A 144,179-nucleotide genomic window follows, 5' to 3' on the forward strand; every position below is an offset into this window, starting at 1 on the left:
GGCAGGAGAATGGTGTAAACTCCGGAGGCGGAGCTTGCAGTGAGCTGAGATCCGGCCACTGCACTCCAGCCCGGGCGACAGAGCGAGACTCCGTCTCAAAAAAAAAAAAAAAAAAAAAAAAATTTTACTAGAAGATGACAAACTTTTTCCTAAATGATCATCCTGTTTTACATTCCCAGAGTTCTAGTAGGTCCACATCCTTATCATTTGCTGTTGTCAGTCTATAATTTTAGCCATTGTGTGTGTAGTGGTATCTTCTGGTTTTAATTTGCTCTCCCTGACAATGAATAGTACTTTTTCATAAGCTTACTAGCCATTTGGATATCTTTAGTAAAGTTGAAGTGTCTGTTTCTTCTCTTATTCAGGATGATTTGCCATTCATTTATTTGTTTTTGTTTCTTATTTGCTGAAGAAATAAGATTAACCTGTAGGTTTCCATAATCTGAATTTGGCTGATTGCCTTTGTGTGATGTTTATCAACTGCTTTTCTATTGGCTTTGGTCTTAACTAATCTGCAGGAGTACTTTGTTCCTATAGTGAGCTTTAAATACCTTTTCCCCCCCAGGTTGTCCTCTTTGTTTGCTCATCATGGCAGAAGCTATTTTTACATGACTGAATTCTTAAATCTCCCCTTTTATAGTTTCAAGGTTTTATGTCAACGTTAGGAACATCTCAGTGAAATGGTTCTGAAAGCACTTGGGGATAAAGCATGAAGGTGTATAACCAAGGTAGACTCTAGAATATGGATAGACTCATTGAAGGTCACAAGGATCACCAAGGTAGTTTAAGAATCTTAATTTGAAGCCCACAGGCAAAACTTAACAAGTTTATTCAAAGACTGTGATTTGAAAACATACCTGGTTGCGGCCAGACTCGGTGGCTCACTCCTGTAATCCCAGCACTTTGGGAGGCCGAGGTGGGTGAATTACCTGAGACCAGGAGTCGGAGACTAGCCTGGCCAACATGGTGAAACCCCGTCTGTACTAAAAAATACCAAAATTAGCCGGGTGTGGTAGTGCATGCCTATAATCCCAGCTACTTGGGAGGCTGAGGCAGGAGAATTGCTTGAACCAGGGAGGCAGAGGTTGCAGTGAGCCGGGATCACGCCACTGCACTCCAGACTGGATGACAGCAAGACAAAAATAAACTGCGGAATACAAGCAATGTTATGCTAGAAGAACGTAGTATTTGTGATAGATGTTGTAATTGAATATGAATGACCCTTTACTTTTTCTTAACTTTACCTTCCACCAGCACACTCCATAATGATACTTTTGTGCCATAAAGCAGCATCCAGAATGCTAAGTCATTACTGCTTTCTGGAGACTTGTACAGCTTTTTCACTCTACTTGCCCTTGCCCTCTGGAAGCCTGAGTTACCTCTTCTTTACCATGCTTAATTATTAAGTCTTAGGGATCTGATATCCTCAGCGATGCTTACAACCACTTGCTTGTTCTTTTTTTTTTTTTTTTTTAAAGACAGGGTCTCACTCTGTCGCCCAGGTTGGAGTGCAGTGGTACAATAATCTTGGCTCACTGCAACCTCCGCCTCTTGGGTTCAAGCGATTCTCCTGCCTCAGCCTCCCGAGTAGCTGGGATTACAGGCATGCACCACCACACCAAGCCAATTTTTGTACTTTTAGTAGAGATGGGGTTTCACTACATTGACTGGTTTTGAACTCCTGGCCTCAAGTGATCTGCCTGCCTCGGCCTACCAAAGTACTGGGATTACAGGTGTGAGCCACTGTGCCTGGCCTACTGGTTCTATTTTTAAATTAATTCTACATTTCAAGATAATTCACTGACTAAAGTTTGTGCCACTTATTCTAGGTGTAGAAATTATGCTTGTCAGATACGTGGTTTCTGATTTGGTATATTGACTGACATGCTTACAACAATCTTTATACCATAGTAGTGTGTTAACATCAAAATTAACCTGTTCTCGGCCGGGTGCGGTGGCTCACGCCTGTAATCCCAGCACTTTGGGAGGCCGAGGCGGGTGGATCATGAGGTCAGGAGATCAAGATCATCCTGGCTAACACGGTGAAACCCCGTCTCTTCTAAAAATACAAAAAATTTGCCGGGTGTGGTGGCGGGCACCTGTAGTCCCAGCTACTAGGAGGCTGAGGTAGGAGAATGGCGTGAACCTGGGAGGCGGAGCTTACAGTGAGCCGAGATCATGCCACTGCACTCCAGCCTGGGCGACAGAGTGAGACTCCATCTCAAAAAAAAAAAAAAATAAATAAATAAATAAATAAATAAATAAATAAATAATTAACCTGTTCTTAGCATGGGAGACCTCAGTCATCGATGATAGTTCCCAAACCAGCTATTATCTAAGAATTATTAAGATTTGACTTGGTATAACATTTTGGGTAATACATTAGGCTAAGTTAATTTGAAAGAAGTTTTGCTGTAAATCAAAACAGGACCATTAAACTACTGAAATATAATTATTTAAAAAGGGCCCTCATTTTTTGGTGAACAAAACTGAAATGAGGCTGTAATGGAGAGCCTTCTTTCACATAATGGTTAAATCTCCTTTAAGAGTTTCATTATATGTTTTTATAACTTGACTTACAAATAGTGAATGAACTAAAGACTTTCTCATAGTTTCTATCTGCTTATCAACCTTGCAAAACTTGGAGTCTATTTGGAAATAAATAAGAACTGAAACTGCATTTAGGGATGAGTTCAGTCAGGTTCTATTGGGTTAGACTTTGAGTATGAAAGCACGATTTTTTAATATATAAACTTTATTTTAGAGTAGTTTTCGGTCACTGGTTGTGGTGGCTCATGCCTGTAATCCCAGCACTTCTGGAGGCCGAGTCTGGTGGATCATGGGGTCAGGAGTTCGAGACCACCCTGACCAACATGGTGACACCCCATCTCTGCTAAAAATACAAAAAATTAGCCAGGCATGGTGGTGCGTGCCTGTAATCCCAGCTACTAAGGAGGCTGAGGCAGGAGAATTGCTTGAACCCAGGAGGCAGAGGTTGCAGTGAGCTGAGATCGCGCCATTGCACTTCACCCTGGGCGACAGAGTGATACTCCATCTCAAAAAAAAAAAAAAAAAAAAGTTTTAGATATACAGAGACATTGCAAAAACAGTACAGAGTCCCTGTATACACCTCACCCACCTGTATACCTATTGTTAGTATCCTGCATTACTACAGGATATTTGTCACAACTAAGCAACCAACTTTGATACTTTACTGTTAACTAAATCGCACAGTTCAGATCTTTAGTTTTTTTCCAAATATTCTTTTCATTCCAGGATCCCACAATTACATTCATTTAACCACCTCAGATAGTTTTGTTTTTAATGACTTCAGATTCCCAACCTTTTTTTTTTCACATCAGATGGGGAATGTCCTGATGTAACAAGGCGTGAAGGAGGCACATCTAACACAGAAGTGTGAAAGCCCAGTCATGATGCTTATGAACTACAGAAGGATCTCAGACTTGGTTTTGATGACCATGACAGCGTTAAGGAGTACTAGTTGGTTTTGTAGAATGTCTGTGAAGTTTTCTGATTGTTTTCCTTCTGGTCTTAGGAGGAAGACCAAAAAGGGGCATTTTCATCACATCAAGGGTACCTGTTATTAATAGGGCTTATCACTCATGATATTAATACAAATGTTGATCATCTGGCCAAGATAGTGTTTGCCAGGTTACTATACAATTTTTTTTTCCTCTTTACATATTGTACTCAAAGCAAGTGACTAAGCACAATCCGTACTCGAAAGGTGGGGAGTTAAGCTCCATCTCCTTGAAGTGGGGGAGGCGGTATCTACATAATTATTTGGGCTTTTTCTGTATAGGAGAGATGCTACTGCTCCTTCATCAGGTCATTTATATCAATATGGACTCATGGGTACTTACTTTATCCTTTGGGTTATAATCCTAAGCTGCATTATTTACTTTGTTGCTGAGATTTGTTTCATCTTTGGCCCTTGGGCATTCTATCAGTTGGCTCCTGTGCCCCTTTCACATACCTGCATCCTTGTTTGTGGAACACTTCTTTACTTTCTGGCACTACAAGATACCCTCGACGGAGAATCAGCCATTTCTCTAGGGAGCCCTGATGCCTTTTCTTGGAGAACGGTATTAGAAAACAAGATTTGGGCATTGGATGTACCCGTTGCTGCTGGCATGTCTGCTGCTAGGCCCTCTCAGTGAACAGAGATATATGCATGTGTAGTAACTGAAATATACACACATAATTGTAATTACTTTCTGAATTCTTCTGGGAAGCAGTTTTTTAAAAAACTAGTAAAATATACATAAAACCTGCTGTTTTAACCATTTTTAAGCGTACATTTATGTGGCATTAAGTGCATTCACATTGCTGTGCAACCATTACCACCATCTGTCACCAGAATTTTTCATCTTCCTCCAACACAAACTGTACCTATTAAACACTGACTCCCCATTCTGCTCTTCCTTAAGCCCCTGGGAACCATCATTTTACTTTCTTTATGCTTTTGACTATTCTAGGTACTTAGTGTAAGTGGAGTCATACAATATTTGTCCTACGTATGACTGGCTTCACTTATCATGTCCTTAAGGTTCATCTATATCGTAGCATGTGTCAGAATTTGTTCTTAAAGTTGAATAATATTCAATCGTATGCATATACTAAATTTTGTTTACCCATTCATCCATTGATGGACACCTGGGTTGTCTCTACCTTTTGGCTATTTTGAATAATAGGGCTGTAAACACAGGTGTACAAGTATCTATAGAAGTTCCTGCTTTGAATTCTTTGGGGTGTATACCCAGAAATGGGTTTGCTGGATTATATATGGCAATTGTTTTTTTTTCTTTTTTCAGAAATCACCATACTGCTGTACCATTTTACATTCCCACCAACTGTGTACCTGAGTTCCAGTTTCTCTATGTCCTTGTCAACACTTGTTCTACTTTTTTGATAATAGCCACCTTAATAGGTTTATAAAGTGGTATCTCATTGTGGTTTTGATTTGTACACTTCCCCAGTGATTACTGATGTTGAGCTTTTCATGAACTTATTGGACATTTCTACATGTTTTTGCAAGAAGTGTCTATTCCAGTACTTTGCTCATTTTTTCAGGCTTTTTATTGTTGCAGGATTTCTTATTTACAAATGTTTTCTCCCATTCCTTGGGTTGCCTTTTCATTCTGCTGATAGTGTCCCTTGATGCACAAATTTTTAATTTTGCTGAAGTCCAATCTATTTTTCCTTTTGTTGGCTGTGCTTTTGATCATACCCAATAAATTACTGCTAAATCCAATGTCATGAAGCTTTTCCTTTATTTATTTTTTTTCTTTTTTAGACAGGGTCTTGCTCTGTCGCTTAGGCTGGAGTACAATAGCACAGTCTCAGTTCACTACAACTTCTACCTCCCAGGTTCACGCAATTCTCCTGCCTCAGCTGCTTGAGTAGCTGGGATTACAGGTGCCCACCACCACACCTGGCTAATGTTCATATTTTTAGTAGAGATGGGATTTCACCCTATTGGCCAGGCTGGTCTCCAACTCCTGACCTCAGGTGATACACCTGCCTCGACCTCCCTAAGTGCTGGGATTACAGGCGTGCACCACCACGCCGGGCCAATAATTCTTTTTCTTCTTTTTAAGAATTTAATAATTCTAGCTCTATTTTTCTTCCAACCTTAGTGGATGGAGCTAGTTCTTGATGCATTTTAAGTTAATATTTGCATATGGTGTAAGGGTCCAACTTTTGTTGTTGTTTTTTGGTATGTAGCTATCCAATCTTCCCAACACCATTTGTTGAAAAGACCATATTTTCTCCACTGAATGGCCTTGGCACCCTTGTCAAAAATCATCTGACCATATGTGTAAAGATTTACTTCTAGGCTCTTTTTCTATTCCATTGGTTTATATGCTAATTTTTATGCCAGTACCATACTGTTGGTTACTGTAGTTTTGTGTTAAACTTTGAGATCAGGAAGTATAAGACCTCCAACTTTGTTCTTTTTCAAGATTATTTTGAGTATTTGGGGGGGGGTCTCTTGACATTCTCTATGAATTCTAGGATAGATTTTTCTATATCTGCAGAAATGTTGGGATTTTCATAGGGACTATTGAATTTGTAGATTACTTTGGGTAGTATTGACATTTTAACAATATTAAGTCTTTGTCTCCATGAAAATATACATTTTTTTTTTCTTGGCCTCCCAAAGTGCTGGGATTACAGGTGTGGGCCACTGTGCCCTGCCAAATGTGATACTTCTATGTCTTAATTTTGTATGGCAACATTTTGAAGTTTTCAATGTACAAGTCTTGGCCTCTTTGGTTCAGTTTATACTATTGTAAATGATGGAAAGCACAATTTTAAAGGAAGATAGGCATACCATTAAGTCATGGTATTCATGACTTGGTCTCCTTGCTTTTATGGGAGGCTGCACTAATAACTAAAGATCTTTGGGACACTGTATACATTTTTTTTTTTTGAGATGGAATCTTGCTCTGTTGCCCAGGCTGAAGTGCAGTGGCGTGATCTCAGCTCACTGTAACCTCTGCCTCCCGGGTTCAAACGATTCTCCTGCCTCAGCCTCCCCAGTAGCTGGGATTACAGGCGCACGCCACCACGCCTGGCTAACTTCTGTATTTATTTATTTATTTAATTTATTTTAGTTGAGACGGGGCTTCACCACGTTGGCCAGGTTGGTCTCGAACTCCTGACCTCAAGTGATCCGCCTGCCTTGACCTCCCAAAGTGCTGGGATTACAAGTGTGAGCCACCGTGCCCAGCCTAAAAAAATTTTTTTAAAGGCTAGTATTTATGTGTAATTCTAAGTAAAGTCTCAAGTGACTATTCCTCCTTATATTGTGTGTTACAAATATCTTTTCAGATTAATTTAAAATTAATTATAAAATAACTTTTGCTAATTTAGGGCAACACTCCTTTAGTCCATTTTGTTCTCCACATTATGTATAGCACCTGTAAGTGTGCTGGCTCATGTAGGTGGCCAAAAAATAAAGACTCAAAACACAAATGTTATTTAGGGTAAAAAAAAGACAATCAACAAACTAGGCTAGAATTATCAGATTTTATTTTTCCCCAGAACTGTTAAACTTCAGCTTCACCAAGTAACAGGCTGACTTTTGGAATAACAACTCTTTCCCAAGCTGTTAACTCTTTCCAAGAGACAGAATTTATTAAAAAACATGGTTCCAGGATATTTCCTCCCCAGAATTCTAAACCAGTCACAGAAAGAATCATTACCTTCTTAGGTCTTGATTAGAATGAAACAATCTATAGACACATGTAACAGAATCAAAATAGTATATAATGTTTCTTGCCTTCTCTTGCTCAACACACTTCTCTCTTTTCCCCCAAAGAGTTTGTTACTCAAAGATGTGTAAGTACAGTCAGCCGTCCATATCCATGGGTTCTGCATCCATGGATTCAACCAACTGCCAATCAAAAATATTCAGAAGAAAAAAATTCCACAAAGTTCCAAAAAAGCAAAACTTGAATTTGCCGAACACCCAGCACTATGTTGAATCCATGCAAATGAAGTGATGTGTAGGTATTTTATTAGGTATAAGTAATCTTCAGATGATTTAAAGTACACAGAAAGATGTATGTAGGTTATATGCAAATACCATATAACCCATTCTATATAATGGGACTTGAGCACCCATGGATTCTGATATCCAGTTGGGTTCCTGGAACCAAACCCCCATGGATACCAAGGGTTGACTGTATTGCCCTTTCCAAGAAAGCATCTATCACCTTTCATTCATGACTCAGAATAAGGAACTCCTTATTCAAACGTTAAGTATTCCGAGCTAACTGTTCTCAGCCATCAACAAATTAAACTTGGCCAGGTGTGGTGGCTCATGCCTGTAATCTCAGCACTGTGGAAGTGAAGGTGGAGGACTGCTTAAGCCCAGGAGTTTGAAACCAGGCTGAGCAACCAATGAGACCCCACTAAAAAAAAAAAAAGAAAAAAAGAAAAAGAAAAAAAAAAAAAAAAAGCCAGTCCCAGCTACTTGGGAGGCTAAGGTGGGAGGATTGCTTGAGGCCCAGGAGAACAGGGATTCAGTGAGCTGTGATTGCACTACTGCACTCCAGCTTGGGCAACAGAACAAGACCCTGTCTCAAGAAAACAAACTTATTTTACTCTATATTTGACTTTGCTTTAATCAATATCTTCTATTTGCAAAAGCCAAACCCTATTTTGAAAACTCCTTACAATTTCCATTATGACTTGGAGAGGAAGATGGAGGGAACTGGGAAGAGTTGGCTTATTTTGTGGAAGGAGATTCTGAAAAGGGCAGTTATTTACTTTGAAGTCATTAAGTAGAAAAACAAATATTCTTTTTTTTGATAATGAAAACCCTTGTAGGTAAAGACCAGAAAATTCTAGTCCTGAAATTATAATATATTACAATATTGTTTTCAGTACATTCAGAATTTATATTACTTTTTAATTTCTTTTCCCTGAGATTGGGTTCACAGTTTGGTAGAAATACTTTAAAGAGGTAGTTAGTAGGGGTGAAGAGGAAACAATGTTTATGCTAACAGCACCTGGAAAAATAAGTAACATCTGTCATTTTGATCTCAGCATCTGTCTCTCCCCCTTGAATCTGCAAATGTAACAGAAGGAGATGATCATTTTCCTTTTTATTCTTATCTGCCTGGACTCTCTCCTATTACATCCACCCCAGTATCACTAATCATAAAAATGAGTTGCCCTTCCAAAGATATGCTATAAAGCAAACCCTCAATGTCAGGTTGTTTAGATTTAGAAGAGAAAGGCTCAAGTGAGTTCACTTTTATTCATACAGTCATTAGGGAAAATGAGCAAAATTTCCAGTAACCCCAACCACTGCCTTTTCTCCCTGGACCAGTTAATTCCTATCAACTCTTTAGTTGACTCTAAGAACTGGACTCTATGAGATCCTGACAGCTAAAACACTGGTACAGAAGAGCCAGCATAAACGTTTTGGTCCAGGTCTTGGCCTTCAGTCTTATGATGGGCTGGTGGAATATTGCTTCATCAGATGCTTGTGACAGGGATTGCAAACTCGCTCAGGCTTGATACTTGAAGGAAGAGGCAGTTCATTTGTTGAACAGGCATCACAGAAGGTTCCTCTGCAGTTCTTACACACATTCTATGAGGAGAAGAGGAGGTTAGGCGGGGAATAGAAGAGGTGTAAGGCATAAGGATTCATGGGATATAAAAAGCCAAATGTGGCAAATGTTCCATGCCTAATCAAATAATGACTGGATGTTTACTATGTGCCAGATAGTATCTGAACACAGGCACAATCTACAAAAAAGTTCACAGTCTAGTTTTTAGATTTAAATGAAAAGAAGCAGTGCCGTAGAGTTAAAAATAAAAACAGGTAACATAAAAATCACTTGTATTTAGAATATACTTCACACATCTGTTCCCCATACTCACTTTGAGGTAGGTTAGTTTTAAAATTAGTTTGCAAGTACCTGTGCATACACCAAATAAGGCAGTGAAAGAGCAATGGATTGAGTGAACAGGCTAGGATTAAAAAATGTGCTGAGTACGAACTGAAAGTATAATTCCTAATACACTGATGTGCTTAATGCTTTCCTGTGATCTCTGGTGCTCTAAGCACATCCACTGGGTTATAAGTGCAGCAGGAGCACAGCTTCCTGCATCTTGTTCATAGGAAATTGTTTGGTTTTCCTAAACGTTTTGCATCTTTAATGGTCAAGCACTGAGAGAGCAAGAAGTCACTATAGCAATGTCAGCAGTAAGGCTGTGATAGGGTGGTACGCACAAAGCTCCAAGCGTCCTATATAAAAAGCTGTGAAGAATAATTTCTCCCATGAAGTGCTACCTTCATGTCAAATAATTCATGTTCCTGAGGGTGAGAGGAGTAGGGGGTTGCTTTCATTTGAAAGCCTGAGAATTTTTGTCTGACACATAGAAGTTAAAGTTGCATGGCTTAGAAGAGGAAAGCCAGAATGAACAGTTTCTTCTATTTTGTAACATGTTTCTATAATTATAACTTCCAGTTCTATGAGGGCAGTTTATCTGTTCTCTGACTCTGTGAATTTAAGAGTAGGTCATACTATAATTTCATTTGTTAAAATTTGGCACGATCACAGATGCTGCTATGCAGGTCGTGATCCAGAATTTGAGCCTGTTTCCTGTATCTCTTCCAAGCACGTGTTTCACACGTTCATTTGTACATAACTTTTCTTGAGCATCTCCTATGGATTGGATACCATATTAGATGCTGGGGGATTCTGTGAACAAGACACAGGTCCAGCTATCAAGGGCACTCGTTCTTTCTGAATACTTCCCTAACTCTGCCTACCCTAGAATAACAAACTGGGAAGGTGCTCAGGCAGACACCCTTGAGGATTGGGTGGAAAACAAGTGGTCTAGCGGGGAGAGCTCATATTCTGTTCTGAGCAGGATAAAGTGCTGAAAGGACTGTGGACTTTGGAGCTAAAGCTAGGTTGGAACCTGGGCTTCATCACTTATGACTTAACTTTGGGAAATATAGTTAGCATTAGATGTTCAACGTTCTCCATTTATAAAATGACAGCTATGAAGGACATAAGCTTGAAAAGAACAGAGACTTGGTCTACTTTGTTCATTACTTTTTCTCCAGCACATTCTACACAGCAGGCACTCAATATTTACTTATACATTTCTATCTGCTTATTTGCTTTAAATTACATACTTTTTTGTTTATTTATTTTTAGACAGGTTGCTCTGTTGCCCAGGTTGGAGTACAATGGCGCAATCTCGGCTCACTGCAACCTCCGCCTCCCAGGTTCAAGCGATTCTCCTGTCTCAGCCTCCTGAGTAGCTGGGATTACAGGCGCCCGCCACCACGCCTAGCTTTTTTTTTTGTTTTTTGTATTTTTAGTAGAGATGTGGTTTCACCATGTTGGTCAGGCTGGTTTTGAACTCCTGACCTCGTGACCCACCCGCCTCAGCCCCCCAAAGTGCTGGGATTACAGGCATGAGTCACTGCGCCTGGCTGCTATTTATGTTTATTTTAACGGAAATTTACTGACATGAATTATTATGACTGAAAAAATAACAGGTACCCAGTAAATGCTTGCCCCTTTTGCTTTTCACCCCACCCCCAGCACTGTGAGCATGCACTCTGCACTCCATGCGGCAAAGTCCCTGTTACTCCTGGGGAGGGACTGGGGGGGGGTGCTGTAGACATTCCTATGAAAAACCTGTCCGTTTCTCACCACAGTTACCTTTGTTAGGCTGCCATCTTCCTGACATAGCTGACACACCTGTGGCTTTCCAGAGAGCAGCAGCTGATCCTAAACCACACAGTGAGCGGTTAGTTTTTCTTAGTGCCAGAAATATTAGTACTTTCAGAATATGCCTTTTTTACCTACAGTATTAATATAATCACACTATAGACTATCTGGAAACTAAATAAACCAATTACGAATAGGTAGTCCTACCACCATAATACCACTCGGAGAATCCCATCATTATGCTTCCAGCTCTTAGTTTTTATAATAACGTGATTTTACTTCTAAAAAGAAAATCCAACACATGCAAGTATAGAGTAAAAAGTTTTAACACCATCCCATTCCTCTTGCTTCACTCTACCATCAAGAATGGAAAGCACTGGGGGCTGGGCCTGGTGGCTCACACCTGTAATCCCAGCACTTTGGGAGGCCAAGGTGGGTGGATCACGAGGTCAGGAGTTCAAGACCAGCCTGGCTGACATGGCGAAACTCCATCTCTACTAAAAATACAAAAAAAAAAAAAAAAAAGCAAAGCTGGACATGGTGATGGGCGCCTGTAATCCCAGCTACTCAGGAGGCTGAGGCAGGGGAATCACTTGAACCTGGGACGTGGAGATTGCAGTGAGCTGAGATTGTGCCACAACACTCCACACTGGGTGACAGAGTGAAACTCTGTCTCAAAAAAAAAAAAAAAAAAAAAAAAGAATGGCAAGCATTGGGCATGGAAGCTCACACCTGTAATCCTAGCACTTCGGGAGGCCAAGGTGGGAAGATCACTTGAGCCCAGCCTGGGCAACATGATGAAACCTTATCTCTGTAGTCCTAGCTACTCGGGAGGCAGAAGTGGGAGGACTGCCTAAGCTCAGGAAGTCGAGGCTGCAGTGAGTTGAGATCGTCCACTGCACCCCAGCTTGGGCAATACGAGTGAGACCTTATCTCCATTTAGAAAAAAAAAAAAAAAGGATAGCAGTAGGATTTATTTTATTTTATAACCTGAGAGGTAAATGACAGGGTGACTCAGACATAGTAGCATTCACTGTCTTTCTCATGGGCTTGTCATAAACTATTAGATTCACAAAGTGTTTTATAATCATTTATGTTAGCTTATTTCTAAGTGATCAAAGCATCTTTTTTCTCTCCATTTTATGTAAAAGAAAACTAGAGGAAAGGATGTAAAGTGAACTCTCCTAGGTCTTATGTCAGGGATAATTTAAAATGTGAGAATGGATGTTTACTTAGTAAACTGTTCAGAGCTGTGCTACTTCCTGTGCGAGCTTCAGGCAATACGTATTTGTTCAGGGTATTGTTAGAAGGATGGTACACTGTATTCACGCATCTTCCGCCCATGCTACCTTATTTGCTGGCTAGGCACGGTTCAACCAACTTCATAATTTATACAAGATGTTTTGAAACAGGAGGCTGTGTTACCTGTTCATCCGTAGGGTGGGGTTGCAGCCTACAATGGAGAAGTAAAAAATCGTGACAAATAGGAACTTTATATTTCCATTTCTATCATTTCAATAAAAAGCTCAGAATACAAACATTTTTTCAAACAAGAAATACTGTAGGTCTTTTATATTACTAAGAACAACATAATTATTAATTTTGACCTCCAAGGAGAGGAAATTTTGCTTCTTAAAATGAATCACTAGAATCTGACCATTGACTTATTATATTAGGGTTCCCATTTAAAAACAGATGAAGTTATATTTTACATTCCTTTTTGCTATCAAAATATTCCCAATGTGTAAAACTCCAATGTGTAAAACTTCCCAATGTGTAAAACTCCAATGGTTCACTGGCCATATATTTTAGTAGCTTTTTTTCTATTTGATATTATGGAAATCTATACATTATCCATTATCACATGTTATATATTAGTCCTAAATATTCTTAAGATGTGAGCTTTAGCAAATTAATCCAAGAAGGGGAAATGAATGAGACTGTCACCAGAAAATCCATTCAGGTTGAAATATTTCTTCATGAGACTAAGCTGAGCTAACTCTGATGTTCCCAGCACGGACTAGAGCCTAAATGAGAGGCGAAGCAAAGCCCGCTCTCGGTTACAGGGAAAATGCACTACAGATTGCAATGGTTCCTATTCTTTTCACTTGAGTGGCAGTGTGACCACCAGACATACACCATGGGGTGACCAGATTTTCTGATGTTCCTTGCCATCATAATCCCAGGAAGCCTGGTATGTCTAACGATTGCAGCTATGACCAGAATAAGTCCTGGAAGTTGCTAATAGGTAGTGCAGAGCCAAAGCACTTAAAAACAGTAGACATGATAAACAGAAGCAACTTGGGTAAGTCATTCAGCCTCTCTGTGCGTCTCAGTTTTCTCATCTGTAAAGTTGCATTAGACAGTTTTGTAAGGAATATTAAATCATAAGGAGATAATGAATGTAAAACAAATTCTAAGTTGCAGAGCACAATTCAATTCAGATAAAAGGAAGCACTATTCTATATTCTCAGGACCTAAATCAGAAGTTGGCATTTAATACACACTCCTGATTGCTCAAGTAAATGACTTGATGTTAGTTTGGAACTAGGCTGACCCTGAAAGGCACCTGGAAGCCCAGGTTAATTTTATGGCCCTTCTAGTTCCCTTCTCTTTGCTTATGCCGATCTGTAATGTGAGATGGGTGACAGTTTAAGGTTAGCTCTGGATCAAACCATGCTCTTTGGGAGCAAAATTAAAGACTTTGGAATCATTCTGGCCTTTAAGGCAAGAAATGGGCATTTAGGCCAAGCACCTGCAAACTGGACTGTGTAATTTCTCTTCTCCAGCAGCTACTTTTGCTCCAGATGACACACTACCTCATTCTTTTTGGTTTTTTTTTTTTTGAGATGGAGTCTTGCTCATTGCCCAGGCTGGAGTGCAGTGGCGCGATCTCGGCTCACTGCAAGTTCCACCTCCCAGGTTCATGCCATTCTCCTGTCTCAGCCTCCCAAGTAGCTGGGACTACAGGCGCCACCCCCCCATGCTCGGCTAATTTTTTGTATTTTTAGCAGAGATGGGGTTTCACCGTGTTAGCCAGGATGGTCTCGATCTCCTGACCTCGTGATCCGCCCGCCTCGGCCTCCCAAAGTGCTGGGATTACAAGCGTGAGCCACCGCGCCTGGCCACTACCTCATTCTTAAGGTGACACAGCCTGGCTAGGGACAGCTGTATAGTTCTCTCAAAACCCTACTATGGTATCCTTCCTCATCACTAACTGCTTCCTCCACCTTTTAAAGTAGACCTTTATGTTTAGAGCAGTTAGATTCACAGCCAAATTGAGTAGAAGGTACAGAGACTTCCCACATGCCTCCTGCCCCATCCCTGGTCTCTTTATCAACATGCTGCACCAGAGTGGTACATTTGTTACAACTGATGAACCTACACTGACACGACATCATCACCCAGAGTCTACAGTTCACATTAAGGTTCACCCTTGGTGGTGTCTATAGTCTATGGTGTGGTCAAATGTATAATGACATGTACCCACCGTCACAGTGTCATACAGAGTAGTCCACTGCCCTAAATATCCTCTGTGCTCCACCTGTTCATTCCTCCCTTCCCTTACCACTGGCAACCACTGATTTTTTTTTTAATTGTCTCCATAGTTTTGTCTTTTCCAGAATGTCATATAACTGGACCTCCTTCACTTTTTAATGCAGTGGCACTATGTAATATTTAATTATATTTCTAACCTGGTAAAATAACTACAAAAAGTCAGCTTCCTTGAAACTATCCTATGCTCTTCATCGTGAGCAAATCAGATAGAGTTAGGAAAAAGGAATAGAGTTAAGCTGTTTGAGATTCTCAAGAGAAAGAAAAAATGAGAGATGAGAGATAAGAGAAATCAGAGTACTTATTTATTTATTTTTTTTATGTTTTTGAGACGGAGTCTCACTCTATTGCCCAGGCTGGAGTGCAGTGGCGCTATCTTGGCTCACTGCAACCTCTGCCTCCTGGGTTCAAGTAATTCTCCTGCCTCGGCCTCCCAAGTAGTTGGGATTACAGGCAGGTACCACCAGACCCGACTAATTTTGTATCTTTAGTAGAGACGGGGTTTCACCATGTTGGCCAGGCTGGTCTTGAACTTCTGATCTCAGGTGATCCACCTGTCTCGGCCTCCCAAAGTGCTGGGATTATGGGCATGAGCCACTGCGCCCAGCCACTTATTTGAAATTTAGCACATAGGTAGAAACAAGTCATACTCAAATATATTTAAGAAGCTAAGAAATGCTATGTATGACTTATACTTTATTCTCCTGGGAAACCAATTCAGTAAAGGTGGGAAATAACCTCTTAAGTGATCATCTGAGCTTGGGAATTAATCAGGGAAGAGAGAGAGGACAGCTTGATCATCCTTTCCTCTGAAATGGCCTAATGGGTTTGGTTTAATACATGTTATATGGTTTATTATTTACTAACTTCCACTTCGAATGTCTTCCTGGCATATTAATATTGTAAGTCAGTGTCTGGTCGGTGTCAATGCCAATGTATATAAAAAACTCCCCCCTTCCCACCACCCCAGAATAACTTTACATCTTAGTTAATACTTGATTAACAAACACCTGTGGCTTTCTTCCAGGGGCTTTTTTAGTTTAACATTTTCCTCTTGCATGTTGTGCTTCCCATCCTGCCAAAAGAAAACAGCCCAATTTATTAATTATTCAGAATGCTAAACAACGATGATATTGCACATATTTTCTTCTGCAATGCCTTAGTTTGGGTATAAAGCTAAGTAACTTTTTTTTTTTTTTTTTATCAGGGAAGGGATCTAACTTTCAAGCTATGTTTCCTCATTCTTTGCTCTAAGTAGTTTCTTAACTATTCTGATAGTTTGTGACAAATGATTTTCAAAGTAGATATTTTAATTCTTGAGATTCAAATAAAATTCAGAATGTATTCTATTTACTTGCAAAGTTGGCTCAAGATATCAGTTACTCCTTAGAGGAAGTATAATTTTTTTTTTCTTTCCCCCAGACTGAGCTCTGAAAAACTGGTAAAACCAAGGATGGCCATATCCATCAGACTATAATCCTCTGGATGTTCAATCAAGTTGATGCCCCAGGGCCACAACTTTTTTTTTTTCCGAGACAGGATCTCGCTCTTGTCACCCAGGCTGGAGTACAGTGGTGCCATCTCGTCTCACTGCAACCTCTGCCTCCCAGGTTCAAGTGATTCTTGTGCCTCAGCCTCCTGAATAGCTGGGATTATAGGTGTGCACCACCATGCCTAGCTAATTTTTGTATTTTTAGTAAAGACGAGGTTTCACCATGTTGGCCAGGCTGGTCTCGAACTCTTCACCTCAAGTGATCCGCCCAGGTTCAAATGATTCTTGTGCCTCAGCCTCCCGAGTAGCTGGGATTACAGGCAGGCGCCACCATGCCCAGCTAATTTTTGTATTTTTAGTAGAGATGGGGTTTCACCATGTTGGCCAGGCTGGTCTCAAAGTCCTGACCTCAAGTGATCCATCTGTCTTGGCCTCACAAAGTGTTGGGATTACAGGCATGAACCACCCAGTGCCACCATCGCTATAGCCTGTTCAACTCAAGCAGTTTTCTACTTGGCAGGACAGATGTAAAGTTTCAAACTGCATTTCTTTCTTTCTTTTTTTGTTTTTGAGACGGAGTCTTGCTCTGTCGCCCAGGCTGGAGTGCAGTGGTGTGATCTCGGCTCACGCGATTCTCCTGCCTCAGCACCTGAGTAGCTGGGATTATAGGCGCCCACCACCACCCCTGGCGAATTTTTGTATTTTAATAGAGACGGGGTTTCACCATGTTGGTCAGGATGGTCTTGAACTCCCAATCCAGGTAGTCCGCCCGCCTTGGCTTCCCAAAGTGCTGGGATTACAGGCGTGAGCCACTGCACCCAGCCTCAAACTGTTTTTCTACCAATACTCTTAGGCTCTGCCTGGGCAACTTTTGTTTGTTTTGGAGACGGAGTCTCAGTCTGGCACCCAGGCTGGAGTGCTGTGGTGTGATCTTGGCTCACTGCAACCTCTTCCTCCTGGTTTCAAGCGATTCTCTGGCCTCAGCATCAGGAGTAGCTGGGATTACAGGTACAGCTGCCAGGCCCAAATACTTTTTTGTATTTTAGTAGAGATGGGGTTTCACCATGTTGTCCAGGCTGGTCTCAAACTCCTGAGCTCAGGCAATCCACCCACCTTGGCCTCACAAAGTGCTGGGATTACAGGCGTAAGCCACAGAGCCTGGCCAGGTGCTGGGCAGTTTTTAGGGCTATATTTTTTTCTGTGGCACACACACCCACTGCTGCTTGCCTTCAACTGTTGCCTATGTGCATCCAAAAGTGGAATGTGTATTCTTTTTGTTTGTTTTTTGAGACAAGGTCTCATGCTGTTGCCCAGGCTGGAGTGCAGTGGCATGATCACAGCTCACTGCAGCCTCGACCTCCTGGGCTCAAGTGATCCTTCCACCTCAGCCTCCTGAGCAACTAGGACTATAGGCACGAGCCGCCACACCTGGATAATTTTTAAATTTTTCTGTAGAGATGAGGTCTCCCTATGTTGCCCAGGCTAGTCTCTTACTCCTGGGATCAAGCAATCTTCATGCCAACGGCCTCCCAAAGTGCTAGGATTACAGGTGTGAGCCACCCAGCTGAAATGTGTGTTCTTACACCACTCAAGTATCAAGGAAGAGAGGTCAATACTTATCCTCCTGGAAATGCCACTGCAAGTAACAACTGGAGATTGAAAAACTTAAAACCTCACTTGAAAAATAGGGTGAGATAGGTCAAGATTTTAAGTAAACTCTTGTAAGCCTTTTAGATTTTATGTTCACTAAATTAAAATAATAAAGATAGCATGCTACAGAGAGTGGTTATTTTAATTATATTTATTTATTTATTTTTGAGATGGAGTCTCGCTCTGTCGCCCAGGCTGGAATGCAATGGCATGGTCTTGGCTCACTGCACCCTCCGCCTCCCAGGTTCAACTAATTCTCCTGCCTCAGCCTCCCGAGTAGCTGGGATTACAGGAGCCCACCACCATGCCTAGCTAATTTTTGTATTTTTAGTAGAGACGGGGTTTCACCATGTTGGCCAGGCTGGTCTTGAACTCCTGACCTCGTGATCTGCCCACATCGGCCTCCCAAAGTGCTGGGATTACAGGTGTGAGCCACTGTGCCTGGCCTAGAGTGGTTCTTTGTACACTTTAAATTATTAGTAGTGATACTATTTAATAAATTTCCACATACCGTCGTTTTCTACTTGCCAGTAAATTAGCAGCTCACTCTCTAGAAATTTTAAATAGTTTATGAACTCTTCCTGCTTTGTTGTATACTAGAGGTATTCAAAAAGTTCATGGAAAATGCATATTACAAAAAGACTGTGCATGGACTTCAAAAATTTTTTTGCAGCAAAATAAACTTGTACTAACTTATTTTAATATATCTGACCAGGATTTGGTTTGAGTCACTAAAAAGGATAAGATATCAGTTTGAAAAGAACCCCTGGCTGGGCATGGTGGCTTGTGCCTCTCATTCTAGAACTTTGGGAGGCTGAGGTGGGCATATCGCTTGAGCCCAGGAGTTCAAGACCAGCCTAGACAACATGGCAAGACCCCGACTCTACCAAAAAAATACAAAAATTAGCTGAGCGTTGTGGTGTGTGCCTATAGTCCCAGCTGCTCGGGAGGCTGAGGCGGGAGTATTACCTGAGCCTGGGAAATCGAGGCTGCAGTGAGGCATGATCGTGCTACTGTACTCTGTTCTAGGTGAGAGTGAGACTCTGTCTTAAAAAAAAAAAATAAGAAAGGAAAAGAAAAAAGGAAGAGCCCCTATCAGAGTAACATGAATTCTGCTAAAATTGAAGCAAGAACAAACATCAAATTCATGGTGAAGCATGGATGGAAGAATTGTGAAATTACTGATGCTTTACAAAAAGCTTTTGGGGACAATGCCCTAAAGAAATCAGCAGTTTACAAAACGATAACTCATTTTAAGAAGGGGCCAGATGATGTTGAAGATGAAGTCTGCAGTAGCAGACTATCCACATCAATTTGTGAGGATCTTATTCATGCTCTAATTAAAGAGGAACAACGATTAACAGTAGAAACAACAGCCAATACCACAGATATCTCAATTGGTTCGGCTTATACAATTCTGGCTGAAAAATTAAAGTCGAGTAAACTTTCTACTTGATGGGTGCCAAAACTGTTGTGCCCATATCAGCTGCAGACAAAAGTATAGCTTTCAATGGAATTATAAACAAGTGGGATCAAGAACCTGAAGCATTTGTTTGAGAAATTATAACAGGAGATGTAACAACTTCATAGTACAATCCTGAAGACAAAGCACAATCAAAGCAATGGCTATGAAGAGGTGGAAGTGGTGCAATAAAAGCAAAAGCAGACAGGTCAAGAGCAAAGGTCATGGCAACAGTTTTTAGGGATGCTGAAGGCACTTTGCTTGTTGACTTTCTGGAAGGCCAGAGAATGCCTACATCTGCTTATTGTGAGAGTGTTTTTAATTTTTTTTTTATTTTTTGAGACAGAGTCTTGCTCTGTCACCCAGGCTGGAGTGCAGTGGTGTGATCTTGGCTCACTGCGACCTCCACCTCCCAGGTTCAAGTGATTCTCGTGCCTCAACCTCCCAAGTAGCTGGGACTAGAGACTAGAGGCACATGCCACCACACTCGGCTAATACTTGTGAGTCTGTTTTGAGAAAGTTAGCCAACGCTTTAGCATAAAAATGCCCAGGAAAGCTTCAACAGAGAGTCCTATCCCACTAGAAATATGCTCCTAACTCATTCCTCTCATCAATCAAGGGCAATTCTGTGAGTTACGATGGGAAATCATTAGGCAACCACTTTACAGTCCCGAGTTGGCTCTTCTGATTTCTGTTTCCTAATCTTAAAACATCATTAAAGGGCACCAATTTTTCTTCAGTTAATAATGTGAAAAGATTATATTGATATGGTTCAATTCCTAGGAGCCTCAGTTCTTCAGGGATGGCCTACATGACTGGTATCATCACTTACAAAAGTCTCCTGACCTTGATGGAACTTAGGTTGAGAAATAAAGTTTATATATTTTTACCTTTTAATTCCATTTCCCAAGATCTTTTTGAAGTCCCCTTGAATAGTAAGTATACACAGGAGGCAATTTTTTCACTGTTTGTCTGTCACATAAAAAGTTATTTCATGTTTTTCTGATTTCATTATTTCCTGGGCCCCAGAGATGCTTTTACCCAATTTTAGCTCCTTCACCACTGTATAGATCTCTCCTTCTAAGATTATTATGTGGAAATTTCTACTTTTGCTCTTTATTCTATATTACCTTCCCTTCCTCAAGCCTAGTTCCCGCTCTAATTATTCCCATGAGAAGTTCCTTAAGGATACTCAAAGTGAAATCCTCATGATTTGAAAAAGATATACAGAAGCAAATCCAGTGGAAAATTCTGTTAAAGGGGACTTCAGGGTTGGAGAGGGATTATTATACTATTTTATTAAAATTATTATTTAGCAGAAATCCAAGAAACATATATTTTTGTTAAGACATCAAAATAGGCCGGGCGTGGTGGCTCAAGCCTGTAATCCCAGCACTTTGGGAGGCCGAGACGGGCGGATCACGGAGTCAGGAGATCGAGACCATCCTGGTTAATACAGTGAAACCCCGTCTCTACTAAAAAGTACAAAAAACTAGCCGGGCGAGGTGGCGGGCGCCTGTAGTCCCAGCTACTTGGGAGGCTGAGGCAGGAGAATGGCGTAAACCCGGGAGGCGGAGCTTGCAGTGAGCTGAGATCCGGCCACTGCACTCCAGCCTGGGCGACAGAGCGAGACTCCGTCTCAAAAAAAAACAAAAAAACAAAAAAACAAACACAAAACAAAACAAAACAAAACAAACAAACAAAAAAAGACATCAAAATAATCTTACTTAAAAAATTATTAAAAGGGAAACAGGGTCCCTATGATTATTAAAATCCCCCTTTCCAAATGAAATCAAGTTAGAGAAAGTATCCTAGAGGCCGACCCAGAATCAAGCTTTCATCTGTTCACACAATTACTGGTTTGCTATCCATATACTTAAGGACACAGTCACTAAGTATGTGATCTGTAAAGGAAAACTGACAGGCCTATCAAGGTAGCCTCTAAAATTTAAACTGAAATTAAGTAAAAGAACAAGGGAATAGCAAATATTACCATCTTGGATTCTGGCTTCTGGGAACCCCTTCCTGGGATGCTCCTGTCGTTTTGTAATCTTCTTTCTTTTTCCTGTTTTAGTTCTAACTCAAGCTGGTTCCTGAGTAAGTTGGAGAGGAAAAGGATGAAAAATTGGAATTCTATACAGACATATTCTCTAAAGAATGCCAACCCCTTGTTTTAAAGTGCAGTAATTAAAAATGGGTAAGGGCTTGTTGTCAGAGAGACAGGTTTTTAAATGATAATGTTGCCACTTCTAAGCTTAACTATGTGAATCTGGACACATTTAACATCTCTAATCTCTACTTTTTTTTGAGACGGAGTCTTGTTCTGTCCCCCAGGCTGGAGTGCAGTGGCATGATCTCCGGTCACTGTAACCTCCGTTTTCCAGGTTCAAGCAATTCTTCTGCCTCAGCCTCCTGAGTAGCTGGGATTACCGGCACCCACCACCATGTCTGGCGAATTTTTGTATTTTTAGTAGAGATGGGGTTTCACCATCTTGGCCAGGCTGGTCTGGAACTCCTGACCTCAGGTGATACACCTGCCTTGGCCTCCCAAAGTGCTGGGATTACAGACAGGAGCCACTGCGCCCAGCCTTAAGCTCTACTTTAATCTGAAAGTGGAGGCAATAATATCGCTAATAGTGTTGATATGAAGATATTATAAGAGTTTGCATGTGAAGTGCTTTGTAAAGTATCTGGCACACAGTAAGAATTCAGGAAATATTATATATTATTATTAGTGTTATTTTGGCTAATAATTACTATTTATCTGGGATCTTGGGCTCTAAGTTTCTAATTCTTTGATCACAAAGCATGTTGATCGGATTTGGGGAATGTTGAAGTACGTGAAGCTTTCTGAATTCCAATTCCAGAGAAGGGACATTGCAAAGACAGAGCCAACCTGGCTGTAAGTCATGAGACCCCTCTTCTTGCTGTCTACCCTAAGAATTACCCATGACCACCCTGTCGGCTCAAGCTGCCCCCTCTTCACCGCTGCCTGGTGAGCTCCTCGACTTCCAGCTGCAGACTGTCGATCTTGTCTCCAAAGTCCTGTTTGAAGAGCCGGTTGTCCAACTCAGCAGACTGGCGGCTTCGCTCAGCCTGGCGCAATCTGGATGTGAGCCACATGAACTTGTGATAAAAAACAAAAGCCATGGTGGGGAGAAAGACCAAGTTCACAACACAACATAAAATAACCCAAGGAAGAATGCACAGAGAGACAGAGAGAGGAAAAAAACTTTGCAGGACACAGGCAAAGAAATTATGAGGGGGGGAAGATGGAAAAGAAACAAATTCTAAAGAAAAGTAAGATGAAGGTGAACCAGGCAGAGGAAAAGCTGATTTTCCATTTTTTTTTTATTCTAGTACTACAGTTTACAGCCATTAGATGATAAACAATAAAACATCACTTTTTAGAAAATCCATATCCAAAGCCAACCTCAAGTACACAGTAATTTAAGTTAAATCCACTTTTTAAAAAAATTTCCTAATAGGTTTGGTACTTAATTTTTCTGTTTTACACACATAACTGGAACTTGTAAACGGGCAACTACCTTCTTATATGTGGAATTATAGTTTTTTCTTGTCCTTTCCCCCAAACCACATATATTAAATCATGGGACATTATATATCAACCCTCACCCAGGCTTTGGGTTATTCCATAAGGAAAAGCCTTTGTCAGAATTTGGCTGTCTCCTTCCTTTCCCATTCCCACAAAAGATGTGTGACTAAGTGGACAAAGAACTCAGCACTGGGCCTGTTTAAGACTCTGACCATATTCTCTAGAAGATTCTGATGGATGTTTTCTTCTAAATATCTTATAACTTTGCACCTATACAGAAGCATGTTTTAGAAGGTAAAACACTTGGGGCTTTATATAATAGAATTTAGAAGCATGCTATGTGTAGGTTTTAGAAAGTTTAATTTTGGTATTTGATCACTCCTTCCAAATGCTCATAGAAAAGGCAACCCATCACCACAAAAGGATGATGAAGAGAAGAATGTAGTAGGAGCTTTGTTTATATAGGTGCAAATTATAAGAATTAAAATAAGTTCAAGAGCACAGGATCTTCCACTTCCATGAAGTTGGTTTAAACATATGTTCTTTGACTTGATTTTGGTTCAAGTCCAATCTGTGCAGGGACCTATATAAGCACACATGGAATCCATCGTACACTCTTAATTCTGGTTTTGCCAAGAAAAAGATAAAGAATTTTAAGAGCTGGAAGCGAAGGGGTTATCTGTGTCCCCACCTAAGCAGCTGAAATGCTGCAAAGCATACCAGAAGGAAAAAAAAAAGAGAGAAAAAAACCCAAATATTTTGTCAGGACCTTTTGAAGGAATGAAGGCTTATGTAAAGCCCATCTCTTCAAATCAAAAATCATCTTAAAAATTAAAGTATTTATAGGATTATTTACAATGTTAAAGCCTAGAGAGGGTTAGTCTGTGGTCACTTATAAATAGAAGCCCTGCTAATATTGCTTGTGGATATCTACTGGGAATCTGTATTTTTGTACTAAATAATAATAAAGAATGTAAGTTTATCATTTATTTCCTATTCTGAAATGTTTTTTTAATAATTCAATTATTAGCTTCCCAGAACCTTTAGCAAACCTCCATCTGAACAAAAAGTAACAGAAACTTTTAAGTAAATGTTTCCAGGTAAGAAATGACAGGCCAGGCAGAATATCAACATTCATGTCTATACCCTGTCCTTTTTATTCCAATAAGAAAAGCAGGATATGAAAAATGGGTACTGCATCATTTTTTTAATACGAGAGGAGTGTTTCTATTAGAATCATTCTCTCTGAACTGCCTAAGTAGGAAGCAGAACTGCAGGAAAATGGCAGAGGTAGAAGATGACAAACATAAGGAGGGTTTCCCCAAGTGTCCACATTATTATGTTATCATAAGTTACCTAATTACTAACTTCATCTCTATATATTTTAAAGAAATATAAGGATGCTGTTTTTTCTTTTTTTTCTTTTTCAAAAGTCACTAAGGCAAAAAAAGTTGCAAGCAATCTTGGTTACTGAGAATAGAAGTGTAGTGAAAGTGAAATACTAAGTACTATCCTTGTCTTGGGGATTAAACCTACATAACAAAAGTGAAAAGGGGTCATGGTCTAAGAGACACAGAACTATTTTAGAAGAGTCTGAGTTCATGTGGTAGTTACCTCTAGTTCATTACACTGCAATGGCAGAACAGGCTTGCAGATACAGACATGAACAATGCACCGAGAATCTGATATTATCAACGATTGGGTTGTAAAGGCATCATTAATATATGTACAGAGCTTCAATTCCCTAGGCTTTTTCAAAAAAGTGGTATTTTTATTTATTGGTCAACTCAGAAATAATTTCTCAAAGTTTACTCAGCTTTTAGTTAGGAACTTATACCAATTTTTCTAACCCTGGGGAGAAAACAATATGAAAAACACCCAACCTACATCTCCAAATGGTTTTTTAAAAGTCCAACAAATTCAAAGTCAACTTTTTGGTGACATTTTAGAGAGAATCAGAGCTTAAATGTAATAGCTTTCAGATTTCTTCCTTTTACAATGAAGTTGTGATATCAGACTTGCAACGTGCCAACTGAAAAATGCCTAATGATGTTTTGGGATCAGTTTATTTGCTGCACTATTTAAGGTCTTTGCCTGTTTCACCAAATCCTTTTCACTAAATAAAATAAAAATGACAATGAAGTGAAAGGGGAATGAGAAAATGGATAAACAGGAAACACAAAAATAGCAAGAGAATAGGTCAGCTTAATATTCAAAGAGATGTCATTTTTTCTTTCTGTTTGCTTTAAATTCCAAGTCAAAGCATCATTGAAAATGAATTTGATACATTTCACTTCAAAAGCACAATTTATGAACAGTAAAATCATTTTGTTAAATCATAAACATATAACTATGTATGAGCAAGTATATAACCGTCTTTCCTAGGTAAGACTGATACATTTTTATTTGGCTATATAAGAGGTTTCAGGCTTATTTACAAATTTGCCATTAAGTTTTGAGTAAACATTAATATGCATTGCTATTCAGGACGACCCTTACTAGTTAAGAATCATCTGAATATAAGAAGTCACCCATTAATCCATTCATTCATATATCTACTGAATGAATGCTTATATATTCAAAGCACTGTGACAGATCTAATGAGGGAACTCATAAGATTAGTTAACTAATCTCAGGGAGCTTACGCTCGCATCGGAGGACACATATATAAAGGGTTAAAAGGTAAAGTAGACAGTGAGAAGAGCCATAAACAGTATAGATAAATATGAATATGAAGCTATGGGAATTCCCAGAAAGACAGATCATTTCTAGCTGCAAAGAGGTATCAGAGGAAACTTTGGGGAGGTGGCATTTGAGCCTAAACTTAAAAATGAAGAATAAGGAAGTGGGAAGAATTAGGACATTTCTAATTGGTGGAACTATTGGGAAAGAAATGAATGAGAAAACTGGGAAGTACGTCCAGGGACCAGTAGTTTAGTTTTGCTCAAGTGCAAGAAGGGTGACGAACAGGTGTTGAAGGCAGACACATCAAATGACCTTGGGTGCCATGCCACATTCAATCTTGAAGACTCAGCCATTTCTCTTGGCTGCTGAGCTGCCAGACAGAAAATGGTGGTTTCACACAAACAGAGAAAGAGAGTAGCATAGGAAGAAGATGTGCTTTGGGCAGACTACATTGTAGATACTGGTGAAAGATAGCTGCCCAAAGGATGAAAACTCAAGACTGGTCTCCAGATGAAGGTAAAAGCTGGGGAAACACACTGGAGGTGACAGTGGAAGCTACAGAACTACCCAGGAGAAAGAAAAGGGAGATAAAGAGAAAAGGGTTAAAGAAGGGAAAGATCCAGAATAGATCCTTGGAGGACACCTATCTCTCACTGCCTCTGTATACCCCAGCATCCAAGTATTCAAATACTTTAGTGATGAACAATAAAATCACAGAATTACATACATATATTTAAGAGTCCTTTCATGCTTTTAAGTATCCTTCCCCTAACACATGATTCTGATAAGGGTTAAGAGTTCTGATGTTCAAAACAGTCATCAAAGGCTGACCTTTCCTTTTTTTTTTTTTTAAGGCTAGTCAAGTAACTGACATTTCCTAAAAACATTTCAGTCACACTTTAGAAAACACACATAATATTTAATTGGCTTTTTTTCTACCAGAATGTCTTATGCTAATTTGGAAGAATTTCATATATTTTCTATTTGCAAAGGTACAGCACATTCTCTTCACTATCAGCACTGACAACCCAAAGTGTTTCATTAAAGAACCAGGACTTTTACCTTTGTTCAAGTTGTTTAATGGTAGCAGCCATCTGATTAGTCTTCTCTTCCAAGCGACTGTTTAGTTCACTTTTCTGTTTTACTCCTAAGTCTGAACTCTGTTATGGAAAATAATGATAAACAACCTGTATAACATAAATCCTAAAATTACAACCACACATGCCTTTTGAATCTAATGGTAAGTGGGAAAACAGAAATGTTCATATATTTCGATATCAGTTAATCCTCAAATGGAAATAAAAGCAATTTATCTAAAGTTAGTACTGTTATTTGCAGTGTTATCACAGTAATAGTTCATCAATGTATCACTTTCCAGTGTAAAAGCTAATAGAATATGTAACTCAGCTGGCATAGTAGACTGCAGAATAGAAATTATACTATAGGATAAAAGAGACCCTCACCCTCTATTATAATGTGAAAAGTGGTCATGGTTTTCTATAACAGCCATACAGGATCCCATGACGGTCTGATTCTGAAAGTAGTTTATTGGCAGTTAGCATTAAAATGAGATGTGATTCTTTCTTCTTGTAATTAAAGTGTGATTCTGGAGGATAAGATGGGAGAAGAGGAGCCCCAGGATTTTAGAAAGCCAGTGAGTCTATTCCTCATACTTCCCCTACCTGCAACTTAAAGGCAAGTTCGTGCTTGAGAGCTCTGAGGTCATCCAGCTGCTGCCGAAGAGATACCAGGGCATCCTGCTTCTCACAGACATCCTTCTCCAGCATCTTCATAGCCAATTCCATCTCCTGCCTCATGCTGATCTGCATCTCCAGCTCTTTTTCAACATCCTGTCCCCAAAGGTAAGTAAATTGCTTACACTCTGTTTCTTCAACTAAGTACAAACCATAATATTTCACAGGAAAAAGTATACCAAAACTCTCAGGTCGAATATTCTAGCAAAACAGCTTAAGCTACCATTCATTTTCAGAAACATTAACAATAATTAATTGATAATGAACAATAATTAGAATACACAATAACATTTGCCCAATAATGTACAAATCTGAAAAACCTGCTAAGCCAAAGGTAGTGCTATTTAATATGTCTAAAATATACACATATTTGAGACACTTTATTAGACCTTAAGACAACTGATGGTCATATCTTACTATAGAAATATACATACAGGATTACAGTAGTCAGCACAAAATGAAGCAGTTGCAATCCTCCTAAATGTGAATGTTGTTGATATATTCAAGAGCCCAGGGAACCCAGAGGACCATCTGGGTCCCTGGGGTAACATCGCAATTACTGAGGATGACTAGTATGGTTAAGAGGCTAACAGAATTTTTTTTTTTTTTTTTTGAGATGAAGTCTAGCTCTGTCGCCCAGGCTGGAGTGCACTGGCTCGATCTTGGCTCACTGCAACCTCCACCTCCCGGGTTCAAGCGATTCTTCTGCCTCAGCCTCCTGAGTAGCTGGGACTATGGGTGTGCACCACCACACTCGGCTAATTTTTTGTATTTTTAGTAGAGACGGGGTTTCACCATGTTGATCAGGCTGGTCTCAAATTCCTGACCTCATAATCCGCCTGCCTCAGCCTCCCAAAGTGCTGGGATTACAGGCGTGAGCCACTGGGCTCAGCCGCTAACAGAATTTTTAGTTCACTTAACATGATGCCTCTTTTTGTCTCAACCATTATTACTGCAACATTATTTGAGTGACCAAAGACACAAAGACATGAGGATCTTCTGCATCTGCCTTGTGCCTTGGGCTCACCTAGGACCTCGCCTGCTTTCTCAGTTTCCTTCCTTTTTAACAAACATTTGTCTTACTGTGATAAAAAGATATGAATTTTTTTTTTTTTTTTTTTTTTTTGAGACAAAGTCTCGCTCTGTTGCCCAGGCTGGAGTGCAGTGGCCGGATCTCAGCTCACTGCAAGCTCCGTGTCCCGGGTTTAGGCCATTCTCTTTCCTCAGCCTCCCGAGTAGCCGGGACTACAGGCGCCCGCCACCTCGCCCGGCTAGTTTTTTTGTATTTTTTAGTAGAGACAGGGTTTCACCGTGTTAGCCAGGATGGTCTCGATCTCCTGACCTCGTGATCCGCCCGTCTCGGCATCCCAAAGTGCTGGGATTACAGGCTTGAGCCACCGTGCCCAGCCAGGATATGAGAAATTTTAAGATTTTTATTATGTGCCACTTCACTGAGATTCTCATTTTACATGATTAGCATTATAGAAAACGAATCATACCCCTTCTTAAAATGCTGACATATATTATTCCTGCGACCTTTCTTATGAAAAGTATTACATTTTCAGATCTCAGTCACAAACACATAGAAGGCAAACGCTAAGTATTTTAAGGATGTTAAAATAATACCACTTTGCTTTCAAAAAATCTGAAATTCTAGCCAGGTGCAATGGCTCACACCTGTAATCCCAGCACTTTGGAAGTCTGAGGTGGGTGGATCACAAGGTCAGGAGTTTGAGACAAGCCTGGCCAATGTGGTGAAACCCCGTCTCTACTAAAAATATAAAAATGAGCTGGGTGTGGTGGCAGGCGCCTGTAATCCCAGCTATTTAGGAGCTGAGGCAGGAGAATCTCTTGAACCCGGGAGGTGGAGGTTGCAGTGAGCTGAGATTGCACCACTACACTCCAGCCTGGGCAACAGAGCAAGACTCCATCTCAAAAAAAAAAAAAAATCTAAAATTCTGTTATATTCTGTCAATTTGTAACATATATATATTTTTGAGACAGGGTCTCCCTCTGTCACACAGGCTGGAGTGTAGTGGTGCAATCTCAGCTCACTGCAGCCTTAACTTCCTTGGGCTCAGGTGATCTCCCTCCTCAGCTTCCCAAGTAACTGGGAATACAGGCATGCACCACCAAGCATGGTTAATTTTGTAATTTTTGTAGAGATAGGGTCTCCCTATGTTGCCCAGGCTGGTCTCAAACTCCTGAGGTCAAGCGATCCTCCCAAAATGCTGGGATTACAGGTGTGAGCCCTGGCCCTTGGCCTGTAATAATTTTTTAGTACAAGTTAAGTCACTCCTTACTTTCAGGCTCCTCCTTATTCTTAAAGACTTTCTGGGGAGTTCCTTGTGTTTGTTACACTATCTAAACTCCAGGAAGAGTTAATATGTGAAAACCAGGGGTTATTAATATAATAACACTAGCACCTGGAGAAAATCCAGTACAGGAACAGTATCCCTTATTATAAATTCTTTTTTAAAAAAGTATGATTGACACATAGTAATTTATGGTGTAGAACATGATGTTTCGATAATATAAAAATTGTGTAATGACCAAATCAGAGAAACAAACGTATCTATCATCTTAAACATTTATCATTTCTTTATGATGAGAATATTCAAAAGTCTCTTTTCTTCCCAGCATAAAGAAAAGACGAATATTTAAGGTGATGGGTATCTCGAGAACACTGATTTGGTCTTTACAAATTACATGAGTATATTAAATTATGTACCCTGGAACTATGTATATCTATTATGCATCAATAAAAACAACAACAACAACAACAACAAACCTTTCTTCTAACTATTTTAAAATGTATATTAATATTAACTCTAGTCACCACACACTATGCAACAGAGGACCAGAACTTATTCCTCCTATCTAACTATAGCTTTGTACCTGTTGACCAATCTCTTACTATCCCCTGCTTCCTCTCCCCCTAGTAACCACCACCTTACTCTCTACTTTTATGAGAACGTTTTAGATTCCACATGAGTGTTATCATATGGCATTTCTCTTTCTGTGTTTAGCTTATTACACTTCACATAACGTCCTCCAGGTTCACCCATGTTGCCACAAATGACAGGATTTCATTCTTTTTTATCGCTGAATAGCATCACATTGTGTTTATGTACCATGCTTTCTTTATCCATTCACGTGTTGATGAACACTTAGGTTGATGCCATATCTTGGCTACTGTGAATAATGCTGCAATAAACATAGAAGTGCAGATTCTCTTTGACATACTGATTTCATTTTCTTTGGATATATACCCAGTAGTGGGATTGCTGGATCATATGCTAGACTGATTTTTAATTAATTAATTTTTTTATTTTTTGAGACAGAGTCTGGCTCTGTCACCCAGGATGGAGTGCAGGGATACAATCTTGGCTCACTGCAGCCTCTGCCTCCCAGGTTCAAGCAATTCTCCTGCCTCAGCCTCCCAAGTACCTGGGATTACAGGTGCATACCACTATGCCTGGCTTTTTTTTTTTTTTTTTTTTTTTTTTGTATTTTTAGTAGAGACAGGGTTTCACCATGCTGGTCATGCTGGTCTCGAACTCCTGACCTCATGTGATCCATCTGCCCGGCCTCCCAAAGTGCTGGGATTACAGGTGTTAGCCACTGTGTCTGGCCCGATTTTTAATTTTTTAAGACAACCTTCATACTGTTTTACATAGTAGCTATACTAATTTATATTTTCACCAGCAGCGTGTAAAGGTTCTCTTTCTCTACATCCTTGTCAACACTTATCTTTCAATTTGATAGTTGCCATTCTGATTAGAGTGAGGTGATATACTCTCTATCTATATATTTATATGTATTTTTTTTAATTTCTAAAAAATCTTAAGACTAATACTGGATGATAAGTTTTCCATTTATATCTAAGACCATAATACATCAGAAATAACAGCTAAAAATTATTAAAATAGAGTAATCCTACATTAACGATTCTTTGTAAAGAAAAGAGGAGCCACCACTCCAAGAATCTTTGCAGGGATGAGGACTTAGGTAGGATTGAGACTGCATAGTTTAAAAAAGTAGGTTCTGTATACTTAATATTGTTGTAATACAAACTACAAAAGCAAAAAAATAAAAATTAACAAAATCTTATTGTTGAGAATACTCAGAAAAAGATTGAGATGTGGTTTAAAAAGAGATAAACCATTTTATAGGATCTATAGTTTTTTAGAACACTATTGATATTTCTAATCTTTGTATGATAAAACGTGTAAGTGGGCAGTTACCTTTTAATATATTCCTGAACTATTAGAAATTAAGCAAAGTTTACCAATCGTAATTGTGTCTCTTCTTTTAAATGCTTTCTTGCTTCACTTAGTGCTTGCCCTTCTGCAGTTCTGTCTTGCTTGGGACCCTTGAAAAGATAAATAACATTGTACATATTTAAGGATTTGATCTATACAGAATTAATAGACACTAACACTGCTACTTAGTAAGAAAAAAAGATCATACTGAAGCAGGTATAATAATGAACAAACACAACAAAGAAATTGAAGAAGTCTAGTATATTTTTAAAGGTTAAGCTGAATTGGGGGTTTCCTGACACTTTATTTAAAATCCTAAAATAGGTTACCAAACCAGATGGTAGAAGTTTTAAAAATCAGCCTCTTCAAAATAAGAGTTGGGTTATAGGTTTTTCTTTTTTCTTTCTTGAGATGGAGTCTCACTCTGTCGCCTAGGCTGGAGTGCAGAGGCTCAATCTTTGCTCACTGCAACCTCCACCTCCTGGGTTCAAGTGATTCTCCTGTCTCAGCTTCCCGAGTAGCTGGGATTACAGGCATGTGCCACCACACCTGGCTAATTTTTGTATTTTTGGTAGAGACGAGGTTTCACTATGTTGGCCAGGCTGGTCTCGAACTCCCGACCTCAAGTGATCTGCCCTCCTTGGCCTCCCAAAGTGCTGGGATTACAGGTGTGAGCCACTGCACCCAGCCCAGGGGCTATAGGTTTAAATGTTAATACATTCAATCGCCAGAGAATTCACAACTCGTATCTTCAACTATCCAGCGAGATCACAGATAAAAACAAGCAGGTCATAAAAAAATTATTCTGAGCAGTCATGAAGTCCATGCATTAAAGTCGATCACTTTACTCATGGAAAACTGCTTTTGTCCCCTCGCAGAGCCTAGTAACTCTTTAAGAACAATTTTAATAACTATGGATTTGAATTCCTAGGGACAGTAGATTAGAAGCATGAAGATAAAAGGAAGTAGAGAGATCATCCTAGAGATAACAACACTAAGCATCAATAAAAAGTAAGAGATGCTAGTGAATACAAAAAAGATAGGGAAAAAAACCATCCACAGAAATCAGGGAATATTTAAGTGTAGGTGTCAGAAGCTCTATCAATTTCAATAGCCTCCTAAAGTGGCACTATTATAATTTAGCAGAGAATTGTCAATGTTGGTAATTATGATCCTCAGTCATCATAAAGGGCTAAATGTATTAAATTATGTCTTAATTAAGAAGGCTCGGATTGTACAAAACATAAAGGTTTACAAAATTCTAATCAGACATGTATAAAAAGTATGGTGCTTTAAGGAATTAAGTTATCTAGAAAATGACATGTATAAAAAGTTTGGTGCTTTAAGGAATTAAGTTATCTAGAAAATACATTTATTTATATGGTAGCTCTTTCCCAGTGATATATAAATGAGGTGTCACTTCTTATAAAACAGTAACATGGTGTAAAAGTAATAGTATATTTAACATAACAAATTGTTAAATACTGTATGAATCATTAGTACATAAAAACAAGAAACGGAATTAGACTGTTTTGTGAAGTCTCTAAACAGATGTAGGTGGCTGTGAAGTCAAGAAGCATCTTGTAGGAAAAGGCGCATAACCCTCCCACAACCTTCATCACATATGCATGGAGTCTAAATAAAAAGTGTACTTGATACAGGCCAGCTGATTAAAATAGTCCTTTAGAGACTCACTCCCCTTTACCACTAACAAGTTGACATGCTCTCAATGAATATTTTATAAACCCAGTAAGATTAACCTTCCGATTGGATTCCAGTATGTAGGAACTTTCCTCTTTAACTCGTTCCATTTCTTCTTGTAAGGTAATGATCCTGTTGTTTGCAACTGCAAGCTGTGGATAAAATTTTAAAAATAATTCTTTATGTTTTTAAAATTAACATAGTATAAGATAATTCACAATCTGCTAGGATGTAATTCTCGGGCTTGGATATTCTTAGAAAGCAAGCAAGCTATAACCCAATAAAAATGTTATTATAGGAACTCAAGATAAATATTTTTCTTTCTTTATTTTTCTAAGACAGGGCCTCGCTCTATTGCCCAGCCTGGAGTGCAGTGGCATGATCTCGGGTCACTGTAACCTCTGCCTCCTGGGTTCAAGTGATTCTCATGCCTTAGCCTCCCAAGTAGCTGGAACTACAGGCATGTACCACCATGCCCAGCCAATTTTTGTATTTTTAGTAGAGACAAGGTTTCACCATGTTGGCCAGGCTGGTGTTGAACTTCTGGCTTCAAGAGATCTGCCCACCTCGGCCTCCCAAATGCTAGGATTATAGGCGTGAGCCACTGCACCTTAAGATGATCTCAAGGGTGTTCTTATAGATATACACATATTTAGTAAGAAAAAAATATATTTATTAAGAACATCTATTTCTAAAATGTTTAATAAAGGGGTCCTGTCACACCATGGAACCCATGTGACAAACCCTCTATAAGATCTTTTATAGATGATTTCTTAAAAGATTAAAGACATGAACTCCAAAGTTCTCATGCTAAAAATCCCATTAAGCATTGAGGAGATTTTTCATTTCAACACCTAAAAAGATCAGGTAATGTTATTAGCAGTAAGCTGCTATGGGGAAACATTTATATCTCTTTCTTAGAAGGAAAAAGTAAGGTGGAAACACTTTTTCCTTCTCTGCATCTACTAAACTCCCAGAGAATGTGAAGGTGCCTGCAGGAGGCTGGGAGGAATAACCAAGCAGGCTCCTCTCAGCCAGGCTAGTCTCCTTCTCAATTCTTGTCTCCTCACTAGCAATAGGTTCAGGCTCTATTCAGTTCCTGTACTAACATGGTAAGCACAGAGCAGCTCACGCTTTCTGGGGGCAGGCCTGAAAACCCAGTTCTCTCTCAGATCCTGTGGCCTAAAAATGTACAAGAAACCAATTCTGGGCAAGTAGGTCTCCTCTCTAGATCCAAGTATGCCCTCAGGCAGGTTGTTCCAAACACAGGTTGTTCTCTTAAATCTCTTAGATTTAAGAGAAACTATTGGGCAACCTGATTATGGCTGCAGATCACAGGAGGTTTTCCAATTCAGCTTTACCAAAAATGAAGTAGACATTTATTTATCTCCCTATCTATTTATTTATTTATTTGAGACAGGGTCTCCCTCTGTTGCCCAGGTTGGAGTGTGGTGGCACAATCTTGGCTACTGCAGCATTGGTCTCCTGGGCTCAAGCAATCCTCCCACCTCAGCATCCCGAGTAGCTGGGACTACAGTGTGCACCACAACACCCGGCTAATTTTTTTGGTGTAGAGATGGGGTCTCACTATGTTTCCCAGGCTAACCTTGAACTCTTGGCCTCAAATGATCCTCCTGCCTTGGCTTCCAAAGGGCTGGGATTACAGGTGTGAGTCACCATGCACGGCCTGAAGTGGATATTTATATCTGCATCTGCTTAATTCGTCTTAGTCTGTCATTCAGATTCAAAACCCAGGAGGGGAAAAGAGGGCTGCTATCTTTCTGACTGGCCTTTTTTTTTTTTTGAGATGGGGTTTCGCCATGTTGCCCAGGCTGGTCTTGGAATCCTGGCCTCAAGCGATCCACCCACCTTGACGTCCCAAAGTGCTGGGATTACAGGCGCGAGCCACCGTGCCTGGCCTTACTGGCTCTCTTAAACCCAAAACGGAAATGAGAAAAGGCAGAACTAATCCCATCTGCTTTCTTACAGCATATTTTCTTTAAGAAAGTAAGTGTTGTTGGTAAAATAAATAAGTAAATGAATAAATAGTATTAATTTAACTCTAAGGAAGACAAGTCTTATGACTGAGAGAATAAAATTAACAACTATATTTATTGAGTGCTTATGATGTGTTAGGTGCTGTTCTAAGCCCTAATCATGTATTAAATCATTTCATTCACACAGCAATCTCACAAAATGTTATTATTGCTATTTCCATGTTACAGATAAGTAAATCAAGGAATAGAAGCTTAAGTAATTGGCCCAGGATTAGAAGACTAGCAAGTGGCTGGGTGCGGTGGCTCATGCCTGTAATCCCAGCAGTTTGGGAGGCCGAGGTGGGTGGATCACCAGAGGTCGGGAGCTCAAGACCAGCCTGGCCAACCTGGTGAAACCCTGTTTCTACAAAAATACAAAAATTAGCCCGCTGTGGTGGTGCATGCCTGTGGTCCCAGCTACTCGGGAGGCTAAGGCAGGAGAATTGCTTGAACCAGGAGGCGGAGATTAAAGTGAGCCGAGATGGCGCCGCTGCACTCCAACCTGGGTGACATAGCAATACTCCATCTCAAAAAAAAAAAAAATCAAAAACCAAAAAAACAAAAAACAAAAAACAAAAACAAAACAAAAAACCCCCAAAAAACTAGCAAGTGCCAAAGCCAGGACATGAACCCAAGTAGCCTAACTGTACAGAGCATGCTTAATTGCTATGCTGTACAGATTCAACAAAGTAGCAACAGAGTAACAGTAAAAAGTCTGCGCTGAACATTCCAAAAGTCTATATGATAAGATTCTAAGGACCATAAGCACAAATTAAAGTTTTAAGATTTATAAAATTTAAAAATTTTTGTCCAGAAGTGAAGGCCACAGAGCTGAGTAACAAAAAAGGTATTTTAAAACTATAATAATGAAAATGTTCATTCTAAAGAGAAACCGATTAAAAGCATCTTCCTGACTAGTGCTTCAATTTTATTTTATTTAAACTAAATTCATCCCATGGGGTGTAAGGGCATCATTACAATTAAAAATAAAGAAGGTGGGCCAGGCACAGTGGCTATGCCTATAATTCTGGCACTTTGGAAAGTCGAGGCAGGCGGGTTGCTTGAGCTCAGCAGTTCAGGACCAGCCTGGGCAACATGGCAAGACCCCCTCTCTACTAAAAATAGCCAGGTGTGGTGGTGCATGCCTGTGATCCCAGCTACTTGGGAGGCTGAAGGTGGGAGATCACTTGAGCCTGAGGGGCAGGGGTTGCAGTGAGCCATTGTGCCACTGCACTACAGCCTGGACAACAGAGTGAGGCCCTATTTCAGGAAAAAAAAAAAAAAAAAAAAGAAAAAGAAATAAAGAAGGTAAACTCTTTGCCATCTGGACAATGTTATTTAGTATTTTTCTTTTTTTTTTTTGAAATTTCAAATTAGTTTATTAAAATGTTACATCATTGTGCAGGGAAAAAAAATCATTCTATATGAATCATTTTTTTCTGACAGCAACTAGTTTAGTGAGGTTTGTGTTAAAAAATTTGGTTTCTCAATAGTAGTAAGCGCAAATCAAGTGCTCAATACCTACATGTGGCTAGCTTGCAACAGTATTAGTCAATACAGTAGAGTATTTTTCATAAAAACATATAATGCTATTTAAAGAAAAAATATCTGTAGCTAAGGCTTTGGCAAGTTAAGGAAAAAAATCTTTTTATTAGAAGTAAAACATGAGGTTATTTTTCTGTTCTTATTTTAGGGACTTTTCTAAGAGTTTTCATATTCTTATCTGATCTTCAGAGTTAATTGTGAGGCTGAAAAGGAAGTATATTGTAAACACTCATTTTCCAGTGACGGAACTGAGTCCCTTGGAGGTCAAGTGACTGACTTACTCAGGAGCACATGAGTTACATAAGCATGATTTGTAGCCAGGGATTACAGATCTTCTGACCAGTACTCTTTACCTTATCTATGTAACTGTTCCAGGAAGAAAACAAGGACAAAGGGAGTGGGGAGTTTGCCAATTTGGAACATAAATCAATGTCTGGCACATATAAATATTTGTCTAGCTCTTGCACATAAACAGTGTGTGAAATGTTCACTGAATGAATAAATGATGAATATGCTATATGCTAAACATTTAGTCTAAGCTAGCCCAGACAAAACATGCACACAAAAGAAACCAAGATACACCATCAACCAGGCAACATGCCCCTACACAGTCTAATTGGGTAAATGAGATCCCGCAATAAGCCAACTGGCCATTCTAGTCAGAATAAGCAGTTATGGGCCGGGCGCGGTGGCTCACGCCTGTAATCCCAGCACTTTGGGAGGCTGAGGCGGGTGGATCACTTGAGGTCAGGAGTTCAAGACCAGCCTGACCAACATGGAGAAACCCTGTCTCTACTAGAAAAATACAAAATTAGCAGGGGTGGTGGCACATGCCTGTAATCCCAGCTACTCGGGAGGCTGAGGCAGGAAAATCGCTTGCACCCAGGAGATGGAGGTTGCGCTGAGCTAAGATCGTGCCATTGCACTCCAGCCTGGGCAACAAGAGCGAAACTCCGTCTCAAAAAAAAAAAAAGAAAGAAAAGAAAAAAAATAAGGAGTTACGTACTACAGTTGATATTCTTTGAAAAGTCAAGTTCTTTCTTTCCAAGGTTACATAAAAATTATTAGTTCTACTAATGCATATTAAATTCTATAAGTCAATCAAAGAATTTCCAAAACTTACCTCCTCTGTCAGTTTAGTGTTGGATTTTTCTAATGCATCTACTTTTGCCTGAAGGTTGTTTACAGTAGCACTATAAAGAGAAAAAAAAAATATCACTTTTGAAAAACAGACAATACCCTGTACCTTCCTTTTTAAACGCTTCACACTTATCCTTCACTGTCTAATGTTCACAATTTTAAATTTTATTTTATTATTACTTTTTTAGATGGAGTCTTGTCGTGTCGCCGAAACTGGAGTGCAGTGGTGCGAGACTACAGGCATGCACAACCAAATCCAGCTAATTTTTATATTTTTTGGTGGAGATGGGGTTTCACCCTGTTGCCCAGGCAGGTCTCAAACTGCTGACCTCAAGTGACCCACCTGCCTTGGCCTCCCAGAGTGCTGGGATTACAGGCATGAGCCACTGCGCCAGGCCTTAATGCTCACAAATCTTGACCTCTAAGCTTACAAAAGGCGTTATCAGCTTTAACTGCTGTATCTTTGGCATTTGAGTTTTAATTCAATAAGTATTTATTCAATGAAATAAAAGAGTTCATTCCCTACAGAGTAAACTTTAAGGTTTATCTACATATGATAATAACAGGCTATAAGAATTAAATGCTTACATGCACCAAACCGTCTTCTAAATTATGTTATTTGCGTTATTGCGTTTATTCCTTTCAACAACCCTTTATGTTAGGTATTCTCATTTACAGATAAAGAAACTAAGGCATAGAAAGAGTAAATAATAGTGCCATTGTTTATATTTCATTGTGAACTGTAACCATGTCTTTGCTTGGCTAACATCTCCATAGTTCATTAAAGTCATTATATTAGTTCTTGGTCTCCAGAGAAAATGTACTTAAATTGTTTTGAATTTGCTAGGTGGAACCAAGACTACTTAAAACTTTACTGATAGTATAATCACAAGTTTTACTTAAATTAAAAATGTCTATTTTTCATAAGAGAACTACAAACAAGATAATAATTAATGAATATATTATTATTCAAAATTATTCAGTAGTCTTAACATAATAAGAACATAAAAGTACTTGAGAATACCAATAGCTTTTGGATAGCTCTCCTCAGGCGAGAGGAAACTGTTTTATGTTCTGGAAAGTTCTGAAAATACAGTGGTCCACTCTTATCTATAGTTTTGCTTTCTGTGGTTTCAGTTACCTGCACTCAGCTGTGGTTCAAAAATAGGTAAGAATAGTACAATAAGCTACTATTCTCCCTCTGGGACTTTCTTGGGCAAAGCTGGGCATGTATTTTTTTCTTACATGTAAATAAGGATTTTGATAGACTCATGTATAAACATTTTGTTTAAATCCCAGATAAGATATCCAAATCTGATATGTGCTCTCTATGAAACAAACAATAGAGGGAAGTCTGAGTATGTTCAAAAAACACACATAAATAAGGATTATCCAGTAAGGATTATCCAGTAAGGATTTTTATTTCTCCTAAGATAAAAAAAAAACAAACCGTGAACATATATATAACACTGAATTGTCATAAGGACAGTGGCCCTTAGAAAATCTTTTGGAAATAATGATTTCTCAATGCACAAAATCTTGAAACTGGTATTTCTAATGCTTTCTTTCTCGTTCCTTCTCTTTCTTTAATTTTTGTTTTGTTTTGTTTTGAGATGGAGTCTTGCTCTGTGGCCCAGGCTGGAGTGCAGTGGCGCGATGTCGGCTCACTGCAGGCTCCGCCTCCAGGGTTCACGCCACTCTCCTGCCTCAGCCTCCTGAATAGCTGGGACTACAGGCGCCTGCCACCGCGCCCGGCTAAACTTTTTGTTATTTTCAGTAGAGACGGAGTTTCACCATGTTAGCCAGGATGGTCTGGATCTCCTGACCTCGTGATCCACCCGCCTGGGCCTCCCAAAGTGCTGGAATTACAGGCGTGAGCCACCATGCCCGGCCTCTTTAATTTTTAATTAAACTTTAATGTTTTGTTCACTGTGCTCAGACATAGAATAGCCATAGTCATTTAAGGACAATAATAAATATAAATACAGAAAACTGAAGGGGGAAAAAAACCTGAGAAAACTAGGAAGAAGTTCAATGAAAAGGAAATAAAAGGATGTGCTGATTTTGAGGCAGACACTACATTCATATTACTTTTATTATAGTCTATTGTTAAAATTGTTTTATTTTATTATTGTTGCTAATCTCCTGCCTTGCCTAATTTATAAATTAAACTTAAACATAGGTATATATGTATAGGAAAAAACATAGTATATACAGGGTTTGGTACTATCTGTGGTTTCAGATATCCTTTGGCGGTCTTAGAATGTATCCCCTCCACATAAGCGGGAACTACTGTACTTTGTGACTACTTGGTGAATTAACTGCAATAATGGCAAAGAAATTTAATTTATATATTAAATTAATGCTATTAATTCAATGTACAAATGAGAAATGCAGGGAAGCAAAGTATGTATCTTTTTTTTTTTTTTTTTTTTTTTTTTTTCAGGCAGGGTCTGGCTCTGTAACCCAAGCTGGGGTGTAATGGCAAGACCAGGGTTCACTGCAGCCTCAACTTCCCAGGCTCAAGTGATCCCCGCACCTCAGCCCCACAAGTAGCTGGGATCACAAGCGCACACCCAGCTAGTTTTATTGAATTTTTTAATAGAGACAAGGTCTTGTTATGTTACCCTAGCTCGTCTTGAACTTCTGAGCTCAAGCAATCCTCCCGCCTTGGCCTCCCAAAGTGTTGGGACTACAGGTTTTGAGCCACCACACCTGGATGATATGATTAATTTAAAGGTACTAATGTAACGAGTGGTTTACACAAGATCAGCCGTGAAATATGCAGCTACATCTACTCAACTGAAAAAGCCACCCATTTCAACTGTATGTCACATATTTAAAAATTCTTAACTGAATGTATTTATGTATTTAATCGCTAGAGTTATAATTACGTACATAATATTATATACTGTTATTTTATATTATATATAACATTATATACTGCCTTTCACTAAAGGTCACCAAAACTGTTAAATGCCCTTTATTTATCTAGTGCCTAACTCAGTGCCTGGCAAGCAGGAATTCTACAAATATTTGTTGAACGTTGTCTGAATTTAATCTCACTGCTCATCATCTTACTCTTCCCTTCTCCTTCAACAATTCCCCAGTAAAGTAATACATTTATTCATTATTTACTTTAAATGTCTGTTCAGTTCTTCTACATAGTTCTTCTGGTCCAGAATTGCAGTAATCTGACCGTCTCTGGGGGAAGGGGAAGAAAACAGAAATAAACTAAATAACATAAGAAATACCAAGATCCCAACCCCACCTCACCCCATCTTTTCATAAAACATGAGAAAAAAATTGTGGCACAGATACACTGAACCATAAGACAGATTTGATGTAAAACCCTATTGACATATTAACAAGAGTCAGGAGTTTAAAAATGACAAAACCCCACACTAATAAAGCTCTTGTTGTAGCTTACAAACCTTAGTATTAATAATTTAGGTCACAGGTATGATGTTGCAATCTATTAGACGCATTTAAAGGATAAAATTTTCTTGTTAATAGGTTTTTCAGCTTCAGTAGTAGTACTTAATAGTAACAATTTCCAATCGTCATAGGACTTGAATTAAGCTCACTCTGATGTAATATAGCTGTTCTCAATGTCTAAATATTTGTCTGTAAGTGCTATTTAACATTTAAAGTGAATGGTTAAAAAGGCTTTCATAAAGATCAAATGTTTATTATATATATTACATATATTTAATATTATATATTATGTATATTTAATATTTTATATTTAATATTTCATATATATTATATATATGGATTTTTTTTTTTTTTTTTTTTAAGACAGAGTCCCATTCTGTCACCCAGGCTGGAGTGCAATGTTGTGATCTCGGCTCACTGCAACCTCCGCCTTCTGAGTTCAAGTGATTCTCCCGCCTCAGCCTCCCAAATAGCTGGGATTACAGGCACCTGCCATCATGCCTGGCTCATTTTCTTTTTTATATTATTGTAGAGATGGGGTTTCACCATGTTTCCCGGGCTGGTCTCAAACTCCTGATCTCAGGTGATCTGGCTGCCCTGGCCTCCGAAAGTGCTGGGATTACAGGCATGAGCCACCATACCTGGCCCAAATGTTTATTATTACATGAAAAAAAAAACTGGATAAAGGAGGTTGGCAACTACAACCAACTAATCTATAGTGACAAAAGATAAACAGCCAGATTTTTCAGCTGACAGATAAAATTAAGGCCCCAAACTTATACAACTACCAAAAGAACAGTGAGACAATCTTAGCTCTGTGTCAAAAATCAAAAACATCAGACTAATTATGCTTTCAATGGCTACACTTATAAAGAGAATAGCTGTGCTTCTGATCTCTAATTACTAAGTACCCTAATGAATATTTTAAAACTGTTTAACATAATTTTAGATTTACAAGAAGAGGTATAAAGGCAGTACAGAGTTCCCACGTACCTTCACTCAGTTTCCCCTAATGTCAACATTTTACATAACCTCACGGTGCATATTTCATATTGCCAATTTAAAGCAAACTGAGAATGCAACTCCTCTGGTCAAAATGACCATGTTTTTAAACCCTACTATAAGACATAGAGAATTGGAATCCTTTAGAAAATTTTTATTTTCTTTGCCCCTGAACCACATAGCAGGAAAATCATTAAACAAACAAACAAAAAAACACTTTTAGGGTTTAGTGGTAGCATAATAGTCAGATATTTCTGGCAAGACTTTATTAAAGCTATATGATCAGAAATTCTTTCAGCAAGTCTGTTAAAACAGTATTGTTGTAAACTTTAAATACTACCAAAGGAAAAAAAATACTACATCAGGAGAAAAGAAACCTAATTTTATTGGTACGTACCCTTCAGTACCTTTACTGCTGTTCCCGTCCTTGAGATACATTGAAAAATCTATAACTCCAACCTACAGAGAGAATTTTCAGGTTTTAATATAAAATTAGATATTCTTTACAAGACATAACACAATATCTCCTTCTAGGCACTCAAAACAGTAATACAGTCTTGACACTTATTAGGAATGTATGATTAAAAATTTACTGTTTTACTTTCAGTTTAATCAAGAATTAACAAGGGTGGGAAGTAAAGAATCAAGATTATGTCAATAAGACTAGAAGACCAGATCACAACTAAGACAGTCAATGGAATACTTAATATAAATAAGGTCTAAAGTTTCTTTCTCTTTTGCTTATTTCGGGTATTCCGCTACTGAATCCCTGTTCATTTTTAGAAATAACTTTTTAAAAATTAGCACATTTCCCCTGTAGAAGTTTCAGAAAATACAGCTAAACAAAAGGGGAAGTAATATTAAATCCCAACCACCATAGATGACCATTGCTAACATTTTGGTGTCTATTCCTCCAAACTTTCATTGATGTACACATCTTCATTTTTTAAGATTGCCATTTTATGATTTAGCTTCTTTCTTTTTAAAAATCCACGCCAAAGGCCAGGCACAGTGGCTCACGCCTGTAATCTCAGCACTTTGGGAGGCCGAGGTGGGTGAATCACCTGAGGTCAGGAGTTTGAGACCAGACTGACCAACATGGAGAAACCCTATCTCTACTAAAAATACAAAAATTAGCTGGGCATGGTGGCACATGCCTGTAATCCCAGCTACTCGGGAGGCTGAAGCAGGAGAATCGCTTGAACCCGGGAGGTGGAGGTTGTGGTGAGCCGAGATCTCGCCATTGCACTCCAGCCTGGGCAACAAGAGCGAAACTCCATCTAAAAAAAAAAAAAAATCCACACCAAGAAAATCGTACTTCCCTTTCTATTTTACCAGAATAAAACATAACAGAACTTTGTGATAGAATTTCATACAGAAAGGGTGAGAAGTAATTAAAGTGAAAATATTATTTATTGGGCAATTAATGTATACTAGGCCCTGTTCTAACTGCATTACATCAAGAAATCTGAAACAACAAGAAACTAAGTAATTATAAAATATATTCAGCTAGAAAATGAGGAAGCCAGAATCCAAAACTAGACAGTTAGCTTCAGGGCCTTTACTCTTAACTACCATGCTTTAATGGCCTTTAGTACAGTTGGCTCTCCTTATCAGCAAGTCCTAAAACCCAGGGACACAGAGGGCTGACTTTAAGGGGCTTGAGCATTGTGAGTGTTGGTATTCACAGAGGTCCTGGAAACAATCTCCTTTGGATACTGAAGGACAACTGTCCAGTTGATCCCTGAACAACAGACTTTGAACTGTGCAAGTCCACTTATATACTATATATATACAATATAAAATATGTATTTATATTTATATTATATTATTTTATTTTTGAGACAAAGTCTCACTCTGTCATCCAGGCAGAAAAAAATAAAGGTTTTCCTCCATCTCTGCCACTCCTGAGACAGCAAGACCAACCCCCTCCTCTTCCTCCTCGTCAACCTGGTTAGTGTGAAGGACCTTTATGGATCCATATGAAGGACCATAAAGGATCTGGTTCCTTTATGATAATTCATTCATTTAAATGAATAGTAAATATATTTTCTCATCTTTATAATTTTCTTATAACATTTTCTTTTCTCTAGCTTACTTTATTGTAAGAATACAGCATATGAAATATACAATAGGCCGGGCACCATGGCTTATGTGGGATGTTTCTACCATGTGGTGCCTTACTCTGGTGTTCAAGAGTCAACTGTATATATTTTAGTATACACACACACACACACACCTCATTTTATTGCTCTTTGCTTCACAGATATTGCACTTTTTACAAATTGAAGGTTTGTGGCAACCCTGCGTCTAGCAAGTCTATTAATGCCATTTTTCCAACAGCATGTGCTCGCTTCATGTCTGGGTTTCACATTTTGGTAATTCCCACAGTACTTCAAACTTTTTCATTATTACTATATCTGTTATGATAATCTGTAATCAGTGATCTTTGATGCTACTATCAACATTATTTTGGGGCTCCATGAACTACACCCATATAAGACGGCAAGCAATCCATAAATGTGTGTGTTCTGACTGCTTTACTTACTGGCCGTTCCCCCATCTCTCTCCCTTCTCCTTGGCCTCCCTATTCCCTAAGACACAATACTGAAATTAGGCCAGTTAATAACCCTGCAATGGCCACTAAGTGTTCAAGTGAAAGGAAGAGTTGCACATTTCTTACTTTAAATCAAAAGCCAGAAAAAATAAAGCTCAGTGAAGAAGGCATGTCGGAAGCCAAGACAGGTCAAAAGGTAGGCTTTTTGGGCCAAACAGCCAGGTTGTGAAAGCAAAGGAAAAGTTCTTGAAGGGAATTAAGTGCTACTCCAATGAACAAATGAATGACAAGAAAGCAAAACAGCCTGATTGCTGAAAGGAATAAAGTTTGAGTGGTCTGTATAGAAGATCAAACCAGCCACAATATTCCCTTAAGCCAACACCTAATTCAGAGCAAGGCCCTAATGCTCTTGAATTCTATGGAGATTGAGAAGTAAAAAAGCTGCAGAGGAAAAGCCTGAAGTTAGCAGCGACTGGTTTCCGAAGTTTAAGGAAAGAAACTGTCTCCATAACATAAAGGTACAAGTTGAAGCAGCAAGCGTTGATGTAAATAATAGAAGCCGTAGCAAGTTATCCAGAATATCTAATTAAGATAATTGATGAAGGTGGATACACTTAACAACAGATTTTAGTTGTAGTCAAAACAGCCTTCTATTAGACAATGCCACCTAGGACTTTCATAGCTATAGATGAGAAGTCAATGCCTGGCTTCAAAGCTACAAAGGACAGACTGACTCTCTCGTTAGAGGCTAATGCAGCTGGTGACTTTAAGTTGAAGCCAGGGCTCATTTACCATTCTGAAAATCCTAGGGCCCTTAAGAATGATGCTAAATCTACTCTGCCTATGCTTTATAAGTGGAATAGCAGGCTGGGCGTGGTGGCTCAGTCAGTAATCCCAGCACTTTTGGAAGCCAAGGCAGGGAGATCACTTGAGGCCACCAGTTTGAGATCAGCCTGGGCAACATGGCAAAACCCCGTCTCTACTATAAATACAAAAATTATCCGGGTGTGGTGGTACATGCCTGTAGTCCCCGATACTCAGGAGAATGAGGCATAAAGATTGCTTGAGCCCAGAAGGTGGAGGTTGCAGTGAGCTGAGATGGTGCCACTGCATTCCAGCCTAAGCGACACATCAAGACTCTGTCTCAAAAAAACAAAAAACAAAAACCAAAAAAACAACGGGTACAGCAAAGACAGCACATCTGTTTACAGCATGGTTTACTAGAGTATTACATAAACTTAGTTGATAAAGCAGCAGCAAGATTTGAGAGGACTGATTCCAATTTTGAAAGAAATTCTACTGTGGGTAAAATGCTGTCAAACAGCATGGTATGCTACAGAGAAATCTTTTGTAAAGGAAGCCAACTAATGTGGCAAACTTCACTGTTGTCTTATTTTAATAAATTGCCACAGCCACCTCAACTTTCAGCAACCACCAAGCTCAGTCAGCAGCCATCAACACTGAGGTAAGACCCTCTACCAGCAAAAAGATTACAACTCACTGAAGGCTCAGGTGATTGTTAGCATTTTTTAAGCAATAAAGTATTTTTAAGTTAAGGTATGTACACTATTTTTTACACATACACTATTACATACTTAATAAACAAACTTTTTATTTAAAAAAATTTTTTAGAGTTTTATTTTGAGACAGGGTCTCACTGTCACCCAGGCTGGAGTGCGGTGGCACAATCATGGCTAACTATAGCCTCGACCTCCCAAGCTCAAGTGATCCTCCTGCCTCAGCCTCCCAAGTAGCCACCAGAACCAGCTAATTTTTTATTTTTTGTAGAGATGGGGTCTCACTATGTTGCCCAGGCTGGTGTCAAACTCCTGGGTTCAAGCGATACTCCTGCCCCAAAGTGCAGGGATTACAGGTGTGAACCATCGCACCTGGCCTAGTATAAACAAACTTTTACATGTACTGGGAAACCAAAAAATGCATGTGACTTGCTTTATTATGATATTTGCTTTATTGTTGTGATCTGAAACCAAACCTGCAATATCTTGGGTTTGCCCGTGTTTGTGTGTGTATGTATGTGTATGTAAATATGTATGTGTGTGTATATATATATGTTTAACAGAAAGTACAGCCAAGACAAGAATCTGAAAAACATTCATAATGTATAAATGAGCCAAACTGGAAGGAAAAACAACCTATTTTTTTATATTCCCATCAAAATGGAAGGAAATCCTGTTCATGACACATACAGTATGGCCTAATTTGATTGCTATAACCTAATCAAATCCATTTCTGAGATTCCAGAACTCAGAGTGACACGCATGGTAATGAGTCTCTTTCCCATACCTGAGAGTCCAAGTCTTCTCCTTTCATACAGAAATTGGCATCAATGACATTCAGACCCACCAACAGACCAGCAATTATGGCTCCTTCTTCTTCCATCATGAGGGCATTGGGTTCATAGAATTCACTGTAAGAGAAATCCACGGAATTCCTTATTGTAACAAAAGTCTCAAAAATCCAGTGACGTAATCATGAGACAAGGACAAAAACGCTTGCTTCATGGTTGATTATAGTCATCTACAAAAATAGTTAAAAAATTACAAAAAGAAAGGCTTTAATAAATATTTTATTTTTAGATAATAGGTGGATGTTGGCAAGTGGAACTGGAGAAAAATTTTTTTAAAAGAAAAAAGATAATAGGTGCATGAATAGATTCTTTAGATAATAGTCTCGCAGAAAGACATGTGACTGAACAGTGTTGTGGTTGAAGCAGGTATTCAGACTTTTCTGACATATTTGTACTTGTGATGTACCGTCACATGATTTTGCAATCTTTTATGCATCTTAAAGCATTTGTTTAGTAGCTCGGCGTGGTGGTTCGCATCTGTAATCCCAGCACTTGGGGAGGCCAAGGCGGGAGGACTGTTTGAGACCAGGACTTTGAGACCAGCTTGAGCAACATAGTAAGACCCCATCTCTACTAAAAACAAAAAAAAAATCTGAATGGATAAAAATTATTGGCTGGGCACAGTGGCTCACGCCTGTAATCCCAGCACTTTGGGAGGTCGAGGCAGGTAGATCACTTGAGGTCAGGAGTTCAAGACCAGCCTGGCCAACATGATAAAACCCCATCTCTACTAAAAATACAAAAAATAGCTGGGTGTAGTGATGCATGCCTGTAATCCCAGCTACTCAGGGGGCTGAGGCAAGAGAATTGCTTGAACACAGAAAGCGGAGGTTGCAGTACTCCAGCCTGGGTGACAGAACAAGACTGTGTCTCAAAAAAAAAAAAAAATTTCGTGAAGACCCATAGATAATTAAATACTGCTTATAATGCACCTAAATTACTAATACACACACAAAGAAACCAGTGATGTAATTCATATGATTTAACTATTGCATTCCTTGGTATTTACCCAAATGAGTTAAAAACTTATGTTCACATAAAAACCTGCATACATGTGTTTATAGCAGTTTTACTCTTAATTGCCAAAATTTGGGAGCAACCAAGATGTTCTTCAGTAGATGAATGGACAATGGCATATGACTTAGCACTAAAAAAGGGAACTATCGCTGGGCGCAGTGGCTCACGCTTGCAATCTCAGCACTTTGGGAGGCCGAGGCGGGCGGATCACCTGAGGTCGGGAGTTCGAGACCAGCCTGACCAACATGGAGAAACCCTGTCTCTACTAAAAAAAAAAAAAATACAAAATTAGCTGGGCATGGTGGCACATGCCTGTAATCCCAGCTACTCGGAAGGCTGAGGCAGGACAATCGCTTGAACCTGGGAGGCAGAGGTTGTGGTGAGCCGAGATCGTGCCACTGCACTCCAGCCTGAGCAACAAGTGTGAAACTGTCTCAAAGAAAAAAAAAAAAAAAAAGAAAGAAAACAGGGAGCTATCAAACCACGGAGGAAACAAATGCATATTACTAAGTGAAAGGTGCCAGTCTGAAAAGGCCATATACTGTATGATTCCCACTACATGACATTCTGGAAAAGGCAAAACCATAGAGACAGTAAACCCCTGGAAATCACAGTACACTCAACAGTACGATCAGTGGTTATTAGGGGTTGTAGGACAGAGAGATGAATAGGCGGAGCATAGAGGATTTTTTAGGGCCGTGAAACTATTTTGTATGGTATAATGACATATGGATACCTATCATTATACATCTGTCAAAATCCATAAAACATACAATACCAAGAGTAAACCTTAATGTAAACTATGAACTTTGGGAGATAATGATGTGTCGATGTAGGTTCATCAATTGTAACAAATGCACCACTCTTGTGGGATGTTGATAATGAGGGAGGTTGTGCAGGGGAGAAGGGTATATATGAAAAATCACTGTACCTACTACTCAATATTGCTATAAATTTAAAACCACTCTAAAAAATAGTCTTTTAGATTTTTTTAAAAAAATGAAACAGGCCGGGCGTGGTGGCTCACGCATGTAAACCCCACACTTTGGGAGGCTGAGGCAGGCGGATCCCTTGAGGTCAGGAGTTCAAGACCACCCTGGCCAACGTGGTGAAACCCTGTCTCTACTAAAAATACAAAAATTATCCAGGCGTGGTGGTGCATGCCTGTAGTCCCATCTACTCGGGAGGCTGAGGCAGGAGAATCGATTGAACCTGGGAGGTGGAGGCTGCAGTGAGCTGCGATCGCACCACTGCACTCTGACCTGGGCGACAGAGCGCGACTCACTTAAAACAAAACAAAACAAAACAAAAACCAAAAACCCAGTGACTTGAAGTATTCATTTTCAGTCAATTTGACGTGATTGAAACAACACTGCAATCAATTTGTGTGTTTTTTTTTTTAAAACGTTGTCTTGCTGTCGCCCAAGCTGGAGTGCAGTGGTGTGATCTCGGCTCACTGCAAGCTCCGCCCCCGGGGTTCACTCCATTCTCCTGCCTCAGTCTCTTGAGTAGCTGGGACTACAGGCGCCCACCACCACGCCCGGCTAATTTTTTATATTTTTAGTAGAGACGGGGTTTCACTGTATTAGCCAGGATGGTCTCGATCTCCTGACCTTGTGATCTGCCCGCCTTGGCCTCCCAGAGTGCTGGGATTACAGGCGTGAGGCACCGCGTCCGGCCAATCAATTTGTTTTCAACAAGTTACCTGGGACTACTAAAGGTCAACCTCAATCACTGTTAATAATCAATATAATTCACTGATATTAGTTCCTTATTTATTTTCTGATTCTCTCTAAAAGATATTAACAGGCTGGGTGCGGTGGCTCACGCCTGTAATGCCAGCACTTTGGGAGGCCAAGGTGGGTGGATCACGAGGTCAAGAGATCGAGACCATCCTGGCCAACATGGTGAAATCCCGTCTCTACTAAAAATACAGAAATTAGCTGGGCGTGGTGGTGTGCACCTGTAGTTCCAGCTACTTGGGAGGCTGTGGCAGGAGAATAGCTTGAACCCGGGAGGTGGAGGTTGCAGTGAGTGGAGATCCTGCCACTGCACTCCAGCCTGGTAACAGAGCGAGACTCTGTCTCAAAAAAAAAAAAAAAAAAAAGATATTAACAAATGACAAAATAGCACAAAAACAGTACATGAATGAGCTGCAAATTTACCGTTTCTCTCAAAAACTGATCACGTGCTATATTTGTTCTTTGATAGCCCCTGAAGGAAACTGAGTAGAACTGGAATGAACAAGGTTCTTTGACAGTTTATTGTCCCAAAAGCCTCACCTTATGAATTGGTCAGAAGCGGAATATGGCCGAATTCCAACATTCACACATTTCCAAATCTCAGCTAACTAAATGTCAGTTCCATGAACTTTCACAAAAACACATCTGTGTAATCACTATCCTGATCACTGGAATCCTAGAAATCAGTTCTTTCTCTCTTCCAATCTCTACCCGCACTTCTCCAACGTAACTATTATCCTGATTTCTATCACCATAGATTGATTTTACCTATTTTTGACCTTTATACAATGGAATCATATAATAAAGATGGATAAAATAAAATAATGCTGTTTTGCCTCTCTCAGTTGTATCTATGATCCATCTGGAAGATTTTGTGATATTTTATATATATATATTTTTTATAGACAGAGTCTCACTCTGTCGCCCAGGCTAAAGAGCGGTGGAACGCTCTTGGCTCACTGCAGCTTCTGCTTCCTGGGTCCAAGCAATTCTCGTGCCTCAGCCACCCAAGTAGCTGGGATTACAGGTGTGCACCACCACGCCCGGCTAATTTTTATATTTTTTTAGTAGACAGGGTTTCGCCATATAGGACTCCTGGCCTCAAGTGGTCTGCCCACCTTGGCCTCCCAAAGTGCTGGGATTACAGGTGTGAACCACTGCACCCATCCAATTTTGTGCTATATTTGAATTTAATGCTACATATCAAGTTCTTGTCTTATTGAGCCTGGGCACATGCTAAGGTGCCTTCTGTTTTCTGGAGGTAAGTCTTGGCCTGCCCTGGAAAAGATCAATATATACCACAGTGACAGAACACACATAACATAAATCATCCATTTGGGAGTATATGTGTGTGAGGTATGAGAGAAAGTATCAGTGAAGCTATTATGAATCAACTGTTTCTGATCCACAAAAATGGTGAACTTACATGGTTTGACTTTATACGATGTAGAACATACCAAGGAAAGAAGAAAGTTCAAGGTGTTCATACCTGAGAAGTTCTTTCTTATTGATCAAAGCTTTCATATATTCTGAAAGTTTCTTTTGCATTAATGCCAAACGAAGCCAGGCTCTTCCTCTACCTACTGGTGTCCTACAAAAACACAGAAATCAAACAACTAAAAACACAAGCAACAGAAGCAAAGGCTACAGCAGAATCAGTTCACTTATTCTTGCTAATGGTGTTCCAGTGTAACAAGCACACTGAGGTGCTCCTTAGGACCTCTCCCAGCATATTCCTGGGCAAGGAATTTCTGTGTGTGGGCTAATGCGACCCAGGGGGGTGTTTGGGACAAATGCTTTCAAAAAGAATTACTGAATGTAACTACAATTTGAAGACTCAGCCTCTGGGAGACCCAACTAAAAATGTTCCATCAGATTAGTAATAGCAAATCCTTATAAATTCAGGTGGATTATATAAAAGTCCAAAGCATGAATGTGGACACAGGCAATCTAGGCCTCTATCTGATTAAAATTAAACCAGTCTCATTTGGGAAGGTGGTCACTACTTCGTAGTTCTAAGGCAGGCTACAGTCACTAGCTCTTCAGGTTAATTTGACAGTTGTTTTAATCTTGACTCTCAAACCCACTGAATAGCTTTTTTCCCTAAGTCAAGTCCAGCATGCCACCCCCTTAGATACAATTTCTTGAGACACACTAAGTGATTCCCCAAGTGCTTTAAAAAATAAGGAAATGTTTGGCATTTCAACAAAAAGACAACCTCTCTTAGATGAATAATTATCCCTCAAGAGCACAATTTTCTTAATATTCTGTATACCAATTCTCTCATATCAGCACCTATTCAGGACATCATGCATTTTGGATTGGAAGTCTTGCTCTTCAAGGGATAGTTAATAAGAATGCTGTTTCCGAGAAATGGAATTCAACCTTAGACTTACTTAAGTCCTGGAAGATCTTTAACACTTGCTGTTATCTCTGCGGCTTCTGGAACAAGCTTTTCTACCAGTTCTAGAGGTCCCCAGAAAGACTTATTTTGTCCAAGAAAAGTTTTTTTAGCTAAGGCAACAAAAATAAAACAGTATTTTAATATTTTTTACAACATAAGCATTCTCTCAATACACACACACACACACACACACACACACACACACACACACACACAACTTTTCAGGAAACCAATCCCAGGTTATAAGATGGTTTTAGATTCATTCATGCTTGTAGAATAGATAATATTTTGTGAAAATAAAAAATTTTCTACTTCCCAAGACTCAGCCCTTCTTCTTTCAAGAACAGTTTGTGGCCTAGCCATATAATATAATAAAACATTTTAACAATTTAGTGCCTAAAATTGTGTGGTATTAATGAAGAAAACAGCTCAATAGAAAAGAATATATAATCCAGAAATAGGCTATGGAATATTGGGAAGTTGGTAAGCATAGGCACACAGATTTTAAAAAAACAACCAAACAAAAAATAACAGGAAAAGAATATTGAGAAGGCAGCAAGAAAGGAAACAAGGGTGAACAAGACCAGATACTGCCCTCAAAAGCTTATAATTAAGTGGAAAGAACACTGAACCAAGAGTCGGGAGACCTGAGTTCTAGCACCTACTCTGCCACAACTCAATGTGTGACCTTGACCAAGTCATGTCTCATTCTGGGCAGGCCTATTTCCACCTGTCAAACAGAATTACTGTACTGGATTTGATTACTTATAATGGCCCTTCCAACTGTAACATTTAATGATCTGTATTTTTAAAGCCCTATAAGTCCACTGAGTTAATCATAACCCTGCTCCTATATAGACTCCATTCCAATGGATCAATATTATTAATTCAAGCCTCTTATTCTTTGGCTCTACAAAGAATGCTTTATTCTATAGTATGCATTGCTAGAAAACAGCTGCATGCATATTTGCATTTTGGGACGACGGCCTACCTTTCAAGCCATGTTTCAGACAGTGTTCCATCACCACAAAGAATTGCTGGAGAGGTGCATAGTCAGAGTCAAGAGTCCTCCCCAGGTTCAGAGCTGATTCAATCAAGCCCTTGATACTCAGCTTGGCCATGTTCATGAGGTTCATGCGTTCGTTAGCCATGAGATAATTAGGATCTGCAGTCAAAGGGGAAGAAGATGAAGCCTGGTTACTAGAAATAGCACATTTTAAAATTCAGTATTGTATTCTTCTCCACCATGCACTCACTGTGAAAAAAATGCTAGTTTCCTTTAAGAATAGCCTCAATGAAGCGGTAAAATGAACTATTTTATCAAATCTCAAGCCTTTAGCTGTCTTTTCTTTCTTTTTTTCTTTGAGACAGGGTCCTGCTCTGTCGCCCAAACTGGAATGCAGTGGCATGATCATAGCTTACTGTAGCCTCAACCTTCTGGGCTCAAGTAACCCTTCTGTCTCTGCCTCCCGTGTAGCTGGAACCATAGGCGCACACCACCACACCTGGCTAATTTTTGTATTTTCTGTAGAGACAGGGTCTCACTTTGTTGCCCAGGCTGGTCTTGAACTCTTGAGCTGAAGCGATATTCCCACCTCAACTTCTCAAACTGTTGGGATAATAGGCGTGAGCCACCGTGCCTGGCTGAGTAGTCTTTTAATATTCTCACCACGGCCTCTGCTATCACCCTAACCTGAGGGTGTCATATCTCCCTACTGTACTACCTTCACACTGCTCTCTCTGCTTCCATTCTTGCCTACCCTTCTCTTCTCTGCATAATTTGTGACGTGCTCTAAAAATAAAGTCCCAATGGAGGAAGAAAAGGGTAAAGGGCTTAAACAAACTTTGCATTATGGTATTTTATTATTCTTTAAACTATGCACTAGCATTATTAGTATAATGCAGTACTAGAACTTAATCAACTCCCACATTTTTAAGTCTTAGCACACAGTGTGTATGGCTCTCATCAACCAGACAGACAAACTATTTGGGGAAAGGGGCTAAGTGACACATTTTATTGTACTCATTACCTTCATTTATTGGTGCTTACACTGTGCCAGCACTGTGGGCTGCCTCTTACAATTATGATCTCCATCTCTCCTTACAACATGCTGTGAGACAGTCACCATTACAACAATTTTACAGGGAAGAAAAATGAGACTTAGAGAGTAAAGCTTCAACTGCTCTGCCCTGACTCACTGTATGACCTCGGGCAAGTCACCATCCCATTTTAGGTCACTCAAATAGTTGCAGCTGGTCCATGGGCACAGCCAGTAATCAATGACAGAGCCAGAGGCCAGACTCCTCCTGACCATTCTTTTATAGGATTATTTTACCTACTTATTCTCTCATCATATTTAGGTATTCTCCCTTCTTTCCGTTGCTAAAAAAGGCCCATAAGAGCTAGGTGGACCAAGGTGTAACAGTTTATAAGTGGCAGAATCTGGACCTGGATCTGACATGAAAGCTAACGCTCTCTTTACCTTATGCCATGTGTATCCTCCCAAATACCAAATATACCAAATTTGTACTGAAAACTAAAGAAGGCCTAGAGCTCTATGACATATTCCATTTCTTCTTAGGAAGACTAAAAATACTAATAAGGCCACGGTTTCATAATACAAATAAGTCACTTAACAAAAAACAGACTGTTTAATGCAAATTATCCCAAGCAATTTTCTTCATACAATGTTTTTATTTATATCTGCTTTCAAAGTTAAATGAGCAGAGTCAAATGGTCAAATTCTAAATTAATCTTCTCATTCAGTTTAAGGACTTGTGGATTTGAAATTCCAACTATATAAATCTTGGTTTGTTGTCATGTTGTCTGAGGTTACTTTTGGAGAAACACTTTATGTGAGAGTCAGAATTGGTATACATTACCATTAATTCTTTCCTGCATAACAACAAATGTTTTAGGGTCATAGCTTAAATGTGGCTCTCTTTGTTCATGATAGATCAACTTGTCAAGGGTAGTATTCTCACAAAAGGACAGTAAAATACATGGAAAACTATGCCCTCACAGCCATGAAGAACAACTATCAGATAATTTCCATTTATTACCAGCATGTATGTACATTCTAGTGTTTCTGACCTCCTATAACTACTCGAAAAAAGGAATAGAGCAGGGGTGTGGGTATGAATGTGTGTAGAGGGCTACAAGCCTTCCCACCTAACATCTCCAGTAGATGGCAGGAGACTATGGTTGGTGCTAGATAACTGCCTGCCCATAATGTAACTCTGAGGCATTCACTCTGCCTCAAGCCTGTAGACCATTAATTCAGGAACTTATAACAAGATTAAACAATGCTGCTAGTCAAAGTTTATAAGCTGATTCCAACATAGTGAGAACTAGTCATGTGGGGGAGAGATAGACTTGGGTTAAGTAAAAAATATCATATTGAGACATTTTTCCAGAAGTAGTGATAGATTTATACCAACCCATCTATATTTTCTCATGTTCTTCTTATAATCTGCAGCAGAAATGTTTAAGACATCTGGCTGAGGTCTGGAGTGCATGAACTACAGACAGGTTAACTAGCTTCTATGGGAATTAAATTTCTGATACCATGGACTCCATTAGTAAGGCTCTATAATCTATTTAAACTAACTTCCATCAAACACAAACAACCCACCCATTCTTTAAAAAACACTACTTGGCACTGTTGACATTTTAAGCTAGATAATTCATTTTTACAGGGCTCTGTTCTGAAAACTGATTTTCACAGCAACACAGTTGTGGGTAACACTAGATGTCAGTAGCACTGACAGCTGTTTTTGGTGGGTTAAGACAACCAAAAACATCTCCAGACACTGGCAAATAATCTTTGGGAGATTAAGTCAGGTCCTTCTACATTGAGAACTACTAATCTAAACAAATGAAAAGTCAAACAAAAATCTGTTATAGTAATTTGATGGTTAGATATAAGAGCTTAAAAGTAACAATTCACTCCAGTTAGAATGGCTATTACCAACAAGACAAAAAATAAAAAATGCTGGTGCGAATGCAGCAAAAAAGGAATTCTTATACACTGCTGGTGGGAATGTAAATTAGTATAGCCTTTATGGAAAACTATACGGCGGTTCCTCAAAAAACTAAAAATAGAACTACCATATGATTCAGCAATCCCAATACTGGATGTTTATCCAAAGGAAAGGAAATCAATATGACAAAGAGATATCTGCATTCCCATGTTTAATTCAGCACTATTCACAAGATATGAAATCAACCTAAGTGTCATCAACACGAATAAAGAAATGTGGTATACACACACACACACACACACACACAAAATTCAGCCATGAAAAGAATGAAATCCTATGATTCATGGCCACATGGATAAGCCTAAAGGACATTATGCTAAGTGAAATAACTCAGGGACAGAAAGATAAATACCACATGCTCTCATTCATATGTGGAAGCTAAAAAAGTTGAGCTCATAGAAGTAGAGAGTAGAATTGTGGTTTTTAGAAAATGAAAAGAGTATGGAGGAGGGGAAGATAGGGAGAGGTTGGTTAACAGATACAAAGCTACAACTAGATAAGATGAGTAAGTTCTAGTGTTCTGCAGCATTGTATGGTGACTATAGTCAATAATTTTTAAAATATTTTCAAATAGCTAGAAGAGAGGATTTTGAATATTCCCAAAATAAACAAATGAGTGTTTGAAGTAAGAGATATGCTAATTACCTTGATTTGATCATTACATTGTATACATGAGCCAAAATATCAGTCTGTACCCCTAAATATGTACAATTATTACACATCAAAAATTTAAAAAAGAATTTATTGCTCATTGTTAATTAACACAAAAGCTAAAATGAGTATTATTTAATGCTTATTATTGACATTTTTGTGCTGAATAGTATACAAAAGTATGGCTATTGAGTCTTGCTATGTTGCTCAGACTGGTCTTGAACTCCTGGCCTCAAGCCATCCTCCCATGCTGGCCTCCCAAAGTGCTGGGATTAAAGGTATAAACCACCACACCTGGCCTACAAATAATGTTGGCTGCTAATAATGAATATTAAATCATTAACCTGATTTGTTACAGAATATTTTCTATTCAACATTACTTGTCTTAAATCCTATTCAAGTATAAAATGATTTTGCAAAACTAACCGATCCTGTTAAAAAGGGCTGCAATGACCTGACAGAGTATGGAGGGGCTTCTGAGGGCAGGTCAAGTTCTGTTTGTTGGTGGGTGTTTATTACGTGAGCATGTTGAGTGTGTAACGTTGTACTGAGCTGAATACTTATAATATAGGATTCTTTTCTGTGTATTTTGTACTTTTAACTATATAAAGTAAAAAAAGATTCTGTTATATTGTATAAGCCAGAAAGCCATTTTAAAACATGCACGACTTTCATGATATCATCAGTCAAGCTTTTCCTGTGAGTAAAATGATTTAAAATTTAAAAATGTTCACAACACTGGCATTTAACACTATTATTCCAATAGAGAACTTTCATGCAATTATTTTGTCAATACATATTGAACATCTACTATGTGTTAGATATTGTGTTTAATGTTAGAAATAACAGAGGTAATAATAGACTTAGTCCCTGCCATCAAAGTGCTTACTATTTATCAAAGTTGGTTAATACAAACTTATAGAGAACAAATAGGGAAGTGTAGAGCAAACACCTGAAATTTCAGGATAAACGTAATCATATTTAATAAAGATCAATTTTATTCCAGGACAAATAATTTTTTTTTTTAATTTTTAACTTTTCAGATGGAGTTTCACTCTTGTTGCCCAGGCTGAATGGCATGATCTTGGCTCACTGCAACCTCCTCTTCCAGGGTTCAAGCGATTCTTCTGCCTCAGCCTCCCAAGTATCTGGGATTACAGGCATGTGACACCATGCCTAGCTAATTTTGTATTTTTAGTCGAGACGGGGGGTCTCACCATATTGGTCAGGCTGGTCTTGAACTCCTGACCTCGAGTGATCCACCCGCCTCGGGCTCCCAAAGTGCTGGGGATTACAGGTGTGAGCCACTGCGTCTCGCCCAGGACAAATAATTTTAAATGTTCCGTTTGTTTTGTTTTGATTTTTGAGGCAGGATCTTGCTCTGTCACCCAGGCTGGAGTGCAGTGGCACAATCACAGCTCACTGTAGTCCCAACCTCCCAGGCTCAAGTGATTCTCCCACCTTGGCCTCCTAAGTAGCTGGGATAATAAACAGGTGTGTGCAACCATGCCTGGCTAATTTTTTTTTTTTTTTTGTAGAGACAGGGTCTCCCTATGTTGCCCAGCTGGTCTCAAACTCCTAAGATCAAGTGATCCTCTCACCTCAGCCTACCAAAGTAATGAGATTACAGGCATGGGTCATCATGCCCAGCTAATTAAATTTTTTGTTGTCATTGTTGTTAAATGACATAAACCTATTCTATGGAAATGTTAGTTTTCTATATTTCTTAAAACTAAGATAATTGATATGTCATTAGTTTAGGGTTCCAGGCAGGCTGTAAGCATAACACAATTTCCTCTGACATTGGGTACACTTCTGTGGAGAAGACTGAGAAGTAATTCAACTACACTGCAGTAAGAACTCCAACAAAGGCATATACAGGAGACCAGGGGAATATGCATAGGAGAAAGGTATCTGACCTGGCTCCCTATTTTTCCTTCAACTTTAGGGGCCAGGTGTGTTTCTATATCTATCTATTCTTAATGGCATCTCAGGTGTCATATTTCTACTCAAAAATAAGAAAATTTACTTAAGTACCACTTTCTCTGGATTGAAATCTGTTAAAGGGGTTAGTCAAAAAAAATTTAACCAGCCAGGCGTGGTGGCTCACACCTGTAATCCCAGCACTTTGGGAGGCCGAGGCAGGTGAATTAACTGAAGTCAGGAGTTTGAGACCAGCCTGGCCAACACGGGGAAGCCCCATCTCTACTAAAAATACAAAAGTTAGCTGGGTGTGGTGCTGGGCACCTGTAATCCCAGCTACTCAGGAGGCTGAGGCAGAAGAATCACTTGAACCCGGCAGGCAGAGACCGCAGTGAGCCAAGATTGTGCCACTGCACTCCAGCCTGGGCGACAAGAGCAAAACTGTCTCGGAAAAAAAAAAAAAAAAAAAAAAAAAAAAAATTAACCATAAATTTACTTGTCCTCATTGCTACCTTTTCTTGGTAACAGCATAATCAATGATGAACTTCACTGAGTTAGGACTTGTCATCAGAAAGGATTAATATACTAATCTATGGAGTCAATTAAACTATTATATGACTTCAGGCAAGAAATCTCACCTCTTTGAAGCCTCAATTTCCTCATCAGTAAAATGAGAGGGTTGGGCTTGCTCAGTTTTTTCCCTTGGAAACCATGCACATTCATATCAGTCATAATGACATATAGAGCACTGATTCTCAAAGGGAGAGACATATTAATATACCTGGAACCACAGAAATGACATGTTCTGTTTGGAAAACCCCACAAATGACTGATACCAAATGAACTAGATCCTTTCTACTCTCTGGTCTCGGAATATCAACACTGGCATCACCATGAAAGCTTTTAGACATGGGAAGCTGTAGAGGTTTTGCACTTTTACTAGATCCCCAGGCAATCTGTATGTGCATTAAAGTTTGAGAAGCATTGACCTAGATCACTCTCCTAGCTAGCATATTTATAATGCCATGATTTCACAGTTGGCTTCATCAAGGGCAACTAACATACATGTATATAAGTAGAAAGCCCTAGGAGGAAGGAAATAATAAAGATTAGATCAGAAAAAAATTAAACAGCAAAAACAACTACTGAGAAAAATCAATAAAATCCAAGGTTGGTTCTTTGACAAGATAACAATATTGACATTTAGCTAGGCTGATCAGTAGAAAAGAGAGAGGATTCAAATTACCAAAATCGGGAATGAAAGAGGGGACAGTAGTATTGACATTACAGAAACAAGGATTATAAGGGAATACTATGGACAACTGTATGCCAGCATACTAAATAATCTGGACAAAACGGACAATTTCTTAGAAAGACACAAACTACCAAAACTGACATAAGAAATAGGAAATCTGAAGAGACCTACAACAAGTAAAGATCCTGAATTAGTAGTAAAAAAAAAAAAAAATAGCACACAGAGGAGGCCAGAACCAGAGCCTCATTGTTAAAATCTACCAATCATTTAAGGAATTGACACCAATCCTTGACAGACTATTCCAAAAATAAGAAGAGAGAACTTCCCAACTGATTCTATTACAGTAATATTACCTTGAGACCAAATCAGATAAAGATATCATAAGAAAACTATAGATCAATACTCCGTATGAATACAGACACAAAAATCCTAAACAAAATACTGGCAAATCAAATCCAGCAACATATAAAAAGGATTATATAACTGGACCAAGTGGGATTAATCACAGAATGCAAGGTCGGTCCAACACACAAAACTCGATCAATGTAATACACCAAATTAACAGAGTAAAGAAAGACATCACATGGTCATTTCATTAGAAACAGACAAAGCACTTGACAAATTCCAATAGCCAATATAACAAAAATGTTAATGATATAAACATTCAACAAACTAGGAAGAGAACTTCCTTAGGTTGACAAAGGGCATCTACAAAAAACTCACAGCTAACAAACTTGATGGCAAAAGACTGGATGGTAAAAGACTGAAGGCTTTCTCAAAGATCAGGAAGACAAGGATGTCCACTTTTGCTACTTCTAACCAAATTGTATAGGAGGGTCTTGCTAGGGCAAATAGGCAAGAAAAGGAAATGAAAGGCATCCAGTTTGAAAAGGAAGAAGTCAAACTATATTTGCAGATGACATGATCTTATATATAAAAAATCCTAAGGAATCTACACACACACAACATACGTAAATAAAATCAGTTTGGCAAGGTTGTAAGGTACAAGATCAACACACAAAAATTAATTACATTTGTATACATTAGCAACAAACAATTCGAAAAAGAAATTTAAAAACAATTCCATTTATAATAGCACCAGAAAAATATTTGCCAATAAACGTAACAAAAGAAGTGCAAGACTTGCACATGGAAAACTACAAAACTTTGCTGAAAGACATTTTAAAAGATCAGGCTGGGCGCAGTGGCTCACTTCTGTAATCCCTGCACTTTGGGAGACTGAAGTGGGTGGATCACTTGAGGTCAGGAGTTCAAGACCAGCCTGGCCAACATGGTGAAACCCCATCTCTACTAAAATTACAAAAATTAATATTTGCAAAAAATGGTGGTAGGATAATTGGATATCCAAATGCAAAATAATTTTTTTAAAAGCTCAAAATAGATCTGAGACCAAAGTGTAAGAGCTAAAACTATAAAGCTCTTAGAAGGAAACACAGGTCTAAATATTTTATAACCATAGACTAGGCAATGGTTTAGCAACAAAAGAAAAAACAGGTACAGTGGACTTCATCAAAAATAAAAACATTTGTGTTTCAAACGACATCATCAAGAAAGTGAAAAGACAATCCACAGAATGGCAGAAAATATTTGCAAATCAGATCCAATATCCAGAATGTATAAAAATTATTATGATTTAACAACAGAAGAGAAATAATCCTAGTAATAAAGAATGGGCAAAGGCTTGAAATATACATTTCTGCAGAGAAGAGAGACAAATGGCCAGAAAGCATACGAAAAGATGCTAATTAGAGAAATACAAATCAAAATTATGAGATACCTTTTCACATTCACTAGGATAACAACAATAATTATTATTCACTGAAGGAAATGGTATTAGCAAGAATGTGGAAAACTGGAAACTTTTGTGCATTGCTTGTAGGAGTGTAAAACTGTCCAGCTGCTTTGGCAGTCTGGCAGTTCTCTAAAAAATTAAACATATGAGTTATTTGACCCAGCAATTCAACATTTTCAATATGAAAACATGTCCACACATCATAAAAATGCCAACAATAGAGACTGGAGACTACTAGAGGGAGGTGGGAGGTGGGAGGGAACCAGAAAAGCTAATTGTTGGGTACTATGCTCACTACCTGGGTGACAGGATGAATCATACCCCAAATCTCAGCATCACACAATATACCCATGTAACAAACCTGCACATGTAGCCCCTGAAGCGAAAAAAAAGCTGAAATTATTTTAAAAATATATCCACACAAAATGTACACATTAATGTTCACAGTAGTAGTATTCATAATTTGCCCCAAAGTGAAACAAGCCAAATGTCCACCAACCGATAAAGAGACAAAATAAGATATGCCCATACAATAAAATATTATTAATCCATAAAAAGAAATGAAGTTACGATACATGCTACAACATGGATAACCCTTGAAAACATATGCTAAGTGAAAGAAGCCTGACACAAAAGGCCACATATTTTATGATTTTGTCTATATAAAATGCCCAGAATAGGCAAATCTACGGAGAGAGACATATGTAAACACTTGAAGAAGCCCCTCAAAAAAAAAATCTGCAGAGACAGAAAATAGACTAGCGGCTGCCAGTGGCTGGGAGGAGGAAGAATAGAGAGTGGTTATTAATGGGTATAGAGTTTCTTTTTAGAAAAGGTGTTGAAAATATTCTCAGATTAGGGAGTGGTGATGGATGCACAACTTTTTGACTATACTAACCACCACTGAATTGTACACTTTAAAGTGATAACCTTTGTGGTATATGAACTGTACCTCAATAAGGCTATTATTAGAAAAAAAAACTAAAGTTTTTAGATGTAATAATAATATATATCTTGTATGTATCTTGATTCAAATAAACCAACTAAAAAAAGACATATTTGAGACCATCAACAGATTTTGAAAATGGGCTGAGACACTATAAGACTTTGTTGTCAATTTTGTTAGTTGTGACACTGAAGGATTTACAGGTGCTGAGATGTAATGTTTGGAGTTTGCTTTAAAATGCTCCAGAAACAAACATGGAGGTATTAAATAAGATTGGCAATAATTACTGAAGCTGCTGATGGAGATATGTGAGCTCATTAAGCTATTCTTTTTACGTACTATAAAAAGTTGTGTAATTAAGCTGGGCATGGTGGTATGCACCCATAGTCCTAGCTACTCGGGGCTGAGGTAAGGCAGGAAGAGTTCAAAGCTATAGTGAGCTATGAGAGCTATGAGCATGCTACTGTACTCCGGCCTGGGCAACAGAGTTGAGACTCTGTCTCTAAAAAAAAAAAGTTCCACAATTAAACAAGTAAAAAATTTAAAGTAAAAGTAAAATTCTGGCTGGGCACGGTGGCTCACTCCTATAATCCCAGCACTTTGGGAGGCTGAGGCTGGCAGATGGATAGCTTGACTACAGGAGTCAAGACCAGCCTGGGCAACAAGGTGAGACCCTCTCTCCATAAAACACAGAAAATATTAGCTGGGTGTGGTGGTACACACCTGTGGTCTCAGTTCCTTGGGAGGCTAAGGTGGGAGGATGGCTTGAGCCTGGGAAGTGGGTGCTGCAGTGAGCTGTGCCACCACATTCTAGCCTGGGCAACAGAGTGAGATCCTGTCTCAAAAAAAAAAAAAAAAAAAGAAAAAAACAAGAAAAGAAAAAAGACATTCTGCTTTCTCTTGCTCCAGGTCAAGGTTTAGCTGCTGGCCTCCTGTAAGAAACTAGTGTAGTTTCTTCTACCTCTGTATATAAACAACAACAACAAAAAAAACCCTTTTGATGGGCTTTAGCATTGAAATGAGTTAGCTTATTTAACCAAAACCATTCTTTTTATATACTCTTACTCATTCTTGGTTAGGTGTGCATTTCTCTAATCTTTAATAGATTAAAAAAAAAATATTAGCTTGCACAAGAGCTCCCTAGGAAACACACTGATTTCTTCTTCACTGGGCTCCCATATCATAATATAACAATTTTAGTTTTGGAAAGTTTCCCAGACTTCTTCAGTTTCCTTTACTTGAGCATTCCATGCTGCAGAAGAATACCTAGATTTCTGGAAACATTTAGAAGTTAGGACAACAGTTAACCTTCTTCGTTTTGATACAACATAAGAAATTTAGGTGGTAAATACAACCCAAGAGTTCCTTGCTTTGCTCAATTTATTGCATAAAAATAATTTAAATGTTTTGGGCTTTACCTAGTATCAAAAAAAAAAAAAAGAAAAAAAGAAAAAAAGAAAAAGAAACAATTTAAATGGATGTGAGAGGGCCATGATACAATCTCGCAGTTAGATCTATGATCTAGAAGGGTTAGATCTGTCTCTCTCACATTCCCTGAGTGATGTTGGGGGAAATTCTCATTCTTCCGTTTCATCTGTAAAATGCTGGGGGAGACAATCCTCCTTCCACCTCTTGTGTGCCTACATTTCTTTACTGGGTTATATCAAGACTATAAGGCCTTGACCACTCTTTCCTGGGCCATTTATGGAGCTGATAATGAGAGAGGAGGCTTTCCTACTGCTTCCTATAAAAACAATGGGTTCTCCTAACTTGGCCTTCTTCATCTGCAACACAAACCTACCACGTGTGAGCATGTCACTGAGTCATACAGTGTCACCCAATGGGATTCTGGTCCAAGAGGAACTGGCACAGATACGCAGATGCTTAGGCTGCTTGCATTGTCATAAGTAATAAAGTCCTTTGCCTCTGACCTAGGAGTCTTGTATTTTTTGCCAGTATCCAAGAAACAGTAAGAGGCTTTATTAGTTTGCTAAAGCACGTAAACCTCAGATCTGACAAAAACCATGAATAATCACTGTTCTTAGTTTAACTCCCTGGAATACTGTACATTTGTACTCCAAATGAGATAACACCAAAAGTAATATGAATAAAAGCATGATAAATCTCAATATACTGCAGTACTTGAGGTAGATCCTAAATGTTGTGGTATCACAGAACACGTGAAGGACAGTATTCCAAGTGGTTGGAATGGGTGTGAGAGGTCAGGTGGAGAAAATAAGAGTGGAATGGGGAGTTCTCACTGGGGAGAACTGGAAAACACAGGTAGGGTAGAGTCAGATAAAGAGGTCTCTGAAACTAGACTTGGATATTAATGAAGGAAGCAATGGGAACCACTGTAGTTTCGAGCAGGGAATCAGCGTAACTAAAATTCTGTTTGGGGATGATTAATCTGAGAAGATTATGCAAAATGAATTTGAGGGAAGAGAATCAAAATGATCTGCCATGAAGAATTGTAGTGATTCAAGTTTAGACAGTCATTAGAAGAGAGAAAGGAAATGAAGGGGTCAAGAATAACACCAAGGTTTTTGCCCTGAGAGACTGAAACAGTGTGCTATAAAGGGAAATGACAAAGGTGAGTAACTGTTATGGAGGTAAAGGGCAAAGTAAACTTGGTTTTGGATATCATAAAGGATATTTATGTGGAAAGATTTTCAACATATCATTTTTAAAGACAAGGTCTCACTGTGTTGCCCAGGCTGGACTTGGACTCATGGGCTCAAGCAATCCTCCCACCTCAACCTCCTGAATAGATGGGTCTACAGGAATGCAACCACCATGCCCAGCTTTCAAGATATTTTTGATCACATAGTTGTAAATGCAAATGGAAGTTTGGAGTTAGAGAGTCATCAGCATAGGACAATAATAACAATTAAGAGAAAAGATGCTTTCACAAGGAGATGTTTTAAAGAGAAATAGAAGTATGCAAGGTTACTAGCCCAGCCTTTAAAGTATGCCCACAATTACAGGCTGGAAACAGAGCCAAAACAGTCCTTTCAGGAATTTTTTTTTTTTTTTGCACACACCTAGATAGTGGCTAGAGTACAAATGGATATATACCAGAGAGGCAGCACAGGATACTGGAGTGTCTTTCAAACAAAGGTCACAACCCTTTAGTGAGTCACAAAATCAATTTTATGTCTTATATAGTAAGGTTATGTATTGTTTTTAAGATACATACAAATAAATGATGTGTGTACTGAGTTCTGGATGAAGATGTATTTTTACAGTGGTTCTTGTGTCAAATAAGTTTAAAGAACTTTGGTGTAGTGGTTAACAGCACAAGCTCTAAAGCTGGCCTGTGGGAGTTTGAACTCTATTCAAACTCTTCCCTAGCTGGGTGACCTTGGGAAAAGTTTTTTCTCTTGTTGCATTTTCTGTTTTGAGATAATTGAGGAATCACATGAAATTGTAAGAAATAATATAGAGAGATACTATGTACTTTTAACCTAGTTCTCCCAAGGGTATCTTGCAAAACTGTAGTACATTATCACAACCAGGATACTGATGTTGAATTACAGTCAAGACACAGAACATTTCCATCACGACAAGGATCCCCCATATTGATATATATGCCCACATTTTATAGCCATGCCCATATCCCTCCTTGCCCCTACCCCATCCTCAATCCATGCCAACCACTAATCTGTTCATTTCTATAGTTTTATCTCTTCAAGAATGTTATGTAAATAGAATCATATAGTACGTAACCATTAAAATTGACTTTTTGTTACTCAGCATAATTCTCTGAAGAATCATTCAGGTTGTTGCATGTATCAATGGTCTGTTCCTTTTTACAACTGAGTAGTATTCCACTGGGAAACTTTCTTAACCTCTGTATGCGTTACTTTCTTTATCTATAAAATGGTGACAGGGTTCTGAAGGGTAAACAAGTTCTTATATGTAAGCATTTAGAAGTGCTTGGAATATACTAAGGAAAAAAGTTGTTAGGTACTGTAATTATTATGGTCTTCCATATATACATAACTTTTTTTTTTTTTTTTTTTGAGACAGTCTTGCTCAGTCACCCAGGCTGGAGTGCACTGCTGCAATCTCAGCTCAGTGCAACCTCCACCTCACAGCTTCAAGTGATTTACTTGCCTCAGCCTCCTGAGTAGCTGGGACTACAGGCATGTGCCACCACCCCTGCTAATTTTTTCTTTTTTTTTTTTTTTTTTTTTTTTTAGGAGTCTTGCCCTGTCGCCCAGGCTTGAGTGCAGGGGCATGATCTTGACTCATGGCAACCTCTGCCGCCCTGGCTCAAACAATTCTCGTGCCTCAGCCTCCCAGGATCTGCGATTACAGGAGCCTGCCACCATGCCTGGCTAATTTTTTGTATTTTCAGTAGAGACGGAGTTTCACCATGTTGCTCAGGCTGGCCTTGAACTCCTGGCATCAGGTGATCTGCCCACCGTGGCATCCCAAAGTGCTAGGATTATGGGCGAGCCACCACGCCCCACCAATTTTGTTGTTGTTGTTTGAGAGGGAGTCTCACTCTATTGCCCAGGCTGGAGTGCAGTGGCATGACCTCAGCTCACTGCAACCTCTGCCTCCCAGTTTCAAGCAATTCTCCTGCCTCAGTAATTTTTTGTATTTTTAGTAGAGATGGGTTTTGTCATGTTGGCAAGGCTAGTCTCGAACTCCTGAGCTCCGGTCATCTACCTGCCTCGGTCCCCCAAAGTACTGGGATTATAGAAGTGAACCACCACTCCAAGCCATTATTAACACTTTTATTTAACTTAATAAGCTTACTGGATGATGATGTGGCACAGTGCTAGAAGCTAATAAAATCTCTTAAGATATGTTTCTTCTGTTTTTCAACATGCATCAAGTCTTAACACCCTCTGTCCCCAAATGTTAAGGAACCAGTATGCAATTTTGGTAGGTAAAATTTTACACAGGTATATTATTGCCTAAATTCAAGTACTGTCCTGACCATTTTAATCCTCAGAGTGACGGGCAGTAATCCGGGCAACTGCAAATTTACAAAAGGCTTGTAATGAGTACAGACAGGAATTCGATATTTATTGAAAAATGAAAGGTAATAAGCTATGTGCCTTTTATTATTTAATTTAATGTTCATAATTTCCCTAGTGAGTTTCAAAACATTTTAGACACAAATTACTAGCATATAAGGAAAGGAGATGCAATATAATAGGTGTTGTACATAATACAATTCTACCCTAAGAAGACACTTCATATTCTAGTAGATATAAGTTACAAACACATAGAATATGAAACTAATCATCACTGTAAAAAATAGTTCAGGTCGGGCGTGGTGGCTTACACTTGTAATCCCAGCACTTTGGGAGGCCAAGGCGGGTGGACCACGAGGTCAGGAGATTGAGACCATCCTGGCAAACACAGTGAAACTCCATCTCTACTAAAAATGCAAAAACTAGCCAGGCACGGTGGTATGCACCTGTAGTACCAGCTACTCAGGAGGCTGAGGCAGAAGAATCACTTGAAACCGGGAGGTGGAGGCTGCAGTGAGCGGAGATTGCACCACTGCACTCCAGCCTGGGCAACAGAGTGAGACTCCTGTCTCCTAAAAAAAAAAAAAAAATCCAAAGGGCTGGGTGCAGTGGCTCATGCCTGTAATCCCAGCACTTTGGGAGCCTGAGGTGGGCACATCACCTGAGGCCAGGAATTCAAGACCAGCCTAACCAACATGGTGAGACCCTGTCTCTACTAAAAATGCAAAAATTAACCAGATATGGTGGCATGTGGCTGTAGTCCCAGCTACTCAGGAGGCTGAGGCAGGAGAATTGCTTCAATCCGGGAGGTAGAGGTTGCAGTGAGCTGATACCATGCCATTGCACTCCAGCCTGGGCAACAAGAGTGAAACTCTATCTCAAAAAAAAAAAAAAAAAAAAAAATCAAAATAAGAAGCTTCAATTGTGACAGAACTGAAACAAAAAACAAAAACAAGTACCAGTTCAAATCTGCAACCCACTAGAGTCTGTTATTTTAAAAATTTTTAGGAGGCCAGAAGCCAGTGTTAACACTTTATCTATTAAAAAGCAAACTATAGCCAGGTGCAGTGGCTCAAGCCTCCAATCCTAGTGCTTTGGGAGGCTGAAGTGGGAGGATCGTTTGAGCCTAGGAGTTTGAGACCAGCCTGGGCAATAAAGTGAGACCCTGTCTCTACATACATTACATACATACATTCATACATTCATACATAAAAATTAGCCAGGTGTGATGGCACATGGCCTGCAGTCCCAGCTACTCAGGAGGCTGAGGAAGGAGCCCGGGAGTTCGAGGCTGCAGGGAGCTATGATCATGCCACTGCACTCTAGCCTGGGCAACACAGTGATACCTCCTCTCAAAAAAATAAAAGGAAATAAAAGCCAACTGTTATGGCACATCTACAATAACAGATGAGAAACAGAATTGAAAACAGCTTAGCAGTTGAAGGTCTCCAGAAAATATCTGAGCCTGCATATATCATTAGCTTTTTCTGAGTCTGAAACGAGGATTCTCCCCAGACCCTGAATTGCTATTGTGTGTTATGTGCAGGTAATACTCCATAACGTATTTCTTCTTGGTACTAGCACTTATTTATAACATCTCCAAGTTATGTAATACAGTTGTGTGAAATGCTGGAATTTTACATAACTGTGATTGAGATCATGAGGCAAGAAAAGTAGAGAAGGATATCAAGAAGAATGAAATGATCTAAAGAGTTGAAGTGAAGCCATCTCCCTCTCCCCATTCTCATTTTTTTTCACACTGCATTTCAGAAAGACTTTTCTGTAAAGAGGATCTTGATCAACATTACCATATATTACTTGACTGGAAATCTATTAAGATCATCAAGGTACTGACATAATCAACATTTTCTGGATATTTTATGTACTATACTGTTAAAGTTCATCTCCTCTCCCTTTTGGAGTTCACCTATAATAACCATCCACAAAAATTCCAGCAAAAACAAAATTTAAAAAAGGAGTCTGACTCTCACAGTAGGCTTGACTCTTACATTATTAATACTTTGTATTAAAGAAATAGAATCTTGCCTGTGATGAGTCATGGTAAAGTTCTTAAGAAGGGGATAAATTTTATGAAGCATTTTTTCTTTAATATCTAGTCTATCAAAGGAATTAAAGCCTTAAACCTGGTGGTGCCTAGCCAATAACTATTAATAATAATAATGATAATAGGCCAGGCACAGTGGTTCACACCTGTAATCCCAGCACTTTGAGAGGCCAAGGCAGGTGGATCACTTGAGGTCAGGAGTTCGAGACCAGCCTGGCCAACATGCTGAAACCCCGTTTCTACTAAAAATACAAAAAAATTAGCTGGGGATGGTGGTATGCACCTATAATCCCAGCTACTTGGGAGGCTGAGGCAGGAGAATTGCTTGAACCCCAGGAGGCAGAGCTTGCAGTGACGTGAGATCGCTCCACTGCACTGCAGCCTGGGCGATGGAGTGAGATTCTGTCTCTAAATAAATAAATAAATAAATAAATAAATAAATAAAATAATAATAGCAGCCAACACAATAGTAAACATTACACACTAAATGAATCAACATCCTTCTCTTTTTTCTTGTCTGTGAACTGTCAGTTAACTAGACAATACTGATTTGTTCTTTCACTGAATTATATGTAATCAGTTACATTAAAAGCAGAATCAAAGATGGCATAAAAATAGTCTGACAAAAGGAAAAGAGATGACACTCAGGATTTCAGAATTCACACATTCAAAGGCAAGTGCTGAAGCAGAAGATACTCTTGGGCATCAACAGAGGGGAAAGCTGCCTTGATTTTGTTTGGTATGACCAGATCTACTGAGGGTAGTACTTATCCCGGGTCTGATTAAGGATATCAAGAAGTTTAAGACAATCTCTGTTCTCAGGGAGTTTACCCTTTAACTAGGTTGATAAACACACAAGAATTAGAGAATAAGTAAAAAGTCTTCATTAAGCTCCAAGTTCTGCAGGAGCAAGTGAATGGAGAAAAGAATGTGGGCCAAAGCTGTCAAAGAGTAAACTGTGGAAATCCTATAAGGACTGAAGGGTTGGCAGGTGGCACACCTGCCATAGGCACAGGAGGGGGAAGGGTGTAAATACATGAGATGTCACAGGAACAAAGTAGGAGAGGAGGACGTGGGCAGAGAAAGGTCAGTCTGGGCAGAGTGGTGGATGTGTATGTGTCAGGGGTGTGTGTGCTAAAGCAAAGTGGGAACATGTAAAATGATAAAGTAGAGCCAAATCTCAATTTTTTAATTTTTAGTATAAAATGTTTAAATCACCCTGAGCTCCCTACAGTTAGCTGCCTTGATACAGAAGAAACACTGATTGGTTTGGGGAACCTTTCCACATTAGAACATACATGCTACTTTAAAAAGATAATCACACCATTCCACGTTTCAGTCTTTTGCATGAAGAAGAAAAAATTAACAAAAAATAATTATACCAGAAAGGAATGCTATTACATGACAAAGCTGAAAGTGTGTAATGTCATGGAAATCTACAAATCAGAGCAACATTCCAGGCTAAACACTAGATTCCTGGGATCTGTTTGCTTTTGGCTGCTGTGAAATTCACAGAAATACACATACATATATTTATATGAGTAATAAAATTTACACTGTCTCAACAAGTGAAAAAACAGCCATAGCAAAAGCTCGATGTAATCTTGAAATAATGTCCCTTTTAAACATGTCAGCAAATATCTTTAAAAAGCAACATAAACATACATTGACACTATTTTACTTGGAACGAAAACATAAAGATTTCCCACTTATTGCCATGGGAAATAAAACCTAAAACTGACATTTCCTCTTATGGAAAACAATTAAAAGGTGGTTAGAAAATTTTAAAAAGCAAGGAAAAAAAAAGCTGAAAGATGTTGGTGTGGCACGCACCTTCTGTATCATCGCGCATTTGCTCCACCAAATCTGTCAAATCCTCCCAAGAGTCTTTGCAAACGGCAAAAAGAAAGGAAAAGAAAGATAAAATGTCATGCAAGCCCAGAAAGAAAAGTGCTATTAAAAACAAGATTTCCATAGGGATAACTGAAAGGGAGGTTCCTAGAATTCTTTCTACTTATCACAGTGATTAACAGTGACAAGGGCTGGGACTACAACCAAATAAGCAGAGATAGCAACTATGGTTATTAAATATGTTTCAAAGCTAAGATTAGTAATTTCAAGGTTTCAAATAAAGGGAAACAAAGATGCATATCCTATTAAAAAGCAACACAGATTTTTTTCCTATTGAAAATCAACGGCTCTTTGTATTCTAAGTGTAGGCAACATTAATCTAATTCAACATTTATTTTGATCACTTCAGGGAACTGAAATGTATGTGCAATATATTTCTTTTAGATTCAGGACAAATATTATGATGCAAACTAGTGACTTTTCTTAAAAAAAAAAAAAATCCAAATACTTTTTCCAACTCCCCCTCCCCCAATTCTCCTTCCCCAAGTTTGAAGATACACAAAATAAATCACATATAATTCAATAAAGTCAGATGTTTATTCAACGCACAGAACTAGCAGGATCTGAGACAGTGACCTACAATCAAGCACATTAATATTTCTGCAGGAAATAAATATTCAGATTAAGTAAAATAAAGTCTATAAATAGCCTCAAGTAAATTCACATCATGTTTTATCACCAAATAAGTTCAGACAAATTTATGAAAAATGCTTTTTGTTTCCAGAGTTTTTCTTTTTTTTTGGAATTCGGTATCTATATATGTAAACCAAATGGCAAGTGTCTCATACAGAAAAAAAAAATACTGTGAGTTGGCTACTATTATTTTATAGTAAATTGGTGCTGAAATACATTATATATAGACATATTTGCACAAGTCATTTTCAGGTACAATCCTTTGACAATATAATGTGCCACAAATCTATACTGTGTAGGATTACAGATTCATGAGAATGGACTCTTACCATTCACATTATTACTTTACAGACTTGCTGTGACCTTGCAAAAGTCAATAGAGGGAATATTTTCATTTAGTTCTTTATTGTATTTAATTAGAAACTCTATTTGTCACCTACTAAGATAAAAGCCTACCTTATTAAAGCAAAAAATATATATATAAAGAGCCTCCAAGATTTGTATGGAAAAATGCTCTGGAAAGTGAATTTCTAGGTAGGAATGTGTGGTAGATACCAGGGGTCTCTGATTTTTCCTTGGGCATGTCCCATCTAGAGCATTTTTCTGTTACAACCAGACATATTTTCTGTTTTCTTCTTAAAACAGAGATTAAAGTTTTAAGTATCAGAGTGATGTAATTGATTTAAGCGAACTTTTCTCCCCTAGAAAGTAAAAGGTCTATCTTTCCCATGTAAGTTGCTCTCCACTTTACCTTGCCATGCTCAGGACTTTACTACAATAGGTATCATGCCATTCTTTTATACCTCAAAGAAAGATTTGTGAAAGATTTTTAAAAATTGTGCCTTCTAGAATATGTTCATATTATTAAAACAACATAGTTTAGAAATGCTGAGTGGACTGTAGCATGTATAGTGCCAAGCAACTGGTCATGAAAGATTGCGACCATTACTTCATTCCAAAAGCCTGGATTAAATGGTTTAAAATGCTGTACCCAACAAAATTTGGTAACCGTATTTTTGAGATGCATACAAATATCGTTTTTTTTTTTTTCAGTCAAGAGTTAAGAGAGACAAAACCAGGCCTGGTGGGCTGAGGCAAGAGGATTATCTGAGCCCAGGAGTTTCAAGGCTGGCATGAACAACATACTGAGATTTTGCCTTTTTTTTTTTTTTTTTTTGAGACGAAGTCTTGCTCTGTAGCCCAGGCTGGAGTACAGTGACATGATCTCAGCTCACCGCAACCTCCACCTTCCAGGTTCAAGCAATTCTCCTGCCTCAGCCTCTAGAGTAGCTGGGACTACAGGCGCACACCACTGAACCCGCCTCATTTTTGTAATTTTAGTAGAGACGGGGTTTCGCCATGTTGGCCAGGCTGGTCTTGAACTCCCGACATCAGGTAATCCTCCCACCTTGGCCTCCCAAAGTGCTGGGATTACAGGCGCAAGCCACTTCACCTGGCTGAGACTTCATCTCTTTAAGGGAGGAGGAGGGGGAGAGAGATATAGATGGATACAAGGCTGGAATTGTATAAGGGCACTGAATTAGGAAGCATAGCTTATTTAAGATTTACTTAACTAATTTCTTAACTATCATTCTGTTTCAGGTCTAAGAATGAAAAAAATCAATAGACTAATTATGTAGCTCTGAAAAGATTTAAGCAGGTGGCACTGTAAACATCTACCCTTAAGGTACATAGTGACTCAATGATGGCAACAGTCTCGTCTGGTAGAACGGGACCCTTGCCCCTCTTGTACTTCTTTTTTCTCTGGATGAGGCAGCTGGCTGAATGAAGCTCCTTTTCTACAAAGAAGTGCTTGAATGGGCTCAAAAAATGCTTCCCCTTTGTTTCTGTATCCATGGTTGTGAAATCTCTTCTTGAGGTAGCCTTTCTCTAGCAGTATTGCTATAGGCAACCAAGTGACAGATTTTATAAGGCCTGGGGGTTATTTTGTCCCCTTGAGACAAAGTGTCTTTGATTTACAGTGTTAATTTTTAGAGCTGTATTAGTTTCTTAAGGGAACACCTTTCTGAAGCCCCAAACACAGATACATCACATACATCTTTGAAGGGCTATTGTGAAAATAAAATCTAATACATTTAAAGTACTTAGCAAATCATAGGTACTCAATGTCAACTTTACACTTACAACTGGATTTCTCTAAGTATATTTGCCATAATTATTCAAAGACAATAAAGTGAATGGAATTTTAAAAAGCCAGCTAAGCTAAATATTAAAAACAGGAAAAAAAATAAGTCGACCTAAAAAAACCAAATGACAAGTTAACAGCTGAGGTGCTATTAAACTAACCATAGTATTATTAGTTTGGTAACAAAGCAATTGTCATATATTAATTTTCATAAATGCTTTGAGGTTTTGTTCTAATAATCTAGAAATTTAGGCCAAGGCCTACTTTCTCCCCCAAAATATCAGCAAAAAACAACAACAACAACAAAAAACGACAAATAGCCCTAGAAAAGGTAACACATTAAGTCATTAACACTTGAGCCATTTAAATTTTACTGAGGCTGGGTGTGGTGGTTCATGCCTGTAATCCCAGCACTTTGGAAGGCAGAGGTGGGAACACTGCCTAGCCGGTGAGTGTAAGAACAGCCTGCTCAATATAGGGAGACCAAGCTATTTGAGAGATCGAAACAGGAGGATCACTTGAGGCCAGTAGTTTGAAGCTGCAATAAGCTATAATCATGCCATGGCACTCCACCTGGCTGACAGAGTGAGATTCAAAAATAAAGTAATATAAAATAAAAATAAATAAAATAATATAAATAATAAAAATAAAATAATATAAATAATAAAAATAAAATAAAATTATTGAGCATTTATGGTGAGCAAAAGACTTTACTAAGGCAATAGAAGTTAAAAAGATGAAACATCCGGCTGGGCACGGTGGCTCACGCCTGTAATCCCAGCACTTTGGGAGGCCGAGGCGGGCGGATCATGAGGTCAGGAGATCAAGACCATCCTGGCCAACATGGTGAAATCCTGTCTCTATTAAAAATACAAAAAATTAGCCAGGTGTGGTGGCGCGTGCCTATAGTCCCAGCTACTCAGAAGGCTGAGGCAGGATAATTGCTTGAACCCGGGAGGCAGAGGCTGCAGTGAGCCGAGATCGTACCACTGCACTCCAGCCTGGGTGACAGAGCAAAATTCCATCTCAAAAAAAAAAAAAAAAAAGAAAAAGAAAAACCCATAGACAATGCCCTTGAGATCTAAATAACTATGACACAAGGTTTAAAAGGAATTAAGGCTGGGCGTGGTAGCTCACGCTTGTAATCCCAGCACTTTGGGACGCCAAGGCAGGCAGATCGCTTAAGTCCAGGAGGCGACCAGCCTAGACAACATGGCGAGACTCTGTCTCTGCCAAAATTACGAAAACAATTAGCCAGGTGTGGTAGTGCATGCTTCTAATCCCAGCTACTGAGGAGGCCAAGGCAGGAGGATTGCTTGAGCCTGTGAGGAGGAGGCTGCAGTGAGCTGAGATTGTACCATCTGCACTCCAGCCTGGATGACAGAGTGAAACCCTATCTCAGAAAAAAAAAAAAAAAAAAAGGAATTAATAGGCTGAGCATGGTGGCTCCCGCCTGTAATCCCAGCACTCTGGGATGCCTAAGTGGGCAGATCACTTGAAGTTAGGCGTTCAAGACCAGCCTGGCCAATATGGTGTAACCCTGTCTCTACTAAAAATACAAAAATTAGCTGGGTGTGGTGGTGTGTGCCTGTAATCCCAGCTATTCAGGAGGCTGAGGTAGGAGAATTGCTTGAACCCAGGAGGTGGAGATTGCAGTGAGCTAAGATGGTGCCACTGCACTCCAGCCTGGTTGACAGAGCAAGACCCTATCTCAAAAAAAAAAAAAAAAAAGAGGAATTAATATTAGTCACATAAGTGAAGATAAAACAGATTCTTAGGTGAGCAGCTAGGTGACACTAGAAGGCTAAGGAGGACCAGGCCTGATGGGGAGTGAAGGATGAGGAAAGGAAGCCCTGACCAGTAGACGCTTTGCTCTCATGCTGGAATGGCTATGCTGGCAGAGATAACGTCTCTAAGATACTTTAGCTGGGAAGCTGCTGTCCACAGGACTGGACACTGTGGGATTCTCAGACAAAATGTAGTAAATCTCATATATACCCTAGCTTTATATCTCTATAAGAAAGAAAAAGGAAATCCCCGCATGCAGCTTTTTCATCCCAAAAAGCAAATTCTAGCAATCTTAGAAAAGCATGCAGTTTCTCATTGCACAATTAAGAGTAAAAACTCCCTTCTGCTTAGAATACTACTGTTAGCTTAAAAAAAAAAGTAGAGAAAGTAGTATCATGAGGTTTTCAGCTGCTGAACCAACTGTCTTGAAAACCACAGCTGTATCCTTTGGAAAGTTCAGATGTTAATATAGCATGAGAAAAATGCAACCAACTGCAGCAGGAAAGACAAAACCAAGCTTTGATGAGTAGCTAACATGAAAGTTTATGATACCATGCTATTCAACATTTGTTTTAATTGTTTAAAGTAGCTTGGCAATATGTATAAAAATTAAAAACTAAAAATTGGTAAAATATTCAAGTTATACACATAACAATTTTTCCAAAACTGTCTTGGGTAGAAAAATTTAGAAACAACCTAAAAAATGCCTGTAATAAAGAAATAGTCAAAGAAATTATGGCACATTCAGGCCAGGTGCAGTGGCTCACGCCTGTAATCCCAGCACTTTGGGAGGTCAGGGTGGGTGGATCACCTGAGGTCAGGAGTTTGAGACCAGCGTGGCCAACATGGTGAAACCCCATCTCTACTAAAAATACAAAAATTAGCCGGGCATGGTCGCGGGCGCCTGTAATCCCAGCTACTTGGGAGGCTGAGGCAAGAGAATCACTTGAATCCGGGAGGCGGAGGTTGCAGTGAGCTGAGACCATGCCATTGTACTCCAGCCTGGGCAACAAGAGCAAAACTCCATCTCAAAAAAAAAAAAAAAAAAGAAAGAAAGAAAAAGAAAAGAAATTATGGCACATCCAACAACTGAAGACATTAAACAAAATGATACAAATTTCAATTTACCCACATGGAAAGATATTGCAGAGGAAAAAAGGCAGGTCACAGCACAGGTGTGGTATGATCTTACATACATAAAATTTTGTGAGTTTGCAAGTGAACCTTCAGTGTATACATTGAAAAAGAGAATCTGATATTAAATCTTAACAGTGGTTATCCCTAGGAGTATTAGAAATGTAGGTGTATTCTATTATTTCGTATTTTATACTTTTCTGTATCTTGTGACTTACAATGCAAATATATCAGCTCTATAAAGTTGTTTTCATTAAAAATATCTATACATAATAATGTTAAAGACATTTTTTCGTTTCTTTGTATTTTTTTGAGACAGGGTCTCAACTCTGTCACCCAGGATCACAGCTCACAGCAACCTCGACCTCCCGGGCTCAAGTAATCTCACCATCCTCCCCTGTCAGCCTCCTGAGTAGCTGGGACCACAAGCATGCACCACCACATCCAGCTAATTTTTTTTTTCTTTTTTTTGAGACGAAGTTTTGCTCTTGTTGCCCAGGCTGGAGTGCAGTGATGTGATCTCATTTCACTGCAACCTCCACCTCCTGGGTTCAAGCACTTCTCCTGCCTCAGCCTCCCGAGTAGCTGGGACTACAGGCGTCTGCCACCACGCCTGGCTAATATTTTGTATTTTTAGTAGAGACAGGGTTTCACCATGTTGGCCAGGCTAGTCTCAAACTCCTGACCTCGGGTGATCCACCCACCTTGACCTCTCAAAGTGCTGGGATTACAGGCATGAGCCACAGCACCCAGTCGCACCCAGCTAATTTTTAATTTTTTTGTAGATACAGGGTTTTGCCATGATGTCCAGGCTGGCCTTGAACTCCTGAGCTCAAGCAATCCACCTGCCTTGGCCTCCCAAAATGTTGGGATTACAGGTGTGAGCCACCACACCCAGCCAATATTTTCTTCAAAAACATTGTTTTCAACACACTGACATACAATTTTCAGAATATTTAATTATGATGAAAAATATATAATTACTTAGCAGCCATTTGGGGAGAAGTCTTTTTCACTGTTCCTCTACACATGTGCTTCTAAGCTCATCAAATACTTCTATTTGTTCTCTGGAAAAGCTCAAATACCAAAAATTGCAAAGGAACAGATTTTAGTATTTATAGCCCTGTACTCAAAAGCACTTCATAGTAGTCACAGTTGACTGGTGGAGACTAGAGGAACCACAATGAAAAAACATGCCCAATTGTATACTCTCCACCTCCCCCTCAAGAGGGGCACCACCAAAAAAGCAAAATGCAGAACAAGCTACTCAAGAGTACAGAGTACTGTGGATGCTCTCAAACGACAGCACTTGCTCTTTCCAACCAGATCTTGGTTGGTACCCAGGCTTAGGAATCTGACAACGTGAATTCTGTTCTGAGTTCTATCACTGAGCGGCAGTTATCTTATCTGGCACAGCATTTCCTTTTGGAAAATGATTCATATTTCAGTGATTAGTTTAGGACAAACGACTTTTGGGTGTTAGAAGCTGATAACCCAAAGAAGAATTAATGTGAGTTCTGTTATGAAGGGCACAAATTAAAGATTAAAGTAGAAGCTCTGTTCCACGAAAATTCAGAAAAGGCTCACCAATAGAAGAAAAGACTGTAAGGCACTATGGTTAATGACAGTGCACTGAAGCCAACGCCAGTGCAGGAGTATGAAGGAGATAGGAAGAAACTGAAAGTAGCCCTGAAACAGGAAGGAAAAACTGATTTTATGCGGATTATGTTACGGTCAGGTCAGAGGCAACATGCAGCTCTTTTGTGGTTTAGATAGGAACTGGCATACAAGTACAGAGCTACTGATATTTCTCACCCAGATTTAGAATTTTACAAAATCCTAGAAGCTAAGTCGGTAAAACTTACCTTGAAAGGGTGACTAGCCAGGTTATTTTCAGGGCAGAGCAACAAGAAGGGATGAACCTTGTCCAAGAACTTTGTCCCATAGGCTTCTGAGACTGTATTAAAAGCTACAACCTTCTCACTTTGAGAAGTTCACTGAGACTGCCTTCTGAACACATAATCACAGCTTGGAGAACCTGACAGTGTAAATCTAAGGCGGACTGCACTGGTGGCAACAAATGTTTCTGTAATCTCACCAAGGGCCAATTACAAAAGGGGGTGTGCCACAGTGAAAGCAAAGAATAATAACACAATTCTGTGAAAAAGAGAATCCCAATGACTCAGGTTTTATTTTCCAAACACTTAGGAAAGGAATCAATTAAATGCTGTAAATGCTTCTAAATCTAGACACTGTGGGGCCCCCCATACACTGCAAACAGCTTTTGAACAGCTAAGAAAACAAAGCATGCCAGTAAATAAACACAGGTCTGTGAAAAAGCTCAAAATAAAATGCCTAATAGAAATCTTAAAAAATTATATTGGAAATTGAATCTAAAGCAGTAGCCCTGCTGTGAGGCAAATGTTCCCACTCACAGATGTGTGAAATTGTCATAGAAGGTACTGATATATAATACAAATATCTGTTGGATGGATGATTGCACACCCGTTAAATTTTCATAAAGTTTTTTCCCTTGAAAAAGGAGCATTTGTTTTCATATTAGAGTAATATGTCCTCTTGTAGAATATTTGGGAGATATAAAGAAACATAAAGAATATTATAAAAATCACCTGTAATTCCACTATCCAGAGATAATCAATTTTTATATTTTTGATATATTTCCTTTTACTTGTGTTTATGTATACCTATGCTTAAAAAAATTGTGACTATAGTAAATATGCAGCTTAAGAGATAGCTTTTAAAGTTATATCCAAACATTACCCTATACATCAAATATCATTCCACAATAATTTTTAGTGTAAGGTGTTCTACAACTTATTGAATAATTTTCCTCTTAGGCTATTTAAGTTGCTCTCAAGATTGTGTTACAGGAAGTCAGAATACTGTGATAAATATACAGTACATACATAAACTTTTTGTTTGTACCTCTTATTATTTCCTTAGGATACGTGTCTGGTACAATTACTGAGAATTAATTTTTTTAGGGTCCTTGATTCACAATGATAAAATGATTTCTATAAAGGATGTACCAATGCACATTCTCACTAGCAGAGGCCCCAAGTCGTCCCATATTGTCATCAATACTATATATTATTAATATATATATTTAAAACCATAAATTACATTATTCTAACTTATATTTTCCAAATAATATATAGTTGGTCCAGAATGAGATTAAAAAATTGAAAATAAAGAAAACATTAGAAACCATAAATTAAATTGTGTGTAATGGAGGAAGACAAAGTCTTTTATTATTTATTTATTTATTTATTTATTTATTTAGAAATGGAGTCTCGCTCTGTCGCCCAGGTTAGAGTGCAGAGGCGTGATCTTGGCTCACTGCAACCCCCGCCTCCTGGGTTCAAGCGATTCTTCTGCCTCAGCCTCCCGAGTAGCTGGGATTACAGGCGCCCACCACTGCACAACGTGCAAGTTTGTTACATAGGTATACATGTGCCATGTTGGTTTGCTGCACCCATCAACTCGTCATTTATATTAGGTATTTCTCCTAATGCTATCCCTGCCCCAGCCCCCAGCCCCCCGACAGATCCCCGGTGTGTGATGTTCCCTTCCCTGTGTCCATGTGTTTTCATTGTTCGACTCCCACTTATGAGTGAGAACATGCGGTGTTTGATTTTCTGTCCTTGTGATAGTTTGCTCAGAATGATGGTTTCAAGCTTCATCCATGTCCCTACAAAGGACATGAACACATCCTATTTTATGGCTGCATAGTATTTCATGGTGTATATGTGCCACATTTTCTTTATCCAGTCTATTATTGATGGATATCTGGGTTGGTTCCAAGTCTTTGCTATTATGAATAGTGCTGCAATAAACATACATGTGAATGTGTCTTTATAACAGCATGAAAATTCTTTCTTTTAAAATGGTTTTATGGAGTAATAGGGAATCACTGAGTTCACCAGAAGTTTGTTGGATATCTACCATAAATAGTACACAGTATTATGTGGCCTTCTGAAGAATGCCAAAGAAAAGGTTTGCCCTGAAGAACTTTCTATATAATTTCAGAAATAAGGAATCCCATACATTAAATAACTGGAGAATGATTCCCAGCATATTCAAACACATGTCCCAGACGCTACCCAGTGATTCAGGACATGAAAGGTGTGAGATCTGTTACAGAAGGACTTGTAGATGAAGGGAGTCAGGGGTCCATTACCCTTGATATAACACTAGCATGAAGAATCACAAGTCGGAATAGTAAAACAAAAAGAATAATCAGGGTTTTACTGAAGCACAGTCTGACTGGAACAGGTAAGTATGCTGAAAAGGAGTTTGAAAAAACATTGAATAAAATAAAAATCATCCAAAGAAGGGCATGAGAATGTTTGGCTAAAAGAGTAATGGTTATGTATTACAATGTAACGAAATAGTAGCTACTATTTCAAACAATCTGTAATGGCGAACATTACTGCTATCCCAAACTGCTTTTCAGGCTAAGCGCGGTGGCTCATTCCTGTAATCCCAGTACTTTGGGAGGCTGAGGCGGGTGATTGCTTGAGCCCAAGAGTTCAAGACCAGCCCGGCCAACATGGCAAAACCCTATCTCCATTAAAAATACAAAAATTAGCCAGGCATGGTGGTGCACATCTGTAGTCCCAGCTACTCGGGAGGCTGAGGCAGGAGAATTGCTTAAACCTGGGAGGCGGAGGATGCAGTGAGCCGAGATTGTGCCACTTTTCAGACTGGGCAACAGAGCGAAACTCCGTCTCAAAACAAAAACAAAACAAAACTGCTTTTCTTATTGCTTTTGTACATCTGCTTCAGAAAGCTAAATTTAGCATATAGAGATATCACTTGCCAGCCAGGTCAGTTTCAGCAGTGTACTATTTTTGCTGTTTGGTAGTATATGCACAATTATGTAAATATTTTCATTTACTTTATAAAAGTGAGCGAAAAGAGGAAAAAGAAAACAAGTGGACAAAAAGCTCAGTCTCCACTTTAACAGACGGCAATCACTGGCCGGGCATGGTGGTTCATGCCTGTAATCCCAGCACTTTGGGAGGCTGAGGTGGGCAGATCACCTGAGGTCAGGAGTTCGAGACAAGCCTAGGCCAACATGACGAAACCCCTTCTCTACTAAAAGTACAAAAATTAGCCGGGCATGGTGGCAGGCACCTGTAATCCCAGCTACTTAGGAGGCTGAGGCAGGAGAATTGCTTGAACCCAGGAGGCAGAGGTTGCAGTGAGCCGCGATCGCGCAACTGCACTCCAGCCTGGGCGATAAGAGCGAGACTCCCTCTCAAAAAAACAAACAAACAAACAAACAAGATGGCAATCACCAAGCCTGTCCCAGCTGGGATGCTTTTGGCCTTATCTGGATGCTCACTGTACTTAAGTTGCCAATGCTGTGTTCAATTGTGTATAAAACTTCTGGAAATACATCATCAGAGACTGAGAAGAAGACTCCTCCTATTAAATGCAGGCCTATTGTTGGATTTGCACTCTAGAATTCTGAGACAGGAGTGTTGTGTATGAGTTGAGCCATTGGTTGTCTGAGTTTGAATCCTGCCTCTACCAGTTATTACATCCTTGAATGTCAGTTTATTTTACTTTTTTAAATTTTTGAGTTGGAGTTTCACTCTTGTCACCCAGGCTGGAGTGAGTACAGTGGTGCGATCTCGGCTCGATGCAACCTCTGCCTCCCGGGTTCAAGCGATTCTCCTGCCTCAGCATCTCAAGTAGTTGGGATTATAGGTACCTGCCACCACACCTGGCTAATCATTTTTTTTTGTATTTTTAGTAGAGATGGGGTTTCACCATGTTGGCCAGGCTAGTCTTGAACTCCTGACCTCAGGTGATCCACCCGCCTCGGCCTCCCAAAGTGCTGGGATTACAAGTGTGAGCTACTGTGCCTGGCCAAATGTCAGTTTATTTGTAAATTGGGGTTAATAACTATACTTAGGCTCAAAAGATTGTTGTAAAAATTAAATGAGATAATACATTTTTAACACTTGGAGTAAATAATTCCTGGCAGAAAGTAACTAATCGGGCCAGACGTATATTTTATTGCATTCAACTGATCATCTGTGCATCACCTCTCAATGTCAGATTCCTCATCCCTAAAAGAAGGTTAATAGAAAAGCACATATTTTGGTAGGGGTAGGGTGAGGTGGCTCACGCATGTAATCCCAGCACTTTGGGAGGCCAAGGCGGGTTCAAGGAGTTCAAGACCAGCCTGGCCAACATGGTGAAACCCTATCTCTACTAAAAATACAGAAATTAGCTGGAAATGGTGGTGGGTGCCTGTAATCCCAGCTACTTGGGAGGCTGAGGCAAGAGAATCACTTGAACTGGGGAGGCAGGGGTTGCAGTGAGCCAAGATTGCACCACTGCGTTCTAGCCTGGGTGACAAGAGCAAGACTCCGTCTCAAAAAAAAAAAAAAAAAGGAAAAGAAAAACACATATTTCTTGATAACTGATAACTCATTGATTTTTTAATCAATTATTTTCTTATTTATAGAGGTTCAAGAAAGGACAATGCTAAAACTTGAGTTTAAGCTACTACTGATGTTCATCTTTAGTGTGTCTGATAAATAACTTGTTTAGACTACTCTATAAAGTTAGATATAAAAATATAAATATAAAATAAAATGGCAATGTATTTAAGAATATGGCTTAAACTGCTGTGGCTCCAGCTACTGATTCATGAATAACTACTAACATAAATAGCTACCATTTACAGGGTGCTTTACATTAATTATCTCATTTAATCCTCCTAAACTCTCAAGTAGTTACTATTAATATTCCCAGTTAAAAGGAGAGAAAAACTCAAGCATGGTGGTTCACATCTGTAATCCTAGCACTTTGGGAGACTGAAGTGGGCAGATCACTTGAGGTCAGGAGTTGGAGACCAGACTGGCCAACATGGGGAAACCTCATCTTTACTAAAAATACAAAAAAATTAGCTGGGTGTGGTGGTGTGCACCTGTAATCCCAGCTACTCAGGAGGCTAAGGCAAGAGAACTGTGTGAACCCAGGAGGTGAAGGTTGCGGTGAGCCGAGATCGCGCCATTGCACTCCAGTCCAGGCGACAATGTAAGACTCTGTCTCAAAACAAAACAAAAAAACAACTCAAGCATGAAGGGATAACTCGTGCAACGTCACATGACTACTGAGTAGTGGGGTAAGGAACTGAATCCAGGTCCAGGTCCAAGCCACAAAATCCATACTTTTAACCACTATCCTATATTATCTCTAATTAATGACCATCACAGTAGCTAAAACACCAATTGTCCAATCGACCTCATTATTGTACTAATTCCTTTACTGTTCTCAAATATACCCCATATTGAAAGCGATCAAGTTTTCCATAGTCTAATTAATATCCACCCAACTCTAAAGAGACTCATTAGGTATTCAGCAGATTTCTTCAGTTATTTTGAATTCTGTGTCAAAATTCTACTTAGAAATTTCCAAAACTCAAGGCCTCATTTAAAAAAAAAAAAAAAAAAGTAATTTCCAAATCTCCACAACAAATATCCTTTTGTAATAGGAAAAAAGTCTTATTTTAAAAATCCAACTTAGCTTCACTTTAAAAAGCACACAAAAATTATTTTAAATTGCAATTTTTAACTTGCCTGCCACTCAAACCATATAAATATCGAAAAAATGATAACAGACAGTAGGAACGTGGAATAAAAAAGAAAATAGACCAAAAGCTGGACATTTAGTTTAAGAACAAGGAATGGTACTTAGATCATAAATTCTATTAAAAAAAAAATCTGTCTGAAACACTTTACAGAGTAAAGGCAATATATGCAAAATAACATTTTCTCTTTTGAAATACGATACTACTGCTGTCTTTTAGGCTAATTTCAATTTACAGACGGTCCCCGGCTTATGAGGATTCAACTTACGATATTTCAACTTTACAACGGTGAGAAAGTGATATGAGTTCAGTAGAAACCCTACTTCAAATTCTGAATTTTGATCTTTTCCCGAGCTAGCAATATGCCAGGTGATCCTCTCTCACGATCCTCTCTCAGCAGCAGCGAGCTGCAGCTCCCGGTCAGCCACATCATCCTACTCAGCCACACGATCAGCCTCAGATCAGGGTAAACAACCAATACGCTACAGGGTACTGTGCTGCCAGATGCTTCTGTGCAACTGTTGGCTAACTTAAGTCTTCTAAGCATGTTTAAGGCAGCCTAGCCTAAGCTATTTAAGCTATTAAGTTTGGTACAGTAGGTGTATTAAATGCATTTTCATTTTATGGTATTTTCAACTTAGGATGAGTTTCTCAGGACATAACCCCATCTTAATTCAAAGGAAATCTGTAATCACTTGAGACAACAAATGAGTCAGGATTTCATTCTTTAAAAATTCTCTTTAAAGTGTCAAAACTTTTACTAACATATACATTTCTAATTAGGTAAACTTTTTAAGGGTAAATGTGTTATAAACTGAGCCATAGCTATAGTTGGTTTTGTCGTTAAACATTCAATAATATTGAAGGTAATACTATAGCCTGCCCTTCATGTATGTGGACATGTGTATACATAACATGTATTGGTGAATTTCTTTAAAAAAATCTTTTTTTTTTTTTTTTTGAGACAGAGTATCACCCTTGTTGCCCAGGCTGGGGTGCAGTGGCACAATCTCGGCTCACTGCAACCTCTGCCTCCTGGGTTCAAGCGATTCTCCTGCCTCAGCCTCCCAAGTAGCAGGGATTACAGGCACCTGCCACCATGCCTGGCTAATTTTTTGTAATCCCAGCACTTTGGGAGGCCAAGGTGGGTGGATCGCCTGAGGTCAGGAGTTCAAGACCAGCCTGGCCAACATGATGAAACCTTGTCTCTACTAAAAGTACAAAAATTACCCAGGCGTGGTGGCACCTGCCAGTAATCCCAGTTACTAGGGAGGCTGAGGCAGGAGAGCTGCTTGAACCTGGGAGGTGGAGGTTTCAGCGAGCTGGGAACTTGCCACTGCACTCCAGCCTGGGCAACAGAATGAGACTCTGTCTCAAAAAACAAACAAACAAAAAAGTTATTATTTTCCTGATCCTAGAATTATATGTAACTTGTTTTGAGAATGTTACTCCAAGAAATTCAGATACATATGAGCATGTGACTTTAAAAAAAATGGCAAAAATAAAACATATCACTTCATCTCAGTAATACCACTTCTGAAATTCACATAATGATGTTTAAAGGTCTAACTGAAGTGTTCTGCTTCCATTCTTGAGAAAAACAGAGAACACATGTTCTCTAAAATTTTCATGGTGCTTTAAAAGTTCCTTTACTTTGAAATTCTACATACTTCCAACATTGCTTTGGTTAAAAAAAAAAAAGAGAAGAAGAAGAAAAGAAATCCCACTACGCTTTCACAAACTAAAAAAAAAAAGTCTCTGAGAGATCATTTCAATGGCGGTACATGTTTCTCTAAATTAAGAAAATGCACAGTGAATTTTCTATAAACAAGGCTGCTCCTCTAGTGCTGACATGGCACAAGCAAAGTAAGAAAGTAAGCCACATTCTCACATCTCTGAATGTCCATTTAAGTCTCACTCCTTTTATCCTCACCCCTGCCTTTCCATGTGAGGATTCCAACTCTTAATGGAAATTAGGGTACAGACTTAAGCCAGGATATGTAATCTGGAAAAGTATAAATCTGATTAATGCTTCTGTGGAGCCCGTGGAAGGCTTAATTGAAAGAATGATGGGCGGGGCGCAGTGGCTCACGACTGTAATCCCAGCACTTTGGGAGGCTGAGGCGGGCGATCACCTGAGGTCAGGAGTTTGAGACGAGCCTGAACAACATGGAGAAACCGTGTCTCTGCTAAAGATACAAAATTAACTGGGCATGGTGGCGCATGACTGTAATCCCAGCTACTCAGGGAGTCTGAGGCAGGAGAATCGCTTGAACCTGGGTGGCGGAGGTTGCAGTGAGCCGAGATGGCGCCATTACACTCCAGCATGGGCATTAAGAGCGAAACTCTGTCTCAAAAAAAAAAAAAAAAAAAAAAAAAAGAGGGCGGGCGCGGTGGCTCAAGCCTGTAATCCCAGCACTTTGGGAGGCCGAGATGGGCGGATCACGAGGTCAGAAGATCCAGACCATCCTGGCTAACACGGTGAAATCCCATCTCCACTAAAAAATACAAAAAACAAAAACAAACAAACAAACAAACAAAAAACTAGCAGGGCGAGGTGGCGGGCGCCTGTGGTCCCAGCTACTCGGGAGGCTGAGGCAGGAGAATGGCGTAAACCCGGGAGGCGGAGCTTGCAGTGAGCTGAGATCTGGCCACTGCACTCCAGCCTGGGCGACAGAGCAAGACTCCGTCTCAGGAAAAAAAAAAAAAAAAAAAAAAAGAATAATGGTAGCGCTTTTGTTAGTCACAATCTATTAAGCATCAAGAACTCAAATTTTATCTTCCTTCTCCATTCTGTAATGGTAAAGGGAACCCAGCTTCTGCAGCCAGAAGTTGGAGAGTCATCCCAGGCACCGCCTCACCTTCATTCTCTAGCCACCCAGCCCTTCAGTCATCGGGGACATTCTACTTTTCCAAGGATTGTTCCTTTTGTGTTCACTCTCGCTGCCTTAATTTGAGATTGTCATCTCTTACCCAGACCATTTTAATAGTTATAGTTAGGGGTCCCTGAGAGCTTATATTCTTCTGATCCATCCGCTAGACTGTTGCCAGAGTGATCATTCCAAATACAAATCTTATTTCATGTTACTCCCAGATATAAAGCACCAGTAGCTTTTCATTACAGAATCAAATGCAGGCTTTTCAGTATGAATAAGAAGATTTCTACAGTCAAGCCCCTGCTTATCTTTCCAGCCTTGCTCCCTGTTGTGCCAAACAGAAGCCCACTGTGCTCCTGTTTGCTATTCCCTGGCTGGGCCAGCTCACTATGTACTGTTTGAAATGTCCTCCCTATGTTGGTCTGGTGATCACCTCGTTACCTTTTAAGGTCTCACTTAATGAAGCCTCTCCTGTGGAATCAATCACAGGACTGTGATTTCCCTTTAGAGGAAATCTATTTGCAATTAAAGTTGTTGTAGATTTGCTTTTCGCTTTTAAAAATAGGGTATATAAGCCGGGTGTGGTGGCTCACACCTGTAATCCCAGCACGTTGGGAGGCCGAGGCGGGTGGATCACCTGAGGTCGGGAGTTCGAGACCAGACTGACCAACATGGAGAAACTCCGTCTCTACTAAAAATACAAAAAATACAAAAAATAGCTGGGTGTGGTGCCACATGCCTGTAATCCCAGCTACTTGGAAGGCTGAGGCAGGAGAATCGCTTGAACCCAGTGGGCGGAGGTTGCAGTGAGCCAAGATCGTGCCATTGCACTCTAGCCTGGGCAACAAGAACAAAACTCTGTCTCAAAAAAAAAAAAAGTATATAAAACAAAAGAGAGATAATCTCATTGACCACCAATAAGCATTGAGATAATGAAGTGAATGCTTTTTTTCTCATTTATTTAAGGGTTAAAGTAGGCAGAAACTCTAGGTCCAGGCCTGTACTGTGGACTGCTCAGTGAAGGGCCAGGAACTCTGGTTTTAAGAAAATAAAATGTGGAAGCCACAGAGCCTCTATTGCTGAGTACATACGGTCGGTCTACATCATTTTAAGAGGGAATATTATGCTTTTTGCCTATTTTCTTTTGTAGGAGTAAGGAGACTTCACTCTAGGATTTGGGTGGTCACATGTTTTTCCCTCTATGAATCAGCCCGGAAAGCAGTCTGAATACTTCTGCGTCCAGACATCAGGAGTTTCATTTTGTCAACAAGGTGAGATTCACATAATCATAGGCCTGGTGACCACCATTTAAATGCTTATAGATAAATTAAATATAATAACTGTCAGTGGTATTAACATAAAAGTGGATTATTTCTTGGGACCAAATGACTATTTAAATATCTAGAGTTTGGTAATGGAACAAGAAAATAATACTCATAGGCTTTCATGGGCCTATACTTTCTTTATTTTCATTTCTAATTATTTAAAATAATGGCTTTCTTGCCCAATTTAAAGCAAAATTCTAAAATGCACTATTAGCATTTCTCTCTTTTCTTCCAAATCCTCTATAGTTGATTAAAGGTCTTGGAAACTCTGTATTCATGATTTCTTTAATCAGTAGACATACAATTTATTGCTTAGGTTATAGCTCTCACACATTTTCCATACTGAGAAATGTGTTGCTAGAGATTTCTCTATGAAGAATTCAAATGACACTGCTACAAACGCTTACATGAACCAAACAGCTCACTTTTGCTTATCCGTAGGAATATTGCTCCAAAAACATATATTCGAAGTGCTAAAATTGTTAAAAATTATTTTTGAGACACTGATAAACTAGATTTCATAATAAAGGGAATATTTCATATTGTATGACTCTCAAAATGGACGGGAACACATTTTTTTCAAACAAAATATGTAAACTGAGGCAGTTGCCAGAAGACTTCTTGGTAGCCTTCTAAAACTGTATTTTTCTTCTGTCAAGACTTTTAAAGCTTTGGAGGCTGTTTTAAGTAGTACTGGAATTGTTGGATGCAACGATGTTTTGATGAAAATACAGAATAAATAATAATAAAAAATAAATAGTACTGGCATTGCATGGAATTTCAGCTGATGTCTTATAACTTGTGCACATAACGAAACTTACAGCCAAAGAAAGCTGTCCAATTAACAAACCAATTGTTACAAGATGCAAAGGGTCTTAAAAATCACTTAAACATTGTTCTTAAAGACACACCCAAAATGACTGCTTTGTGTTCTGTGATATTAACCATCCCTAAAACTTTATCAAGGCTAAGGCTGACTGGGAAGATAAAATCCTTATCAAACACAATGGGCAAACTCTGAGTCATGATAAGATTTCAACTCAAGGTCAAAGGCAGAGAATCACCTTTCCTAACCCCATCTGCTAGGTACAATTCACCTATGGTCTTCTTTGTCTTGTCGATGTGCCTAACTATCAGGCAGATGTTTATAAAGAATTTCTCCTCACATGCAAGTGTTTTTGTTTTCATCAGTATAAGGACAGAGAATAAACCCTAGCTAAGAAGCCACTGTATTAAAAACAAAATAATTTGTAGCTATGACTCAAATAAATCTTTCTGTGGCATTAAGAGAATTAAAGGGTAGAAGCAGAAAACCTCTCATAAATTAGGAAAAGTCCAGGAAAAAAGTCACAAGTCAAGAGACCACAAAGATCTCAGAGGTACTGACAGTGGAAATCTCAAATGGATCATAAGAGTTACCACAAATAATTTATAAAAAGCAATGGCCAATAGATTCCAATATTACCATTCTATTGTAATATATAGGGATCCCATATTAATCATACTTAACCTTTCCAAGGCATTATGCTGAAACTTATTTTCTCATCTAACCTAATAATCCATATTGTTAAAAAAGATATTTTATCAAATCTTCCCTAGATGTCATAACCTGCTTAACATTATATCTTCATATAATGGTGAGGATACCCTGGTGTTTCTACTGTATTCATCATGTACAATCCTATAATTATACTCATGTTGTGTTAAGTTAGTGTTATAAATCACTACAATTTCATATATGAACATTTTCATATATGAACAAAATTAATAGCTTTATTGATTAGAATCAGATGTGATAAGTGACCTCAAATGCTTTCTTTAGAGGCTTAAAGACAAAGAACTCTAAACAACTATCCAGCGTCTTTTGAAAGGATATCTCAAGGGGCAGGAAAAAAATTATTTTTCCCCCATGAGCAAGAGGAGGCGAGCTGGGTAGTAAGTAAGGATGCAAGGTTTTCAGGACTGTTAACAGTTGAGAGTGTAGGTTTTTTTCTACCTCTCCCTGATCCTCCCAGCCCTCCCCCATAACAATGAAGATGCTGGTGAGGCATTAGCAGGCAGGATCTGACCATACCTTCATGGGTAGGCTCTGGGTCAGGTGTAAGTGAGATGTCATCCAGCTCTCGCAGGCAGAGCCATTCTCCATCCATGGACACTCGGAATTTGCAAAGGTAGATGGTCTCCATGGCAGCCTGTGTGATCTTGTCAGTGGTGGGGGTTGGCATATCGGTCGGAGGCGTCAGAGCAGACATGATGACTCAGCTGGGACCACAACACACACACAGACACACACACACACACCCCACAAAAATAAATACAACCTCCTCACCAAAAATACCCAATACAAAGCTCTGAAACAAAGCTTTCAGGAAAAGGGTGGAGGAGGTTTAAAAAAAAAAAAAGGAAAAATACCTTATAGTTTAAGAACAAACTGCTCAAGATAAACAATTCTACACTATCTTATAGACAGTTCCTACCACATAGCAAAATAAGATGATGCTTGTCTTCTCCCAGCTTCCTCTCCTTTTATCTTCCTTTCCCTGCCCCCCACCTTTTTTTCAGCAGAGCTATAGGCTTTAAATCCTGCACAGCCGATGCTGCCTTAGCTGGCTTTAAAAATCTGGCCTCGATATGAATAAGTGAAAAATCCTCCTCCTTTGTGCAGAAAAAAATATAAAAGAAAAACCTGAACAAAAAATAAACCTATATTTTCAGTGTAGCTTAAAAAAAAAAAATCCTGAGCTGCAGAAATCACTTCCAGGATCTGCTCAGATGAGATGGGATGCTGAGTTCTCATAGGATTGGCCGTGCGCAGTAAGCAGGGTGTTGACCAAAATGGCTGACTAATGAACTGAACTGAAAATTCAGGCTCATGTGACCAGCTGCTCTGAACGTAGGGCAAGCAATTCCCAGGATGCTTTATAGATGCTGCTGATGCTGGGAGAGCAATTAGGCTTCTCTCTCTCATCCTGTACAACCCACTTCCAGACTCTGCTAGTCAAACTGTGATCAGACATAACACAATGCACGTATCCTCATCAATTCCTCTTACTTTGGGATCAAGGACTGAATAAAAGGAGGACAATCAATACTGGATAATAATCTATAGTAAAGACGGTGAAGGAGGCAGTTAGATTAATTTAACAAGCACATAATTCATCTCTTTTATTCTTATCTACAAAGCTATTAAAATTCTTTACTATGCTAAACGTTATGTTTTAAGAAAAGCTAAAGCATAAAAAATTGAGGCTCTCAGAAGGAAAAAAACCAAAAAGATAAAAAGAAAAGCTAAAGCAGATTTTCAATTTATATATCTTATCCTTGGGCATTTATAATTTCCTTCTCCAAGGTACAAAAACCTGACCTTTTAGGTTAGGCAGAAATGTAAAAAAAAACCTTGAAGTTAAAAAAGTAAAATCTTTCCCGATTAATGGCAATTCCCCCCTTTTTGATTTTGTTGTATTTACCAAGTTTATACCAAGCATAAAATAGGTTTCTTTCTTTTTCTTTTTTCTTTTCTTTCTTTTTTTTTTTTTTTTTTTTGAGATGGAGTCTTACTCTGTAGCCCAGGTTGGAGTGCAGTGGCATGATCTTGGCTCACTGCAACCTCCACCTCCTGGGTTCAAGCAATTCTCTGCCTCAGCCTCCTGAGTAGCTGAGATTACAGGTGCCCACCACCATGTCCAGCTAATTTTTGTATTTTTAGTAGAGACAGGGTTTCACCATCTTGGCCAGGCTGGTCTTGAACTCCTGACCTCGTGATCCACCTGCCTCTGCCTCCCAAAGTGCTGGGATTACTGGCATGAGCCACCGTGCCCAGCCTTAAGCATGAAATATGTTTCTAAGCAGAAGATTAAACCATGCTATATTTTAAAAATCCTCCCATTCAATAACATACTGAAGACAATTATATTTTCTTAAATCAACACACACACACACACGGCCCCATATTATTCAATGAGGCATTTATACCTTGGTAGCAAAAGGGCAGGTACTTGCTTTATGAACTACATAAATTACAAGAAGAATAACAATTTTCTTTGAAAATGTTTTGGACACTTGAAAGAAAGTGTTTGTTTTTGTCTTTAAGGGTTTCAATTTTAAGGAGGAACATACAAATTCAAGAAATATGACCTGAGACTATTTATTCCTTTCTAGGGATTGTTATCAGAGGGACATCTTAATTTAGCTAATTTCTGAAAACTAAAAAACTTCTGCTTGAATATTCTTAAAATCTCAAATGCTTCATCCTAATTTGAGACTGAACTGAAAGAAAAAAAATGCTAATAATCAAATTCTGTAGAGAAACTGGCATTTTCACATTGTTAGGAAGAGGGGCCGGATGGCTGGGCACAGTGGCTCACGCCTGTAATACCAGCACTTTGGGAGGCATAGGCGGACAGATCACCTGAGGTCAGGAGTTCGAGACCAGCCTGGCCAACATGGTGAAACCTCGTCTCTACTAAAAATACAAAAATTAGTCAGATATGGCGGCATGTGCCTGTAATCCCAGCACTCTGGGAGGCTGAGTTGGGTGAATGGCTTGAGCTCAGGAGTTTGAAACCAGCCTGGGCAACATGGCAAAACCCCGTCTCTACAAAAACAAAAATTAGCAGGGTATGGTGGCGCACACATGTGGTCCTAGCTACTTGGGAGACTGAGGTGGGAGAATCACTTGAGGCCAGGAGGCAGAGGCTGCAGTGAGCCGAGATTGCACCACTGCAGTCTAGCCTGGGAGACACAGTGAGACCCTGTCTCAAAATAAAAAAAAAAAAAAAAAAAAAAAGGAGGGTATACTGGCACAATGTAAGAAGGCATATATATAGGCTTATTTATAATTGGGGAAAATCAGTAAGTTACTAAGGAAAGCAAAATACTTCTGGTTTTATATCTATCTCATTCTCTCTTATCATCACCCTACATCTAGACCCAGAGCCATTCATTCATTCATTCAACAGATATTCACTAAGAGATGCTCCACATGGCAGGTAGTGATCCAGGCACTAGGCACGCAGCAGTAAGACAGGAACACCTTTTCCAGGAAACAGAGTTTTCATATCCAAATACTGAAAACAAGCCTTCATTTAACACATTCTCATTTAATTCAGTTCAATTCCTTTCTAGCCAAAAATATTCCCATATTATATATTAATAAAGGGAACAGTTTATAGATTCACTTTATATCATGCAATACTTCAAAACATAGTAAGTAGTCATTAAAACCTTCAAATTACATGGGACATTCCTGGAACCACAACTCCAAACAGCCCTAGCTAGCTCTCTGTATGTGTGATATCAAAACTCTAGATCACTGATATGTTCTTAAAATAGAACAAGGAATACATGAATAAATCTGAATGCCATGTGATTGCCTGGGGTCCAAAACCTGAATTCGGCCTTGTCACAAACCATGACAATCTCTTCACCCCAGTAAGGATTTACTAACTTGAACAGATCTCGACAGATTGCAACATACCAACACTACAGGAACATCAAGGTTAGTAAGCAAGAAACTTGATTAACATTCCTTCAGAAGATCCATCCCACCCTGCCTCTCTCCAGATAGAGGACACAGAGAGGCAAGCCCAAAACAACTAAAGTTTTTGGCAAGGAAAGAAAAACATGCCTGTGTTGGTATCCTTCAATTTCCCAGATCTACCAGTTTGAGTTGTTAGCAGCCATTTCAGAAATAAGACCCAGGGGTGGACAAGAAAACCCGTACCTCTACGCTGTTCTTTAGGTAAAACACCACTGAGTCTTCAGCACGAACAGGTATCCATTGTTTATAGGCAATGAAGTTACTATGAAAACAGTACTATTTGTAGAAACTTATAAAAACAATTCTATAGCCAGGCGCAGTGGCTCACACCTGCAATCCCAGCACTTTGGGAGGCTGAGGTGAGTGGGTCACCTGAGGTCGGGAGTTCAAGACCAGCCTGACCAAAATGGAGAAACTCTATCTCTATTAAAAATACAAGGCCGGGCGCGGTGGCTCAAGCCTGTAATCCCAGCACTTTGGGAGGCCGAGACAGGTGGATCACGAGGTCAGGAGATCGAGACCATCCTGGCTAACACGGTGAAACCCCGTCTCTACTAAAAAAAAATACAAAAAACTAGCCAGGCGAGGTGGCGCGCGCCTGTAGTCCCAGCTACTCAGTAGGCTGAGGCAGGAGAATGGCATAAACCCAGGAGGCGGAGCTTGCAGTGAGCTGAGATCCGGCCACTGCACCCCAGCCTGGGCAACAAAGCGAGACTCCATCTCAAAAAAAAACCAAACAAAAAAACCAAATTAGTTGGGGGGCGTGGTGGCACATGCCTGTAATCCCAGCTACTTTGGAGGCTGAAGCAGGAGAATCACTTGAACCTGGGAGGCGGAAGTTGCGGTGAGCTGAGATCATGCCATTGCACTCCAGCCTGCGAAACTCCATCTCAAAAAAAAAAAAAAAAAATTCTAGATATTGTTTAGTACTGTTTTTACATTTCGGTCTTTACTAAGTAAACATCTTAGCTTTGATTATGAAGATAAAGTTAAGCCATCAGTAAGATATTCAAACCTTGATTTTTTTTTTCTCATATACAGAGTAATTACTGTATGAGCTGTATTGAACTATTTTCTCATTTGATCCTATTTGTGAGTAATGGCACCTATTTGTAAGACGGTTGTGAGGCAGGTGGGAGTTCAGTCTGTGACCCTGAAAGAATTAATAGGCCTATGTGAAGTTCAAATCCAAAATGAAGATCCAAAAAATACTACGTTCTAGCTGCTTAAACAGTCTGTATTTTCCACATTATGACTGATTCAAAGCAAATAAAATTCACACTTCAAAGTCAGAAGTTACATTCCTCTTAAAGGATATTTGTACTCGGTTGCTGCTATAAGACAAAGATTAACTTGACAGCCTCAATGTCTCTGTTATATATTGTGGAAAAATTACTTAAAGTAGCTATCATTTATTAAATTTCTATTTTCTGTTAGGTGCTTTACAAATACCATGTCAAGTCTTCACAAAAACACCGCAAAGTAGAGACTGATACCTTCTCTTTATACACAATGAAACCAAAGTTCAGCCACGTAACTGGCCCAGGATCACACAATTAGCAAGTAGCAGATCTGTTATTCCAAGCTACTTCTGTCTAGATGCCTCCAAAGTCCATGTTCCTTCTACACTCTGCAACTTCAGCCTTCTATCCTAACTCTTCCTCCTCCCCGGACATTAAATTTTACTCAGAAAAAGTAAAAAGACATTTAAAACACACGCGCACACACACACATACGCACAGGCAAAGTCTCCTCATGAAATTTCCTAAACGTGAGTTTCAACAAATTTAAGATTTGAAGACTTTTTTTAAAATCAGCTTTCATACTTTATACCTTAATGCTGCACAACCCGTATCTTCCTCCAGACACCCCAACTTACGTATTTAGTTCAGGCTTTTAGTAAGTGGGCACATTCTGACAAACTGAGAACCCAGTATGGATTCTTTCTGTCACGTGCTCACGAAGGGTAGACCAAATGCTTCCACTATGTACTTGGTTCACCCTACTACCACTCTATCACTAGTTCCCTCCACATTTACATACTAGTTGGACAAATGAAGAACACTTGATACATTCTGAAATAAGAAAAGATAAATGATGGGGGGAATCATTTTCTAAAATGACGCATTGTGCACTTTTTAAGAATAGCAAACTCAATGTATAATTTTAAATCCTTAAAGAATATAACCAATATCCCTGAAACCCTCGCTCAACTGGAGAAATGGACCAACACATGTACTTATGTGCTCCTTCTGGCTTCTAAACTCCCGCCTCTCATTTCAAGGCAACCCTTCTGAATTTAGTGTAAATCATGATCTTATTTCAAAAATATTGTTACAAATATATGAAGGTCTAAGCAATATATTTAGTTTCAGTCTTTTTCAACTTTCTTATAGAAAGTGTTTCATGCTCTATAAAACTTTCTAAGCCTTTCACCCAATGCTGTATTTTTTTTTTTTGAGACAGAGTTTTGCTCTTGTCGTCCAGACTGGGTTGCAGTGGTGTGATCTTGGCTCACTGCAACCCGTCCTCTCCCAGGTTCAAGCAATTCTCCTGTCTTAGCCTCCTGAGTAGCTGGGATTACAGGCACCCACCACCACGCCCAGCTAATTTTTGTATTTTTAGTAGAGACGGGGTTTCACCATGTTGGCCAACTGGTCTCGAACTCCTGAACTCAGGTGATCTGCCCACCTCAGCCTCCCAAAGTGCTGGGATTACAAGCATGAGCCACTGCACCTGGATTTCAATGCTGTATTTTCTAAGGCTGATCCAAACTGTAGTATGTATATGTAGTTTGTCCTTTTGGCTGCTGTATTATAAGGTAGTGTTCCAACGTATGTACAAAAAATTTCTGATTCGGCTGGGCGCAGTGGTTCACATCTGTAATCCCAGCACTTTGGGAGGCTGAGGTGGGTGGATCACTTAAGGTCAGGAGATAGAGACTCCCTGGCCAACGTGGTGAAACCCCGTCTCTATTAAAAATACAAAAATTATCCGGGCATGGTGGCACACGCCTGTAATCCCAGCTACTCGGGAGACTGAGGCAGGAGAATCGCTTGAACCCGGGAGGCAGAGGTCATGCCACTGCACTCCAGCCTGGGCAACAGAGAGAGACTCCATCTCAAACAAAACAAAACAAAACAAAACAAAACAAAAAAACTCCAAAACAAAAAAACGCACACACATTCTGATTTATTTTCTTTTTTTTGAGATAGAGTCTCGCTCTGTTGCCCAGGCTGGAGTGCAGTGGCGCAATCTTGGCTCACTGCAACCTCTGCCTCTCGGGTTCAAGCAATTCTCCTGCCTCAGCCTCCCAAGTAGCTGGGACTACAGGTGCAAGCCATCATGCCTGGCTAATTTTTTATATTTTTAGTAGAGACGGGGTTTCACCGTGTTAGCCAGGATGGTCTCGATCTCCTGACCTCATTATCCACCTGCCTCGGCCTCCCAAAGTGCTGGGATTACAGGCTTAGCCACCGCGCCCGGCTTTCTGATTCATTTTCACGTTGGTGGGCATCTGGGTTATTTCTGATTTTCATAATGCAGAATAGAAACTTCCTAAAATTTGTCAAGTTGTGCAACTAAATTTGTAAAGCTCACAAAGTTCTGTTTGGCAGCTTCCTGAATCATGGTTTCATAATTTAAGAATAAAAATCTCATTTCCCCCCTATTTCACTAGTTGCTGTTAGCATGAAAGGGAAATTTTTTTTTTTTTTTTTTTGGAGACAGAGTCTTACTCTTGCCTGGGTTAGGGTGCAGTGGCACGATCTCAGCTCGCTGCAACCTCTGCCTCCCGGGTTCAAGCGATTCTCCTGCCTCACTGCCTCAGTCTCCCGAGTAGCTGGGATTATGGGCACATACCACCAGGCCTGGCTAATTTTTGTATTTTTAATAGAGATGGGGTTTCGCCATGTTGGCCAGGCTGGTCTCAAACTCCTGACCTTGAGAGATCCACGTGCCTCGGCCTCCCAAAGTACTGGGATTACAGGCATGAGCCACCGCACCCAGCCATGAAAGGGTATCTTTGATGAATCATCATCATGATGACATTGGTGGAAAGCCCAGATGTTTCTGTTAAATTATATGATTCTTCGACTCAATGATCATGATTATTTCACATGCTCCAGTACACCCTCCCACCTCCTTTCCCAGAACCACAATCTATTATGTCTACCTCTGATTTCAAGACTTCTTCAATTTTAAGTTCACACATTTGGTAGGCTCGGTGTCACTTTATAGATATTAACCAAGGTTGACAATAACTATAAAATGATATACCTGAAAAGTTGAGCTATCATTACTTTGTTAGAAACAAACACCACCAGGAGTATTATAATGCATCATCTTTTCACTTGTTAAAATTAACCAGCATAAGATTAAGAATAACCTCTACCCTGAAAAGTAAAACTGATTTCATGGTTCAGTGGCTGTAGGTAATAATTTACAGATGTAAAGCTATCAAAAACTTAGTAGGTGACCTTGGGAAATTTATCCTCCTCTTGCCCTAATTTACTCAGTTGTAAAATGAAACTAAATAACTAGTTCCACAAAGACCTGAAGCTCCACCAATGAAATACGCATTTTGCACACTTCTTACATATCTACTCAAAATAGTACCTACCAAATACTGGACTCTCAATAGACACTTGCTGGTATAGATATGTATATAGCCTTGCAATGGCATTTTTCCACCCTCATGTTTTACTTCAATTGTGAAAACCCCCAAATTCTATAAAATCAAACTATATTTATGCCCCAACAAACAGGTCATTCTAACACTGGCTTCATTCATGTGTACATAACAGATTCATTCATTCAACATGTACAGGGCATCTCCCACATGCTAGGGATACAGAAGAAATAACAAGGCAATTGACAAGAAACTGACAATTTTAGGTGTTCAGGAAAGTCTTAATGTCTGTCATAAATTGACCTATTCAGCATATTTTACATATACAACTATTTTTTCTATCAGATTGGTGACTCTTGAGTTTCATTAATTTACTCATTTTTAGTAAACAGGGCATCAGTGAGTAGCATATGGAACTAGAGGGCTGTTGCCTGAAGAGGTGCCTCCAATCTACAACCTGATTCCAGTTATGGGAGGCAATTAAGGAGTGTGACAGAGCATGTGGACTCTGGAGTCAGCATGCTCACAGTGAATCCTAGGTCTACCACTTAGCTGCTGAGTAACCTTGGCAAATTACTTCTCTGTACCCACTTCTACACTGACAAAATGTGGATAATAATATTAACTATTTCGGAGTTAAACGCTTAGCATGGCACTTGGCACAAAGTAAACAGTAAGTAAATGTCACCATAACTGCACTATAATAAGTGCTTCTGCTTTGAGAGTTCTGGAAAGACCCTATCAACACATAAAATGAAAATCAGTAAGGATAAATGTTTATGGGACAGAGGCAGAGGAAAGTAAAAAGGAGACGTGAGCAGAGGGTTACAGTGGTCTCTCAGATTTTGAGGAAGGAAGAGAGATAGGTCAGAATTTTACCAAGCATTCACTTCAAGTGATCAGATCTTCTAAGTTCATGAAAAAGACAGCAGAAGTAGATAAATGCCTGTGGAGAGTCCCTAAACAGATTCTGCAGTTAGAAGAATCACACTCTCAAAGGTGACATGCTGCAACAACTTTAGCTTTCTACCTGCTTTTTGCTGTCTTGACCTGCCAGACTCTCCTTTCCTACACATCACAAGGTTCCCACACCTTTCTTCCAAACTTTCCCACCTCCGCCCCACCACTCCCCGTGACATAGCTGAGTGTCTTGTCCGCTTGGTAGGGAGCATGTCAGATAAAAAAGGCTCTGCAAAGAAGCCGGGCGCGGTGGCTCAAGCCTGTAATCCCAGCACTTTGGGAGGCCGAGGCGGGTGGATCACGAGGTCAGGAGATCGAGACCATCCTGGCTAACATGGTGAAACCCCGTCTCTACTACAAATACAAAAAACTAGCCGGGCGTGGTGGCGGGCGCCTGTAGTCCCAGCTACTCGGAGGCTGAGGCAGGAGAATGGCGTGAACCCGGGAGGCGGAGCTTGCAGTGAGCCGAGATCGCGCCACTGCACTCCAGCCTGGGTGACACAGCGCGAGACTCCGTCTCAAAAAAAAAAAAAAAAAAAAGGCTCTGCAAAGAGAGGAACACCACCTTGGCCAGCAGCCCTGAGAAGTTTTAGGGGCACTATGAACCTTTTCACAATTATTCAAATACAGTAGGGGGCAAGGCCATATTGCCACTTACCTTCTCAAGTACCACCACTGCTTTGTAACTCTAAAAACATTTCCTGGCCGGGCATGGTGGCTCACACCTGTAATCCCAACACTTTGGGAGGTTGGGGCGGGCGGGTCCCTTGAGGTCAGGAATTCAAGACCAGCCTGGCCAACATGGCAAAACCCCATCTCTACTAAAATACAAAAATGAGGTGGGTGTGGTGGTGCATGCCTGTAGTCCCTGCTACTCAGGAGACTGAGGCAGGAGAATAGGCTAAACCTGGGAAGCGGAGGTTGCTGTGAGGCAACATTGCCCCGTCGCACTCCAGACTGGGCAACAAAAGCGAAACTCCGTCTCAAAAAAGCAAAACAAAACAAAATTTCCTCTCACACAACTTCAAACCAATTTTTTAATGCTTACAGTGTGCTACTGACTTCCCACAACAAATTTTACAGCTCATAACCTGAGCCACTTCACACAGTAGGGAGTGTGTTACAATATTAGTAAGGCTTGGGTAGAGATGTAATAGGTGTGATGGCCTGTAAAATTCATTAAAAATGGGATTCTACTTTTATTTATGTTGCCTACAGGTTGCCTATTGTGCAATGATAAAGGGGCAGCCCATTTTTTAGTTAGTTCTTTTAATTATTTAAGGAATTTTGAAAAATATTGCCAACAAAAAAATTATTTCATCCAGTTTATTCTGCTACATTTCCATCATCATACATCTATCTACATACTTTTTACTATCTATAGCCCATACTAGAAAAATATGTTCTCTCAGCTTCTTGATAAAATCCTACCTCTTTAACATGTAGATTTCTATGAAAAATTTTTTTAAAAAGGGAAAAGATACAGACAGAATATAGTCAGGTGAGTATGTTTTGAGGCCAATAATTGCGTTTTATTCCCCAAAGTTGCTTTCTTTGCCACCTTTCCTCTGCTATCCCTCCTACCCAGCAACCTTTACTGCTCTCCCCTCAAACCAGCTTCTTTAAGACCCTGGTGGTGAGGGAACATACAGTGATTAAGAACATGCGCTTTGAAGGTTACTGAGGAATATGAATTCATCCCCTGGCTTCGGTTCAAAAAATTGCTAAGTACTATTACATGTGAAGTTTCTAGCTCTGCATGGCACACAAAAATATCCCACAAATGGTGGCCACTAGTATTATTATCATCTTACAGTCACATCTTTTATTGGTAATTGTTTGGGTTTCAGAACTACAAAAAAAAATTTGTTATATAATGAACAGCCTTTTAGGACGCTCTAGTGTCCAGAATGAAACTAAGATGAGAAGAGAAAAGAAAACTCTGTCTACAAAGAATGAGTCTACGACTGTCAGAAGGGGAGCAACCAAAGAAAGACTCAAATATTACATCTAATATTCTGAAATTGTTGCTCTGTCAATAAAAAGGGTGATTTGACTTTTTGATAATGCCAGGCCAGAAGAACAGGTGCAACAAAAAGGTGGCGGCAGAAGAGAAGGGGAGAATTGGCTGGGAAGAAAAACTGTGAGAGTTCAGGCAGCCCTGCTCACAAAGGCAGAACCAGGAAGGCATGCAGAGTTTAGTCATGAGGAAGGAAATGGGGGCATGACCCAGCTACCTGTCCCTCAGTAGCTCAGGAGGTCTGAGGTCATGTCAGCTGTGTGTGGAAGGAGCCAGTTGCATCAAAACACTGAACACCTAAACTCCAGATCTCTGGCAGTTACACATCCTTGGAAAGATGCTACATTTCTGAGGTTTGTGTGTGGGTGGGTGCTTTTTATCTACTATTTGACAAAAGGCACTTAATGGATCAGAAAATGGTTCTTCACTTTCTTAACACAGTTGGAAAAGAGCAGAGGGCTAACAGATTTATGAATCACAGAAAGGTAAATGGGGACACTGATCTACATTGAAAATACCGAAAATCTGTGTTTTAAAAAGTCACACATCACTCTGCTGTTTCCAAAACTACTAGTATGAAGGTAACCATGCCCAATCTTTTGGGGTTCTGAAAGTTTGACCGTTTCCCTCATATGTTCCAGCGTGGGCAGATGCCTCTATGTTTACAAAACACAATAAAGTACTTCTGCCTTTTCAAAGTTTAAAGAAGCATACAGCAGGTGAACTGGTTAACATGTATTTGAGGCCGGGCATGGTGGTTCATGTCTGTAATCACGGCACTTTGGAAGGCCGAGGCAGGAAGATCGCCTGAGCCCAGGAGTCCAAGACCAGCCTGGGCAACACAGTGAGACCACGTTTCTTTTTTTAAAAAACTGTTTATTTTCACTTTGGCTCTTCTTTGACATACTTTTTTTTTTTTTTTCTTTTTTTTGAGACGGAGTCTCGCTCTGTGGCCCAGGCTAGAGTGCAGTGGCGGATCTTGGCTTACTGTAGCCTCTGCCTCCCAGGTTCAAGTGGTTCTCCTGCCTCAGCTTCCCCAGTAGCTGGGATTATGGGCGTGCACTACCACACCTGGCTAATTTTTTTGTATTTTTAGTAGAGATGGGGTTTCACCATGTTGGCCAGGCTGGTCTTGAACTCCTGACCTGAAGTTATCCACCTGTCTTGGCCTCCCAAAGTGCTGGGATTACAGGCGTGTAATCTCTTTACGTAAAATTTTTTTTTTAAATAAATAAAACAAAACAAAAAACATGTGTTCAACTCCTGACCTGGTATATTGTCTTCTTTTTTATTTTATTTTATTTTTTTGAGACGGAGTTTCGCTCTTGTTGCTCAGGCTGGAGTACAATGGTGCGACCTCGGCTCACCGCAACCTCCGCCTCCCAGGTTCAGGTGATTCTCCTGCCTCAACCTCCTGAGTAGCTGGGATCACAGGTGTGAGGCAACACACCTGCCTAGTTTTGTATTTTTAGTAGAGATGAGGTTTCACCATGTTGGTCAGGCTGATCTCGAACTCCTGACCTCAGGTGATCCACCCGCCTTGGCCTCCCAAAGTGATGGGATTACAGGCGTGAGCCACCATGCCCGGCCTTTACTGTTTTCTAGAGTACTATTAAAAATGGCCACAGAGGATAAACTAAAAAAAAATATATTTTACACAAACACATATACAATCTACATATACATATATGCATGCATGCAATATATATAATATATACAGATTTGTATACTTGTGTGTGTATATATGTTAATGAAACTGCAAGCATAAATTTTCTCCCCTTAAATACTAATGCCTGGGTTTATATGTATATTTCGAACCTCCTTCCCCACACAATGGATTTTTCAAGGGCATCTGTCAGAGACAAAGGCTTCTAGGTACCTCATTCTCTTCACTATCCAGGGCTCAATCATGGCACTCACTGTTAAGTATACTCAACTTTGAAGTGGGTAGTCATAGTAACGCTGCCAGTCCTTTTCAAGATTCTTTTTCTTCTATTCCTCTTCTAGCCTTCCTCCTATCTCAAACCAGCACTTAAAAATACAGAAAGGTGCTACTTGGTGAGTGGGACACTTTTTTGGACACTGCCTTAACTGGGAGAGAAAAGACAAGGGCAAGGATGTGGGCTATTTGCATAGCATTGCCTTGAACAGTGTTTGCCGTAGTTGTGGGAGTTGGAAGGAGAAAAGAATAACTAAATAGAAGCTGGTAACTGTGCAAACAGCAGGGTGCCTCTTCCATCCAACACTAAAGAGAAGCCATCTTTTGTCTATCCTGTCCGTTCACAAGATGATCTCTAATGACAGGACGGAAAAGGAAAGCATTAAAAGTATTACACGATGGCATGCAAGCAGATCCTCCTGACGTATTGTAGTTGCTGAGAAACTGGCATGGAAGGTCATACATACACGAAGAGGATAAAGCCACCATGAAATATAAAAACATACATGTCTGTAAATGCCTGAAAAAGTTCTGGATGAAAACTCCCCAAACTCAAAAGTGGGCATCCTCCACTAAGGAACTGGGGGGAGGGTGCTGGAGGGCCACAAAGAGGAAAGTTCACTTTGTAACTGTACTTTTGTACCATGAAACATTTAAACAATGAGAACAGATTCATGTACTACTTGTACTTTTTATAAAATCAAATTTTAAAAGGCATGGTAGAGAGTTTTTTGAGATTTAAAGTTAGAAGTATAAAAACCTAGCAGATTACCAGCACTCAAAGACTCAGAAAGAGACATAATCCCCAACGAGGCACATCAGAAGTCTCCTTTCACACTGCATTGTAGCATACTGATTTCATGGATATTATATCCTGCAAGATTTTGCAACAAAACAATTCATGTGACAAACCCTGAAAAGTTTAGGCTACCTTCTATTTACAAACTTTTTTTTGAAACAGAGTCTTACTCTATTACCATGACTGGAATACAGTGGTGTGATCATAGCTTATTACATCCTCAACTTCCCAGGCTCATGCCATCCTCCCACCTCAGACTCCTCAGTAGTTGGCACCAGAAGCATGTGGCACCATGCCCAGCTATTTTTAATTAAAAACTTTTTTTTTTTTGTAGAGACAGAGTCTGCTTATGTTGTACAGGCTGGTCTCCAACTCCTGGGCTCAAGTGATACTCCCGCCTAGGCCTCCCAAAGTGCTGGGATTGCAGGCGTGAGCCACTGTTCAAGTCGCACACATTTTTGCTATTCTTCAGCACTGTTATTTAAAAACAGAACTTCTGAACTCATATGTAAAATTTAATTTTTAAAACCTCTAAGTACACTCAATATTTCTAAAATAAAAAGATAATACTATCTTAATACACAGTCTTTCAAAGCTATTATATTTTATATACTTTTGGTGAACACATTACTGAGAGTTAAAAATTGGGTTGCTAAAGAGGCAGACCCCAGTTATCGTAATATTCACTAGGCACTGAGGTTGAGTCCATGTACCATTCTCGTAATTAAGAAGTCTTTTAAAAACTGTTTGGGGCCAGGTGTGGTGGCTTACACCTGTAATCCCATCACTTGTGAGGCCGAGGAAGGTGGATCACTTGAGTCTAGGAGTTTGACAGCAGCCTGGCCAACATGGTCTCTACTAAAATACAAAAAAAAATAGCTGGGGTGGTGGTGTGCACCTGTAATCCCAACTACTTGGGAGGCTGAGGCAGGAGAATCTCTTGAACCTGGGAGGAAGAGGTGGCAGTCAGCCCAGATTGCACCACTGCACTCTAGCCACTCTAGCCTGAGCACAGAGTGAGACTGTCTCAAAAACACAAAATAAAAAACAAAAACTGTTTGGTCTCTAGTTTTCATGTATTTTATTTTTATTTTTTTAAAAACAGAGTTTCGTTCTGTTGCTCAGGCAGGAATGCAATGGTGCAATCATAGCTTACTGCAGCCCTGAACTTCTGGACTCAAGTGATCCTCCGCCTTAATCTCCCAAAGGGCTGGGAATACAGGTGTGAGCCACCAGCACCTTGCCTGGTCTCCAATTTCTTAAATGAGTAGTCAAGAGAATCAAAGTTCTGGTATCCAGTTACATTATAGAAAGCAGTATTACATGGACTTTGCAGGGTAACAAGGAACTTTTTATTCATATCTAGAGTGTTCCTTTCTGTAAGTATGCTTACGGTCTGAAGTACATATAAAAATAACAGGTAAAAACAAAAACTCAGTCCAAAGCAAAAACTATTTTGAATCAATTTTATATTTAAATAAAACATGTAACAGTGATTTTTTTTCGCTAATATGAGATGTTCTCAGTGACTAATCTTTAAAAGCAGAGGAAGTAGGACACGTACACATTCCCAGTAACTTTTCTGAACACATACACATCAACAAACTATTTCAAAAATAAAGACCATGAGGAAATATTAGAACTTACGTGCTATCAAAAAACACCATACTGGCTGGGCATGGTGGCTCACCCCTGTAATCCCAGCACTTTGGGAGGCCGAAGCAAGTGGATCATTTGAGGTCAGGAGTTCGAAAACAGCCTGGCCAACACGGTGAAACCTCGTCTCTACTAAAAATACAAAAATTAGCTGGGCATCGTTGTGGGTGCCTGTAATCCCAGCTACTCAGGAGGCTGAGGCAGAAGAATCGCCTAAATCCGGGAGGAGGAGGTTGCAGTGAGCCGAGGTCTGGCCACTGCACTTCTCCTGGGCCACAGAGCAAGACTCCGTCTCAAAAACAAAAAAAAAAACACCATACATTCGCTAGTATCATAAGGTGGAGACTGAGATCATGCTCATGAAACTTTAGCTTTAAGTCCTCTGGTCCCGATCTTGATCATGCTTAAGCAACAGTATTAACTGATAATAGTAACAAAATATTGTTATTTTCTACAATAATTAAGAACATAAAGATAACCTTTAACAATGAGGGAGTCCAATCAACTGAAATTCAGGTAATTCCCACAATTGATACTGTTCAATAGTTGAAAAGTTCTTCTACATCAAACTTCGTACCATAACTGTTACAGAGAAATGACAGTCTTCTTTCTATAGTAGCATGCTTAAAATGTAGATTACACAGAAAGAGAACATTTTTAGTACAAACAAAAAAAGAGGCGGTGCTTAAAGTACAAAGTAGAAGGATTCCTCAGAAAACAAAAGCAAAGCCTCCTTGAGAAGATCCTTATCTTTGCCTCCTCTGTATAGGAAGACTCACTTCTGCCATGAGCTGATAATCCATTTGCACATTAGTGTAAACCACTCCAACATACGAACGATGGCTACACTAAGACAGTCAATGGTCAGCGTCTGCCCACTGACTTATTACGCAGTAAGTAATAAGGAGACGTGAACACTGGACAACCTCCAGCTGAATCCCATGGACCCTTACTGTTAACCTGTCATCCACCATCACAGTTTTGGATCTCTTGTTAAATTAAAAAGCATGGGTTTAGCAGAAAAGGAATCTGGGTCAACTGCATTCCTTCTCTTAAGCTGTTACTTGGGATAAATCGAGCTTCCTCATCTGAAAAAGTGGCTTTCAATTTGGCTCACACAAACTTATTAACCATGATTATCACAGCACATGCACATAGGAAATAATAAGTGTTTCATTTTCCTAGGGGACCGATCGGGGCAGAAAAGGTGAGTCAAGGTTTCTTGGCAGTGCAGAGCAGCTAAAAGATTTGTACTTGTGCTTTAAAAAGATAGGGTGTAGGGTGGGAGAGAAGGATCCTTCCCTCATCACTTCAGGCAAGTTTCTCTCTCCCTTTTCAGAACTCATACAGCAAAGTATTTGGCATTTACAGCATGTCTTGTATCGTCAGCCACATTTTCATACTGCAAGAGCTTGTATTTTAAAATTAGATTTAACACTCCTCTAAGAGTCCTTATATTCATTGACTACTCTAGGGACTACTCATTTGCCAGTAGCAGTAAACAGTTTACTAATAAAAAAAAATACAGCAAGGAGTGTGGGTCAGCTGTATTCAGAGCGCTCGCCATGTGTCAGGGGCTTTAAAAGTGGAGGCCTCTTCCCGATCACCGAAATAACCCTGGGAGGTATCCTTCCAAAGCCACACATTCCCTTCCTGTCTTCTCGTGCACCGCTCCGATTCCTCTTTCCACTCCGGGGGACGGATCTGTCATATTTACCGGCACAGAAGGAACGCTCGTAAAAAATTAGTTACTAGTATTACTAAGGCCGCACTGGCGGCGGCGGCACAACAACCACACCTACTCAGCTGCCGCGGCGCCGGGAGCCCGAAGAAGGAGGGGCAGAGGGACCACCGGGTCTCCGGGCGCCGCCCCCTCCTCGACTCCTTCGGGGAAGGTTCCCAGCCCGGGACCCGGGGCAGGGCCAGCGCCAGGGCCAGGGCACCCCGGGTGGAGAGGGGCAGGCGGGCCGCTTCTTGCCCCCGCCCAAGCACGTGGGAGGCCGGCAAAGACCAGCGCCCAGCCGGAGAGGGGAGAGAGACCAGGCCAGGCAGGAGTCGCGGCCTGGGGAGACGCGGAGGTAGAATCCGGCGGCCGAATCGCGGTCGTCCCGCTGCCTCCTCACCGGGCGCCTCGGGACAACAGCTTCCCGAGGGCCGCCCCTAGAGCCCCTGCCTCCCGGCCGCCCGGCTCGGGTCACCCTGCCGGAGGCGGAGCTCCGCGGAGGCCGGGACGGCCCTCCCCAGCCGAATGCCCCCTTCCCCGCGGGCGTCCCCATGCCCCTCCGCCACTCACGGTGCTTGCCGCTGCCGCCGCCGCCGCCGCCGCCGCTCGGGTAGCTCAGCAGCAGGAAGGGCAGCGGGGAGCCGGGGGACGGCGGGGTCCTCCAGGAGCGCTGCTGCTGCGGCGGCGGGCGCACTCCGAAGCCGGCGCCTCCATCGCCGGGGTAGAGCAGGAAGAAGGGGGCGGCCACCGGCGAGTCGGGCTCCGACTGCCCGGCGGGGGAGGCCGGCGGCGGCCCCACCTCGCCCTCTCGGTCCGTGCCCCCGGCGGGAGCGCGGCGCAGCTCCTCGGGCCGCCACTCCCCGCCCCTCGCCGGCTCCTCGCTGCAACTTTCGGCACCTGCGGTGGGCGGCAGCGGGGTCTCAGCCATGCTCACTCCTTCCTTCGCCGCCGCCTCCGATTCGCGCCCGGGCCTGGGCAGGGGAGCAGAGGGTCAGGGCGAGAAGCCGCCGCCCCGTCCCGTCCGCGCCACCGCCACCGCCACCTTTCTCCTCAGCCACGGGCTGGCGCCTGGGCTCCGCTCGGCCCACAGCCCGCCCCGCCAGGGTCCGAGCCAGCTGGAGGGACCGCCCCGCCCGACGGCGCGGCCTCGCTACCGGCCGCCTCCTCCAGCCCCTCCCGTCCCGGCCCCCAGCCTGTGACTCGGCTCCCCTAGGGGGCAGCGTCCTCCTCCTCCCACTCCTCACCTTCCGCTTCCCTCCGGCGGGGCTGACTCCCTCCCGACCCTCCGGCCCTAGGCTTCGTCCTTACCCGCCCCCGCTCGGCCCTCTGAGGCGGTCAGGTGTGTCTGGTGGTTGAAAGGTGGAAGACCTGGCGAAATACCTGGCGGCGTTTTGTCGTGTAACCGCCAACTTTATCGGTAACACGAAGGCACAAAGATCTGGGTTGAAGAAGAGGCGAAAGCTAATTTTCAAAAAGCACCTCCGTGCCCCCGGGTATTAAACTGTACTATTTGCCTTTCACACACTGGAATTTCAACCGTTGATTCACTGTTTTGATTAATGAGCTCTTTATGTGAGAAACCAAAGGTGGGTGTCTTCCTTTCACCACCTCTTTTGTTCCCGTCTTGTGCGCTGTACTGAAATCCTGTATTTGCTTTGACTTTAACTCACTGGTTTTCTAGTGCCGCGGGTGCGCATGAGTGCATTTTAAATCAAACAGCTTAGAATTTATACGACAAATGTCAATTACAGGTCGACAGTTCTCTCTTTCACAGTGCCCGTGTCTCGCTAGTAATTAGCCACCGTTGCTTTGAGTATTCGAATCAATGATTACTGATCCAGTAATTCCCTTAAGTAAACATTTCTTTCGGCAATAAAGACAATTTCCAGTTACTCTCATGGTTCTTTATCCTGAATTCCTAGCTGATTAGCCTTGTGTTTAATGCTGGCATAGAAGCCATGTTGACTCATAATTAAAAATCACTGTTGTGTAACATTTTGCCCACCTGCTTTTTCCTCTTCTCTGTTCAGCCCTTCCTTGTGTAGAGGAAGTTGTACTTCTTTGAAAGGAAAATTGAACATTTTTATTGCTGTTGTTATTCTCTGTAAATCACTCTTGAAATTACTACTCTCAATTACCATGAGACTTGCAATACTACTTTTCGCTGAGTCTTTTCCAAGCTTTTAAAAAGGAAACGTTTACAGGATAACTTCAACAGTCTTAGAAAATGTCTTAGCTTTTTGGTTTCTGGCATTTCCCTGACCTGTTGATCCCAGTCCTACTACCTACTTGAATAAGTTATTTGTCCAGCTCTGTAAAATGATTATATTATTCATAGATACTGTGAGGGCTAAATAAGAAATAGAAATAAAGCCTTTAAAATACAACTTAACATTGGGGTAAATAATAATTGTTAAGGCCGGGCGCGGTGTAATTCCAGCACTTTGGGAGGCCGAGGCGGGTGGATCACGAGGTCAGCAGTTCGAGACCAGCCAGCCCAACATGGTGAAACCCGTCTTTACTTAAAATTTTAAAAATTAGCTGGGCGTGGTGGCGGGCGCCTGTAATCCCAGCTACTTGGGAGGCTGAGGCAGGAGAATCGCTTGAAACCGGAAGGAGGAGGTAGCAGTGAGCCCAGATTGTGCCACTGCACTCTGGGCAATAAGAGAAAAACTTCATCTCAAAAATAAATAAGTAATAATAATTATTAGTAGTAGTAGTACTCACTTCAGCAGCACATAAACTAAAATTGGAACAATACAGAAAAGATTAACATTTCCCTGCACGAGGATGACCCGCGAATTTGTGAAGCGTTCCATATTAAAAAATAATTATTACTAGGGATATTTTATCATTTTGGCAAAATAGCATTTAAGTTACAATAATAAAACATACTGAGTTGGGGGAAAAAGCCTTTTCATTATATCTTTAGCATTTTTTTTTTTTTTTTTTTTTTTTTGAGACGGAGTCTCACGCTGTTGCCCAGGCTGGAGTGCAGTGGCGCGATCTCGGCTCACTGCAAGCTCCGCCTCCCAGGTTCCCGCCATTCTCCTGCCTCAGCCTCCTGAGTAGCTGGGACTACAGGCGCCCGCCACCGCGCCCGGCTAATTTTTTGTATTTTTAGTAGAGACGGGGTTTCACTGTGGTCTCGATCTCCTGACCTTGTGATCCGCCCGCCTCGGCCTCCCAAAGTGCTGGGATTACAGGCTTGAGCCACCGCGCCCGGCCATCTTTAGCATTTTTAAGGTGGTTTGGGCCTTAACTCTTGGTGCAGGTGAGAATCTCAATAGGAAGACATATTTGTCTTTTAGGAATTGCTAACTGTATGATACCTTCATAAGAAAAACTGAAAGCATTTGACCCGGCAGTCCCATTAACGGTATATACCCAAAGGGCTATAAATCATTCTACTATAAAGACACATGCACACGTATGTTTATTGCAGCACTATTTACAATAGCAAAGACTTGGAACCAATCCAAATGCCCATCAATGATAGACTGGGTAAAGAAAATGTGGCACATATACACCTTGGAATTATGCAGCCATAAAAAAGAGTGAGTTTGTGTCCTTTGCAGGTACATGGATGGCTGGAAGCCATGATTCTCAGCAAACTAACACAGGAACAGAAAAAGCAAACACCACATGTTCTCACTCTTAAGTGGGAGTTGAACAATGAGAACACATGGACACAGGTAGGGGAACATCACACACCGGGGCCTGTTGGGGGGTGGGGGTAAGGGGAGGGGAAGCATTACAAGAAATACCTAATGTAGCTGATGGGTTAATGAGTGCAGCAAACCACCATGGAACATGTATACCTATGTGACAAACCTGCACGTTCTGCACATGTATCCCAGAACTTAAAGTATAATTAAAAAAAAAAGAAAAACTGAAAGATTGGATGTATTATATGGTTTTAACATTCACCCTTAACTGGATCCTTTGTCTTGTTTTTACATGCAGAAATTCCAAAATAACATTATATTCTCATCAGGTTCCTTCACAGAGATGTTTTGCAATGTTTTGGTAAAGAATTTGACAAGAATCTACACTTAACCACTGCAGGGGCCGGGCGCGGTGGCTCAAGCCTGTAATCCCAGCACTTTGGGAGGCCGAGACGGGCGGATCACGAGGTCAGGAGATCGAGACCATCCTGGTTAACACGGTGAAACCCCGTCTCTACTAAAAAATACAAAAAAAAAATTAGCCGGGCGCGGTGGTGGGCGCCTGTAGTCCCAGCTACTCAGGAGGCTGAGGCAGGAGAATGGCGTGAACCCGGGAGGCGGAGCTTGCAGTGAGCTGAGATCCGGCCACTGCACTCCAGCCCGGGTGACAGAGCGAGACTCTGTCTCAAAAAAAAAAAAAAACCACTGCAGGTAGAAGAAATGAGAGCAGAGTCCTCACAGATCATTCTTGAGAAAGGCCAATAATCAACCAAGGAAGTCACCAAGTTAAAATATGAAATATTATCTAGTCTGAATTGCCAGCTTTCTCCTTTCTTATTAGTCAAGATACCTACAGGTACAGAAACAATGACATGCTGTTAATCATTCAGTGCATCGGATTTTTGTGCCTCTATTTTTTAAAAGTTTTTTGTAAAAATATAGAACACTTTTCGAATTTGTGTATCATCCTAGTATAGGAACCATGTTAATATCTGTATCATTCCAATTTTAGTATATGTGCTGCTGAAGAGATTACTGTGCCTCTATTTTTAAAAAGAGTTCTATTTATGTTTTATGTAATTAATTAAATGGCAGTAAAATTAATACAGAAAATCAACTGAAATATGAGTTCTTAAAATTGATAGACAAGGCTATTTATGAACTTTTTCTTTAAAGGTGGATGGTACTCCAAGTTCCTAGTTTCTTAATGCTTTTAGCTTTTGAATCAATAATATAATCACAGTTCTGCATTAGCTTTAGTGACATAAAGGGCTGATTCAGCTGCTATACACATTTAAGGAAGCCAAGATTATAAAAACAAGCCTAAACATGTTGCTCCTTCTTGAGAATGCACAGAGCATCTTCCTATACTGTTTTAAAGTGACATCAAGCTCTATTAATTTTCTTGTGAAATAAAGCAGGAGGTGCTTTTCAACTTTATCTGCATTTTATTTTTAGTTATCCATGTTTGGTTTTTAAAAAATCCCTTGGTAGGCTGTGCGCGGTGGCTCACGCCTGTAAGACTGAGGCAGGAGAATCGCTTGAACCTGGGGAGGCAGAAGTTGCAGTGAGCTGAGATCGCGCCGCTACACTCCAGCTCGGGTGACAGTGCGAGACCCCATCTCAAAAAAGAAAAAAAAATCCTTTGGTGATCTTAAGGATACTTAAAAATATATTTAAAAACTTTTTAAAGATCAATGTTATGGACAAGAATATATTTTTAGTACAGTATAAGCTTCTTAAGAGCTGTGAATCAGGCCAGGTGTGGTGGCTCGCACCTATAATCCCGGCACTTTGGGAGGCTAAGGTGGACAGATCACTTGAGGCCAGGAATTCAAAACTAGCCTGGTCAACATGGTGAAACCCCATCTCCACTAAAAATACAACAATTAGCCGAGTGTGTTGGCACGCACCTGTAGTCCCAGCTACTCAGGAGGTTGAGGCAGGAAAATTGCTTGAACCCAGGAGGTGGAGGTTGCAGTGAGCTGAAATCGCACCACTGCACTCCAGCCTGGGCAACAGAGGGAGAAACCATCTCAAAGAAAAAGGGAAAAAAAAAAAAAAAAAAGGAAGATACCACTTGAGAAGTGTTGATATTCTTTTTCAGTATAGTATATAGATTTATTATAATTTTAAAATAATGGTTTTCTTGAGCTGTTTATTTTACGTTGTATGGCACTTGGGAAATGTCATATTTGAAAACAGTCAATGTAAGCCTTTGTGTTAAACTTATTTTAATAAATGTAGAAATGTATTGATACTAATTAATATAATGCCTTATTGTGAAAGCTCTGAGTCCATTGTTCTTCTGAATTACTAAATTTTGATGACTGTAACTTAATTACTTATTTTTTCAAAACATTCATTATAAAAACACCTAGTTACAACACTGTAGTGTGGGAATAAAATAATGAAAATTTAAAATATATGTATTTAAGGCTAGGTGCGGTGGCTCACACCTGTAATCCCAGCACTTTGGGAGGCTGAGGTGGATCACCTGAGGTCAGAAGTTCGAGACCAGCCTGGGTACATGGTGCAACTCCATCTCTACTAAAAATACAAAAAAATTAGTCTGTTATGGTGGCGGGTGCCTATAATCCCAGCTACTCAGGAGGCTGAGGCAGGAGAATCACTTGAACCCAGGAGGCGGAGGTTGCAGTGAACTGAGATTGTGCCACTGCACTCCAGCCTAGGCAACAGAGCGAGACTCCATCTCAAAAAAAAAATATATATATATACACACACACACACACACACACACACACACATATATATACCTAGTCAATTTATATCTCCTCTCTATATTTATTATAGATACTCTTAAGAAGTAAAAACAATATATTTATCTACCTCGAGTGGGATGAAGAAAAAAATAAATAATATATTTAGGTCAATCCGTGATAGTTTTCTTTGGGTGCAGACATATGGATACATTTTTCCATTTTTCTACTTTTCTGTATTTGTAAGTAGTCTGTAATGGATGTGTTGCTTTTAAATAGAAAATAAAACACACTGAGGGGTTATTTTGATTCATAGTTTCATAATTATATATTTTTTATGAAGACCTAACAGCAAAGTTGTATTCCTTGTATATACTGTGGAGAAATAGAGTTCAAGAGGAGCTGATCATATTTGTGTCTTTTTTGAGTGTTTATTATTATTATTTTAGAGATGGAGGGTTTCACTCTGTTGTCCAGGCTGCAGTTATACTCCTGGCTTCAAGCAATCCTCCCACCTCAGCCTCCAGAGTTAGTGAAGATATTCAAAAACAGTGTTCAAGAACAATATTCAAAGAGCCTAATCATTGACGGAAACTCTAGTCAAGTTCCTACTACAATTTCCTTTGCCAAAATTTGAGGTTATTCTTACTATCAGATTTCTAATTAAAATAATGTCCTTGGACATAAATAGAAATATTTAGTTTGTAGTAATATCATACTTATAGGTCAATTATTTTGAGTATTACGGATCAGAGAATTGAAGAAAGAAGACTTCTCCTAATTCTATATCACTGACAATACATTGTTTCCACAAGTCTAAAGAGACTCCAGGGACTCTTCAGCCTACAGCATAGCTGAGATTACAGGTGTGAGCCACCAGACTCAGCTAGTGTTTATCGTAATAATGTTGCTGGCCAGGCGCGGTGACTCAGGCCTGTAATCCCAGAACTTTGGGAGGATTGAGGCGGGTGGATTGCTTGAGGTCAGGAGTTCAAGCCCAGCCTGGCCAACATGGTGAAATCCTGTCTCTACTAAAAATGCAAAAATTAGCCAGGCGATGTGGCATGCACATGTAGTCCCAGTTACTCGGGAGGCTGAGGCAGGAGAATTGCTTGAACCTGGGAGGCAGAGGTTGCAGTGAGCCAAGATCATGCTACTGCACTCCAGCCTGGGCAACAGAGTGAGACTCTGTCTCAAAAAACAAACAAACAAAAAAACCGGGCACGGTGGCTCATGCCTGTAATCCCAGCACTTTGGGAAGCCAAGGTGGGCAGATTGCCTGAGGTCAAGAGTTCGAGACTAGCCTGGCCAACATGGTGAAACCCCGTCTCTACTAAAAAGAAAAATAAAAAAATTAGCCGTGCATGGTGGCATGTGCCTATAGTCCCAGATACTTGGGAGGCTGAGGCAGGAGAATCACTTTAACCCAGGAGGCGAAGGTTGCAGTGAGCCAAGGTCACGTCACTGCATTCCAGCCTGGGCAACAGAGAGACTTCATCTCAAAATAATAATAATAATAATGTTGCTGAAGATTTCTATGAATGTATCCAGTAATTCTCATGCTCTTTCAGGTTCTTCTTCTTCTTCTTTTTTTTTTTTCTTTTAGACAGAGCTTTGCTCTTGTTGACCAGGCTGGAGTGCAGTAGTGCGATTTCGGCTCACTACAACCTCCGCCTCCTAGGTACAAGCGATTCTCCTGCCTCAGCCTCCAGAGTAGCTGGGATTACAGGTGTGCACCACCATGCCTGGCTAGTTTTTGTATTTTTAGTGGAGACGGGGTTTCACCATATTGGTTAGGCTGGTCTCGAACTCCTGACCTCAAATGATCCACCTGCCATGGCCTCCCAATTTGCTAGGATTACAGGTGTGAGTCACTGTGCCTGGCCCGTCCTCTGCTTTAAAGCTTCATCTTTTCTTGCCAGTATTATTGCAAAGGATTCCTCACTGGTTTTCCTGCCTCTGGTTTTAATCTATTCCAGTTGCCCTGCTCTACAGCAGTTAGAATGAGTAATTTACTTTTCTGAACATTCACCTAATTATGTTACATCATTTCTTAAAAACCTGGGTTCGGCCGGGCGCGGTGGCTCAAACCTGTAATCCCAGCACTTTGGGAGGCCGAGACGGGCGGATCACGAGGTCAGGAGATCGAGACCGTCCTGGCTGACACGGTGAAACCCTGTCTCTACTAAAAAATACAAAAAACTAGCCAGGCGAGGTGGCGGGCGCCTGTAGTCCCAGCTACTCGGAGGCTGAGGCAGGAGAATGGCGTGAACCCGGGAGGCGGAGCTTGCAGTGAGCTGAGATCCTGCCACTGCACTCCAGCCTGGGTGGCAGAGCTAGACTCTGTCTCAAAAAAAAAAAAAAAAAAAAAAAAAACAAACCTGGGTTCACTTCTTTATGTCTGGGATACAATCCAAGTGCATTAACTACCTAGTAAGGTCTTTCATGATCTAACCCCTTCCTATCTTTCCAATATTATCCTCCTATCTTGTCTTACCCCTTGTTGCCTTTGGCTAAGCTTAACATGTCTGGCCTTATTCATATTGTGGTACCTACTCTACCTCTCCCAAACTCTACTCAAACAAACCTGTGATATTTTCTCTGCTCTCCCCATGTAGAAAGGTACATACCATTTTTGAGGTCCCATAGCATCCTATTTAAGCAGTTAACTGCTTTAATTGTAATGAATTTATGCCTCTTCCCAAAGTTAGCATCATTTTTTCTTTTTCCAATGCATAAAAGATTTATTTTTTTGTACTATTTATTCCTTGTACTATTTCCTAAGTAGTTCTCAGCCCCCCTCACTTTATTTTTTATTTTTTTGAGACACGGCCTCACTGTCCCCCAGGCTGGAATGTAGTGGCGCAATCACGGCTCACTGCAGCCTTGACCTCCCAGGCTCAAGTGATCCTCCCACCTCAACCTCACCAGTAGCGGGGACCACAGGCGCACGCCATCATACCCAGCTAATTTATGTAGTTTTAGTAGAGATAGAGTTTCGCCCTGTTGCCCAAGCTGGTCTCAAACTCCTGTGCTCAAGTGATTTGCCCACCTTGGCCTCCTAAAATTCTGAGATTACAGGCGTGAGCTACCACGCCCAGCCTCATTTATTTGTAAGACTCTTTCTTCTTAAGATCACATCAAAATTCTTTTTTTCTGTGACCTTCGGGTATCTGAATAAAAGCAATTTAGAATAACTGGACTGAATAAGAAGCTTAAGGAATAACTTATTTAGCTTACATTTATATTTCCCTTTTTATGTATGCTCAAGTGTGGTGTGAATAAAACTGTAAGTATGTCTAAAAGAAGTCATTTAATAAATGTGAAAAAATTTTAGGTGCTAATTAAATTCTGCCATCTACTTAATTTGAATAATCCTCACCCCACCATGGCAAAATTGCCTATTATATATATTAAAACAGGCCATATAAAACAATGCACAAGGGTAAAAGATACAGCCCTTCTAGCATAAAGTTTTCTTTTTTTTTTCACACGGAGTCTCGCTCTGTCACCAGGCTGGTGTGCAGTGGTATGATCTCGGCTCACTGCAACTTCCGCCTCCCGGGTTCAAGTGATTCTCCTGCCTCAACCTCCTGAGTAGCTGGGATTACAGGAGTGCACCACCACACCTGGCTAATTTCTGTATTTTTAGTAGAGGCGGGGTTTCACCATGTTTGCCAGGATGGTCTTGATCTCCTGATTTCTTGATCTGCCCTCCTAGGCCTCCCAAAGTGCTGGGATTACAGGCGTGAGCCACCGCGCCCAGGCTAGCATAAAGTTTTCTAACTGAGGTCCATGGACTCCTGGCTTCAGGGAGTCCAGGAACCCACTGTCATATGCAAAATGTGATGAGGACTATGCTATGGTTCTGGGGTGGGGTGTGGGGAGGCCTATTATTTTTAAGATTCTCAAGAAGAAGTCCCATGGTAATGCCACATCATATTTCACTCCTGTAATTAACTTCATTCATATGCCTAATGTTATTAGCTGAGAAAAACCCAGAGCAATGTTTCCCAAAACGTATCCTGTAGGCCATTTGGATCAGAATCATGTTGCATACCGGTTAAAATAGAGATGACTGGACCCAACACCAGGACAGTTCAATCAGAATCTGTGCAGGTAGGGCACAGGAATCTGTACTTGACACTTACCAACTGACCCCTGGAGATTCTGGTTTAAGAACCATTATTGTTGGCCAGGCGCGGTGGCTCACGCCTGTAATCCCAGCACTTTGGGAGGCCGAGGCAGGCAGATCACGAGGTCAGGAGATCGAGACCATCCGGTGAAACCCTGTCTACTAAAAATACAAAAATCAGCTGGGTGTGGTGGCAGGCGCCTGTAGTCCCAGCCACTCAGGAGGCTGAGGCAGGAGAATCACTTGAACCCAGGAGGTGGAGGTTGCAGTGAGCCGAGATTGCGCCACTGCACTCCAGCCTGGGCAACAGAGCAAGACTCCATCTCAAAAACAAAAACAAAAACAAACAAACAAAAGAACCATTATGGTAGAACCAAAGAAAAATTAACTCATTCAAGTGGAGTAAATTTGCTTTTTAAGACAGGGTCTCACTCTGCAGCCCAGGCTAGAGTGTAGTGGGGCCATCATGCCTCACTACAGCCTCAACCTCCCCAGGCACAGGCTGTCCTCCCACCTCAGCCTCCCAAGAAGTTGGTACTACAGGCACGTGTGCTATCATGCCCAGCTAATTTTTTAAATGTTTTATGTTGCCCAGGTTGGCTTGAATACCTGGGTTCAAGCAGTTCTCCTATCTGAGCCTCTCAAAGTGCTGGGATTATAGGTGTGAGCTACCACACCTGGCAGTTTTTCTTTCTTTTTTTTTTTTTTTTGAGATGAGTTTTGCTCCTGTTGCCCAGGCTGGAGTGCAATGGCACGATCTTGGCTCACTGCAACCTCTGCCTCCTGGGTTCAAGCGATTCTCCTGCCTCAGCCTCCAGAGTAGCTAGGATTACAGGCATGCGCCACCATACCCGGCTAATTTTGCATTTTTAGTAAAGACAGGGTTTCTCCATGTTGGTCAGGCTGGTCTCAAACTCCCGATCTCAGATAAGTCACCCACCTCGGCCTCCCAAAGTGCTGGGATACCAGGCGTGAGCCACTGCACCCGGCCAGTTTTTCAAAATTGGATTTAAAAAAATAGTAACGAACATGAAGCACTTACTACCTGTCAAGTGTTCTAAACTGATGTTACATGATGAACTGTTTAAACTATTAACTATTATATATTATTCAATGTGAGGAAATTGGGATACAGAGAGGTTAAGTAGACCAAAGACACATGGTACATGGGTGAAACAGGGCTTTGAACTCAATCTGGCTCTGGAGGCTAAACTTTTCCCAATCACTTCCATTTACTGCCTTTCTTTTCTGTTTTTGAGATGGCGTTTCCCTCTTGCTGCCCAGGCTGGCGTGCAATGGAGCAATCTCAGCTCACTGCAACCTTTGTCTCCCGGGTTTAAGTCATTCTCCTGCCTCAGCTTCTCGAGTAGCTGAGATTACAGGCATGCACCACCACACCCGGCTAATTTTGTATTTTTAGTAGAGACAGGGTTTCTCCATGTTAGTCAGGCTGGTCTCTAACTCCCGACCTCAGGTGATCCACCCACCTCGGCCTCCCAAAGTGCTGGAATTACAGGCGTGAGCCACCACGCTCGGCCCTATTGGCTTTCTTAAAGCAGAACATTTTACTAGTTTCCTCCATGTCTTTTTGCTTTGCAGTTTAACAAATGTTAATTCTTGATACTTGCTGTCATTTAAAACTGCTTTGAAGCAAATGTAAAATCATTGTTTTTATTTTTTAAGAATAGCTGAAAGAATCAAAATATATCATCTGGAATACATAGCTAAAGTAACTACCAATTAAAAACTCAGTTATGAGAAACTATATCTTAAACAAAATAAAAAAATACAGACTAATATTTGTTGATGGGGGAGTATTAAGTTTCTATACTGTTTTTTTCTTTTTTATTGTTGAAACTGAGTCTTTCTCCGTTGCCCAGGCTGGAGTGCTCACTACAACCTCCGCCTCCCAGTTTCAAGTGATTCTCCTGCTTCAGCCTCCCGAGTAGCTGGGACTACAGGAGTGCACCACCATGCCTGGCTGATTTTTTGTTTGTTTGTTTCAGTAGAGATGGGGTTTTGCCATGTTGATCAGGCTGGTCTTGAACTCCTGACCTTAAGTGATCTGCCTGCCCCGGCCTCCTGCTGTGCTGGGATTACAGGCATGAGTCACTGCACTCTGCCTGTGTCTGTTTTTTAAATTTTCAAAGGCAAATTACAACTTTGTTTTTAAGAATAAAAAAAAGTAATGTGATTAGCTGAAGCAACTTTTTTTTTTCAGTGTGATTTTTGTTGTTGTTGTTGTTTTGAGACAGAGTCTTGCTCTGTCACCCAGGCTGGAGTGCAGTGGTGCGATCTCAGCTCACCACAACCTCTGCCTCCCGGGTTCAAGCAATTCTCCTGCCTCAGTCTCCTGAGAAGCTGGGACTACAGGCATGGGCCATCACACGAGGCTACTTTTTGTATTTTTAGTTGAGATGGGGTTTCACCATGTTGGCCACGCTGGTCTCGAACTCCTGACCTTGTGATCCGCCCGCCTCAGCCTCCCAAAGTGCTGGGATTACAGGCGTGAGCCACCGCACCCGGCCCAGTGTGATTTCAAATTCTAGTTAGAAACATGATTTTTTTTTGGTAACATCTATAATTCAGTGTTCCTGTTCAATATCTGTTCATCACTGTGATCTCCGAGATGTAAAGCATACTAAGTTCCACTTTTCCTGAATTATTCTGGTAATATTAACTTGTATAATTTAACATGTTAACTTAAAATTCTTTTATTTCATAGCAACTCCATCCATTCCTCAGATACATTAAATACTTTGTGTAAGATATGTGAATAAAATTAATTATTCAAATTATGTAAGCTAGATTTTATCTTTTAGATCACAAAAAGTAATTTTCCAGTTTGCCAGAAGCTTTGACCATTAGGTAGTTCTTAGAGGTCTGAAAAGTGAATAAAATCTATTTCTACACAAAAATTAAAGTGGCATGTTGATCTTATTTAACTTCTTCGTAGATAAGAATATAGGTAAGAACTGTGGCTTAGAGAAATTGACTGGCCCAAAGCCAGTCAGCTGTTAGTGGCAGAGTAAGTGCATCACTAGCTATTTAGTGGATCACTAATTTGATGTTTTCTTCTACTTTAATTTTTAATATTTTGTATTTTTCATAGCTGCCTATCGTTTAATATACTGCCATAAAACTAACAGGTTGTTGTTGCTTTCCACTGATGCCTGCTACCGGTAATCTACTTTATTGGAACTCTTACCCATGAAGCTCTCCAGAATTCACAAAGTGAATTTTTACAAAGATTATCACATTGGTTAACAACTTATTCATGCACCAATGACAGTACCCAGCACATCTCAGTGCTCTTTAAATGTTTGTTAAATATACATACAAATTTTGAAAGATGAGGCTGGGCATAGTGGCTCTCACCTGTAATCCTAGCACTTTGGGAGGCCGAGGTGGGCGGATCACCTGAGGTCAGGAGTCCAAGACCAGCCTGGCCAACATGGTGAAACCCCATCTCTACCAAAAATACAAAAATTACTTGGGTGTGGTGGTGTATACCTATAATCCCAGCTACTCCGGAGGCTGAGGTAGGAGAATCACTTGAACCTGGGAGGCGGAGGTTGCAGTGAGCCTAGATTATTCCATTGCATTCTAGCCTGCTCTAGCCTGGGTGACAGAGCAAGACTGTCTCAAAAACAAAAACAAAAACAAAAACAAAAACAAAAACAAAAACAAAAAAACAGCCAGGTGCAGTGGCTCACATCTGTAATCCCAGCACTTTGGGAGGCTGGGGCTGGTGGATCACCTGAGGTCGGGAGTTCAAGACCAGCCTAACCAACATAGAGAAACCCCATCACTAGCCTGTAATCCCAGCTACTCAGGAGGCTGAGGCAAGAGAATCGCTTGAACCTGGGAGGCGGAGGTTGAGGTGAGCCGAGATTGCGCCACTGCACTCCAGCCTGGGCGACAGAGCAAAATTCCATCTCAAAAAATAAAAACAACAAATTTTGAAAGATGTAAATATTATATCCAACAACTTATTTTTCCATTAACTCACATCAAAGTCATGTTTTATGTTTATAATATAGGATAGCACCATCTACATCCTAGCTACTCCAAAATGAATATTTATAAAGTATTGTGATGTCTCTAAAGGAATATATAACATATTTTTTTCCACTTTTCTAAATGGAAGATTTTTCTTCCTTCAAAACATAATTTTTTTCTTACCAAATCCATCTGTCAATCTATTGTCTCTACCCCCATATAATCTCCGAATATAGCAGGGATTTGATATAAAACACCAGATACTTTTCTTGAAAATTTTTAAAAATTTATTTTGTAGAATCTCACTATATTGCCAGGCTGGCCTTGAACTCCTGGGCTCAAGCAATCCTCTGCTTCAGCCTCCTGACAGCTGTGACTACAGGTACCTGCCATGCCCGGTTGAACACCAAAAACTTTTTTTTTTTTTTTTTGAGACTAAGTCTTTTGGTCACCCAGACTAGAGTGCAGTGGTGCAATCTCAGCTCACTGCAACCTCTGCCTCCTGGGCTCAAGTGATTGTCCTGCCTCAGCCTCCCAGGTAGCTGAGATTACAGGTGCATGCCACCATGCCCAGCTAGTTTTTGTACTTTAAGTAGAGTCAGGGTTTCACCATGTTGGCCGGGCCGGTCTCGCACTCCTGACCTCAGGTGATCCACCTGCCTTAGCCTCCCAAAGTGCTGGGATTACAGGTGTTAGCCACCATGCCCAGCCCAAATACTTTCAACCTCTAACTTCATGTCCTCTCTTTTTGCCCTGTCCTAGATTTTCTGTAACTCATGTGCTTATCCAATGCTACCCTTTCCTCCCTAACTTATTAATTTATCATTTATAAGCCAACACTTAAAAGACACTGTTCTAAGTGCTTTATATACATTAATTCACTTAATCCTCATAACTCTACAAAGTAGGTACTATCATCCCCATTTTAGATGAGAAAACTGAGTAACAGACAGATCAACTAATTTGTCCAAATCCCAGGTACTAAGTGATGGAGCTGGGTTAGAAACCCAGTATTCTGGCCAGGTGTGGTGGCTCAGGCTTGTAATTCCAGCACTTTGGGAGGCCAGGAGTTCGACCAGGACTGTACTCCCAGCTACTCCGGAGGCTGAGGCAGAACTGCTTGAACCTGGGAGGTTTAGGTTGCAGTGAGCTGAGATCACACCACTGCACTCAAGCCTGGGTGACAGAGTGAGACTGTTGCAAAAAAACCAAACCAAAACAAACAACCCCCCCTACAAAAGACCCAACCCAGCAGTCTAACTACAGTCTGCTCTTAACCACTGACTTATGGCTTCTCTGAGGTAGGTATAATAATAGAGACTCATACAGATGAAGAAAATGAAACTCAGAGATCAAGTAACTGAAAATCATCCTCTTAACTCCAAAACCTGTATTTTTTCTGTTATATAAAAAAATAAAAAATAAAATAAAAAGTATAGAATTGGGTTCTGAAGCCATAAAGGCTGGGTTGAAATCCTGGCTCTGCCACTTAATAGCTGTGTGACCTTGAGAAAGTTACTTCTTTTTGCCAGTTTCCTTATCTTCAAAATACGGATAACAGAATTTACCACATAAGGTTATGAGAAATAAGGAAATAAGCACAAAGTGCTCAGAAAAGTTACCTTAGAAAGCACTGTTATTTTTATTTCCAACCTACCTCTTTTATTTATAAGGAAACAAAATAATTTGTCCTGTGTGCTACTCTGAGGAAGTAGCTGTAAGCCAGAGGTTAAGAGAATGAATGCTCAAGTTAGTTTGGGTTCAGATTTCCAGAAGGTGTCCTTTAGAAGGTCAACCTTCCAAAATTTCAGCATCCTCATCTGTAAGAGCATAGTATCACCTTGCAAAGTTATTTTAAAGATTAAATGAGGTGATGTACAACTAGCACATGGCAAGTGTTCAATAAATATTAATCATGCATCATCTCTGCATCTCTAGCAGCTAGCACAATGTTTACTGAATACACAGTGACACAATGAGGAAATTAGCGCTTTTTTTTGTGGGTTTCCTTCACTAGTCCTCTCATTTTCTTCCCTGGCAATATCCTATTTTTACATTCACCACCTTGACATCTTCCCTCTACTTAGAGACCAGTGTAGCAGCAAAGAAAAATGGAACATTGAGCTGGGCGTGATGGCTCATGCCTGTAATCCCAGCACTTTGGGAGGCCAAGGCGGGCTGCTCACTTGAGGTCAGGAGTTCAAGACCAGCCTAGCCAAAACCCTGTCTCAACTAGAGATACAAAAATTAGCTGGACGTGGTGGTGAGCACCTGTAATCCCAGCCACTCAGGAGACTGAGGCAGGAGAATCACTTGAACCCGGGAGGTGGAGGTTGCAGTGAGCCGAGAGATCCTGCCACTGCACTCCAGCCTGGGCTAGAGTGAGACTCTGTAAAAATGGAACTTTGTTGCCACTTAGTTACCACTTACCTAGTAGTAATCATATCAAATTTTTAGCAAATGGAGTGCAAGCACAAGCAGCAACCGCTGCAAATCACCAGTAAAGAAGGGGAAATGGGATTTTTATCTTATTTACCACATGAAGAACTATGAGAAAATATTGACAATTGATGTAATTACGGCATATATCTTCCTTTTTCTACTTTTAACCAAAGTTTCATTCCTATGCTTTTAAACCACACAGAACGTATGAAATCCATGTTAACATTAAGTCCATTTATTAACAAGTAGCCCAATAATTACAGTTAGGTAAATAAAATATTTCAGAACTATTTTATAGGCTGCTTTACAAATAACTCTCAAAGGTGCATTCTCTTTATGTGAAAAGTTACACATGTTCTGAGTTTAACACTGTACAATGAACTGTGAAATTTGCCTAAGCTAATACCTGTTTAACAGAATACTGAAAAACTTCAACATCATCTCTTTTCTCAAGCACCTTCATATTGCTCCCACAGTTCTTATAATCTTAATATAAATTGTCCAATAACCCAGACAAATTTCCCTGTGGACAAGAATTTTTAAAATTTAAAGTATTATATATTAATACAATCACTTTAGTTAAAAGTAAAAATGTATTGATCCACAATTGCCAAAAACTTATGCTAAGCAAAAACTTCATTTAAGCTTAATGCTCTTTTTAACTCCTGCACGAATGCCAGATAATTCACCACTATAACGTTGCTCTTCTTTACGAACTTCACGAACCTGGCCTCTTCTTCGAATTTTGGCTCTTCTGAACTTCTCCCTGTGTTTCACTCTGGGATTGCGGTCAATCTTCTTTCTCCTAGGAGTAAGTCCCCTATTTTTAGCAATTTGATAGGTAATGGCTCTCTTTGCATTTTGATCTTCAACAGCCTGTTCTTCAGTGCTATTTTCTTCTTTCTTTCTCTTTAGCTTTTGCCTGTCTTCTATTTCTTTATAGTACTTCAGTTTAGCTTCTTCATCAAAATCAGAATCATCAGAAAGATCTGTAACAGCACAGGCAGCAGCAGAAGTCTTTGAAACAGACTTTGGTTTGGGCTTGGTGGATTTTGCTTCCGGAATCAGTTCTTTCTTTACAGCATCATCCTTAAGTGTCAACAGATAACGAATTTCTGCGGACAGCTTCTGATCCACAACTGACAGCTTGTTGATCAAATTTCGGTAGGTAACAAGCCTTTCTATGACAGGATGTCCATGTGCTGGGACTCTCCTAGCTTTCAGGATCAAATAAAAACTGATGTTCGAACAATAATTCAAGTAGAGGTTGTACTTGGTCCTCAAATATTGGCTTCCTTTTCCAGGTGGAATGATCCCTTGTTCCACCAACTGTAACAATGGCTCCAGCTCATCCTTCACCTCTGTCAGCTTGACTTTCAGGTCTTCTATCAGCTCCAAGAGTTCTGGGGATTCCTTTCGCAACATTTTCAGCTTCTCCTTCACTGAAACTTTAGCCAAATCCTTCACGACCCGTGTCTCAGTCTCATCTACCTGAGGCACTGGTTTTGCAAAGGCCTCAACCCAGGCGACACCAAAATCGTCCTCTTGCAGCGCTTGGGCTAGGCGCCGCTGAATGATCTGTGCCTCCTCCTCCTCCTCTCTTTCCTCCTCCTCTGCCTCCTGTTGACCCTGCCGGCCTCGGGACTTGGAACCATAGTCCGTGTCATAGTAAAGTTTTTTCCTCTGACCCCACGACAAACTGGGATCCACAGAGGCCTCAGCATCACTCTGCACGGAGCTCCCACCATCATCATCGGCATTCTCCTCCTCCTCCTCCCCCGCACTCCCCCCATCTTCGTCGTCCTCATCGTCCACATCTAGGGCTAGCACCTCCTCCTCCTCCTCCTCGCCATCCTCCTCGTCTCCACTCTGTTCTTCATTCCAGCCCTTAGCTAAGGCGGCCCGGGATCGTGCCTCATGAAAGTCATCTACCTGATCTTGGTAGTAGCTGGTGTCCCCTGGTGAGGGTGGCAATCCTAAATCATCTCCGTTTTCGTCGGTGAGCGTGGGACCTGCCTTGGCTCGCACAGCTGCCCACTTAGCTGCTCCGCGCCGCCGGGATCTCCCCACCATGGCTCACAATCTCAGGTTTTACAGCGACTCCGGACTTTCGGCCACCTCTGACTTCGGTGCAGGAATCAGACGCTCCGATAACTCGTGGCTTTAAACAGCCGCGCGCTCCCCCGCCACCAGAGTTTGCAGACTCAGGATCCGCTACAGGAATTTCTTTTACCTTCCGGCCCCCAGCATGCTCTCCGCGTGGCGTACGATTCAGGACTTCCGCTCGGTCCCTTAGGCGAGGTCACGTTGATACCAACTTCCTTTTCGCTGTGCCCTTTGACGCCAGTCGATTCCGGTGAATTAAAATCTTTCCGTGTGGAAACGATAGGATAAGGAAGTTCCGTTCCACCGAACCCTTTCTTGGGGCTCATGCGCTTATTCTGGAGTGCCTGGACGTGGCTGGCGGACGGAATCTTGACGGCACCTCCAGGCGAGATCCAGACGGCCAATAGAGGGCGCTGCGCTTTACGCCCTGGAGAAGTCGTGGGGGCATTCCATGGAGTTTTAACTGCGCGTGTACCTGGCATTTGCGACCGGCAGGCGTGTGCTAGTGTAGTTCTCCTGCTCCCTTGTTTTCTCTTTTCTGCTTATCAGGCTGGAAGTTAATCAGATTGTTTTTCTCTCATACCCACCCCCCCGCCCCACCACCACATTTCTGGGCACCACAGCCTCAGGCAGCGCCGCTAGACTCCAGAATCCCGCGGGAGGTTTCCGGGGGAGAGCGCAGGCCGGACCTCCGGCTCGGGTTTACTCATCCCCCTCGCCCTCTCCCTGCTTACAGAGCTCGGGGACCCGCTCCATGGGGATCGATAAACCTAGATGACCCTGAGGCTGACGGTGGGAAGGCAGAGCCCCACTGCAGGGTCTGACTCTTCTCGAGGAGGTCTGCCCTGAATGTTAGAGTAATTCAGGGTGTAAGTTTTTAGGCATTACATATGCAAGGTTCGGGGTTAGTATTATGATACCTTTTAGTGTAGGTGGTTGGAAGCTGAACTTTTGATATGTTGCTAAAATTAATGGTGACATGGCTGGGCGCGGTGGATTACGCCCGTAATCCTAAGCACTTTGGGAGGTCGAGGTGGGTGGATCACTTGAGGTCAGGAGTGCAAAATCAGCCTAGCCAACAATGGTGCAACCCAGTCTCTACTAAAAATACAAAAAAAATTAGCAGGGCTTGGGGGCGGGCACCTGTAATCAATCCCAGCTACTCGGGAGGCTGAGGCAGGAGAATCACTTGAACCCGGGAGGCGGAGGTGGCAGTGAGGCGATATCGCACCACTGCACTCTACCCTGGGCGACAGACGGAGACTCTGTCTCAAAAAAATAAATAAAATAAAATTAATGGTGACAATTTCTTTCTGTTTTCTTTTCTTTTCTTTTTTTTTTTTGAGACAGAGGCTCGCTCTGTCGCCAGGCTGGAGTGCAGTGGCGATCTCAGCTCACTGCCACCTCCGATCCCCTGGTTCAAGTGATTCTCCTCCCTCAGCCTCCCGTGTAACTGGGATTACAGGCACACGCCACTACCCCCAGCTAATTTTTGTATTTTCAGTAGAGACGGGGTTTCACCATGTTGGCCAGGATGGTCTCGATCTGCTGACCTCGTGATCCGCCCGCCTCGGCCTCCCAAAGTGCCGGGATTACAGGCGTGAGCCACCGCATCCGGCCAAAGGTGACAATTTCTTTGCAGAAAGTATAGTGTCATTAGGTTAATAGAAATAATGCAAAATTTTAGAAAAGTGATACTTTAAACATTTTCCAAGTGCCTAAAGGTGTCTGAAACATTTTGAAATTTTTACAAGATTTTAGAAAATAAAATTTAGAAAGATGTGGGCAAAAGTTATGTTCTGATGGTAAGCATGAATTTATTTCTTAATGTAAATTTTAGTACATTTTGCCATTTAGCAGATATTAACTGCTTACTCTTTGTTGCAGAATGCCACAGACAGTAGTGGATCCAAAGATGAATCAGCTAGTTAAGGACTTTATAATCAGGTAGAAAATAAGACGCTCATACAGATTACCGGAATACAAGGCAGTGTATGATGTAAACCCAGTGCTGTAAGAGAACGGAGGGGTAAGAGATAACCTTTAGATTGCTGTTTTGGGAATATTGCTTAAAGAATATGACATCTGTGCTAGGACTGTAGTTATTTCCTTGCTTTAAATGTTAAATTTTCATTATTTAAACATTAAGTTTTATTTAGACACATAAAACAAATACTAATTGTTCATTTTAATTGCAGATTATTTGAGAATTTAGTCAGGCTTCAAGACTAAAATGCATATTTTATTATAGATAAGTTAGAAAAATATTTTGGATATTGTAAATGGGAATGATCATATTAATATTATTTAGTTTATACTAAATATTAAATTTCCTATCAGAACAGAGTTGCAGTATTCAATGCATATTCAGAGAGTATTGTATTCTAACATTCTCAGAGCCTTTGTTTTTAGAGACAGGTGCTTGCTATGTTCCCCAGGCTGGATAGAACTCCTGGGCTTATGTGATCTCCTGCCTCAGCCCCCTGAGTAGCTGAGACTAAAGGTGCAAGCCGCTTCACCCAGTTTTTCAGATCCTTTTGATAAAGAACAGTTGATTCTCCTGCCTCAGCCTCCCACGTAGCTGGGATTACAAGCACCTGCCACCACACCTGGGTAATTTATCTGTTTTTAGTAGAGATGGAGTTTCACCATGTTAGCCAGGCTGGTCTCAAGCTCCTGACTTCAGGTGATCTGCCCATCTCAGCCTCCCAAAGTGCTGGGATTACAGGTGTGGGCCATTGCGGCCAGCCAATTTGAATCTTTATTATGTTATTGCAATATCTGACTCAGGAGTTAGCAAGCTACACTAATGAGAGCCAGCAGGTTTTTTTTTTTTTTTTTAATATTCTTTTTGCCTTACTCTAAGCCCTTTATGGGATTTTCTTACTATGGAAATTAGGGAGTCTGTGAATGACACATTAGGTGATGACACATTAGGATACTTCTTTCAGGGCATTTGTTCTGGGTGTTGGAGGTATTGTATGATCACATTAGCTTAAACTAATCTTTATTTCTTCCTGGACTGTTGAAGCAATTATAATTAATAATAGCTAACACTGAGAGTGGTTATTATGTGCTAGATACCGTTGTAAGCTCTTGAAACCATTATAACCCTGTGAAAAGTTACTATAATAATCTGTAATTGGAGATGAGAAAATTAGGCACATATAGCTTAAGTGAGGTCATAAAGCTGATAAGTGTTAGAACTAGATTTAAACCAGAACAGTCCGGCTTCAGAATCCATGCTGTGCTATAGCTAAGTACTATACTAAACTGGCTTTCAACTTTTCCTTTAATAGGTCTCCTTTTAGTCTCTGGTACATTTGATCTGGTACATCAGATATATCTTCCTAGAATATCATTTCTGTCACCCCATATCCTGGTTCAGAAACTTTCATTTCCTATCAAGATAGTAAAAACTCATTTATTAACAGCATACATGGCTATCCTGAAGTTTTACCCCAAAACAACCTTTCCAGCCATACCTTTCATTACTACAAAAACCTTCAATGCTAACCTAAGTACTCTACTATGCTTTATTCTCATTTGTAACTTTACTAATCTTCTGGGTGCTCAGAATTACCTGTATCAGAAATTTACAAATCATTGCAGATATCTTTTTGTTTAAGAAATTCTCACGTAAGCCCATCTATAAGAGGACCTGTACGAGGCTATTTGAAAAGTTATTTTTGGTAGCAGCAAGTTAGAGACAACCTGGATATCCATCACTGGAACAGCGGATCAATAAAATGTTGTGGAAGAATAGCATGGAATTTAGGAGCATAGAGTGATCATACATTCTGGCTTGCCCTAGGATGACCTTGTTTAACCTGTTATCCCAGTGTAATTATTCATAGCACCTCCTTTCACTCTCATGATTAAGATGATAATTTTTTTTTTTTGAGACAGAGTTTCACTCTTGTCACCCAGGCTGGAGTGCAATGGCACAATCTCAGCTCACTGCAACCTCCGCCTCCCAGATTCAAGCAATTCTCCTACCTCAGCCTCCCGAGTAGCTGGGGTTACAGGCGCCTGCCACCAAGCCTAGCTAATTTTGGTATTTTTAGTAGAGACGGGGTTTCACTATGTTGGCCAGGCTGGTCTCGAACTCCTGACCTCAGGTGACCCACCCCTCATCCTCCCAAAGTGCTGGGATTACAGACTTGAGCCATCATGCTTGGCCAAGATGATACATTTCATAGACATTTTAACTATATAGTAATTGGAAGCAGTAGTCCATATGGCAACATGAATGGAACTTTAAAACAATGTGCTAAGGGAAAAAAGTAAAAAATAGAACATAATAAATAATATACCATTCACAAAAATTAAAAATGCAGGCACAATAATATAACAATACACATTTTGCAGGAATATAATCAAACAAAATAATATACATTAAACACAAAAGAATAGCTGCTTATGGAAGATGAAGAATGGGATAAGGGTTGGATATTAAAAGGAATAGAAGAGGACATTTCCACAGACCAATAATAATGTGCCAGGAACTGAGGAGAATAATTAACTGCACCTGAGATTTCATTAAAAAACAAATGAGCAAACAAAAAAGGACTATATCAATTCATAACTTAAAATCCTGCAGAAGCTTCCCAACGTCTATAGCAGGGGTGTCCAATCTTTTAGCTTCCCACTGTCTGTAGCAGGGGCGTCCCATATTTTAGCTTCTCAATGTCTATAGCAGGGGTGTCTAATCTTTTAGCTTCCCAATGTCTATAGCAGGGGTGTCTAATCTTTTAGCTTCCCAATGTCTATAGCAGGGGTGTCTAATCTTTGGCTTCCCTGGGCCACACTGGAAGAATAATTGTCTTGGGCCACACATAAAATATAGTAACACTAACAATAGGTCGCCAGGCGCGGAAACTCACACCTATAATCCCAGCACTTTGGGAGGCTGAGGTGGGCAGATCGCCCCAGGTCAGGAGTTCGAGAGCAGCCTGGCCAACATGGTGAAACCCTGTCTCTACTAAAAATACAAAAATTAGCCAAGCGTGGTGGTGCACGCCTGTAATCTCAACTACTCAGGGGGCTGAGGCAGAAGAATCGCTTGAATCCGGGACGCAGAGGTTGCAGTGAGCCAAGATTGCGGCACTGCACCCCAGCCTCGGTAAAAAAGCTAGACTCCATCTCAAAAAAAAAAAAAAAAATTGCAAAAGAACTTACAATCTTTTAAGAAAGTTTACAAATTTGTGTTGGGGTGCGTTCAGAGTTGTCCTGGGCTTCGTATGGCCTGCAGGCTGTGGGTTGGACAAGCTTGGTCTACAGGATCAAATTCATATGCTTCATCGCCACAGTCCTGCATAGATCTCAAACTTCCTCTCTATCAGTTATGTGTAATTGTGCCTGATTTGTGTTGTTAGGTGGACAGTGACTTTTTCCTTTAGCGTCCATAGCCAAGTTCAGACTCAGCCTCCGAAGGTTATGGTTTCCTAGATAGATACTAGATTATATAGTAATCTTTCTTGGCAAGAGTGGGGTGTGAGAAGGCAGTGGAAATGCAGTCAGTCAGTCCAGGTATGTATGTTTCTATACTCTGTCAGCACTTCAAAGCAGTAACCTTTAACAGCATCGTGTCTTTTGAGCTTCCATAGTCACCAGCACAGGTCTTCACATTTAAAAGTAATTAACAAGATGAAATATTTAATATACAGCTTTCATGAACTTAATAGTTGAGGCTTGGCATGGTGGCTCACACCTGTAATCCCAGCACTTTGGGAGGCCAAGGTGGGCGGATTGTCTGAGGTCAGGAGTTTGAGACCAGCTTGGCTAACATGGTGAAACCCTGTCTCTACTAAAAATGCAAAAATTAGTTGAGTGTGGTGGCGCATGCCTGCAGTCCCAGCTACTTGGGAGGCTGAGGCAGGAAAATTGCTTGAACCTGGGAGGCGGAGGTTGCAGTGAGCTGAGATTGTGCCACTGCACTCCAGCCTGGGTGACAGAGCAAGACTCCATCACCAAAAAAAAAAAAAAAAAAAAAAGAAAAAAGAAAAAAAAAAAGACAATAGTTGAATACATATTACTTTTTAAAAAAATTTTTATTATTATACTTCAAGTTCTAGGGTACAGGTGCACAACGTGCAGGCTCATTACATGTGCCGTGCTGGCCCGTTGCACCCATCAACCCGTCATTTACATTAGGTATCTCTCCCAATGTTATTCTTCCCCCCACCCTCCACTGCACGACAGGCCCCAGTGTGTGATGTTCCCCATCCTGTGACCAAGTGTTCTCATTGTTCAGTTCCCACCTATGAGTGAGAACATCCAGTGTTTGGTTTTCTGTCCTTGTGATAGTTTGCTGAGAATGATGGTTTCCAGCTTTATTCATGTACCTGCAAAGGACATGAACTCATCCTTTTTTATGGCTGCATAGTATTCCATTGTGTATATGTGCCACATTTTCTTAATCCAGTCTGTCACTGATGGACATTTGGGTTGGTATCAAGTCTTTGCTATTGTGAATAGTGCTGCAATAAGCAGCGTATTATGTTTTTTCCCAGCATCACTGACTAGGCTGGGATGACTGAAGTTGTCAAAAGAAGTAGCTTTTCTTAAAAATGTGCATAAAGGTAGTAATATTAAAAATAATAATTTGATATAAGACTTACAGTAGGCAAATGTATTCTTGGTGTTAATACCTATCAATATATTTAGATAATTTAATATAACCTCAGAAACATGCTGAACTATTTTTGGACTCAAAAGAGAAAGAAAGATTATATTTAGTTATAAGAAAGAAAATGGATGAAGTTCAGTTGCCATCTGCTTTCATTTCATCTAGTTTCATCTGTCAGAAACCACTTACTCTGAAACAAGTATGTCATAGATTCTTTTTGCAAATAAGGTCTGTATCTATTTTAAGTCACAAAAGTCCTAAAAGTGACTTGGAAGTAAAATACAGTGCTTCTACTGAAATATGTGGTAAATATTTTAGCTTTTAAGCTTTAATTTAAAAGGACTTGGTTTGGTAGCCTTCATTACAAAATGAAGAATTTAGTGAAATTATGACACTGCTTTCCTTTCCAAACTCTAATTCAACTAAAAACTTGGCAATTACTTTCTAAAGATTATTTAATCACTTTTAATTTTTTCTTTGCATGAGAAAACTTGAGGATACAATTATTATTTTTTGATACAATTATTTTGATATTAAATATTGACCCAGTGATAATTATAGCTTTGGTGGTGAAGGTCTTTTGAAACACAGCCCATGTTAAAATTTTTTCCTTAGTCACCCCTCATTCTCTATAGAATCAAGTTCTTATCTCTAAGCCAATATTCAGGGCCTGCCTTTATCTGGCCCCAACTTATTTTTCCAGCTGCTTTCCCACTTTCATGAATTATATGTTCTAGCCAAACTAGATACTCATTTTTTTTTTTTCTCTTTTCAAGATTTTTATTCTCTTGGCCTCTCTTTGGGTTGTCTCATATTTCAATACTTATATGGCCTTCAAGGCCCAGCTAAGATTGTGTCTTCTCTAGGCTGTCTTCTCTGATATACTTCCTTCTATTAACATCTAATAGTCCTTAACTCTTCCTTTCTTAGGGATTTCTAAATATTTTCTCCATTGTGTTAAGACTAGTTATGTACTTGTCTTGGCCGGGCGTGGTGGCTCATGCCTGTAATCCCAGCACTTTGGAGGCCAAGGCGGGTGGATTGTTGGAGGACAGGAGTTACAAAAATTAGCCTGGTGTGGTGATGCATGCCTGTGTCCCAGCTACTTGGGAGGCTGAAACAGGAGAATTGCTTGAACCCAAGAGGCAGAGGTTGCAGTGAGCCAAGATCGTGCCACTGTTCTCCAGCCTGGGCAATAGAGCGAGACAAAAAAAAAAAAAAAAAAAAAAAAAGATTTAAGCAGGGGCCAAGAAATGGGAAGTTAAGTTTTGTATGTATTTGATTTGAGATGTCTCTGAAGCCATTTAAGTGCCTAGATGTCTTCTAGACAGTTTGATGTATGGATCTCTTTAGAGAAAGAAATTTTGATGTCTTTCAAATTCAGTTGAAACATGGGACCATATTTGATATTTAACTAAAAGCAAATAAAATACAATTTTGGATTGTTCTGACTTAAGTAACTAGCACACGTGAACTAGTAGACCAAAGGTGTTATACTATCTACCTGCTACTAGAGTTACAAGACTACCTATTTCCAGGTGTCAAATTAAAAAGGCTTGGATTGACTGGGCACAGTGACTCATGCCTGTAATCCCAGCACTTTGGGAGTCTGAGGGAGGCGCATTGTTTGAGATCAAGAATTCGAGACCAGCCTGGCCCACATGGTGAAACCCCATCTCTACTAAAAATATAAAAATTAGCTGGGTGTGGTGGCCCACACCTGTACTCTCACCTACTCGGGAGGCTGAGGCAGGAGAATCATTTGAACCCAGGAGGTCTTGGAGGTTGCAGTGAGCCAAGACTGCACCACTGCACTCTAGCCTGGGCAGCAGAGTGAGACTCCATCTCAAACAAACAAACAAAAAAAAAAACAACAACCAAAAAAAGTGAGCTCCGTTAAATTTCAATAAGGTATTAGAAATTATTAAAAATGACCTAAGAATTTAATAAGCTATTTGCAAATGTGATCTTGATCTATATCTATTTTGGGTAGAGATACATTATTTAGGCCGGGCGCGGTGGCTCAAGCCTGTAATCCCAGCACTTTGGGAGGCCGAGACGGGCGGATCACGAGGTCAGGAGATCAAGACCATCCTGGCTAACAAGGTGAAACCCCGTCTCTACTAAAAAATACAAAAAACTAGCCGGGCAAGGTGGCGGGCGCCTGTAGTCCCAGCTACTCGGGAGGCTGAGGCAGGAGAATGGCGTAAACCCGGGAGGTGGAGCTTGCAGTGAGCTGAGATCCGGCCACTGCACTCCAGCCTGGGCGACAGAGCCAGACTCCGTCTGGAAAAAAAAAAAAAAAAAAAAAAAGAGATATATTATTTATGCTATGAGCAAAAGGGAATCATTAGAGGGTTTTAAACAGGGAAGGACTGGAAAATTGACAGAAGGAAGTTAATGCAAGATAGTGATAGTCATCAAAGTGATGAGTTCTTGTGTCTAAATCAGGGTCCTGGGAATATGGATATGAAAAGTAGGCAGATTAAGAGCTAAGCATTATGCTAAAGTAATTGTTTATGTGTTGTAGCTATGTTCTAACATGTTCCATGCTTTACACTTATCAATTTAATTCTCATCAATCTTGTGAAGTATGTACTAAAGTGATGCCCATTTTATAGATGAAACAGAGAAAACAAGATTTGATAACTTGTCAGAGTCCCATTTGTACCCAGGCTATAACTGACTCCAGAGGCCTTGCTCTTTTGTTCAGTAGGAAGACTGAGTAGAAGTGTTTCTTAAGACACATCTTTACAGTTGCATCTGATATTTTAAAAATAACTGACTGGATATTCCTCACCACAGATTTATGCTTTCTCCTTATTAGGGAAAATGAACTTAGTATGACACTCACGTATGATGTGAACACTCTGAATAGAAGAGTTAGAACAAGAAAATTGTATTTTCTTATCTACTTTCCCAACTAAATCTTTAGAGTTCCCTTTTGGTGTTCTTTCATATCCTTTTTTTGGGTGCCATCTGATATTGCTCTTTATGAACACCTCTCTGCATCTGGAAAACATTAATATACAAAATTATACACATAAGAAAAGTGCCATAAAGTAATATGCCAACCGAGTAAAATGGTACACAAGATACAAGATGAATTTATTAGCAAAGAAGAAATAAAGTAAAGGAGTGAACAGAATGGAATGACATTTAGACCTACTTGAATTCGTTTGAAAGATTTCAGGATTTTTGATGAGGATGAGCAGGAAGGAAAGAGAAATAAATTTATGGGAAGGAAAATGATATAATAAAAAAGATTCTGAAACAGGAATTAGCAGATCATATACAGGAGAAGGAAAGCAGACATATTTGACTAGAGCAGTTAGAAGTTTTCTTAAAGCAGAGAAGGACTAGACCACTGGAATGGATGAATCGAAGGGAGCATATTCTTTTTGTTTGAGGGGTATCCTGGAAACCTTACTTATTATTGTGTCCCTAGACAGATTACCATGAAATCTAACCAGACTTTTTTCAAATGAATTTTTGGAAGTAGGCCCTTTTTAAACTAGGACCTGCCCTGCAGGTGATATGGTGAAGGGAAATAGCTCTGTGTGATGGTCAAACCACTGACATGTAATATCTCAAACAGCAATTCTATGAAAAGCCACTGCAGGTGCAAGTTTATTTAAAAGCCGACCACAACACAGGTGCAATTCTCCTCATAAACATTTAACCACAGAGGACTACCCTAAAAGTCTATATGGAAAGCTGTTTGAAAAAAAGAAGTCAATTTTTTTGTTTGTGTTTTTTAATTTTTAGTAAGATTTTGGAATGAAGTTTCTTCATATTTTGAGATTTTTTTAAAATTCAGCTTTTGCCTTTTTTTTTTTTTTTTTTTTGAGACGGAATCTCACTCTGTCGCCCAGGCTGGAGTGCAGTGGCATGATCTTGGCTCACTGCAACCTCTGTGTCCCAGGTTCAAGCAATTCTCCTGCCTCGGCTCCTGAGTATCTGAGATTACAGGCATGTGCCATCATTCCCAGCTACTTTTTGTATTTTTAGTAGAGATGGGGTTTCACCATGTTGGCCAGGCTGGTTTTGAACTCCTGACCCCAAATGATCCGCTTCCCTTGGCCTCCCAAAGTGTTGGAATTATAGGTGTGAGCCACTGCACCCAGCTGACCAGCTTTTGCCTCCTGATACCTAAATATAAATTTTACATATACTGTGCTTGGATAGAGATCAATATTTGAAGAAACTCTGCATATAAGAACAAAAATGTTTAGGGTTAAAAAATGCCAGTTAGCATTATCAGACATTTAATGAGGTAGGAAGTCACAAAGATTAGGAAGGAGGGTATCAAAGGGTATCAAAGTTGAGTAAAAATGCTCCGTTTGACTTTTAATCATTTAATGCTTATACAATATCAGAAAAAAAAATCATTCAGTGTATACCTCTGCAAAAATAAGCTAAAGATTTTGTTTTATTTTGAGACAGAGTCTTGCTTTGTTGCCCAGACTGGAGTGCAGCGGTGTGATCCTGGGTCACTGTAGCCTCCTCCTTCTGGGTTCAAGCGATTCTCCTGCCTCAGCTTCCCAAGTAGCTGGGAGTACAGATGTACTTCACCACATCTGGCTAATTTTTGTATTTTTAGTAGAGCTGGGGTTTTACTACGTTGGTCAGGCTGGTCTCAAACTTCTGACCTCAGGTGATCCATCAGCCTCAGCCTCCCGAGGTTCTGGAATTACAGGCATGAGCCGCCTTGTTCAGCCAGCTAAAGCATTTTTGTTAGACAAAATCATTTTTTATTATTTAACTTAAGTTATGGATTTACTTATTTAAGTTATGGATTTCTAAGTTTTTTATTGTATATATTTATGGGTTACAATGTGATGTTTTGATGTATGCATACCTTGTGAAATGATTAAGTCTAATGTTTCAATTCCCCCACCCCCAAAAAATGCCAATTAGAAGAAATTTCTCCATATAGATGTGAAAAAATAGTATTAATGGCTCTTGGTATTGTGAGAGGTAAAATGGACTGGAAGTTAAGAGGCTTAGGCTCTCTACCTTTAGCTTTAGAATGACTAAGATTGATTCTGAAGTTCAAAATAGATTCTAAGCTTATACAATTGAAATGGGGGAAAAGGCTGGGAATGGTGGCTCACACCTGTAATCCCAGCACTTTGGGAGGCCAAGGCGGGTGGATCACTTGAGGTCAGGAGTTTGAGACGAGCCTGACCAACATGGCGAAACCCCGTCTCTACTGAAAAAGACGAAAATTAGCCAGGCGTAGTGGTTTATACCTGTAGTTCCAGCTACTGAGGAGGCTGAGGCAGGAGAGTCGCTTGAACCCAGGAGGCGGAGGTTGTGGTGAGCCGAGATCATGTCACTGCACTCCATCTTGGGTGACAGAGCGAGACTCTATCTCAAAAGGAAAAAAGAAATGGGGGAAAAAAGTTAATCCTATAAAGTGCATGGTGTTGTTTATCTACTACGATTCTTCCCCTCACTCTGCTGCAGCTACAAGGGCCTTCCTTCCTGCTCCTCATCCCGTGTGGGCCAAGCTCTTTCTTATTTTGCGCTTTTTACTTGCTGTTTCCTTTCTTGGAGTAGTGTTTGCCTGACTCTAGGTCAGGCAGAATGTCCCTTCCAAACACTGCAAATATAGTTGCAATTGCTTCTGTACTCCTTAATATTATTCAACATATTTTAAAACTTTTATTGATAATGATTCTGGATAAGTCATGTCTGCTCTTGTGAATTTGGACGGAGAGTGCCCTACAGGAGTTTTAGGAAGTTCAGAGCAACCCGGCAAGGATCTTGGTAGGAGGACTGATTGTCAGATCAAGGGCTATACCTCAGTTTTGTCATAGTAAAACAACCAGGCTGGGCGCAGTGGCTCTCACCTGTAATCCCAACACTTTGGGAGGCTGAGGCCGGCGGATCACTTGAGGTCAGGAGTTCAAGATCAGTCTGGCCAACATGGTAAAGCCCCGTCTTTACTGAAAATACAAAAATTAGCCAGGCGTGTTGGCACATGTCTGTAGTCCCAGCTACTTGCGGGGCTGAGGCACAAGAATTGCCTGAACCTGGGGGCTGAGGTCGCAGTGAGCCGAGGTTGTGCCACTGCACTCCAGCCTTGGGGACAGAAAGAGACTCCATCTCATAAAAAAACAAAAAAACAAAAAAAAACCCCTCTTTCTCGTTGTCTTTCGTTAGTAACTTTATGCATGACTTGTGAAATTCTGGGATATTTGGGGACTTTTAGTTTTGTGGTATTAAATTAATAGCAGTTATATATTCATGGTAAGTATATATACACACACACGAGATGAATTTTCCACTCTGAATGCTTTGTCTTGCTTCACTTCTCTTGGACATGGTTTTTGCTGTTAGCTTCTCTTGGCAGCAGATCTTTCCTCCAGTGCTAGTAGAATCTTCCCTCAGTTTATTTCTCTGGGTTGATTCAAAAGTTACTTTTTATTGTTCAGTGTCTCAAGCGTATAGAAGTTAGAGAGGTGGTATATACGGAGAAGATTTAAAGGCTGTGCTTTTGATGGCCCTTTAACATATTTTAGAAGCTATGTTTTAGGGAAATAAATATCTCCATTTCCTCCCTGTATTCCTTGCAAATGTGGCATTTAATTCTGGGTTTCTGGGACTGTTATATATACCTGGTTGCAAAAGTAGTCATGGAGTTCCTCTGTAATAGACTTTGTAAATATCTCAGATATAAAATGCTTATCTCAAGTATACATTTTATAGTATTCTTTTAAAATTATTTCTTTTTATGTCCTCTGAAATAAATAGATTCTGGAATATATCCATGAGAGTGCTAAGGAAATGAAAGATGATACTTTTTAGGGAAATCCAGGACTGATGATGCTCTTTCAATTCACTTAACACTTATAATAACACTAAAGATTCTGTCAGATATATTTAGGGTATCACACACACACAAAAGATTTCTTTTTTCTAGCACATTTGGGAACACTGATAAGTTATTTCTAAATCTAAAAGATTTTGGGGTTACTTGGAATTTACAGATTGACATTTAATTCCAGGTTTTGTGTAGACTTCATATTTTCCCTCGTAATTTTTAGAGCTGATTAAGCAATATTGTTTATTAGTAAAATTTGTTTTTCATATAAAGTTCAAGGACAAATGGGAAATGGGAATTATTACATTAAATGTAGAAATTAATCCATTAAAAGGAAAATCAAGAGATTTCAGCTGCATCTCAGATTTAAGGCCAAGAAGGCTATTAAAAAATATCATCGTCTCTTTTAAGAGTTTAAGTGGCAAAATGCCAGGCTACTATCAAGACTCCTTTTATATTAGGGAAGGCTTTCAAGGGGAGAAATGAGGTGATATTAAAATAGAGAACAAAGGAGAGATTGGCCTTTTATGATAAGTATTCATGTTACCTTATGGATGAAACCCAGACTTTGAGTCTGTGTGATAGTACAGATGTATGAGTTAACTTGAGATGAACTGCTGTACCCAAAATGTGCTTATTAATGGACCGGTACTGATAGAGATAGGACTTTAGATGTATGCTGCAAAAGTCTATCTTAAGCACTATCCCATTAAACATTTTTCTTAATGACTTCAATAAGGATCTGATGGCATGTGTCAAGTTTGCAGATACTGTAAAGCTGAGAGAAATAACTAATGTGCTAGGTTTCTGAATCTGGATTAAAAAAGAATCTAAGACATTGTAATGTTGGTCTGAGTTTAGCAAGATAAAACGTAGGGACCAATGCTAAATCTCATGCCCAAATCCTAACTTGTTTAAATATCAAATATGGAAAAGTCATTACTTTATAGAAACACTTTTTTTTAAATGAGATTGTATACTTTAATTGAAGCCAATAGTGTAACATAGCTGCCAAAAAAGAGATATTATCATCTTAAGTGGCATTTATTGAAAAATGTTAAGTTTGGCTGTTGTTTGTACTGGCCAGATGACACTTGACTATTGAATATGTATCTAGATACTACTCTTTGAATAGGACATTGACAATATGGAGCCTATCCACAAGAGAAACTAATATTGTTAGAAGACAGAAACTCAGAGGCGGTTTTCAACTCCTTGTAAAAACGTTCTCCATTCATCCTTCATTCAATCAATATACTTGAGGCAATCCTGCGCTTGTTCTTAGAAACAGAAGTAAGCAACAAGACAGTGCCGCTCTTAAGGAGCTTTTATTCTAACGAGGAGGAGACAGTTACAACTAAGTAAACTAAAGAATTTCAAACTAATAAAAACTATGAAGAAAATAAAACAGGGCAATATGATAGTGATTGGTGATTGGTCAGGATGATTATCAGCCAGAAAAGTTCTCTCTGAGGCAATGACATTGGAGTTGAGACTTGGTGGTAAGGGGCCAACCATGCAAGGCTATGGAAACTGTTGCAGGCAGAGGGACTAAGACAATACGAAGGGCTTGAGCACAGTAGCTGAAGAGTGTTGAGTGGAAGGGGGAGTTGCAGAAAATCAGGAAGGCTAATGACTCTGAATTTATTCTAAGTGTAATGAGAAGCCACTGGAGGGTTTTAAATCAGATATGATCTGATTTACCTTTTGAAAAGATCATTTTTCATGGTAAGTGGACAACGAATTGTGGCAGGTAAGACTAGAGAAGAGTTTGGAACAGTGAACAGTTTAATGAGTTATAACATGAAACCATATTTTTGTCCAATTATTGCCTCTCAGTTACTGTAATTGAGTTTTTCTTTGCCTTTTTGACAATGTTTTAAGAAGATTCCATAATTTAAAAATATTTTTCATTATTAAAAAATCTAGTTTATTTGCTGTGATTGTAAAACTGCTATAAATAGTAATGCTCATTTTTTAAAAGTCTAGTTCAGTCTAAAAGCTTGTATCTCAAACTCACTCTTAATTTCAAGTGTCCAATGCTAAACAAGATGGAATAACAGTGGAGATTTTCCCTGCCATTTGAACCAACTAGAAAAACATGACAAAATTTAAGAAACACTGGTTTTCTTCTTATTATTATTATTATACTTTAAGTTCTATGGTACATGTGCACAACGTGCAGGTTTGTTACATATGTATACATGTGCCTTGTTGGTGTGCTGCACCCGTTAACTCCTCATTTACATTAGGTATATTTCCTAATGCTATCCCTCCCCCTTCCCGCTACCCCATGACAGGCCCCGGTGTGTGATATTCCCCAACCTGTGTCCAAGTGTTCTCGTTGTTCAATTCCCACCTATGAGTGAGAACATGTGGAAGAAACACTGGTTTTCAAGACATTAGGCAATGCAGGACAGTGATTTCAGAGAGACTGGAAACAAATAAGGAGACTGTTACCATTGCCCCACGTTGCCTTGGAGAGAGTTCCCAGGCCATGGCTTCACTGGAGGAATTCTGCCAAACATTTAAGGAAAAATAATACTAATTCTACACAAACTCCTCCAGAAAATTGGAGAGAAGGAAATACTTCTAAACTCATCTTTTCAGGACGGCATTATTGTAGTAACAAAACCA

General features: G+C 40.2%; 2 protein-coding genes, 1 long non-coding RNA gene and 3 other non-coding genes across 35 annotated transcripts; 2 read left to right on the top strand and 4 right to left on the bottom strand.

Moving 5' to 3' along the window:
- Positions 1-3,356: 3,356 nt before the first annotated feature.
- On the bottom strand, positions 3,357-3,457 carry LOC114678598 (small nucleolar RNA U13). Its single transcript, XR_003730031.2, has one exon. It is a non-coding gene; the product is annotated as a small nucleolar RNA U13 (small nucleolar RNA).
- Positions 3,458-8,775: 5,318 nt separating this feature from the next.
- RUFY3 (RUN and FYVE domain containing 3) lies at positions 8,776-110,235 on the bottom strand. 30 transcript variants are annotated; one of them, XM_078003503.1, is made up of 19 exons: positions 91,815-92,633; positions 72,128-72,181; positions 53,595-53,768; positions 52,596-52,713; positions 51,689-51,790; positions 47,377-47,500; positions 42,913-42,974; positions 41,214-41,279; positions 38,059-38,128; positions 33,414-33,506; positions 31,680-31,763; positions 27,317-27,484; positions 26,697-26,794; positions 22,380-22,499; positions 21,387-21,486; positions 15,800-15,864; positions 12,660-12,687; positions 11,226-11,294; positions 8,776-9,130 (listed from the first exon to the last, which is right to left on the bottom strand). In XM_078003503.1, exons 1-19 carry the CDS (start codon positions 91,990-91,992, stop codon positions 8,987-8,989), a joined length of 1,917 nt encoding a protein of 638 aa, XP_077859629.1. In that variant the 5' UTR covers positions 91,993-92,633; the 3' UTR covers positions 8,776-8,986. The 30 variants fall into 30 exon arrangements, 20 of the variants coding, with proteins under 20 accessions (XP_077859629.1, XP_028704361.2, XP_014994053.2 ...); XM_028848528.2 differs by lacking the exon at positions 91,815-92,633 and adding an exon at positions 79,772-79,962; XR_013417949.1 differs by lacking the exons at positions 72,128-72,181; positions 91,815-92,633 and adding an exon at positions 109,577-110,235 and having other exon boundaries at positions 22,341-22,499.
- Positions 110,236-111,725: 1,490 nt separating this feature from the next.
- On the top strand, positions 111,726-111,831 carry LOC114678505 (U6 spliceosomal RNA). Its single transcript, XR_003729948.1, has one exon. It is a non-coding gene; the product is annotated as a U6 spliceosomal RNA (small nuclear RNA).
- A 1,775-nt stretch (positions 111,832-113,606) lies between these two features.
- LOC114678524 (U6 spliceosomal RNA) lies at positions 113,607-113,710 on the bottom strand. The gene has a single exon (XR_003729963.1). It is a non-coding gene; the product is annotated as a U6 spliceosomal RNA (small nuclear RNA).
- Positions 113,711-126,186: 12,476 nt separating this feature from the next.
- Positions 126,187-128,204, bottom strand: UTP3 (UTP3 small subunit processome component). The gene has a single exon (XM_001105717.5). It carries the CDS (start codon positions 128,044-128,046, stop codon positions 126,610-126,612), a length of 1,437 nt encoding a protein of 478 aa, XP_001105717.2. The 5' UTR covers positions 128,047-128,204; the 3' UTR covers positions 126,187-126,609.
- Positions 128,205-128,410: 206 nt separating this feature from the next.
- Positions 128,411-130,108, top strand: LOC144341169 (uncharacterized). Its single transcript, XR_013417952.1, has 3 exons — positions 128,411-128,586; positions 129,584-129,703; positions 129,967-130,108. It is a non-coding gene; the product is annotated as an uncharacterized LOC144341169 (long non-coding RNA).
- Positions 130,109-144,179: the final 14,071 nt, after the last annotated feature.

This window comes from Macaca mulatta, chromosome 5 (assembly GCF_049350105.2).
Source record: "Macaca mulatta isolate MMU2019108-1 chromosome 5, T2T-MMU8v2.0, whole genome shotgun sequence".
In the NCBI taxonomy this organism is placed as follows: domain Eukaryota; kingdom Metazoa; phylum Chordata; class Mammalia; order Primates; family Cercopithecidae; genus Macaca; species Macaca mulatta.

Excerpts from the sequence above, each read along its gene's own strand:
- RUFY3 (XM_015138567.3), bottom strand. The coding sequence starts at position 109,934 with ATGGCTGAGACCCCGCTGCCGCCCACCGCAGGTGCCGAAAGTTGCAGC. Across the intron at positions 26,795-27,316 it reads AACTTGCCTTTAAGTTGCAG|AGTTCAGACTTAGGAGTAAA; the intron begins GTAGGGGAAGTA and ends TTTCCATAACAG. Across the intron at positions 11,295-12,659 it reads CCCACCCTACGGATGAACAG|GATCAGCTGCTGCTCTCTGG; the intron begins GTAACACAGCCT and ends TGTGTGGTTTAG.
- UTP3 (XM_001105717.5), bottom strand. The coding sequence starts at position 128,046 with ATGGTGGGGAGATCCCGGCGGCGCGGAGCAGCTAAGTGGGCAGCTGTG.